At 45.0% G+C, this 123,592-nt stretch overlaps 2 protein-coding genes across 9 annotated transcripts; both read right to left on the bottom strand.

Annotated features, from left to right (window-relative positions):
• Positions 1-2,240: 2,240 nt before the first annotated feature.
• On the bottom strand, positions 2,241-36,941 carry LOC132881889 (zinc finger protein 43-like). Of its 8 annotated transcripts, none has more exons than XM_060914946.1 (7): positions 36,822-36,941; positions 29,480-29,682; positions 29,143-29,317; positions 21,557-21,607; positions 17,354-17,471; positions 11,198-11,438; positions 2,241-3,686 (listed from the first exon to the last, which is right to left on the bottom strand). In XM_060914946.1, the coding sequence occupies exons 3-7, from the start codon at positions 29,164-29,166 to the stop codon at positions 2,507-2,509; spliced, it is 1,614 nt and encodes a 537-aa protein (XP_060770929.1). In that variant the 5' UTR covers positions 29,167-29,317; positions 29,480-29,682; positions 36,822-36,941; the 3' UTR covers positions 2,241-2,506. The 8 variants fall into 8 exon arrangements, with proteins under 8 accessions (XP_060770929.1, XP_060770910.1, XP_060770938.1 ...); XM_060914927.1 differs by lacking the exon at positions 36,822-36,941 and adding an exon at positions 36,202-36,286; XM_060914955.1 differs by lacking the exons at positions 29,480-29,682; positions 36,822-36,941 and adding an exon at positions 36,202-36,278 and having other exon boundaries at positions 29,143-29,255.
• A 27,694-nt stretch (positions 36,942-64,635) lies between these two features.
• Positions 64,636-89,577, bottom strand: LOC132881882 (zinc finger protein 43-like). The gene is made up of 4 exons (XM_060914895.1): positions 89,205-89,577; positions 77,528-77,645; positions 76,910-77,150; positions 64,636-66,250 (listed from the first exon to the last, which is right to left on the bottom strand). Exons 3-4 carry the CDS (start codon positions 76,939-76,941, stop codon positions 65,071-65,073), a joined length of 1,212 nt encoding a protein of 403 aa, XP_060770878.1. The 5' UTR covers positions 76,942-77,150; positions 77,528-77,645; positions 89,205-89,577; the 3' UTR covers positions 64,636-65,070.
• Between the last annotated feature and the right edge of the window lie 34,015 nt (positions 89,578-123,592).

Genomic DNA, 123,592 nt, shown 5'->3' with positions numbered 1-123,592 from the left:
GCAGGTTAGGTTAACTGGTGACTCTAAATTGACTGTAGGTGTGAATGTGAGTGTGAATGGTTGTCTGTGTCTATGTGTCAGCCCTGTGATGACCTGGCGACTTATCCAGGGTGTACCCCGCCTTTCGCCCGTAGTCAGCTGGGATAGGCTCCAGCTTGCCTGCAACCCTGTAGAAGGATAAAGCGGCTAGAGATAATGAGATGAGATGAGATTTCGTGCCTTGACCCTAACAACAATGTAAATATGTTCTAATCAATCTAGATCATTAACTGGTGGTTATTTAAAAAAAAACAAAAAATATTTACATGGGCTGTCATTAACTTGTCCACAGCTCTCCTCTTCTTGACCAGGGGTGCAAGTTGTCCTGGCCTGGTGGTCACAGATCGTTTGGCACTGGGATTAGACACTGCACTGGCACATGGAGATGTGTGGATATTTGGCACACTTCCTGGTTTTCAAAAGTTTTTTTCTTTTCTGGCCTGTCACCTGTTCCATCAAGAACATCTGTCTTTCATAGCAGTTCTTGTCAAAATGCTGCTCACAAATTCCCACTTGCCTCTAACAATTTATATCCCCCCCCGGTTTTTTAATTCATTTTGGTTATTACTAATGATGTATATTCATTTTAAAGCATTACAGTAAGGCATTACATACACTTTAAACCATCAGGCTGAAACCTGAGCACAACTGGGTGTTCCAGAAGGACAATAACAAATAATAAATACACACCAAAGCTGGCTGTGAAATGGATAAAGCAGGCCAACATTAGGCTTTTGAAATAGACTGATGTCAACCATAGTGAAAATGTGTGGACTGCTTAAAAGTCAGGTCAGTGCCAAGAAGCCAACAAATTTTCCTGAATTCTGCCAAGAAAAGTGCTCAAATATGCAACTGGAATTCTTCAGAAAATTGTTGATGGCTACCAAAAGCATTTGGTCAAGGTGAAACTTAAGGGACATTTAATCAAATATTAGTTGTGATGTGTGCATAATTTTGACCCTGTTAATTTCAGAAAACTCAAAATTGTACACCCAATTCTTTTTTTTTTTTGAAGATACGTTGAACAATCCATTCTTCCCCAGAAAAGAAGTACAAAGAAAATCACTGAAACCCAATATTGCCATGATATTCATGTCCATATTGAGTGTATATAAACTTCTGTCCTCAACTGTAATCCCATGTTGTTTATTTATACCCCTGCTCCGAAGGAAGGGGGCTATACTGGTTTACCTCTGTCCGTCAGTCCATCCGAAACACCCTTTTTCTCAGCAACCACAAATCATAGCCACTCGGTACTTGGTACCAAACTTCAGCTTGGAGTTCTATACCATGTATACGGTTTTCAGTTCTGTCGCACATCAACTTCCTGTTTACCAATTGAATGCATTTACAAAACATATAGGGTGGATTTACAAAATTTTCCTCATACTTTTCTCAGCAACTACAAATCACAACAGCTTGATATTTGATAGTGAGCTTCAGCTTGGGATTCTATACCATTTATACCATTTTCAGGTCTGTCGCACATGAACTTCCTGTTTACTGACTGAATATATTTACAAAAACACATAGGGTAGATTTTGACACAATTTCAAGAAGCAAAATGCGATTTCAAAATGACAGTTTACCAAGATACTATTTGAAATACCTGGGGAGAACACTGCTCTTTACTTCCTTGTTTCAGGGTTAATTATTTGTTGGTGTCAACATTCATAATAAGTGACCTATTCCTTCAATTGCTTGCATTCTGATACAAGCGACAGCGGGGGTATACGCAAGTGAGCAGTAGCTCAGTTGATCTTGTTTGTTATGCTTTTCATGTTTGTATCATGTTAACCAATGTCTACTTTGGGTGAGTAATGTTCTCTGTTAATATGTAAACCAATCCAAAAGTCATGAACACTGACCAGCAATATGGCACGAGCATGACAGATGTTGTCCTGAACGTCAGCAGTGCTGTGATTTGGCTGCAACACAACTGTGATTTATAAAATGTGCAAAGTGGTCATGTTGAACACTTTTATCCCCTCCATTCTATCAGGACCTATTCATACATATTTCCCCATTTACCTGGTGTTCTGACAGAACACTACAACAAAGTAGATCATTGAACAATGCAACAGCAATGCTGGCTGATTTATTTCAGTGTTTGCTTTTCAAAAACAGTGCAGTGATTTTTCTCAGCAGTAATATGCTTTGAATTTGAGGTGAAATCAACAAAAAATGAATTCTTCCAGAAATGGTTCTGTAACTTCTATTTATTGTGTCAGCAAGAGAGACAGCACAGTCTGTATTATACAAATAACAGGAGAAGACTACATGGCAGTTTTGACAAGGCAGGCTTTATGAAAGTTGAAGACAGGTCTGTGAATTAAAATGAAAGCTTGTTGGAGGAAATATCTGCATCCTTAATAGACTTTTAATAACCATTTACAGATGCAGGACTTCAGACATCATTTTTCCTCATGAACTATTAATCAAAGCTTTACTAAAAAACTGCCACCATTTATAAATCGTTTTCCTCTAGATCACTCATTATTTCTTCCTCCTGAGTCGAACCCGAGTCATGGTGTCGTTGCTTGTGGTTCTTCAGGCTGACATTGTGACTGAAAGACTCTCCACATTGCTCACACATGAAAGGTTTCTCTCCAGTGTGGACGCGCATGTGGGAAGTGAGGTTTACTACTTGGTTAAAGGAACGCTCACACACTTGGCATTTGAAAGGCTTTTCACCAGAGTGGATGAGTTTATGCCTCCTCAACCTGGTACTATACTTAAACACCTTGTTACAAACATCACACACATGTTTACGTGGACCTCGATGAGATCTAACATGTTTATCGCGTTTGTGAATCTCACGAAACGTCTGTGGACAATCTGGACAGCTGTAGGATGGATTTTCTTTAGGATGAGTCTGCTCATGGTCCAGTTTTGCAGATTTGGTTTTGAAGACCTTCAGACAGTATTTACATGGATGATCACCAGCCAAATGGACCTGATTGTAGTGCGCCTTTAAGCCGACCTCAGTGAGGAACCTTTTCCCACAGTCTGAACAGACAATTAATTTGATTTTGTGTTCACAGACATGCTCTTTATTTGCTCTAACAAACTTGCCACAATCCTGACACAGTATATTGAATGGTTTGGCTCTGTGCTCCTGTTCAACATGCATTTGAAAACTGGCAACATCATCAAACTGAACAGGTAGAATTTCACAATTATGTGTTTGAACGTCGTCACCTGTCCTGCACTGAGAACAGCAGAACACTTTTTTGTGTTTAAGGATAGAACAGGAGCGCGAGGCCTCAGTCTCACATTGTGTACACCACACCACAAGTTTACCCTCACCATCCTCCTTTAAAGCTGTGAACAGGTCTTCATCCATAGACACATCAGAGTCTGTGGCTTCTTCATCTAAACAAGGCTCCCACTCATCTGAACTATCAGACTTCCTCTTTCTTTTCTTTTTCTCTTCCTCTTCTGAAAGGCTTGCTTCTTCATCACTAGATAAACTTGTGGGAGGATGACTCATCCAGTCTCTGCGGTCGCCACAACTCTTACAGTCCTGTGTGACTGAAGACAGCTTCTCGTTGCCCTCAATGGTAGTACAGCACTCTCTCTGACAAAACCAGCAGAACTGGAAAAGCTCCAGCAAACATTGCGTGTTCACCATCACCTCAGTACTCCTGAAATGAAGCAGGGGAGAAAACAAAATCAGTACATTTTGGAAATAAAAACTAAAAGGGTCATTATGTGCCAAGTCAATACATAACCCATGCCCTTTGGCTTCAGATTTTCTTAATTCTAGAACTAAATGTCCCTTTACCCACCAAATGAACAAAATCTCAAGTTTGAGCCCTGCGTCAAATAGATTCGTGAAATTTGACACCATGTTCTGAGTTTCATATTGCATTAAATATTACATCCAGAAACCTTAACTTTTCCATGGCTCTAAACCAGTGATTCTCAACTGGTGGGTCACGGGGCCTTGAATAATAAATCCATCCATACCAGCATTCATCACCCACAAACAAATGGCTTGGTAGAATGATTCAAACACCTCAAAAGTTAATTTGGAAGTTTGTAAGCAGAGATGTATGTAATTGGGATTGCAAGCACCCAATATTTAAGTCCACCCTACTGGCTTTGTTCACTGACAATTAGACAGTCTGACAAATATTTTGCTGTTGAACTATAGCCACACCTCCAAATTTGGAATGAAAGCGATTTGGAGGTGATTGTCAGGGTGTCGGAACTCAAGGTGGACATAAAATCAATCACCGATTTAACAGCAAACATTTTAATGGATTCATTTTGAAGGACTTGACATGCCCAGGGCGCTAAAGCCTGGGCGAGGACTATGGAGAATTTAAGCTGCTCAAACATCAAGATCCCCCTCTCAACATTGCTGTAGGATCCAAAGGATAGGGTGAATCAATACAGTTTGGTATCGGCGCAGCAGAAGTTGACGGAAGGCAACATGATGTGCCATCCAGCTGTCTTAGGGACTCCACTCTGGATTTCTGTAGGGTTTACTCCCTTAGCCTTCTCCTGAAGACAACCACACAGCAGTAGTTTAATCCATAGCTGAGCCGTAGTTGACGAGTTCCCAAGGCGGATCCATGCAATGGTCAGCCTGCAGGATTAAGTCTTCAGGGAGCTACAGTCTTTCCCCACCAGAGCCTTGTTAGCACCAATTAAACAACTGCTGGTCCCAGGGTACACCAGAATAGCTTGGTACAAAGCAAGTCAGGGTACTTTTATTGCCTTTTTTGGCTCCACTGGCATAGAACCTAGACCAGGCACGGCAGTCTGCACTGGGACATGCTGTGAATGAGGGGTGAAAACCGAAACCACAGCTACCACGACAGGTCACAACAGGCTGTATACAAAGCAACTCGGACTACAAGACACAAATATGTACAGACATTCTACCATACAATACCCACACCCTTACAACCCATGGCACTGTTTGTACCATTGAAGCAATCTCCAATGCCTTTCCTGTGAATAATGGTGTGAAGCAAGGTTGTGTCTTGGCACCGACTCTATTCAGAATTTTTCTCCATGCTCCTCCAGTACGCCTTTGCAGAGTGCAATGAGGGAATTTTCCTTTGCACGAAAGACAATGGGAAACAACAATACTGCCCAACTCCACTCCAAAACAAACGTTAGGGAAGTCCTCATATGCAAGTTGCTATTTGCAGATGATGCAGCACTGGTGTCACACAGTCAAGCTGAATTGCAGCAGTTAGTTAACTGTCTCACACCTGTAAAGAGTTCGGGCTGACCATCAGCCTGAAAAAGACAAACATCTTCGCCCAGGATACCATCGACAATACCCATCTCAAAGTACCAGACTCGTTCACCTACCTTGGGTCTACCATCTCAAGCTCCCCTTCCTTGGACGCCGAAGTGAGCTCCAGAATCACCAAAGCTACAGCTATCATGGCCAGACTGAATAAGCAAGTTTGGTACAATAGCCAACTAATGAGAAAACCAAGCTACGTGTCTACGAAGCTTATGTACTCAGCACACTTCTATAGAGATCTTGCAGTCACGTGACCGGAAAGTACACAACCGCCATCTTGTCGGTCAAAAACACCGCTGAATACTGCTGCACTCGTGTACAGAATGGATCAATTTCAACCGACAGACTACACGGCTCATTTTTCTAATGAACAGATAACTAGATATATGTCTAAAATAAACGATCGACAGATTAGTGACCCTTATGGCTTACCGGACGGAGTTTTCACGACCAGATTTTGAACTGCCAGCGGAATACCCGGACGTGTATAATTACCTCATTAACTTTCCCTCGCTGTTCAGTGGTGAAGCACTGCGTGCCTATAAATCTCTGGACAGTTATCTTTACAGAAATTCAGGATTTGTCAGCGACTCAGATGTGGCATCTTGTAAACAAGAATCCTCATTGGACAGGTAAGTCACTTAAGTATTGGAGTATAGCACTGACCAGCCGATTATAGAATGGAATAAGGTAATTCCAGCTGTAATTCCAAATCGTCCGTCTTGTTTACATGGATCTGGCGTTGGAGAGATAGACGCTTAGCAGTGGAGGTTTGAGTGGCTGTTTTCTGAGCTTAGTCAACAGGCCGGCTCTGCCTGCAGCCTCGCTTTTGCTTCCACTCCCGGCGCCGCCTCCTTCGCTTTGCCTCCGATAACAATCCATGGAGACCCCGCTGGTCTCGCTATCTCGTCCGGAATGTTGTGCATGCGATGGAAATTGCTACAAACCATCATTTTCTGCTGGAAACCAATGTCCAGTAAGTCCATACGGTTGTAGTGGATATTGAAGTCCGGTACAGACGAACAACACGCAAAAATACACACAAAAAAACATGCACAGGTAGGGAGAGCTTGTAGCCGCAGCCATTGTAGTAGAATTGTATATAGTAGGGTTTTCCAAAAGAAAAGGAAGAAGTAAAAGCAGAAGTAGAACCAGAAGTAGAAGTAGAAGGCGGAATATGGCGTTTGACCGACAAGATGGCGTCTGTCACAATCTGGATCGGCTGTGACGTCACATGCAAGTGCTCCATATGCCAGCGAGACTTGTACAATGTATGCCAAACAAGAGAAGCGACTCAACAGCTTCCACCTCCGCTGTCTCAGATGTAGCCTCCAGATCAAGTAGCAGGAGAAAGTGGATAACACCGAGGTCCTTAAGCATGGTAGAATCCCTAGCTTGGTTGCACTTCTCAGCCCAAGATGCTTCAGGTGGCTTGGTCATGTTTGATGGATGGAGCCAGATCAAATTTCAAGGGACATACTTTACAGGGAGTTGTGCACACGATCTTGGTCAGTTGGGTATCCAAAACTCCGATGCAAAAGGGACATGCGGCGAACCGTCATCAACACTCACAACTGAGAATACATCGCAGACAATTGTGATAAATGGAGAGCTATAGTCAGAGTTGGACTGCAGAGGGCAGAGAGTCACAGAAACATTTAGTTCGCTGAGAAGAGAATCAGAAGGAATGCAAGGGCAGCCTCTAGAAGGTCATTTACCTTAGTCTGCAGACAATGAGGAAGAAACCGTCACTCTAGAGTGGGCCTGCATAGCCACTTAAAGGTGTTCTTCCAGCTCCTAGCACTATACCATCGTCTCCTAAGACAGATGGATGCCAACAACAATCTGATATGTCGTTTAATTCTACCAAATATTGCAATTTGTTCAAAACACCTTCAAGGTTAAAAAAAATTGAATGAATGAATGAATGAATGAATGAATGAAAAAAAAATTAGAACAATACATAGGGGAAGCCATGGCCTAATGGTTAGAGAAGTAGCTTTAGGACCAAAAAGGTTACTAGTTTGATTCCCTGGGCAAGCAGGAATGGCTGAAGTGCCCTTGAGGAAGGCACCTAGCCCCCAACTGCTCCCCAGACTGCCCTGGGTATGTTATATGTCGCTCGGGATAAGAGCATTTGCTAAATGGCATTAATGTGCTATTGTGTTGTGTTTTAGACTCCCATGGCTTCCAGGCAATACCTCAGAATATACTGCTTGTAGAATGTTAAGAAAATTATTATTATACATGAAGAAATTTTCACTTACTTATGATATTCCAATGTCTTTCTTAGTTGACATCTTGATCACATCTAACGCTTGGCATCTCTGGCCACCACTGGATGGTGCACATGATCTAGAAATCAGCTAATCTCACATATGGCCGAGTTGGTATGTCCCTATGTCCCGAAACAGCTTGAACAGAAATATCAGGATATGGTTGTGGTGCCTTATGTGAAAGGGCTCAGAAAAGCTTACACCAGGATTTTAAAGTCCTACGGTATTACTACAGTCAACCGTCCCCTTAAGGAACATTAGGAACATCCTTGTCCACCTGAAAGACAAAGTGGAGAATGAACAAAGGATGGAGGTGGTATGCCGGCTTCCCTGTAAAAATTGCCCTCTAAGAGTGTATACATTGGAGAAACAGGGAGGAAGCTGATACCTTCACTCAGGCCACACAGACAAGAGCTGCAAGGACTCAGACTGGGACCATCACACACAAGTCAGCCATTAGGCTGTTATGGAAAACCATGTGATTGACTTGGAGGGGGTCAAGGTGATCGATAGGGAGGCACACAGGCAGACCAAATGGATAAGAGAGGCTATATGGATCCAGAAGACAGACTGCTGCATGAATCGGGACATACCAACTCATCCATACATGGGATTAGCTGATTTCTAGGTCACGTGTACCATCCAGCGGTGGCCAGAGATGCCAAGCGTTAGATGTGATCAACATGTCAGCGAAGACAGACACTGAAACATCATAAGTAAGTGAAAATTTCTTCAGTTGTATATAAGAATTTAAGATTAATAAATCAACCAACTGGATGAAACTTCTCATCTCATCTCATTATCTCTAGCCGCTTTATCCTTCTAGAGGGTCGCAGGCAAGCTGGAGCCTATCCCAGCTGACTACGGGCGAAAGGCGAGGTACACCCTGGACAAGTCGCCAGGTCATCACAGGGCTGACACATAGACACAGACAACCATTCACACTCACACCTACGGTCAATTTAGAGTCACCAGTTAACCTAACCTGCATGTCTTTGGACTGTGGGGGAAACCGGAGCACCCGGAGGAAACCCACGCGGACACGGGGAGAACATGCAAACTCCACACAGAAAGGCCCTTGCCGGCCCCGGGGCTCGAACCCAGGACCTTCTTGCTGTGAGGCGACAGCGCTAACCACTACACCACCGTGCCGCCTGGATGAAACTTTTCGAAAAAAAAAAAATCTTGTAGAATGGTTTTGCACTGGCTGTCCGACACAAACCTTGTTATTCAAACAATGCCAGTGGGAATAATGTGTAATATGTAATGAGTAGGATTGGGCAAACTGGCGGTTTTGTATCATCATCATTGATGGTGATGTCCACAATCTACTTTTCAAGTGAATTGTAGAGGCCGTGACCTTTTATGTCATCCTACTAATGTTTTCAAACTTCCCATAAAACCTTGATGGCCAGTAATAACAATCTATGCAACATTCACAAACCAACATAACGACTGCCTACTAGGTGGATGTGCTGATTGGCCAAATTATGAGGGGACTTCAAAAAGTTCTCAGCCTCACCCGGAAACAAGGGGCACAACTCCCATTTCAGAGCGTAACTAAAGCCTTGTGTCACTGTCCACAAAAACTCAAATAAAAGAAGCAAATCAAAGAGAAAAGAGAGAAACGCTTCAAGCTGGCATACTGTTGCTCCAGGACAACGTGCCCGTCCACACTGCACAGGCGGAAAGAGCAGAAGCAGCCAAATGTGGCTTTGAACTGTTGCCCCATGCACCTTACTCACCTGACCTGGCACCGTCTGACTTCTACTGGTTTCCCCAAACTGAAATCCCACTCGTGTGGTCACCATTTTCAGAGTGATGAAGTCATTCATGCTGTTGAGGAGGATCTGGAGGCTCAAGATGTGACCACCTTCCGTGAAGGGATAGCGAAGTTTGAACATCGGTAGACCAAGTGCATTGAAGTTCAAGGAGACCATGCTGAAAAATTATACAAGAACAATCTTTCTCCTATGACATTTTCTGGGTGAGGCTCAGAAATTTTTGAAGTACACCCGTATATCATGCGTCATCATCACAGGGTGTCTTTTGTGCAACATATTTGGAAAACATTTCAAATGAGGTGCTGGTGCCAGTTTTTTTATTATTATTTTTTTTAAATACTCGATGTCAGCAGTGGTTCGGCAATGTGTGGTCAGATATTTCTCAAAGCAAAGTTATCTGTAAACTTTGTTGAGCAACAGTTGCCACTTCTAAAGGTAATACAAGAAATCGTGAACATAGAGTGCGTTTCACTCAAGTTGGTAGAACCCCATTCATCTGCATCTTACAAAATATTGAAATAAACAGTTATAATTTACTGATGCATTAGAGCAGTCGAAAAAAATTACAATAAAAGCAGCAAATGACGTAAAGAGGTGACTGAGCTGATTACATTCTATCAAACTATGGATATATGGTGCTGTTCCAAACTGATTTAAAGCACTGATGCACACTTTACATGCATGGTACGATCTGCCAAGCACCAAATATTTTTCTATCATCATCATCATTCACCACAGGTATAGCGAATCACAGTCGATGACGACTACACAAATAAAGCACAGCAAGTTTTTCCACCAACGAGTGACTCATGGCCCAGTGCAAGAGTGAAAATGTTATTTGAAAAGAGCACATTTGAGTTGATTTGAAACATTTGTGCTGTTTATACTATCAAGACTGTGTGCAGGCTGTCAGAATACGTACACAAAACGCTGTTTAAGTAGGTGTTCTTGCGACATATCTTTGGAAAGCTAAGATCCTTGTGATTCAAGTGATGCAAACTATTTCAAGATACAACCACAACAGCAGGTACAATCAACAATTTCAAACTTGAGGAACCTCACTCACGAGGCCTCACAGTAATCCACAATCGCAATAATTCTGACAAAAACAGTTTCATACACAGGCAAAAGGTCCAGATCCAATTATTACGTCAATAAATACTCACAGACTGCTGTTACATCACTTGCCTAATTTTCCATGTATTCTAGGTCATAATTCATACCTCCAGTTTTCATGCAAACAACTTACCTTTCAGAGAAGACCAAAAGCATGCATGTACTTCAAATGGTTCAAGAACAGCATTCAATTTACTTTGGGTAGGTCTTGGAGAGGCCAGTTTTGGTTTGACTAACTCCACAATCATGTTAAGGGGTTAATGTCTGTGTTTGAGTGACTGCTGATCACAACTTGGTTTAATATTTAAAATCAAGTTTTGAAAACAGTCTTTAAAGCAATATAGTGTTTTAAAAATGGTGCAAACAGATAAGTCTGTAGACATGTTTGATTCTGGATATTCTCAACAATACATTTCAAAATCCGGAACAAAAAAAGTCATAATTCAGATTATGAATCATGACGTGTTAAAAGTTCATCATGTGATTTTTTAAGGGGTGGGGAGGGAGGGAGGGAGGGAGGGAAGAGAGAGAGAGAGATTGCCCACTCTTAAATCCGAATTCTCAAAAGGTGGATGTCAATGTAGCACTGGTTATAACAAATGATGCTTAAAAGAATCACTCCTGTCAGTACAGGCCTTCAATAAAAGGGGAGATCATCTGAAAGGACACCATCAGTCATTTGTGTGAAAAGGAAATGCTAATGCACTCACGAAAACTGTGACGATTCTATCGTAACTATGACTGACTCGACAGGATCATCGGTGGGAGCCTGTGGTTCAGGGACCTCTGTGGAAAGCTCTCCTTTGTCTTCCTCTTCGAAATCCAGCCGAGGTCTTTTTGCTGGCCTCGGAGCCTTGAATGGTGGGGACGCCAGAGGACATCTTTTGGTCCAAGGTGCGTCTGTGGTAGTTGTGCCAACCTCCACATTTACAGAACCTGTAACTTGTGTACCTAAAGAAAAACAACCATTCTTTAGATATAGCATTTTGTTTATATGAACATTTTAAATACTAGTGTATAAATATTACAACACTATCCATGTCTAGTGCTGAAACAAGTCATTCCACTGTTATAATAGTAAAGCCAATAAGCCACTCACTGGTGATAGACTGGGTCATTCCAGAGTAACGACAGACTATAATGTCTGATCATTAAAGTGCATATTCTGGACCAATTTCATGGTTTTTTTTATATGAAAGTATGTCCCTTTACACACTCATCCAGAAGGGTAATTTTGCACAAGGCCATCTGTCTCCAGCAGAAAAAAATAAAATAAAACGCGTCTGGAAAAATCCCAAGGGAGTCTGGAGCCAGATTCGTGACATTATCTGCGGAAGCGCCAGCAGACTGCGAGAGCTTTGCACGGTTTCAGTGCACAGCCTGTGTAGACCAAGCGCTCCCATTTCTCTCTCTCACTGTCCGGTCTTTTGGAAAATGATGAGTACTAATCCCATCATGATTGGTGTTGCTACACCCTCCTACAATACATCTGTTAACCATTTTAATAATTGCACGATAATGTTGAAGAAATTAGCAGAAAATCATCAGGTCGTTTTCTCATAAACAAACCAGTGCTGACATAGGATTCAGAGGGAGGTGTCCTGCAGATGACGTCACGAAAATCAATGTTCGCCGGGAAATTCAAATGCCAAGTTTTTTCAGAGGCGGACCAATTCGCCTCAAATGGCTTGATTTCAACTGAATTTTTCTGGTATTGCACAAGGTAAAAAAAAATTGCAGAGAATGCAGAATGTTACAGATATTTGACCAAAGTTTAATATAAAATAGAAGAATTACATTGATCTTGCTCCTGAATTTACCCGTGATATGCACTTTAACATGTCAATGTGTCATAAATAACAACAGGACAGAACTGTGGTGAAGGAATTTGGCAAGATGGTTACTTTTGTTCACAAACACCACCAACAACAACTTGGAGTCACAACTAAACATAGGAAGCTTTTAATACATTTTCATGGATTAAAGCAAAAAAAAAAAAATCATCTGACTGAAAAAAAAAGCTCCATGTCGTTGGCCCCTACCACGTCAGCGATGCGTCAAATTTTAAACGCCGTGTTGTCCATTATCCCCTCGGCCCCTACTTATAGTACATTTACATAATTTTAACAATGACTAAAGCTAAGGCAAGACTTGACCATTGTCATTACTGGCTATTCATGATGAAACATCAAGTTTTCAGCACAACGTGCAAATTTATTTCAACAATACTTTAGCAATGCACAGCAGTGGTTAAGAGAAAAGTGCAAGTGCAGTCGAACTTGAACCATGCTTTCAAAAGGGTGGAACAGAAACAAAAATAAGAAAATCTGTTGAAATAAAGCCAGGAAACAAGAAAAGTAAAGTGAAAGTTCACTTTTTCTGCTTCTTCGCAGTGAAGCCAAAGGCATCTAGTTTGGCAACACCTGATGCCTGTTTTTGTTTCTTTTTCCTTGGCACAGCAGCAGGAGCTTGCCATTATCTCCCATTTCATTTAGCCAAGCCCATCTCCACTTATTCTTTACCATTTTGTCAATGTCTGACACATCTGTGCCTTCATTTAAAAGAAGCGCGTCCATGCTGGCAAAACCGAAAGTAATTTGACGCGCTCTAGTGATGGAAATCGAAGGGCCTATGTCAGGTGGCCTTATACGCAGTACTCGAGTTGAGGGGGGATGTGGGGGATGGCATCCCCCTTCTGAAATAAAAATCTCAAATCATCCCCCTTATAAAACGGCCATCCCCCCCATAACATCCCTTGGGCCATTTTACCAATTAATGTGGAAATTAGCCTACTATTATTTTAACAAATATTACTACCATTTCAACATTAGAGGCTTTGCACAGTGATAGCCTACATGTAGCCAGATAAAAAAAGACGCATATTTATTTATTTATTTATTCGGTTGCACCTCTCATTCACACCTATACGGAGGTTTCAGTCACTGAAAACAGCTACTTTTGCAAACTCTGGGCAGAGTGGAGATTTCTGAAAACTCCATCTTCAGACACTCGTGTAAATCGGGAAAACGAAGCGACAGTGGGCGAGAGGGCGCGCGCGAATATAATGAGTCATAGGTGTGAATCTTTCACCGAATGCCAATTGTCCCGGTTCTTCATGAAATCTCACGCGCACGCACAAATTCATTAGGTTAACTTTCAAATAACTGTTCTTGTGCACTTGCGACACCGGAGCCACTTTCCTGAATTTTGAGCTTTGGAGTATTCGCTTCTTTATCTATTTAATCAATGAACTTATTTGTCACATACATTAAATTACTAATGTAAACCATTAGTAGCCTATTTAAGCAATAGCTGTTTTCTCCACTGTTTTCTGACCTTTTGTGCTTAGTGAATGAGACACTTCATTACACTCCACTGACTGACTTCCAATTCCGGACTTTTTTGAAAATGTAAAATATAGGCCTACGAGATGTTTTTTTGGCACTTAATTCGCGTTGGTCCTTCACTATTAATTTTTGAGACTGACGAGGCACTAAATATTGTGGAATTATTTTCTCCTTACTATGAAGTTTGGCATCTTAAACAAGTGTCGGGAAATCTTGCAGCCCCGGCGCCAGGAACAGTTTACTAAGGGGGCAATTAGAAATCGCAAGGGGGCAAATATTTTTCATATAGCGTGTAGTAGTGATGGCGGTCTGACAACGTGTTTCAAACAATTAACTGCATCAACCACAAAACCACGGCCCCGAAGGTTGCTTTAGTACGGGAAAATCATGTGACATATTACCAGGGCAGTTGCGCTTTATCAACACCCGTGCCCACCTGTTAACCCTCCCCTCCAATTTTCTCACAGACACGCGTTACAACCGGAAAGATGCCAAACATAAAACAACACACACAAACCTACAGGCAAGTCCTTTACATTTAAAATACATACAAATAGCTCCGCGGCATGAAAACAAAACGTCAATGCAAGTCTAAGGTACTTGGCTCGGCGGCCAAAATCATAATTTAAAAAAATCAACAGACCCCGCGGCTGCACCAGTAATAGCCTTCCTGACTCGCACCAAGTCAACGCTAACCACTTAATCCGCGATCCCAGTTTAGGCGTGTAGGGGACTAAACACTCTGAAGTGATGAATTTTCACCCCCGCTGCATGGGGGGTGACATCAACGACACATATTCTTACGCTATGTGCGCACAAAGCGGACCATATATGAACACATACACCAACATAAACGGAGATAAACTTAGCCTACAAAGAAAGAAAATGGATTCACAATATTGTGATCGAATTCGTTTAATTTGGTGGGGGAAAGACTACTCCCGTAAACTGACTGCATATTACAGGATATTGCAGAGACAGTGCACCTGTAAGTGTACATGTAAAACCCCCGCCCGCACGACCCCTCCCCTTGTGCTTATCACAGGTCTGTGTGTGCGCGGCTGTGTCAGCATTTCATACATACACCCACAATAACTAGTAGTCCCCAGTAGTTAGGATTGATACATGTCTATAACAACCAATCAGATTTGTTCTACCGTGCCAGTTTTAGTAGTGATTTATGTGAAATGTATTTTTGTGCAATCCGCAACCACTTAATATTTCGTATTTGAAAATGCAAATTATTAATATGTCTATAATACATTATATTTTCATCAGAAAACAATTAATGCCGCTTTTCCACTACAAACGCGGCTGAGCCGTGCCGAGTCGAGCTGAGTCGAGCTGAGCGGGGCTGTTGGAGTTGCATTTCGACTACAACCGCGCTGAACCGTGCTGGCTGGAAGTGGGTGGACACATTGGGTGGAGTTAGCGAAAGTGGGTGGACGTCACGTGATGTCGTTAAGCAGCGCAAACAGTGACATCAGTGACAGTGGCGGAACAAGTCAGAGCCGGGCCGGGGGCGGGGCAAATGACCGGGCACTTTATTAAAGCTTATCATAACATCGTTTTAGGCTACAAAATGTCCGCAACTGCGGTGTTTACCAATTTCAACACTACGGGGTGCAACTATGTTATTTAGTACATCAAGTCCTTCAAACGAACATGTAACTCAGAAACAAAAAACATTAGGATACTGTACATGGCTCATAATAAAACATCAATAGCCTATACTGCGCACATTATTTGAAGGGCATACGAATGAGCGCTCAGAGGTTGCAACGGTGACAGGAAGAGTCAGAAATAAAAGGAGGGCGGTGCAAACCTCACTGAATGCACTGTGTTTACCAATTTCAACACTACGGGGTGCAACTATGTTATTTTGTACATTAAGTCCTTCAAACGAACATGTAACTCAGAAACAAAAAAACATTAGGCGACATACTGTACATGGCTCATAATAAAACATCAATAGCCTACTGCGCGCATTATTTGAAGAGCATACGGCGAGCCTTGCGCTCCGCGAACTCGTCCACGATGCTCTGTATGTCACTGATTCAGTGAGCTTTTAAGCGGTAGTCTCACGACCCGGATAGTAAACAATAAACATGGAGGACATGGAGTCGTTAGTGTTGCTGGTCTTGGTGCTGTGGCTTGTTGTCACCGACAACGCCAACAGATACTGGCAAGAGCGTATAGATGAGGCGAGGCGCATAAGGCTTCAGAAATTCTCGTAATTCATAATTATTCTTCTTCCGGGTTTGCGGTGTTTACAGATCCCAGCGCGCTCGCGGGGCGTGTGTGGGCATGTGAGGACACGCCTCCTCACCAATCAGTGCACAGGGGAGTGTCTGCTCACGCCCCCAACCTCAGTCAGCACGGTTTGGCTCGCTTCAGCCCCACTCCAAAACGGTGCGAGTTTTAGGGGCTAAGCAGGGCTGAAACGAGCTGAGTCGTGCCGGTTTTTGGTAGTCGAAACGCGAGCCGTGTCGGGCTGAAGTGAGCTGAAGCGAGCTGAAGTGAGCTGAAAAAGGGTAGTGGAAAAGGGCCATAAGTGATCTAAGTCTCCGTTGAGGGGGCGGGGCTGTAGCCACGAGGGGGCGATGCCCCCTTTCGCCCCCCCACGGCGCCGGGTCCGCTCCAATGTTTAAGCGAACTGCTGAAACCATAATGATTAAAGATTAAATCGTAGGCTAATCAAACCAAAGAAAAACACAGCCTTTCCAGAACACTGTCTGCCGAAGCCTGTTTAACCTACAAAAGGCTTAATAGCAAAGTTCTTGCTGCGGCTTCAACAGGGCTGTTTGATTTTTCACCTGATCGCCTTTCAATAGGCAAATATTATTATTATTATTATTATTATTATTACTACTACTAGAATAGGCCTAGTATTAGTAGTAGGCAAGTAGTTGCCTAGTAGTAGGACAGCCAGATTGTTTCATCAGTGGAGCCGCCGTTAAAAGGAAACTGATGCGGAGCGTCGCGACTCGCCTCGGGGTGAATCGCGTCCCGAGGTGCGGGGCTGGCCCACCCTGGCAGCACTGGTTCGTTGGGGAGAGGGGAGAGGTCGCTGGCTGCCAAGTTTGGAGAGGCTGGGACCTCCCCTGGCCGAGTTACGAGCGTGCAAAGTCGGGCTGGAGCCGCCGATAGAAACGAAACTCAAGCCGAGCACCATGGCTCGCTGCCTACGCCGAGCCTCCCCGGGACTAGACAGTAGCAGAGGCTGTATTTATTTATTTATGCCTATCTAGCGCAACAACTTATTCCTTTACATATACTCAAACATAGCACAAGAAAGGGTTCAACAACAGGCAATCACAGCAGCTTGGTGAAGTTCTAAATCGCATCGGTGTCAGACCTATGGGCCTACCCCCCCCTTTTTTTTCCTCGGATCTGCATCACTCTCATTATTGACCTTTAGCGCTCCCAGTTGACGGAAATCCGTCGTAGCGACGGAAAACTTTAATCCATGCATTTTTGGGAACACAAAAACAAATTAAAATTACAGACAACACAAACCTTTGGTTCGAACACGAGGGCTTAGCGTACGCAAGGAGAGCTGTGTACCCTGAGATGACCGGCCGGGTGGGTCTGTTTGGCAACCAACATGGTTACCCAACAAGGTCTGTGATGTACTCTGGAAGAAAGACAAAAAAAAGAAAAAAGCATAAATAACACCAACTTTGATGAAAAACAACCCAAACAACGTACCTTCAAGATCAGTCGAGGCTTTCACATAAAACTTCTGAAAACTTTTACACAGATTCTTGCCACACAAATTCAAGTCGAATCATTGCTAAAGTAATGTTTTTCTACCAAAGTGACAGAAAAAGACTGTGCATCAAATTACACAAGCTCTTCTGGTTGCAAGCAAGAAGCCTATCCCCAAGCTAGCCTATTAGCTATCATAACTAGAAAGAAATGAAGTAAAAGAAATACCACAGAACTGTTTTGCTGTGGTCTTCACATGGCTTGTTTTTATGGAGACATGCAGATGCATGTGTACAGATGAAACAAATATTCCAGACACTAGTATGTACATTAGGGCTGGGCAAGTTAACTCGTTATTATCGCGTTAACTCGTTAATTAATTAACGCCGACAATTATTTTATCGCACATTAACGCAGTTTTAATTTTTTTATTATTGTAAAAGTCTGCTGCTCACAGGCTTTTATTTTGCGAAAGTCTGTTGCTGACTGCTGCCATGCTTACAGGAACCGGAAAAGAAAAGAATCGGCGGACAAACAAACCAACAAACATGGAGAAGGGTACAGAACTTTTACACGGCCATTTTCATTTCAAAGTTCTTCCAGGCGGCGTAGTCGACAGAACCAAAGTTATTTGTAACCACTGCAAACCTCAATTTTATCATCACCGGAGTACTTCGAGTCTTAAATATCACCTAAATGCGATACACACAGTTGATACCAGCAAATCATTCAACAAAACAAACAGTGGCGCGAGGCTTCGGCAGACTACGTTAGATGCAGCGTGTGGGAGAAGTATAGATAAAAAAAGGCAAGAGAAGCTAGCAAATGCCATAGCAAAGTGGATAGCAACAGACTGCAGGCCGATTAGTGTTGTGGAGGACGTCGGTCTGGGAAACATTCCCTCAAGACGCATCATCACAAGAAGAATACACGAGTTGTATGAAAAGGAGAGGACTGCAAAAGCGACAACTTTACAACGTGCACCCGTTGTTGCTCTCACTGGGGACTACTGGACATCATTGGGTAACCATCATTACCTCGGCGTTACAGTGCATTATATTGATGAACAGTGGGCGCTGCATTCACATGCCCTGACAGTAATGAAGACAGAGGAGAGACATTATGCTGAAACGTTCGCGGGACACTTTATTGAAGTTGCACAACAGCAGAATGTGCCAAAGCCACCACACTTGGCACAGATAGTGCACGAAATATGATAGCTGCTGCGAGACATCTGCCTTTTGATCATGTTCCCTGCTTTGCGCACAGTCTCCAGCGTTCGGTCACAGTATCTCTGCATAACAGTATGCTTGACAATGTCCTGGCGAAGTGCAAGAAAGTTGTGGGGCATTTTAAACACAGTCCAACAAGTGCTGCAGAATTAGAGCAACAACAAGTTGAACATGGACAGAAAAAGGTCGCCGCTTACGCAAGACGTTCCAACAAGATGGAATTCAACTCTGGACATGATAAAAAGCATCCGCAGAAACGAACAGCCACTGAGGGATGTCCTCACCACAAACACCAAGATTGTCATGCCAACTACAGCTGAAATGGAAAAACTGCAGAGGTTGGAAACCCTACTGGAGCCTTGCCGGTATGTTTTACATCATATTTCTCACTATCCTGGCTGAGTGCATGTAAGAGAGAAATAGTATAAATAGGCCTGTGTGTGTGTAAAAATGCAGCATGAATATGTAGAGGATATTTTTGTGTACAAGTGAATGCGATTTATTTTGCCTGAAGTGGAGTTGATTTTCTGCTGCAGGTATGTGACTGAACTTTTGGAAGGAGAAAAGTATGTCTCATGCTCTGTGGCTCTGCCTGCTTTTTGCTCACACAGCAGGCTGGCCCCCTATGCACTGAAGTACTTGGCCACACCTGCAACCTCCGTACCCTGTGAAAGATTGTTTTCCCTTGCTGGTCATATTGTACAGAAGAAGAGAGCTTCTTTATCATCTGAAAATGTAAATACTCAGGGTTTTTTCTAGAAAAATTTAGTATGAGGGCGCTCACCAGGGTGAGGGAGCGAAGTGGGAGGGGTGCCAGTTGTCCATCCCCCCCCTCCGCCGTGCGAAGCCTTTGAAAAATTGAGGCTACAATGGGACATTCTGAGGCTATCTGAGCAGGAAATTGTAACAAATTGTCTGTCAACATTGAAAAAGAAAGAAGTAATCTTCTTCTGCCCCGGACAGTCTTTGGCTTTCTTCCGTTTCGTGCCGTGGGATGACATCTTTAAATGCCCAAGTGTCAACGAAAACAACTCGCAAACTACTTCTGTCAAAAGCTCCCGCGCCGGTGGGTGAAAGGTCATTCAGTCTCAAGAAATCTCGCTCGACAAGTCAGCTGACCTTGTATGTAACCCATGTCAAATCTCGCGAGAGCAGCCGCGACAAGTAAACAACTAAACAACATGGCGCCTCGGTCTGGAAAACGGCAATTCGGATTGTTTTTGCACCGTCTGGCGGTGTATCTACTATGATTGGAATATTTTTGGAGTAATTATAACGCATTTGATGATCAGACACATTGTGACGTGGTGTTGCTGGGATGTTTTCATGGAGAAAAGATCGTTTTGAGAAAGATTGCATGTTGTGCAGTAGCATATAAGTGCATGGCTTGGTAGCATACAAGTGTGACTTGGGGTTCAATCGGCATTTCGGTAAGGGGGCGCACGCCGAGAGTAAGAGGGCGCAGCGCCCCTGTTCCCCGGTTTAGACGAAAGCCTGATTAATCTTGTGTGCCTTAGCAACTGGCTTAGTGCAGGGGAGTTTAAAAAAAAAAAAAAACGTCAAGTTTTAGGAATCTACAAACTGCACTGAAAGTGTTTTCTGGTTCTTTTTTGAGTGACGTTCTCCAAAGGAAATCCAGTATAAACATGGACTTTACAGACTAGTCCTATGCACAGTAAATGCCAGCAGTGAACTTTTTTTGTGCTTCACCTCACTCTAACTTTGGTACTGAACATATACCCTGTCCACACTAGGGATTTTGTACCGATACGATACTACTTTCGTACCGCAACACCTATCCACACTAGCAACTATACCGGTACTGTAGCAGTATAACTGTATCGGTACGGAACCCATAAATGTATGGGTTTTGTACCGGTACGGTATCGGTACTGTAGCGCTTTGCTGTAGTGTGGACAGATGAAGCGGTTCTGTATCGATACAAATATAATGCGCATGCGCAAAGTCACACACCTCAATCGGTGTCTTCGCTGAATAAAATAGTGAAGAACGGAGATTCGTTTTCTTTGTTTCTTTCTCAACTGCCTCGCGCGTTTTATACGATTCGACTGAATAAATGACCACCAGAAATACAGACTGTACATTGACAACAAAAAGCACACACACGTTGTTTCATCCGCCATATTCTTGGAAGGAAGTTACTCGGTAACCACGAAAACATTTCGCGCACGCGCATTTCAACTACCGTGAAAGAAAACCGCAAACATTTCTCGCTAGTGTGGACAGATGCACTAAAGTGTACCGGTATACTTTGTATAGATACAGTTATACCACTATCGTACCGGTATATATGTGAACACAGCTATAGACTCACATATATATAAAAAATAAAAATATTTTTATTTTTAAACATTTTTAAATTTAAATAAACTGAACAGGTGCAAGCTGGCAGTTTTTAAAATCAAAATATTTAAGGAAAATAAAGTTGAAAGAACAAAACTGAGAGAGAGAGAGAGAGAGAGAGAGAGAGAGAGAGAGAGAGAGAGAGAGAGAGAGACTGTCTATACAGGCCATGACAGTCAGGCATATGAGAGGGACAGCACCAGATGGAGAACTCAAATCAGTAAGTAGCCCATTACATACAGAAACTCAATGTGTGGCATGTTGACCTGTGTGTTCATCCTCGCGATAAAGCCCATTACGTGTGTGAACGCAGGGATAACTGACTGGTTTTAGAATCACCCAAATATTAATCACAGACTATAATCAAACTCAGTACTTTTCACAATACTAGTTTCAGTAACACCATTTTACTCACCTTTTCTTGATTGACAGGTTGTGTGTCAGCAATAAGCAGGTCAGCAATGACCTGGAATTATAAAAAAAAAAAAAAAATTGTATAAAATGAAAACATTAGTACTACGGAGGCTATACAAGCATCATTTTAAATAAATAAATAAATTAATTAATTAATTAATTTAAAAAAAACTGAGAAAGAATTAAAGGAATACTCCAGCAGAATGATTTCCAATTAATTTTATGTAAAATTAGTCATTTTAAAAAAAAAATCATACTTTCATTTTTGGAGACAAAATACTTGATGAATTTTTTTTTTCCAAAAGAAGTTTACCAGCTGGGCTTCCTGTGGTAGTGATGTACATGATGTCAGACAGTAGTTGCTTGCAACAGCTTCAGTCGCCTTAGTGCGTTTTCGGTACGAAATCTCTACTAAGTTTACGTTTTAGTATGGCTTTACCGTTCCACTTTGAACCAGAATATCATGAAGATGAAATAGTGGATTACGAGAGTAATTCTCTTATCGAGCCTATAGTAGAACGCACCTAAAGCTCAATCAAACACGGCGTCTCTTGAGCCGTCAGTGATCGTTCTTCAACATCACTGTTTTCTTTGTCACCCATATTTTCTTCCAGTATACACTGAAGAACCTACAACACACTGGAATACCGATTACAATTTGCCGGGTAAGACACCGATGGTATACTACAAAGAATCATGGTAGAACAAAGTCGAAACTAACCTTTCGGTGTCGTAAAATAAACAAATATCTCGTCTCGTCTTCTTCCGCTTTATCCGGGACCGGGTCGCGGAGGCAGCAGTCTAAGCATGGAAGCCCAAACTTCCCTTTCCCCAGACACCTCGGCCAGCTCCTCGGGAAGAACACCGAGGCGTTCCTAGGCCAGCCGAGAGACATAGTCCCTCCAGCGTGTCCTGGGTCTTCCCCGGGGCCTCCTCCCAGGGGGACATGCCTGGAACACCTCCCCAGGGAGGCGTCCAGGAAGCATCCGAAAAAGATGCCCGAGCCACCTCAGCTGATTCCTCTCGATGTGGAGGAGCAGTGGCTCTACTCCGAGCTCCTCCTGAGTGACTGTGCTTCTCACCCTATCTCTAAGGGAGCGCCCAGCCACCCTGCGAAGGAAACTCATTTCGGCCGCTTGTATCCGACATTCCATGTCCCAACAGCTAGCCGCTGTGTCCGGGGATCAGGTCGTCAAGGCCCCTGCCTTCGACTGCCACCCAGTCCACACTGCACCAGTCCCCTACTGCTACCTCTGTGGGTGGTGAACCCACAGGAGGTCGGGCCCACGTCACCTCTTCGGGCTGAGCCCGGCCGGGCCCCATGGACAAAGGCCCGGCCACCAAGCGCTCGCATACGAGCCCCAACCCCGGGCCTGGCTCCAGGGTGGGGCCCCGGCTGCGCCATACCGGGCAACGTCACGGTCCTCGAGTTTTTCTCCATAAGGGTTTTGGTGAACTGCTCTTGGTCTGGCCTGTCACCTAGGACCTGTCTGCCTTGGGAAACCCTGACAGGGGCATAATGCCCCCGACAACATAGCTCCTAGGATCATTCAAGCACACAAACCCCTCCACCACAATAAAGTGGCAGTTCTAGGAGGGGTAAACAAATATCATCTAAGAAATAATTTAAGTAACAGGACAGTATGTTGACATTGACCTTATCAGTCAAAGTTAAAAAAAAATCATCAAATATACAGAAATGTAAATGAGAGAACTAACTTTTGGTCTTCCCATGGCCTTCAGAAGACACAACTGATGTACCTTCCTGTTGAGCATGTGATTTATGGAATGTTCCAAATTTGTCAGATGGGGTAATATGTTTGGGTAACAGGACTGAGTGAAAACCCAGGGACACGACTAAAATGTGTATTTTAACAAAGATATTGTGGATTTCTTATGAAAAAAATAGATTTAAACCATGGATAGGATATGGAGTCACACAACAGTGCAAAAGAAATACTGTTTCTGAAGGATTTTAATCATAAGATTTCATAGTTAAGTATGAAGTTAGAGTGCGGGGACAGGTAACACATGCTATTTTTCAGTGTTTTAGGTAGTTTTTATTAATCCTTACAATTATATATCTTAAATTTGAAATCAAATCAATGTGCAGGACATTCTGCGTAATAAGGAAATGTATTTTAAAGTACATTTTTATGTGCATTTACACATAATTTTCTAGGGACGGAAATGGCACCGATTCGGTGGAATGGCTCATACACAGGATGTGAACATGAACTGAAAATGATTCGAGCTTCCAGGAAGGAAGGACATAGCAACTCAAATCATCACTCTTTACGACCGTGCATCTCAGCATGCAACAGCAGAACAGAAGACTACACTGGGTTCCAGTCCTGCAGCCAAGAACAGGAATCTTTGAATCAACAACAAGAATCAAGAAAGAGTTCCTATTAAAGGAATGGAAAATGTAATGCGAATACATGCATGGGTCGGTAGTTTGTAATATTGAGAGCCTGTCAGAAAAGTTTCAGGAATGTTTGACCATTTATGAGAAAGTTGTGAGCGTTTTTGTATCGCTGATCTAATGGCACCAGTAGGACGTCTATCGGTCTCATCACCACTTCCGCTTTACTAAAACACAGAGCTAACTGCAACTCCAATCCTCCATTTTGAGCTAATTTATCACCATGCCACGTAGATGTGTTGCTGGCGGGTACAGCAATATGACAGAAGGTGGATTTATGTTGCATTCATGGCCCAAGAAATGTTCAAACTGCAAAGATTTGGATACGTTTTGTGAGAAGTTCACGGGCACATTGGGCACCTACAAAGTGGTCTCTCCTCTGCTTTGCACATTTTACTGAAGACTCGTACGAGACCTCTGATCTGTTGAGGAGTGTTGGCTATAAGCCCATATTGAAAGGGTGCAGTACCAACAATTAAAGGAAAAGAAAACTACAAGAAAAGGAATTTATTTAAAGGAAAGTAAGTTAATTTGCACCAGTTCTCCCGGAGTGTGAGCTGAGAGTTGTTGCTAAAACCCGGGATGGAACGGGACGACATATTCTTGCTCGGGCAGTGACCTTCCCGTGGTTGCTGCTAAAACCGGTGACATCCCGTTCCGTCCCGGGTTTTAGTAATTGCCTGAGCCGAGCAGTAACGGCGGAGTACTCCGTATGCAGAAAATGGAGAATGAGTGGACCAGCCGTCTGATTTCTGCACTGGATATTGCTGCCATCTCACCCTTATGTGGAAGAAGCGAATGAACGGAGAACTGAACAAACAACTGAAAGTCAGATTGTTTCAAAGCAATCGGCCTTCAAGAAGAACGACCCAAAAAGCGAATTCAATCTTCCTGGTGTCTAATTTGCACCCTAAAATTGAATAAAAACGGTTAAAATATACTGGTTTGCGCAAGTTCCGAAGATTTGTTTACATCTCACGTTCACCGCCAGGGGACAGTCGTCGTGACGTCATTCAAGCCAAACAGACTGGGAGCAGTTCTGTGTTTACTTGTGAACCGAGCACCCGTGTACAGACTTTGGTCATGAGAGGTTGTGTAAAATGTCTGAAAGTGATAGCGATTTTGAAGTAGGAACTCTCCAAATTGAATATCGAGAGGTGAAACCATATACGTATGAACCTATGGCTGTTGTGAAGCAATCAGTGAGTGTATGTGGCTCACTGGTTTGACCGTGCGGCCTTGGACTCGGACAGCGACTCGGCCGACTCTCATCGCGGTGACCCCGGACCTCAACAAGACTCGCGCCCGAACGATTTATCCTGGTAGTTATGATAAATTCTTACTTTTGTCGTGATACTAAATAAGAGCCCTTTTGAAGAACAATTAAACCGCACAGGCATACACTCATCATAATCCCTATAATATAAACGTGGATTCGTTTATACTGCTCATATAATATATTGCTAATAGCATACCTGCCAACCTTGGAAAAAAATTTTGAGTAGCAACTTATCGCGGCGGTGCGGCGCAGCATGGCGCGAGGTCAGGCACATTTGCTGATCAGTATTAATTGTTTACATGCTCACTCATTACAATGTATTACTAAGCACAGAGTTCCCACTCACCACCATATCTAGTTATTCAACATACAAGTAGACTATGAAGAAAACGAACTTTTTTAATGAAAAGGCATGAAGATATTTCCAATGCTTTCACCAAGACATTTGGCACAAGGCAACTGTGCCCGAAAAATATGTCCCTTATACAGACCTTAAACTTAAAGATAAGGGATTGTACTGCCTCTGGCATATTGTGTCTTAAATACATTGGGAATTATAAACAACAAAGAATCCCAAATAGCATGCTATGTCCCTTTTGACATTTAGCATTATATTGTATAGATAACAGAAAAACTGGGCGGCACGGTGGTGTAGTGGTTAGCGCTGTCGCCTCACAGCAAGAAGGTCCTGGGTTCGAGCCCCGGGGCCGGCGAGGGCCTTTCTGTGTGGAGTTTGCATGTTCTCCCCGTGTCCGCGTGGGTTTCCTCCGGGTGCTCCGGTTTCCCCCACAGTCCAAAGACATGCAGGTCAGGTTAACTGGTGACTCTAAATTGACCGTAGGTGTGAATGGTTGTCTGTGTCTGTGTGTCAGCCCTGTGATGACCTGGCGACTTGTCCAGGGTGTACCCCGCCTTTCGCCCGTAGTCAGCTGGGATAGGCTCCAGCTTGCCTGCGACCCTGTAGAAGGATAAAGCGGCTAGAGATAATGAGATGAGATGAGATAATGCCTATGTCTTTTAAAACAGACGCTGGCAGTCTGCAAAAACACACAAACACTCAATCCTTTTTTCATAAATTTAGTTTTGACCGTAAAAGAGATTCTGTTGCTCCTCGCTAGACTTTGAACTAGGCTACACTAAACATCGAAAGTGAATATTCCAGAGTACCTATATAAATATATATTTGTCAAAATTAATATTTAGTAAATGCAAACTGATAACCACACTTACAGAAAAACTTACTGAAAATAAATTATAGGCTACTCTGGCCTATCCAATAACATAGCCTTTATAATCAAATCATTAATTTTCTTTTGTTTCAGACATGTAAAAGTTTTTTCCTTTACCTGACATGTTCCGACGGTGTAACTTCCGTCTTCATCAGAGGGTCACCCGGATATCAGTGTGTGACGTGCTTTTATAATCAGCTGATGTTACGGAGGTGTGACCTCCCTGTCAATATTGACAGGTTGGTCACACCTTCCGCTGTCAGTGTTGCCCCCTCAGGACAGCGCTCCAGGTGTGGGAGAGCATGTATGCCCCCTCATCCCTGTTTATTGTTCTTGGGCTACGCTTTCTGATTTCTTTTGACTCCTTAATCCAACGGTGGTATCTGTTGTTCTCTTGCTGTATGATCTGAGCATTGTCGCAGTCCATTATATGATTTTCCTTTCTGCAGTGGTCCGTTATTGCTGATTTGAGGTTCTCTTGCATGGCTTTATCTTTTATTGCTCTTGTTTGTCTCTGTTCTGTTTCTTTTTCACATTCCTTTTTCGTGTACTAAAGCTCCTTCCTGTCTCCCCAATGTAGGTTTTGGTGCATGACTGGCATGGTATTTCATATATGACATTGCATTTATTGTGTTGGTCGATTTTGTCCTTAGGGTGAACTAGTAGCTGTCGTAGTTTTGTGTGTGGTTTCACGGGTGTTTGTATGTTGTATTTTTTCATGGCTCTTTGGATTTGTTCTGTAACTCCTCTGACATACGGTAGAGTCACTACTGCTTTGCATTCCTGTTTTTGGGTTGTCTGTTTTCTTCCTTTTTTCGTCTGTGTCTTTTCTTTTGTTTTCACTTGTTGTGCGCCTTTGTGTATGGCCCATGGTGGATATTGACGTGATCAAAGCTTGCCGTATGTGTTGTTCTTCTGTTGCGCGTTCTGTGGGATCGGTTATGATTGCTGCACGTTTGTAGAGTGTTCTGACAACTGACAGTTTGTGTGCGATGGAGTGTTCGGACGTCCAGAGCAGATATTGGTCAGTGTGTGTCGGTTTTCTGTAGATTGTTATTTTGATGTGTCCGTCGTCTGTGTGGTGAATTTTTATGTCCAAAAACTAGGGATCGACCGATATGTTTTTTTCAGGGCCGATACCGATACCGATTATTATGGAATTGGGATGCTGATAACCGATATGTGCAACCGATAAATGTAAACATTATAATTCACATGAAATTAAACATAGCACACACTGACACAGACCTTCATATCCATGAAATGTATGTTTAATTGTAAAATTGAACATGAAATTTTGTGCAGGGAGATGCCAGCAGCATTTGTACAATAAAGTCAAACATTAGTTAGAATAAAATGAGAAATAAAATAATAAAATAAATATTCACCAGTAAAAAAATAAATCACTCCCTACTATATTACAGCTCACCATTTTCAGTGGAAAATAAATGAAAATACACTCTGGATTCTTTTACATTAAGAACTAAGTAAGACTTACCAACTTCAAGTAGTTTTTAAATAACAAATCAAGTGTAGGGAGCTGCCTGCAGCATTTTTTAAAAAGTAAAATCAAACATAAAGTAGGCTATCACTCCCTATTAGGAGCGGCTGCTCCTTTAAGAGTATACCGCTTTCCGAATCAGAAGCGCTAGCGAGGAGAATCACTTGCGCAAGAATTATAAATACTAGTCACACCTGGCTTGTTTAAATGTTCAAATAGCGCTTTATAAAGTTACCTAACATATACAAGTGCAATGCGCTTTTTGAGCACGAGTCACGTCATGAAGTTTACTCATCACCATAACAAATAGCCAGTAGGCTTGCGCTAGCCTACAGAACACAAACACTACGTTTTATTTCGTCTTCCCTTGACCACCTCTCTGTATGGCTGTCATTCTACTGTTCGAGTAGAACTACTGACACATTCACAACATTTCCAGACGGGGATTTAAAAATGACTGCAGCCTACGTTATGCTGGGGACTGCTTACTATGGACAACATTACATGTAGTTTCAGCGAGACTGGTTGGTTGTAGGCTAATTCAAGTGCTTCCTTCCGTAAGCTAAGTTTGCCTGGCTACACAGATGCAAATGGACAATTTTAACAAGTAGTAGATGAAGAATGTAAACATATAATGATGTTGTGCTTTTTCAACTTGTGTGTTTGTGACTTATTGCGGCAAAAGCAGCGTGTCCTAACCTTGAAGTGGGATCTGCTTCTGCCCGAGCGCCCGTACGGGCGCCTTGAAACAGTTCAGAGTGTTTAGCTGCGCGTGTCGATTGGCTATATCTCTTGTGCCAAACAAATCAGATGTTGTGGTGGGCGGGACCGTGTTCTTGAACTCAGAGAGGTGAGTGCAGGAAAGGACGTGCAGTGACAGTCGCGTTAGGAACGAAATGGCTGCAAAAAGGCACGTTATCGGCATATCGGTGGAAATTATGGCCGATACCGATAACCCTAAAAATGCAGAATATCGGCCCGATATATTGGCCAGGCCGATTATCGGTCGACCCCTACCAAAAACGCTAATGATTTTTCTGTTTCCTCTTCGTGTGTGAATTTTATGTTACCGGTGTGGTCTATGGAGTTGAGGTGATCAGTCAATTGTTGAGTGCGTCCGACTTTCACTTTCTCCAGGATGTCATCTACATACCTCCTCCATAACGTGGGCCTGCATTCTTCTGGGGCAGATGTAATAGCCTCTCTTACATCCGTAACATCAGCTGATTATAAAGGCACGTCACACACCAACATCCGGGTGGCCCTCTGATGAAGACGGAAGTTACACCGTCGAAACATGTCAGGTAAAGGAAAAAACTTTTACATGTCTGAAACAAAAGAAAACTAATGATTTGATTTAATAAGAAGACATAATGAACATAACATATCTAGCCTTTATAATATTCATATTCACTGACCTGGCCTAATTTGGAAAAAATAATGGCCTATGTATATAAATGCAAGCATTTCTATGTTAGCAATATTATTACCTGTATTTCCTTGATGGCTAATGTCAAAATCATAATTGCACACTGCGCAAAACGCATGATTAGGCAGTTTAGGGGCAGAGGCATGGCCATTGATCTTGATACTTCATTAGGAACTTCTGAGGGGCATAGACTCGCTTCTTTTTAGATTTGCTTCCCTCTCTCTCTGTGTCAGTATCCTCATCTGAAGTCATGTGTATTATTAACTGCAAGGCACACACATACACAAACACACATCATCATCCACCACTTACGTGAAAACACTTCGTGCGCTGCTCACTGAATCTCACATGCACGAGTAGCCTAGTTCAGAAGATTTTAATGCGTCTATCGGTTGACTGGATGGAAACGTCAGTAGGCTCCTATATTTTCACTTTAGGCTATGCAATATTTTTTGGATTGATAAACCTGGGTCAAATATCAAAACAAGCTGGAACAAATATTTCCTTCAGATAAGGCGGAACACTGTGCTTTGAACTATGACGTTAGGACGGTTGTCCTTGCTTTATTCACAATACCCTTGCCCTGCCCATTTACCTTCGAAACGGTGTTTAGCACCGTCCTCCCTTGTAAAACCAGTCACAGTATGAAGATCGACCGAGAGTGATGAAAATCAATTTCATTACTTTCGTTTTGACAGCTCCTCGGCTCTCCGCTTAGCCTCATAGCCTAGGCCTATTTGAAGAGTTTAAAACTAATGCTGTGATTGGTCGAAGTCTTCTTTTCTCTACAGGTTGCTGGTCAATGCGGTTACACCCATAGACGAGTTGTCTAGTGCGCGAATGCACAGATAGTTGAACCGGAATATTAAAGATCTTTGAACTCAAAGCCATCACATCGCAATGGCTTTTTGCGTATTTTGAAGTGTTAAATCGTAGCAGCGTAGTTTGATGTCGAAATGCGTATCTGCTACGCAAAATGCGTAAAGGTTGGCAGGTCTGTAATAGTAATACAAGCATCATACTATTTATAGTCAAGTTTATTTGTATAGCGTTTATAACGATTGTCGCAAAGCAGCTTTACACAATTTGAACGACTTAAAATATGAGCTAATTTTATCCCTAATCTATCCCCAATGAGCAAGCCTGTGGCGACAGTGGCAAGGAAAAACTCCCTCAGATGACACGAGGAAGAAACCTTGAGAGGAACCAGACTCAAAAGGGAACCCATCCCCATCCGGGCAACAACAGACAACATGACTAGAACATTAACAGTCCTAACATAAAGTCAGCTTCATTGATGCTATAAACCCCCCACCAACGGAAACCTGAGCGCAAAACCGTTCACGACAACCGTAGTCCCAAATTTAGCAAGTCAACTGTAGTCCCCAGCCACAAAAGCACCACTGCAAGCAAGAGTCTAGAGCGTCCTCCAGGCACGACCCCCAACTGTCCACATGGGGCTGCCCTCCACAGGAGTGATGTGATGAGACTCCAACCAGACACAGAGCACCAGGTTGGATCAGGCAGGTCCGAGGAGCAGAAGAGGTCAGCATCTCGATCCCAGGACCGACATGTAACTCATACCCCTTTTCCACCAAATCAGTTCCAAGGCTGGTTCGGGGCCAGTGCTGGTGCTGGTTCACAACTTGTTCAACTTGCGAGCCAGCTGAGAATCAGTTTGCTTTTCCATAGCTCGGGGCGCTAAGGGGAGCCACGCCATTACGTCACTGTATACGTCAGTTACGTCGCTGTGTTTGCATAAACCTTGGTGCGAACATCGAAGCAACAACACGGAGAAGAAGAAGCAACAACAACAATAATAATAAATGACTGCTGCTTTACTGCAACCATGATATCTTGTCGCTTATTTAAAAATGGCGACCTTTCACGGTCTTGCTATTGTTGTTGGTCTCATGGATTAAAGCAAAAAAAAAAAATCATCTGACTGAAAAAAAAAAAAGCTCCATGTCGTTGGCCCCTACCACGTCAGCGATTCGTCAAATTTTAAACGCCGTGTTGTCCATTATCCCCTCGGCCCCTACTTATAGTACGTTTACATAATTTTAACAATGACTAAAGCTAAGGCAAGACTTGACCATTGTCATTACTGGCTATAAATGATGAAACATCAAGTTTTCAGCGCAAAGTGCAAATTTATTTCAACAATACTTTAGTAATGCACAACAGTGGTTAAGAGAAAAGTGCAAGTGCAGTTGAACTTGAACCATGCTTTCAAAAGAGTGGAACGGAAAGAAAAATAAGAATCTGTTGACATAAAACCAGGAAACAAGAAAAGTAAAGTGAAAGTTCACTTTTTCTGCTTCTTCGCAGTGAAGCCAAAGGCATCTAGTTTTTTGCCATTGCTTCTATAGACTTTTTTTTATGGCAAACTACACAAAAGCACACACCTGCCATTTTCATCTTTTTGCACCATGAACTAAATGGCTTGCCATTATCGCCCATTTCATTTAGCCAAGCCCATCTCCACTTATTCTTTACCGTTTTGTCGATGTCTGACACATCTGTGCCTTCATTTAAAAGAAGCGCGTCCATGCTGGCAAAACCGAAAGTAATTTGACGCACTCTAGTGATGGAAATCGAAGGGCCTATATCCCCCTTCTGAAATAAAAACCTCAAATAATCCCCCTTATAAAACGGCCATCCCCCATCACATCCCTTGTGCCATTTTACCGATTAATGTGGAAATTAGCCTACTATTATTTTAACAAATATTACTACCATTTCAACATTAGAGGCTTTGCGCAGTGATAGCCTACATGTAGCCGGATAAAAAAAGATGCATATTTATTTATTCGGTTGCACCTCTCATTCACACCTATACGGAGGTTTCAGTCACTGAAAACAGCTACTTTTGCAAACTCAGGGCAGAGTGGAGATTTCTGAAAACTCCATCTTCAGACTTGCGTGTAAATCGGGAAAACGAAGCAACAGTGGGCGAGAGGGCGCACGCGAATATAATGAGTCATAGGTGTGAATCTTTCACCGAATGCCAATTGTCCCGGTTCTTCATGAAATCGCACGCGCAAATTCATTAGGTTAACTTTCAAATAACTGTTCTTGTGCACTTGCGACACCGGCGCCACTTTCCTGAATTTTGAGCTTCGGAGTATTGGCTTCTTTATCTATTTAATCAATGAATTTATTTGTCACATACATTAAATTATTAATGTAAACCATTAGTAGCCTATTTAAGCAATCGCTGTTTTCTCCACTGTTTTCCGACCTTTTGTGCTTAGTGAATGAGACACTTCATTACACTCCACTGACCGACTTCCAATTCCGGACTTTTTTGAAAATGTAAAATATAGGCCTACGAGATGTTTTTTTTTGGGATTTAATTCGCGTTGGTCCTTCACTATTAATTTTTGAGACTGACGAGGCACTAAATACTGTGGAATTATTTTCTCCTTACTATGAAGTTTGTCATCTTAAACAAGTGTCGGGAAATCTTGCAGCCCGACTCTGCAGCCTCCAATGTTTAAGCGAACTGCTGAAACCATAATGTTTAAAGATTAAGCCCATGTTTACATTAGACCGTATCAGCCGATCATCAGATTAACGTTTTTAAAACGATTAGTGTGCACACAGCAACACCAATACACGATTTGCGTGCACATAGCAACGCCAATACACGGATATGCTCGGCTCCGCAGGCATCCTGCGCTCCAAATCACTCCGCCCTGAACAGCGAGTGCCCTCTGGAGGGTGCGCACTCCGGCCCTGTGCAGCTCACAGAGCGCGCGAGTGAAGTGCACAAGCCACGATTCAGGACTGAGCCGCTGTGTGTGTGATCCCAGCGCATATCACTTACCACTTGCAAGTGGAAGGATGGCAAGCCTAAAGACAATCATAACTACACAATGGGCAGTATTTGCATCAGTATTTGCAGTATTTTCATACTTTTATACTCTTTAATGAAAGGTGATACAAGGCGGAAGTCCGCGACGTTTTTCAGCAGTCGCGTCACATGACCAACGCCAGCGAATCAGGAAGGTGGATGTCACAGTGACGTTGTCCAATGAGACGCCAGCTAGAGCTCAGCACAGCGTATCCGCGTATTCTGAATGTTTACACAGCACCGGAGCTGACACGATCTGGATTGAATACGTGGACGCTGGCGGATTCCCATTTCCCGGTGTTTCCAGGCGGTTTAATGTAAACGGACAGTGCATCCGCGAAGAAAACGAGACAGATACGGTCTAATGTAAACGTAGCCTAAATCGTAGGCTAATCAAACCAAAGAAAAACACAGCCTTTCCAGGACGTTGTCTGCCGAAGCCTGTTTAACCTACAAAAGGCTTAATAGCAAAGGTCTTGCTGCAGCTTCAACTTTTTCACCTGATCACCTTTCAATAGGCAAATATCATTATTACTACTACTACAAAAGGCCTAGTAGTAGTAGACAAGTAACCTAGTTGCCTAGTAGTAGGACAGCCAAATAGTTTCATCAGTGGCCCAGGGTTTTTTCTAGAAAAATTTTGTATGAGGGCACTCACCATGGCGAGGGAGCGGGGGGGGGGGGGGGGGGGGGGGGGGGGGGGGATTGTGCCGGTTGTCCCCCCCCCCGCCATGCAAAGCCTTTGAAAAATGCTCCAATGGGACATTCTGAGGCTATCTGAGAGGGAAATTGTAACAAATTGTCTGTCAACATTGAAAAAGAAAGAAGTAAGGCCAAAAAAAAAGTGTGTTTCCGGTAACATGAAATACTAAAATAAGGTCGGTAGGTAGGAAAGTTTTTTTTTTCTTAATTTTTTTTTTTTATTTTGTTCGAAAAAATTAACACAAGTAAACATCTTACAAAATAGTATTTTGGCACAGAATCCTTTATACCACACTTCATAAAATAAGTGTTTTAAATCTTTAAACGAATAAAAAAAATATTGCGAGAGTTTGAGTTATGATCTACGGAAGCGATATTTCATGATATTTTCATGTAATAACGTGAAAACACCTTATCAAGAAATAACATGAAAATAACGTCCTAGGCTACTTCCATTAAAAGCAGACGGCCTAGCCGAGCCTACTGTAGAACTTGGGTCAAGCAAAAACATGGCTGAATCCTGAATGACTCCTATTTGTATAAATAGGGGACTACATAGGCGGCAAAATGTAGTGTTTTTCCCTGCCATGGAAGTGCACTTGTATACTGAAAAGGAAGCAATTTGCATTACAGCCTTGAATGAGGATTCAAAATGGCGGCTCGGCTCAGTTTATGGAGGAGGGCTGATAGAAGTGGCAAAACATTTTACTTTTTATCGTTTCTTTCACAACTTGAATGCGTTGAAACAAAAAATTATGACAAACTAATGCCGCTTACACTAAAATATCGAGGGAAATTTGTAATAAAAACTTTACGGTCGGCAATTTCGACGCGGAAATTCTCGATCGGTCGGGTTACCGGAAACACACTTTTTTTTTTATTTGGCCTAATCTTCTTCTGCCCCGGACAGTCTTTGGCTTTCTTCCGCTTCGTGCCGCGGGATGACATCTTTAAATGCCCAAGTGTCAACAAAAACAACTCGCGAACTACTTCTGTCAAAAGCTCCCGCGCTGCTGGGTGAAAGGTCATTCAGTCTCGAGAAATCTCGCGCTACAAGTCAGCTGACCTTGTATGTAACCCATGTCAAATCTCGCGAGAGCAGCCACCACAAGTAAACAACTAAACAACATGGCGCCTCAGTCTGGAAAACGCCAATTCGGATTGTTTTTGCACCGTCTGGCAGTGTATCTACTATGATTGGAATATTTTTGGAGCAATTATAACGTATTTGATGATCAGACACATTGTCACGTAGTGTTGCTGGGATGTTTTCACGGAGTCGGTAAGGGGGCGCATGCCGAGAGTAAGAGGGCACAGCGCCCCTGTTCCCCCGTTTAGACGAAAGCCTGGTGGCCTATGCCTAGCCTCCCCGGGACTAGACAGTAGCGGAGGCTGTATTTATTTATTTATGTCTATCTAGCGCAACAACTTATTCCTTTACATATACTCAAACATAGCACAAGAAAGGGTTCAACAACAGGCAATCACAGCAGCTTGGTGAAGTTCTAAATCACATCGGTGTCAGACCTATGGGCCTACCCCTTTTTTTCTTCCTCGGATCTGCATCACTCATTACTGACCTTTAGCGCTCCCAGTTGACGGAAATCCGTCGTAGCGACGGAAAACTTTAATCCATGTGGTCTTAACAACTCCGCCCCCCCCCACTGACGTAAGCAGTTCTTTCCTCTGGCCCAGCAAAGAGCTGGTGCTACCCTGGAACCGGTTTTTCTGGCCCCAGAGCCAGTTCTTTGTCAGTGGAAACAGAAAACCCGGTTCCAAACTAAGCACTGGCCCCTGGAACTGATTTGGTGGAAAAAGGAACAGAGGGACAGATTTCGGGGGGGGGGGGGGGGGGGGGGGGGATAACCTACTCTAAGCGAGGAAATATCCCTTTTGTATCATTTCCACAATGACTGTACAGGATCCCTCAGGATTCTTGATTTGTCAATTGCAAGCAAAGGGCAGCACCGTGGTGTAGTGGTTAGCACTGTCGCCTCACAGCAAGAAGGTTCCGGGTTCGAGCCCAGCGGCCGACGGGGGTGTTTCTGTGTCGGTTTTGCATGTTCTCCCCGTGTCTGCATGGGTTTCCCCCACAGTTCAAAGACATGCAGGACGGCCTTGGGCTGGAGTGGCGGCGCGTTGCTCTCCTGTGACGAACTAAAATTTCGTTGTACATTTGTGCAGAGACAATAAAGGCATTCTATTCTATTCTAAATACTTACCTCTAATCTTCTCCTTTTTGCTTGAGCGTTGCTGGTCCGTTTCTTCTTAGACTGCTTGACTTCGTGTTCGAATTTTGTCGGAACAGCATCAGGTTTGAGTCTTCTCTGTCCGACACTGATACCTAAACTCTCCAACAGATGGGGATTCTTCAAAAATGAATCGTCGTCGAAGTGATCGGAGCACAGAGTGGCGTATTTACCCGGCTGCCAACCATCTCGCTTCACCCGCACAGTCCACTCTCTCCGCCTCTTCTTCTCTGTCGGAAAAAGGTAAAAACTCCTTCCTGAACCGGTCCCGTTCCTACAGTTCACTGCACAACAATAAGGCATGGTTTCTCTTTGGAACGCAGGTCTGCACTCAAGCGGTTTGGTTCCCTTGAATGACGTCACGAAAATCGTCGAGCAGAAATTCGCCGCGATCCGCGCCGACTTATTTTAATTAATTATTACTGATTAACAATACTTCTTGGGACCAGAAGAAAATTACAGAGAGTTTTTAACAGATGTGCATAAATTGAAAACCTTTGTCTCTGACCTTTAATCAGTTTGCGTGGCCTGAGTCAAAACAGTCTCACAAACAACCGAATTTCCCCTAAAGGCGAGAGTTTCTACAGTCTGACCTGTTCTAAGGTTGTGTAGCCGCTGTTTTGGAACACAGAAGAAATATTTTCGCTAATTATTGGGCTTGTTGTTCTAGCAGCTATAAGCGTTGCCCGCCGCCATTTTTGTTTTCAACAATGTTTTGTACATCCCGTTGTCAAGCACAGCGAGCCAATCAAGATACAGGATTTTACGTCAGGACGATTTTACGTCTTTGGACCCCGCCCACAAAATAGCTGCGCTGGACAGACGAGTGAAGCCGTCTGGCCGCCATATTACCACACCCATCGCGTGTATTTAAACGTTGAAATCTGGCGAGCTCGTCTGGCCGCCATCTTACCACTCTCATCCTGTGTATTCGGCTTGTGTGTTAAACCGTCGTATCTGATCAAACATGCACCAAGAAAAGTATCTCCCGACTCTTTTCCTCCTTTCATTATCTCCTCTTATTTTATCCACTTGACCCCCATTCAGGTGACACTGGGCATACACTACCGTTCAAAAGTTTGGGGTCACTTTGAAATGTCCTTATTTTTGAAAGAAAAGCACTGTTCTTTTCAATGAAGATCACTTTAAACTAATCAGAAATACACTTTATACATTGCTAATGTGGTAAATGACTATTCTAGCTGCAAATGTCTGGTTTTTGGTGCAATATCCCCATAGGTGTATAGAGGCCCATTTCCAGCAACTATCACTCCAGTGTTCTAATGGTACAATGTGTTTGCTCATTGCCTCAGAAGGCTAATGGATGATTAGAAAACCCTTGTACAATCATGTTAGCACAGCTGAAAACAGTTGAGCTCTTTAGAGAAGCTATAAAACTGACCTTCCTTTGAGCAGATTGAGTTTCTGGAGCATCACATTTGTGGGGTCGATTAAAGTGCTGATGACACGTTTTTGACATCTTTGGCGATGTTTTATAACATAAAAAGTAATTCCCGATGATCCATATATTAATTCACGAAGGCACCTATTTTACAAGTTATGATAAAAAACGCGGCTATTTGGGCAAATTTGACGGGGCTGCAGCACCCAGGAGACGAAGGAGGAGGAGGAGCTATATGATGTCACCGAAAGAACCTTCCTCCTAACTTACCAGTTTGTTGTTGATGCGACAGGTGTTCAGTTTATCATTATTAGTATTTTTATTTGACATTATTATACATTTTATATAGTTATTATGCCTTCGCGTTGTGTTGCCGGCTTTTGCTCCAAAACCCACAAGGATGGGGTAAGTTTATTCAAGTTTCCCAGAGATCCCGAGCTGCATGCGAAGTGGGTGAGGCAAGTCAGGCGCACTCATGACAAGTGGGATCCCTCACCAACATCCGTCCTGTGCTCTGAACACTTCGATTTGGATTGTTTTGACACCCTTCCCAGCTTAAAAGAATCTCTTGGGTGTTCAGTTCAGCACAAACGTGTGCTGCTACCATCAGCAGTGCCTACACAGTGTTGCCAGATTGGGAGGTTTCCCGCCCAGTTGGGCGGTTTCAAGTGCATTTTGGTGGGTTTTGAACATATTTTGGGCTGGAAAACGTCAGCAGTATCTGTTGCTACTGCTGAAATTTTCCAGCCCAAAATATGTTCAAAACCCACCAAAATGCACTTGAAACCTCCCAACTGGGCGGGAAACCTCCCAATCTGGCAACACTGCCAGTATTCCGGAGGGGGTCTACTAGTAGCTATGCCAGATCCAAAGACAGTCCTCCTGTCAGAACATGTGTTGTGAAACGACATAAGATAAAGGTACGTAGAGCTATAGATTCTACATGATAATCATAAATGTAATCATAAAGTCGGCGTGACATCAGTCATGTATTTGCTTGTGAAAGCTTGCGGCTTTCATGTAACTGCCGCCTAGCAACGAGAGGCAAAGGGTAAAGAGGGTAGACTATCATAGATTCTATTCGGAAGAGATCAACACAATTCTAGACTCCCAGAAGAGGAAGAGCTAGCACTAGAGAGTTCACCGGCGTTTTCATGCGCCATTTCCATTGAGTAGAACCAGAATAGAACAGCCAGTGAACCGCAGCGTGTTCTTCCGCTGACATCACAACATGGCCGCGAGCCACGGACCCAGTTTTCTTGTGCTGTGCAATTAAAAGTTGGATATTCGCGTAACAACAGCTTCTTTTCACGTAATTATAACAGAAATCTAACGTTTGCCATGTTGTATAGTTTATTTAAGAAATTGCATAGAGTCATGTTCGTGTCATCAGCACTTTAAATGCTCAAAATGGCCAGAAAAATGTCTTGACTATATTTTCTATTCATTTTACAACTTATGGTGGTAAATAAAAGTGTGACTTTTCACGGAAAACACAAAATTGTCTCAGTGACCCCAAACTTTTGAACGGTAGTGTACCTAACTTAGACAAAACTTTATTTATCCCTGAAGGGCAATTAGAAGGGCAAAGAGTGGTACATTAAAAGAGCAAGAAAATAAAATCACAAAAAGAATAAAATCACAAAAATCGGTGGGCAAAAAACAAAAGGCAGCAGATAAAATATGGCAAATAAATAAAATGACGCGTGGATAAAATTAAAATGACAATATGATTAAAGTGACATTGTAGTTAAAGTGACAAGGTGATATTGTAATATTGCACATCAGGACGTGTGATATTGCACTAGAGTATTGTACAGAAAACTTAAGTTATTGTAACTGTCTTAGACTTCTTAGAGTTCAGGAGGAGAATAACACTTGGAACAAAGGTTGCTCTCCTCCTCTGGGTCTTACAGGCCAGACAGCGGAACCTGCGACCAGATGGCAGCTGCTCAAATGCCAGGAACAAAGCATGAGTCGAGTCCTTAAGAATTCGATGAGCCAGGCCGCTAGCCTGCTGCTCGTACACAGTATTCAGGTGGCGAGCAGGAAGTCCAATAATCTTAGAACACACCTTGACAATATTATGCAGGCGGTTCCTATCCTGTACAGTAATGGAGTAATACCAACAGCATATAGAAAAAGCTAAAACACTTTCAATGAATGTATAATAGAATGTCAACAAGATGTTCTGACTGACAGAAAAAGAGTTCAGTTTCCTTAGTAGGTACATCCTCTGGTGGCACTTCCTCAGGATCCCTTCTGTGTTGGAAGAGAACCTCAGTTGGCAGTCCAGAATGGTTCCCAGGTATTTATATTCCTCAACTGTCTCGACCGGAAAACCGTAGACCATAGTGGTGACAGCCGCCGCCAGTTCCCTCTGGCTGCTGGAGAAGGTCACCACCATCTCCTTAGTTTTACTAACATTCAAACAACCTGTGTTTTCTCTGCCTCCCCCCAAATCTGTCCCTCTGTTACCCCTTTTCCACCATATCAGTTCCAGGGCTGGTTCTGGGCCAGTGCTTAGTTTGGAACTGGATTTTCCATTTCCACTGACAAAGAACTGGCTCTGGGGCCAGAAAAACCAGTTCCAGGCTAGCACCAGCTCTTTGCTGGGCCAGAGGAAAGAACCGCTTACGTCAGTGGGGGGGCGGAGTTGTTAAGACCAACAACAATAGCAAGACCGTGAAAGGTCGCCATTTTTAAATAAGTGACGAGATATCATGGATGCAGTAAAGCAGCAGTCATCCATTATTGTTGTTGTTGCTGCTTCTTCTTCTTCTTCTCCGTGTTGTTGTTGCTTCGATGTTCGTGCCAAGGTTTATGCAAACGCAGCGACGTAACTGACGTATACAGCGACGTAATGATGTGGCTCCCCTTCACACCCCGAGCTATGGAAAAGCAAATTGGTTCTCAGCTGGCTCGCAGCCCTGGAACTGATTTGGTGGAAAAAGGGTATGAGTTATATGTCGGTCCTGGAATCGAGATGCTGACCTCTTCTGCTCCTCGGACCTGCCTGATCCATCCTGGTGCCCTGTGTCTGGTTGGCGTCTCATCGCATCGCTCCAGTGGAGGACGGCCCCATGAGGACAGTTGAAAGTCACACCTGGAGGACGCTCTGGACTCTTGCAGTAATGCTTTTATACCTGAGGACTACAGTTGACTTGCTAACTTTAGGACTGCAGTTGTCATGGAGAGTTTTGCACTCAAGTTTCCATCAATGAAGAGTTTATAACAGGGGTGGGCAATTATTTTTTCCATGGGGCCACATGAGAAACAGAAAATTTTGTGGAGGGCCGGACCAAAAGGCTGAACTAAATTCTGCATAATATTAATTGTATTTCTTTATATAAAGCAGTAAATAACATTGTTTTTACAAGCTGCTAAGACTGGTAAGAGTATGGAAAAAACGAGGTTGCCTTACAAAAAATGTCATTTATTCAATCAAATTTCCCAAAACAATGGTTAACAAAATGTGAATGTTTGTACCATTTTTTTTCAGTCACATTCACCCCAAAACACAATAAAGACATCACAATATCGTCTTTCTACTCCAAATTGGGGATGCCTCCGCCCGGTAGACTACACGCCTTATTAAGTTGTGATTTGGGGATGGACATTTGACCTCACAGTAATCTTGACCTGGTGGTATCAGCCTTGGAGATATTGTGTTCACAAGGTTCTCGGACAGACATTTGACCTCACAGTGACCTTGACCTTAGACCTTTTGATCTCAAAATCTAATCAGTTCATGTTTGTCCCAAACCACACAAATGGTGAAAGTTTGGTGAAATTCCTTTCATTAGCCTTTGAGATATCGCGTTCACAAGGTTTCGGACCGGACACACACGGACAGACATTTGACCTCACAGTGACCTTGACCTTAGACCTTTTGATCTCAAAATCTAATCAGTTTATCTTTGTCCCCAAATGCACAAATGGTGAAAGTTTGGTGAAATTCCTTTCATCTGCCTTGGAGATATTGTGCTCACAAGGTTTTCGGACAGACATTTGACCTCACAGCAACCTTGACCTTAGACCTTTTGATCTCAAAATCTAATCAGTTCATGTTTGTCCCAAAGCGCACAAATGGTGAAAGTTTGGTGAAATTCCTTTCATTAGCCTTTGAGATATCAGGTTCAAAATGTTTCGGGACGGACGCACGGACGGACAGACGGACAACCCGAAAACATAATGCCTCCTGCACCTTACAGTGGTGGAGGCATAAAAACTGAAATAATCTCCTTAAAAAGAGTTATCGTAGTAAAAGAGTCGTTCAAAAAATGAGCAGAGCCTGAACTGGAAAAGGGAAAAAAACACTAACAATGAAGGGAAGCGCTATAAAGATATGTAAGGAATGGGGGTAAAGTTGAGAAAATAAGAGGAGATAAAGGGCTCCTGACAGCAAAATTATGCTCTAAAATAGGTTTCTGTAATAAAACTACAAACAATACTGATGACTTTCATGATAGAACTAACCACCAACAGAACGAAATCAGTAGATTTGTCTTTGTGCGAAGTTGCGTAAATCTGGCCAAGCACCAAGCTGCTGTCAGTGGCCGCCATATTTGCCGTGACATCACATGCAGAATGACTGCTTGGCCTTCAAGGCAGCTATGGTTGACGAAACAGAGCGATTTTCTGACCAGTCTTCAGAAACTGAGGCCCTTTTTGAGGTTGACACTGGACATGTCGGATTACATGAAGATGAAGCAGTGGGTGGCATTTTGCCTTAGCCTATCGTTTTGAGCTGTATCTGGACGATTTGCCTGCAGAAGGCGAGATTTCCGACTCGGATACAGACGGGCCCAATGCAGAGGACGTCGTGATCCCAGCTGATATCGGGAGGCTCCAAAACACTGAATGGTAATATAATAATAGATAAATTATAATAAATTAAATTAAAAATATATAAATAAATTATAAACTATAATAAATTAAATTACCATATTTTCCGGACTATACGTCGCTCCGGAGTTTAAGTCGCATCAGCCAAAAAATGCATTATGAAGACGAAAAAAACATATATACGTCGCACCGGACTACAAGTCGCACTTTTTTGAAGGGTTATTCTATCCATAGAATCTGTGATTGTATCTGATAAGCGGCGCGTGGTTACTGCGCGACTGCATTGTTTATTTAATAAACGAACAGCTGAGCAGTGATAACGCGCCCTTTGCCCTGTAAGTAGCCTAGTCTGATTATTTTAAATATCTACTACTATCTTTAATACGATCACTATTATTATTACTAATAGCCTATATTATTATTATAACTAATATTAGTAGCCTATTACTGATGCATTAATCAGTTTGCTTTTAGAATATTTTTACCGGTAGGGCTTATTATCGCCCCATGGCTCTTTCATCTTTGTTATTAAAGCTGTAGTCATCATCGAGGAGTGTCATTCTTCATTTTTGTCAAATTTTATTCATCAAATCAGAGGTCAAGTAGGCTATAGGTATATCATCTCCAAAGACAGGTACGGTAGTAAAAACAACCGTCTAGTGAAAAAAAACAAATTAAATCCTTAAAATGCCCTACTTAAATCCTTAAAATGAGTCATTTAACTCATGTCTTGTGTGATCTGATCTCCAGTGGTGAAATAAACCGGTTGTGATATGAGTACAGTCTGATATTTTAGAAGATAAACTTAATATATAATTTAATATATAGCCTAATAAAAATATTTTATAACATATCACGACATATTACTGTCTGTAACTGTTCGTCACTAAAGCGTTTTCTAAGATCATAATGTCTGATATTATTATTATTATTATTATTATTTACACACACAATAAGCGCGTGTGCGTAAAGTTATAGTAAACCACCCCCCGCCTTTTTTTTTTTTTTTGAGTCGCCGGACCCACCCACCTCCTGCGTTCCAGGACCTCCCACTTCACAAATTAAGCACTGCCTAAAATCATTACATAACTTATTTAAATAACTATAGGCCTATCATTAATAATAAAACACAAGTCAATTAAGTTTATCAAGCTGACGATTTCACTCCAAATCAGCAAATCTATTGAATTCCTCATCCTCGGTGTCGCTTCTGAACAACTCTGCCAACTCCAGTGGCAGACGAAGCGCCGTTTCCTCTTCTTCTGCGTGGCTGTCATCAGACTCAGCATCAGCTCCAGTTATTCCGCGGTGAAAAAAAAACATATATACGTCGCACCGGAGTATAAGTCGCATGGCCAGCCGAACCATGAAAAAAAGTGCGACTTATAGTCCGAAAAATACGGTATATACTTATAAAAAGTACTTATAAAAATGTACTTATATACATAAATTATATATATAAAATGATTTAAATTGTTTTTGATGGTTTCATAATGAGATCAATTTTATTTTCTAAATATCGCGCAAACATGCACAGCTTTCTGATTTACTGTTTTCTTCTCATACTTATACTTCCTGTGTTTCATGGACTGTAACAGCATTTGCTTATTTAGTAATTTTAATACAGAATTTACTTTGATGAAATTATAATCAGACACTCCAACGCCCCCCCTAAAAAAAAATCGGATCTGCATGATTCAGCCATGAAAAAGGCGGCATCCGCCAAAAGGCGCGCTGTTTGCATCCCTGTGAAGCCAAGCGGAAATGTCCAGTGTCTGTTGCTGTTGTCCGAAGAAAACTACAGCTAAAAAAGCTCGACTACCGGATTACTTGGACAATCTTAGTCAGAAAGAAGCGAAGGATAGATATACACGGAAATTAGAGTTTATTAACAGTTCTGATCTGTACAAAATTCCTCGAAATGACTGGAGTGACGGTGCAGGTTTGTGGCCTAGCGTTAGCATTAGCTACATGTTGGAATATACCTTCTTCTTCCTGAAAAGTCCCAACACAGAAGAACAGTTTAAAAATACTACAAAAGCAAGAAAACCTTCTTTGTGTAAAGACTTTTTCCTGATCAGCTTTTGGGAACAGAATATACCCTAAAGTATTAATTCCTCTGCTACTAGAACTTCTTTCTTTCTGAATGTGTCTGCATATATTGGTGTTGTGGTTTTGTGGATTTATGATAATTATGCTGTGTGGCAGTTCGTAAGAGTGGGCGGAGCACAGAAGACGGCAGGACAGGACTAAGTTTTGAAATCCTTTTTATTTTGTACACATTTCAGTGGTCTCTCAGTAATATGCAGACACACGCACACACATCTGGTGTCTGGTTCAGGAGCGCTCTCCTCTACTCTCGCTCTCTCCTTAAATAGGGCACGGTCACTGGGGAAGACACACAAACACACGTTAATTAACCTCAGGTGCAGTGATTTTGCCACTTACCTTCCCTGACTCCACCCTCCGGTCACAGACCGACGCTTGACCACGCCCCCGCTGCCACATACCCCCACCACCCAACTCAGGCTGGGCGGCCGTCCAGCATGCAGCCGACTCCCCCCCCCCCCGACGGGAGAGGAAGTCTGCCACGACCATCTGCGCCCCCAGCCTGTGGATCACCTTGAAGTTAAAGGGTTGGAGTGCCAGATACCAACGGGTGATCCGCGCGTTGGCATCCTTCATGCGGTGGAGCCACTGGAGGGGCGTGTGGTCCAAACAGAGGGTGAAAGGGCGTCCCAGCAAGTAGTAACGGAGGGCGAGGACCGCCCACTTGATTGCCAGGCACTCCTTCTCAATAGTGCTGTAGCGCCCCTCACGCACCGACAGCTTCCTACTGATATACAGGACGGGGAGGTCCTCCCCCTCCACCTCCTGGGACAAAACACCCCCCAGCCCTCTGTCCGATGCATGCGTCTGTAACATAAAGGGGAGAGAAAAGTCAGGGGAGTGTAACAGTGGCCCCCCACACAGTGCAGCCTTTACCTCAGAAAAAGCCCGCTGACACTGCTCCGTCCACTGGACCGGATCTGGTGCCCCCTTTTTAGTGAGATCAGTCAGCGGGCTGGTGACGTCCGAATAATTAGGTATAAACCTATGATAATAGCCAGCCAGCCCCAGGAACTGTCTCACCCCCTTTTTGGTCTTGGGCCTCGGGCAGGCCGCAATTGCTGCTGTCTTATTAATTAGGGGACGCACCTGCCCATTGCCCAAGTGGAAGCTCAGATACCGTACTTCCACCCGCCCAATCACACACTTCTTCGGGTTGGCCGTGAGACCTGCTCGCCTCAGCGACCTAAGGATGGCCCTCAGGTGTTGTAGGTGCCGTGGCCAGTCATTACTATAAATAATGATATCGTCGAGGTATGCAGCCGCATAGGTGGCATGGGGGCGGACCCTATCCATCAGCCGCTGAAACGTAGCAGGTGCCCCAAACAGCCCAAAAGGAAATGTGACAAACTGGTGTAAGCCGAACGGTGTGGAAAAGGCCGTTTTTTCTCGGGATAATGGAGTCAAGGGGATCTGCCAATAACCCTTTGTCAAATCCAGTGTTGAGTAAAAGCGGGCTGTGCCTAGTCAATCGAGCAACTCATCAATACGAGGCATTGGGTACGCGTCGAATTTAGACACCGTGTTGACTTTTCTATAGTCTACACAGAACCGGACCGACCCATTGGCCTTGGGTACCAAGACCACCGGGCTGCTCCAGTCATTGTGGGACTCCTCGACGATGCCCATTTCGAGCATGGCCTCGAGTTCTTCCCGAACCACTTTTTTCTTGTGTTCGGGTAGCCTGTAAGGGCGGCTATTCACTACCACCCCCGGGGGCATCTCAATGTGGTGCTCTATGAGGTTGGTGTGGCCGGGCAGGGGAGAGAACACGTCCGAAAACTCGGTCTGCAACTGGGCAACCTCCACGAGTTGGGTCGGGGAGAGGTGGTCTCCACAGGGGACCGGAGAGGTATGTGATGCCAATGTTCCCTTTTGAATCTCCGGCCCCAGCTCCACCTTCTCCGGAACCACCTACACCAACGCTACGGGGACCTCCTCGTTCCAGAGTTTGAGCAGATTGAGGTGGTAAATCTGTAGTGCCCCACCCCTGTCCGTTCGCCTCACCTAATAGTCAATGTCCCCGACTTGCCGTGTGACCTCAAAGAGTCCTTGCCACTTGGCGATCAATTTGGAGCTCGATGTGGGCAACGGTATGAGTACTTTATCTCCTGGTGCGAACTCCCTAAGGCGCGTACCCCTGTCGTACAGGCGGGTTTGTCGTTCTTGGGCCTGCCGCAAATTCTCCTGGGTTAGGTGTGTGAGTGTGTGGAGTTTTGCGCGCAGGTCAATAATGTATTGAATTTCATTTTTACTTGGTGAAGGTCCCTCCTCCCAATTTTCTCGCAGCACATCTAGAATGCCGCGCGGCTTACGTCCATATAACAATTCAAATGGGGAGAACCCCGTGGAGGCTTGGGGGACCTCTTGCACTGCAAATAACAAGGGTTCGAGCCATTTATCCCAATTACATGCGTCCTCACTTACGAATTTTTTAAATTATATTCTTGAGGGTGTGAGTGCACTGTTCAACTAAACCATCTGTTTGTGCATGATACACGCTGGTGTGGATCGGCTTAATACCCAACAACCCATACAGTTCGTTCAGTGTACATGACATAAACGAGGTGCCTTGGTCAGTCAGAATCTCTCTCGGGATACCAACTCAGGAGATGACGCGGAAGAGCGCTTCCGCAATACTGCATGCTGAGATATTGCGAAGAGGCACTGCTTCCGGGTATCGCGTTGCATAGTCCACCAGAACTAAAATAAAGCGGTACCCTCGTGTTGACCGATCTAATGGCCCAACGAGATCCATCCCAATTCTTTCGAACGGGGTCTCGATTAATGGGAGAGACAAAGAGCAAAGGCACTTTTGGAATGGCCGCTGGATTTACTAACTGGCATTCGTAGCATGCCGTACACCACCTACGGACATCACCGCGAATCCCTGGCCAGTGGAACCGGGCCATTATTCGGGCTAGTGTTTTATCCTGCCCTAAGTGTCCAGCCATGGGATTAAAGTGAGCCGCCTGGAATACGAATTCCTGGCGGCTCTTCGGAATCAAATGCTGCGTGACTTGCTCTTTAGTCTGAGTGTCCTGCGTCACTCGGTATAATCTATCCTTCATAATTGCGAAGTAGGGGAAGGACGGGGTGGCGTTTGGCTGGAGCGTTTGACCATCGATTACTCTCACTTGGTCAAATGCATGCCGCAGAGTCTCGTCTCGCGACTGCTCTAATGGAAAATCCGCGAGGGATTCCCCAATAGAGAGAGGAGGAGCCAGCGGCTCCTCACTCTGACGTGGAGATGACGTAGACGGCTCTGTGACAGCTGCTCCCGCCAACGCGACACTGGGACCTCCCCCTGCTAAACTATGGCAGGACCCACTCTTCACTAAATGACTCATTAATTCCCCAAATCCCAGCCAATCAGTTCCCAAAATTATCGAGTGGGTAAGGTGAGGATTAACCGCCGCCTTTACTCTAAATTTTTCCCCTCGAAAAAGAATGTGGACCGACACTAAAGGGTAGTTGTGAACATCCCTGTGCACACACAACACCTTCACCAATTGTGCTCCCCCCAATGCCTCGTCTTGCACCAGGCTTTGGTGGATTGAGGTCTGATTACAGCCAGAGTCCACCAATGCCTGATATGTATCCCCTTGGACACTCACCGGTATGCGATACGCTCCGGCCCGATCGAGGGCGGCTCCTGGCACTTCGGGGATCCGAACCACCGCGCCCACCTCCATTACCGAGCACTGCTGTTGGAGGTGGCCCAGCTCCCTGCAGCGCCAGCAAACCGGCCTGGGCTTCCTCTCTGCACTGGTGCTCTGGGGCTGACTCACCTAAGGGGGGGGAGAGACAGACACAGAAGGGAGAAATGAGAGGGCACCGCGGGTGCGGCAGGCTGGCTGGGGTGGCGCCGGCCCCCGCCTCTGCGGTGGGGGAATGGGGCAAGGATGAGACACAGGAGGAGAGAGAGAGAGGAGAGGGGAGAAGAGGTTGTCTGCTGTCCTGCCGTCGGGACAGCTGCCAAATGGTCCTCCGCCAGCTCTATTGCCTGATCCAGTGACGCCGGGCGGTGGTACTGGACCCACTCTGCGGTTCCTGCTGGTAAGTGAGCAATGAACTGCTCCAGTACCACCTGGTCGATGATTCCCTCAGCGTCGTGATTGTCGGCCCTCAACCACCACCAGCAGGCGTCCCGGAGTTGCTGGCCAAACGCGAATGGCCGGCCGACTTCCTCCAAGCGCAAAGCGCGGTAGCGCCGTCACTGTTGCTCAGGGGTGCGCCCCACACGCTGGAGGACAGCCTGGCGAAGGTCCGCGTAGGCCAGCTGGCGGTCGGCGGGGAGCTGTAGCGCGGCCAGCTGTGCCTCGCCTGTTAGTAGGGGGAGGAGGCGCGCCGCGCGCTGTTCCACCGGCCGTCCCGAGGTCTCTGCTACCTGCTCAAAGAGCATGAGGAAGGCCTCGGGGTCGTCCTGCGGGCCCATCTTTGTTAGGGTGAGGTGGGAAGGGCCTGCGGCGGAGTTGGTGGACCCCGCCAATGTGAGAAGGTGCCGGAATGCCTGTCGATCTTCCTGCTAAGCCAACACCAGGGCCTCGAACCGTTGCTCCTGCTCCTTCCGGAGGGCGACTAGCGCCTGGTGCTGGCTCTGCTGGGCCGTGGCGAGGGCGTGGACCAGGTCGGCAAAAGGGGAGGACTCCATGGGGCTGTTCTGCTTCTGCGCTCCAACTCCCAGGTTTCAGCACCACTGTGGCAGTTCGTAAGGGTGGGCGGAGCACAGAAGACGGCAGGACAGGACTAAGTTTTGAAATCCTTTTATTTTGTACACTTTTCAGTGGTCTCTCAGTAATATGCAGACACACGCCCACGCACACACATCCGGTGTCTGGTTCGGGAGTGCTCTCCTCTATTCTCGCTCTCTCCTTAAATAGGGCGCGGTCACTGGGGAAGACACACAAACACAAGTTAATTAACCTTAGGTGCAGTGATTCTGCCACTTACCTTTCCTGACTCTGCCCTCCAGTCACAGACCGATGCTTGACCACGCCCCCGCTGCCACATGCTGCTTCACCTATTTAAAAAAAAATCAACTGCATTCTGTCTTCTCCAAAATAAAATAAAGCTCTGGGCAAGTGAAATTGTTTTTCGGGCAAGTATGTTTTGGGTGCTGCTTGCCCATTGAGCAAGTAAGGCTGGGAGATTTTTTTCGAAGACTGATGTGTTCTGAGTTTATCGCACCAGAGGAAAATAACAATGTATCTTCTTAACCACCCAACCAAATCTGAATGATTGATTAAAAATCGCCAAGTACACTCTCAGAAAACAAAGTACATTATTGCACCTTTTGGGGTACAATGGCTTGTCACTGGTGCAGTACCTCTAAGGTACTCATTTGTAGCCTTTATATACTCCTGGGAATATATAAATGTACCATTTTGGCCCTGTAAAGGTATACATGGTTACCTTGAAGTCCAATAATGAGCCCTATTAGTGTAGATTGTACCTTGGGGGACAGAAATGGACTCCTACTGTACCCCTATTTCTGACAGTGTACAACCCCGATTCCAAAAAAGTTGGGACAAAGTACAAATTGTAAATAAAAATGCAATGCAATAATTTACAAATCTCAAAAACTGATATTGTATTCACAATAGAACATAGACAGCATATCAAATGTCGAAAGTGAGACATTTTAAAATTTCATGCCAAATATTGGCTCATTTGAAATTTCATGACAGCAACACATCTCAAAAAAGTTGGGACAGGGGCAATAAGAGGCTGGAAAAGTTAAAGGTACAAAAAAGGAACAGCTGGAGGACCAAATTGCAACTCATTAGGTCAATTGGCAATAGGTCATTAACATGACTGGGTATAAAAAGAGCATCTTGGAGTGGCAGCGGCTCTCAGAAGTAAAGATGGGAAGAGGATCACCAATCCCCCTAATTCTGTGCCGACAAATAGTGGAGCAATTTCAGAAAGAAGTTCGACAGTGTAAAATTGCAAAGAGTTTGAAGATATCATCATCTACAGTGCATAATATCATCAAAAGATTCAGATAATCTGGAAGAATCTCTGTGCGTAAGGGTCAAGGCCGGAAAACCATACTGGGTGCCCGTGATCTTCGGGCCCTTAGACAGCACTGCATCACATACAGGCATGCTTCTGTATTGGAAATCACAAAATGGGCTCAGGAATATTTCCAGAGAACATTATCTGTGAACACAATTCACCCTGCCATCCGCCGTTGCCAGCTAAAACTCTATAGTTCAAAGAAGAAGCCGTATCTAAACATAATCCAGAAGTGCAGACATCTTCTCTGGGCCAAGGCTCATTTAAAATGGACTGTGGCAAAGTGGAAAACTGTTCTGTGGTCAGACGAATCAAAATTTGAAGTTCTTTATGGAAATCAGGGACGCCGTGTCATTCGGACTAAAGAGGAGAAGGACGACCCAAGTTGTTATCAGCGCTCAGTTCAGAAGCCTGCATCTCTGATGGTATGGGGTTGCATTAGTGTGTGTGGCATGGGCAGCTTACACATCTGGAAAGACACCATCAATGCTGAAAGGTATATCCAGGTTCTAGAGCAACATATGCTCCCATCCAAACGACGTCTCTTTCAGGGAAGACCTTGCATTTTCCAACATAATGCCAAACCACATACTGCATCAATTACAGCATCATGGCTGCGTAGAAGAAGGGTCCGGGTACTGAACTGGCCAGCCTGCAGTCCAGATCTTTCACCCATAGAAAACATTTGGCGCATCATAAAACGGAAGATACGACAAAAAAGACCTAAGACAGTTGAGCAACTAGAATCCTACATTAGACAAGAATGGGTTAACATTCCTATCCCTAAACTTGAGCAACTTGTCTCCTCAGTCCCCAGACGTTTACAGACTGTTGTAAAGAGAAAAGGGGATGTCTCACAGTGGTAAACATGGCCTTATCCCAACTTTTTTGAGATGTGTTGTTGTCATGAAATTTAAAATCACCTAATTTTTCTCTTTAAATGATACATTTTCTCAGTTTAAACATTTGATATGTCATCTATGTTCTATTCTGAATAAAATATGGAATTTTGAAACTTCCACATCATTACATTCCGTTTTTATTTACAATTTGTACCTTGTCCCAACTTTTTTGGAATCGGGGTTGTACTTAAAATTAGGGTTCAAAATGGCAGAAAAATATCAGTGGTACTCTCTGCTCTGAGACACTGGGGGCGTGTCTGCTGAAGGTGCTGAAACCACACCCAATCACAGGAAAGGTGCAGCCTCTCTCAGCTGTCTCAAAAATGAATGCTAGCACCTTTACTGGAGTTACACAGCCAAACGTTTGATCCACCAGACCCAGAGGACACCGATCTACCTGAGAATCAACTTCAGTGCTATCGGTCTGCAACAGAATGGTAATCTTCTCTCACAATTTTCTCCCAGGTATGCAAGGTATCGATGAACAAACAACTACCCATGGATTAGAAGTATATTTTCCGATTGATTCAGCTCAGGGAATTAGGCCAATCTAAAATTACATGCGCCGACACTTGCGAACGTTACATGACTAGAGACCTGTGCAGGTCTAAACCAGGGATGAGAATGAAAAATATTTAAAAAGTCTGAAAAAAGCCGGGGGGTTGGGGGCCGCAGGCTCCCAGCAGGGCCCAGGGGCAGAGCCCTGGTGGGGGCCCAGGGGGCGAAGCCCCCGGGAGCTAATGATTTTTGGCTATTTTTTTTTACCCCAAAACCATTAATTTTATCAGCAAAAAGTTGCGATTTATTTGGAAATAAATTCCCCTTCTTGGTGGACTACCAGGTGAAAATGATTAATATGGTACAAGATACTTGTTTTTAATCAGTTCACATTTGATGATTTCAAAAAATCAATGCACCTTTTAATATAAACAAGAGCTCTACAGTATTATATTTCTGCATTTTTGCTATTCATGTCTTTGTTAACATGTGGATATCAATGTAAATGAATGAATAATTTTTTAAATGTATAAAATACCTTACCAAATGGAGACTGGGCTGCTTTCTCTGAAGTTCTTTTCATAATAGTGAAAAGGTTACAATACTTTTCTGTGTTTCTGTACAGTTTATATACAAAATTAAAGTGTATTCATAAGTATTATATTACAATATATCAATAAAATACCTGAGCAATATTCATACGCTCAGCTACTGATATCAGAGGCTTTACAGTGTAGCCATCTGTGCTTTTCACCAGTGGTTGATGTATATGAGATGCACTGCTACTATCACTAGTCTGAAGTGATGCTGGTAACTGGTAGTTTGTCCTCAGAAGTTTCAGTTTGTCTAAAATGATATCATCAGTATCATATGAAATTTATATTCTTTGTTGATATACTCTAATCCTTTAAAATGAAGTGCAAACCAGAAAAAAGTTCTATCATATAATTCTCTTAAGCTTTCTTCTGATGTTATCGAATGCCGCTTTTCCACTACAAACGCGGCTGAGTTGGGCTGAGTCGAGCTGAGTGGGGCTGTTGGAGTTGCATTTCGACTACAACCGCGCTGAACCGTGCTGGCTGGAAGTGGGTGGACACATTGGGTGGAGTTAGCGAAAGTGGGTGGACATCATGTGATGTCGTTAAGCAGCGCAAACAGTGACATCAGTGACCTTTTAAGCAGTAGTCTCACGACCCGGATAGTAAACAATAAACATGGAGGACATGGGGTCGTTAGTGTTGCTGGTCTTGGTGCTGTGGCTTGTTGTCACCGACAACGCCAACAGATACTGGCAAGAGCATATTAGATGAGGCGAGGCGCATAAGGCTTCAGAAATTCTCGTAATTCGTAATTCTTCTTCTTCCGGGTTTACGGTGTTTACAGATCCCAGCGTGCTCGCGGGGCGTGTGTGGGCATGTGAGGACACTCCTCCTCACCAATCAGTGCACAGGGGAGTGTCTGCTCACGCCCCCAGCCTCACTCAGCTCGGTTTGGCTCGCTTCAGCCCCACTCCAAAACCGTGCAAGTTTTAGGGGCTAAGCAGGGCTGAAGCGAGCTGAGTCGCGCTGTTCTTTGGTAGTCAAAATGCGAGCCGTGTCGGGCTGAAGTGAGCTGAAGCGAGCTGAAGTGAGCTGAAAAAGGGTAGTGGAAAAGGGCCAACAGTAGCAGAAGGTCTTGCTTATTAAGCAGGCAACATTCAACATCACTTATCACTTCCCTTTCAACTGTTGTGTGTACTAACTAGGTTTTATCTGGACAGGATGTTGTGTAATGTAATACATATACCATATGGTCAATTTGAAGATCAAGATGGTGATTTTGAATTAAAGAACAGGCATGTACGATTGGCATTACATATTGGAAATTTTTTTAAAATCAAAAACTATAAGTTCATCTCAGCCTAAAAAATTTGGGCAGACGCTCCCGTGCGGCACATGCCAGCAACCCCCCCCCCCCCCCCCCCCGTCCCCCTATGAAATGAGCAATAAGTAGGAGAGTTATACATGGTATCATACCTAAAATTTCATCAGAAATATAGATATGATACTATGATTCTCCCCAACATGCTACATTAGATAAGCTAACCCCATTTATAAAAGATACACACTTATATACAGAGATGCCTACCCCAAATTTTGAATTTCAGTATTCTTGAAAACATTTTTCAGTATTTTGGAATGACTTTCAGGAACATTAATTTATGCACATTTCCATTATAAAGAGGTGTATATACCAATATGTTTAACATTTAAATTATTAAAAAGTATTGTTTTGTGTGAATTGAATAAACAAAACACGAGCAGCCATCTCAACTGAATTTCCACTCAACAAATTTCTAGAGCATACAATATATCACATTTTTATAAATACAATAGTGTTTCCTGTTTGCAGACATTACGGTTGACTACCAATCATTGGTATTGAATGTAACTCCTCAAAAGTATTATATTATATTGCCTGGCAAAATGTTCTACCTGTTTACGGATTCTAATAAAATATTTCTTATTGTTAGGGTTTTGCTGGGATTCGAAACCGGGTCGCTGGTGTGATAATCCAGCAAACCCCCACTAGGCCACCAGGGGGATGACTCAAGTGCAGAAGCGTGAGGCGAAAGTAGAGTATCAAAAAACAGTTTATTTACACTATGTACAATATTTACAATCCGATGAAAAAAAACAAAAAAGAAAATCCAAAAGCTCAGAAGATAACAAAAATAAAAATATCCAAAGGTGCAAAGTCCAAAAACAAAAGGAAAGGCAAAATGCTGAACGCTCAGAAGATCCAAAAACACAGTAAATACTTAGGTCCAAAAAGAAAAGCAAAGTGCAAAACTAAAAAGACAAGGAACACGGTACAGAGGAAACTGGAGCTAAACATAACAGCACAACATAGGAAAAAGACTCCGTGACAAGAGAACAAACAGAGGGGTATTTATACACACAATAAATGGGAAACAGGTGACACTAATGAAGACAATCAGGCAGTCAACACAAACACAAGACACAGGAACAGTGGCGGCCTCTAGAGGCCAAAACAAACATGACATGAAAAGGAAATAACAGCGGCCTCTAGAGGCCAAAATAGTCCCAGTCCTAACACTTATTTCATGCCAAAGAGAGTCTGACATTGTTATCTTAATGTCCCAATATATAAATACTTCAGCATAATGCTTCAGAAGAGACATTGAATAAAATGACATTTATAATTGTATTTAAAACAGTGGAATGATCAATTTTTTGCCACAATCCCAACAACACTAATCATAAAATTCTGTTTTTGATCATACTACATGTACATTTGTACTTGCAACACTGAAAAGACTTTGAATTAAAGAAGTCCAGCCAGTGTTTGATATTTCAGTGAATAAAAATCAGACATGTAAAAAGAAACGGAATAAGTTTAACTCACATTTCATGGCACTAATTGGCAAGTTCAACTCCAAGCATAGGTCAACCATCACCGCTTCAGCACGTGTCACGTTCCGTGTCTTTTCATCCACAGATTTCGTAAAAAACTGCTGGATACCCCCAGATTTACTTTCCGCCCGACTCGCCATTTCAGCATACGCCATATGTTTTTTGTAGTTGACATGCCGCGTGCAGTCATCGCGACCACCATGAGTGATGTTAATGTGAGTTCTACACAGTTTGCAGTGCGCGTATCCATTGCCCTTTTGACTGGGTGTAATGCACGGCCATTCTACCGTATCGAAAATAGTGTGAGCAAATGTGCGGAATCTGCGCATGCCACACACAGCATGTGCGGAATCTGCGCATGTCACACACAGTATGTGTGGTTGTCGTAAAAATAAATAGCCGTGAATCGCGCATGGATTGAAAAAGTCGCTTGGACATTTAAAAACAACTCACTGGAATTTTTTAAGACTTTATAATAATTCCGTATAGAATAACACTGTTTGCCGTAACATCGTATTTAAGTAACTTTTCCGTACAAAATACGGCCAATCCCTACTAGTAGGCATCTCTGTATCCATTTCTAAACAGTTCATCTGTAATATCTACCTGTAACTCTCTGTTCCATTCATTATTTGCATAATTAGTTTCATTTCATTTTTCATTCTGTGCAACGAATGCATTTATTCTTTTGTTGTTGAACTGGAACAGTATATGATGGTTCACAGCCTCTGGGCAACGGAAGAAGAAGAAAAGCAACAACAACAACAACAAAACAACTTTATTCATCATATGCTTGTGAAATTCCTCTCCGCATTTAACCCATCTAAAGCAGTGAACACACACATGCATACACACGTGAGCAATGAGCACACACACATACCCAGAGCAGTGGGCAGCCATGCTAACAGCGCCCGGGGAGCAGTTGGGAGTTAGGTGCCTTCCTCAAGGGCACCTCAGCCCAAGGCTGTCCCATATTAAATGACGTTACTTTTGTAGACCCTGACCCACATGCTGTCTCCATCTCTGTGTAAACCATAATTATTCTGTCATGTTGTAATGTACACTTTTTCTTCTCTGCTATACATGTATTGTCTATGTATTTTCTATCTGGGATTAAGTTGATTCATACGAGTGTTTACCACACACACAGACAGGCTGGTTGAATCGGTTAATCAAATGCTTTAAAAGCCTAATACAGGAGAATTGTCATTTTTCACTACTACAGGGATTAAAGCAAAAAAAAATCCTGAACCTGAACTTTTTAGACTCATGCAAGCGACTCTATTCACCATATGGCCAGTCGGTTGGAAGAGATGGCACACAATATAGGCATATATATGTTTTATGTGGTTGCAGGGGTCGTAATATGCGACATGAACTCATTCACAGGGTCAAAAAGATTGCATGAATGATTGCAGACTAAGGGCCCGTTTACACGAGGACGCTGTCGGGTAAAAACGACTAAATATTTTATCAGAAGTGCCTTTCATTTACACGAGGACGGCGTTTCCGAGGCTGAAAAACGGATAAAATTGAAAACGCCTTCCAGAGTGGATAAGTTAAAAACGGCCCCCGTTGCATATCCGTCTAAACTACCCAATACGCGAAACTCTGCTCGGATCTGCTCACGTCGGGTACGCATTTACGTCATACATATGTCATATACTGCACATGCCAGCCCGGGAAGTAAGAAAGTAAGTAAAAAAGTAAGAGCATGTCTGATTACATCGATCCAACGGACCTTCAAGCTGCTCTGTGTTTTAATGCAGTAGATGTGTTTTCCTGCTCACCCGCCCGGCTGGAGCTCCTCAGTTTGGTGTCGCCAAGTTACACACACACGCACGCGCGCACATGCGTGTGCGTGCACGCGCGCGCCGCCTATTCAAGCCGCTCGTGAAACCATAAACCCGAGACTGAAAACAAAACTAGCAGCCGAACGGGTTTATTTTGCTGAGATGGACACTGCCTTTTCTCTTCTTCACCGAAACAAGAGTGAGTGTTACTTAATAAAGGCAGATTAAAAGAGTTTCGGTTTGCTCCTGCTCCTCCCTCGAGCACTACAGTACCTCAGCCGGACCGGTGTTCTGTAAAGTTATCCTAGCAAGTTCTCATACAGACCGTTTTATTATTCAAAACAAGTCATTACAAATTATTTGACTTGGCCAAAGACTCGACCAATACGCACAAAACATAAAAATCGGCAAATGCGTGAAATTCTCACCGATTTTCTATCAGCCCAGCTGATCGGTGGGACAAAACTACTGTTGAATTTTCCTACCCTCCTGGATTTCGCGCATGCGTAGTAGGCTTGGTAGGATAACTTGACAGAACAGCAGCACAGATGTGCAGATCAGACAAGACGTTGCGCATGCGTGCAGACATAGCGGAGACATTTATGCGTCACCGTATAGACGCAGATTTCCTCCTTGAAAACGGTCGTGTAGACGCGGAAAAAAGTGAGAATGAAAACGGACTTTTGCATTTTTGTTTTATACCGTCCCCGTGTAAAGTGGGCCTAAGTTTGACTTTTGAAAATGCAATACCAAAAACGGCCAGTAGATGGCAAAAGTGCACCTCACCAAAATATGCTACATGTAGCATTTAGGATTTCTTTTGATATCAAGTTTTGCTGCTAAGCTTTGTCCTTAACAGGTTACAAATTGACCTACAATCACAAGGTGAACTGTTACAAGGGTATGTGAAATTCAGTCTAGCATTGGAAAAATAAAATCTTTGTAACCATTTAATTTAGGGTACATTAAAAGGACAGTGGTTTACTTTTTAAATAGTTTTAATAATTCAAATAATTCAACAATTTCAACATTTCAATAACTTTTAACTTTGTTCATCAGAAATAATGGCAAATTAAATACATAGATATTAATAGAAGGCGGCATGGTGGTGTAGTGGTTAGCGCTGTCGCCTCACAGCAAGAAGGTCCGGGTTCGAGCCCCGTGGCCAGCAAGGGCCTTTCTGTGTGGAGTTTGCATGTTCTCCCCGTGTCCGCGTGGGTTTCCTCCAGGTGCTCCGGTTTCCCCCACAGTCCAAAGACATGCAGGTTAGGTTAACTGGTGACTCTAAATTGACCGTAGGTGTGAATGTGAGTGTGAATGGTTGTCTGTGTGTCAGCCCTGTGATGACCTGGCGACTTGTCCAGGGTGTACCCCGCCTTTCGCCCGTAGTCAGCTGGGATAGGCTCCAGCTTGCCTACGACCCTGTAGAACAGGATAAAGCGGCTAGAATCTCTAGCCGCTTTATCCTGTTCTACAGGGTCGCAGGCAAGCTGGAGCCTATCCCAGCTGACTACGGGCGAAAGGCGGGGTACACCCTGGACAAGTCGCCAGGTCATCACAGGGCTGACACATAGACACAGACAACCATTCACACTCACATTCACACCTACGGTCAATTTAGAGTCACCAGTTAACCTAACCTGCATGTCTTTGGACTGTGGGGGAAACCGGAGCACCCGGAGGAAACCCACGTGGACACGGGGAGAACATGCAAACTCCACACAGAAAGGCCCTCGGCGGCCCTGGGGCTCGAACCCAGGACCTTCTTGCTGTGAGGCGACAGCGCTAACCACTACACCACCGTGCCGCCCCAATGAGATGAGATATTAATAGAAAATAGAAAGTTAAGTGTATAAATAACATAAAAAACATCAACTTCTACATGAAGTGAAGTTTGGTGGAAATTTGCCATTTGAACTCAGGTGTTATCCCGTGAGTGTTAAAATAGCTGGCGAGCTGATTTGAAATGGACATTTTACTTAATGCAATTTTGTCTTTCGCTATTTTTTTTTTTTACACAGATCGACCAGGGGTTGCGCGAGCATGAAGGAGAGGTCGTGTTCTGCGAGAAATGCGTACACCCATATTTTCAAGTCACACACACGGTCAGTTATGGATGCCGGTACATCAGATGTTGTTGTTGCTCCTGGTAAGCATGTTGTGTGTGGGACAGCGCGAACAGCTGCTCTGTGAGCAGGGTCTGACTCGTGTCTAGGAAGAACCTTTTTGCCGCTGGATGCATATATGAGCTTCTTGGAGCACAGCGTGCAGAAGCAAGCGCCTGGCTCCCTCAACTTCCTACACCAACTGCTAAATGGCTTGCCATCTCGTCCAATCTCCTCCAGCCATGCCCAGCGCCATTTATTCTTCAGACCTTTATCTATGGCGAGGGTATTTTCCCCTGGCTTCATATTACTGCATCGTCCAGTGGCGGCTCCTGAATTTTTTTTCGGGGGGGGCAATTTTCCCCTGTTATGTCTACACGGACCATAAATGTCCACAGGACTGAAGTAAATTGACCTAGGTAGCAAGTCAATAGTCAACCAAACCCAGAAAAACACCACGGTGACTGGAGCCCTCAGTTTCGTCTTTGCCTCGTAGAGCTAACTCGAACACTCCACAAAATTTCACGCATTGGATGAGCTGGTTTAATCATAGACATATAAACATAGACGCCGCATTGAGCTGGTGGCCCCATTGCTGGGATACGTCAGAGTGTCCGCCATATTGGATGTGGCAAATCTTCCCCGTAAACCAATGCACGTAAATGGACTGAACTTCATAAAGCCCCTTTCTACAATAATATTTAACTCGATGCCTTTTATTCACCCATTAAGACACACACGTATATATTTGGGAAACAAACAGGCATCTAAACAACATATATAACTTATAATGTGATGGTTATAAATAGTGTGCGAAATACCCTGTACACTGCAAACTAGCGACAGGTACGCGATAGATAGCTCAGGTAAGCTAATCAGTCAGCATACCGTAGCAAGCTACCAAAACCTGAGGCCACAATAACCAACCTACAAGACTGAATATGATAAATGATGGAAATAGTGGAAAAACTGGAAATAGTGAATGAAAATAAAAATGTACTGTTTTATTTATCGAGTCACCAAACAGACCTACTCTCGTTGAATAAAGTGAGCTGAATGACCGCCAAACTGAGTTTGGCCAGGTTCTAACGTCATACCAAAACAAAATACATCACTGATTCCTTCACATTCAGAAAGGTTAAAAACATTCATCATACATTCAAAAACGTTCATCATAGCACTGTATTATCTAATTCTCACTGCTTATAACTATACACCTTCCCGGTGAAGATGAGCTGGGAAACTGAAGACTGAAGGAACAGTATTGAAAAGTATTTTTCCAGTCTCACCTGTGAAAGGTAATCCCATGTGATCTCGTTTGGATGGTAAACCTGTTGGTACAGTTAAACGCAGCACATGAATGAGGTATCTTTATCATCGGCTACTGTCTAGACCAGACCTGGGCATTTTACGGCCCACGGGCCGCATCCGGCCCTTTGGTTCATTCTGACCGGCCCGCGTAAGGTTAATGAGAAATTACAAAATAAACATATTTTCTAATTTTACCTCATGCATGGACTGAATGTGCATTGCTTTTAATTTGAAGTTGTGTTCAACAAAAACGCAATGCGCACGACATGAAAATGACATGAAATCCCACGAAACCTAATCCCGCGATAACTACTTCCGTAATTTGTCCAGACCAACCACAAACTTGTACGTCATCCTTCAAACGGTCCAGCCAATCACATCGTGTGACGTCACCAGCAGGCGCCGGAGCCGATCTCCGGCAAAAAGCACCAAATGAGGTGATTAAACTACAAATGTGGGCATCATTATTATAATATGATGTATCTTGCTTGATATTTGGAGTAGAAAGACAATATTGTGATGTCTTTATTGTGTTTAGGGGTGAATGTGACTGAAAAAAAATGGTACAAATGTTCACATTTTGTTAACCATTGTTTTGGGAAATTTGATTGAATAAATGACATTTTTTGTAAGGCAACCTCGTTTTTTCCATACTCTTACCAGTCTTAGCAGCTTGTAAAAACAATGTTATTTATTGCTTTATATAAAGAAATACAATTATGCAGAATTTAGTTCAGCCTTTTGGTCCGGCCCTCCACAAAATTTTCTGTTTCTCATGTGGCCCCATGGAAAAAATAATTGCCCACCCGTGGTCTAGACGCTATACCAGAGACGGTTGAAGAATCTCCACTTTGCCACATCCAATATGGCGGCGAGAATGACGTATGATTCTACGCAGAAGGCGGCGTCTATGTTTATGTGTCTATGGGATCGAACGCAACTTTGCCGCGCTGCGCAGTGACATAAGCACGTTAGTGCAAGCCCCCCCGGAACCCATAGAGATTGCATTGAAGTGTCAGTCAGGAGAAAAAAATATATTAACATGGGACTCTATCAGTGAACTCTTGTGCGATTTTCAGCGTGACTGAAATCGCCCCAAAAGGGGCGGTACTCTAGAAGCAAGACCACCCTGATTGGACAATGATACCCAGAGACAGATTAAAACGGCCGAGAGCAGCGCTGGTGAAAGTTTGTTTTAAAAAAAGAAAAAAAAAACTTTTTTTTTCGTTTTGGGAGTGCGTCGCCCAATCGCCCTTATGCACCAGCCGCCCTTGGCATCGTCCCCACTCCATGAAATGCCGCTCTCTCTACTCTGAAGTTTCTCGAGGCACGTTGTGTTAAGACCCGCCCGCCCCGTTTTACTTCTGATTGGCTAATACTGTTAGTTTCAGAACCGGAGAGTTGCGCTTCTTTCCCATCATTGGCAGAGAACGAACACACTCGAAAGCCGTGGGGTTATCGCATGGGGTTATCGAACGTTTTTTTTCCTCCTAATATATATATATATATATATTTTGCCCGCAGTCAAGCGCTGCACACCGGAAATCCGGCAGGGGACCGGAATACTTTAATCCCTGCTACTATATTCCCCGTACAGTGGCCAAGTGTAATTCACTTTTATACTACTCACATCGGCGGCACGGTGGTGTAGTGGTTAGTGCTGTTGCCTCACAGCAAGAAGGTCCGGGTTCGAGCCCCGTGGCCGGCAAGGGCCTTTCTGTGCGGAGTTTGCATGTTCTCCGGGTGCTCCGGTTTCCCCCACAGTCCAAAGACATGCAGGTTAGGTTAACGGGTGACTCTAAATTGACCGTAGGTGTGAGTGTGAATGGTTGTCTGTGTCTATGTGTCAGCCCTGTGATGACCTGGCGACTTGTCCAGGGTGTACCATGCCTTTCGCCCGTAGTCAGCTGGGATAGGCTCCAGCTTGCCTGCAACCCTATAGAACAGAATAAAGCGGCAAGAGATAATGAGATGAGCTGAGACTACTCACATCAATACACTTGCCAACTTGTGCTTTGAGCCTCTCATGGACAGCTGTGACTGTGCATTTGTTTACAAGCTGAAGGATATGGAATGGCAGAAGCTAAAGATCCATGTCAACTGACGAGCTAGAGTAATATTAAAGGATTTTTCACAAATATGATGACAGTTTTGGAGATAAACACTACCATAATAAAAAGAATAGCGAAGTTTTAGTTTTGCTGAAATAGTGTTTGAATTTTCAGGCCATATACACTGTTTGCGAAGCATTTGAATGTGGATTTTATATAAACTGGAAACTGCTGGAGCACCAGTGTCACTGTCAAGCGAGTTTTCCATCACCATGTACTGAGAGGCCACTTTCCAAGAAATAAGGCCCTGCTCCAAATTTGACACTTTTAAGCTTGACTAAAGTTTTCAGCTGACCACATGGACTTAGAAAACGTCTGGAGTTTGGTCATAGTGACGAGAGGTATGTTTGGAGGAATAAAGGTGAGGCATTCAATCTCAAAAACACTGGACCAACTGTAAAGCATGGTGGTGGTAGCATCATGGTCTGGGTCTGTTTTACTGCTAGTGGAGCTGATGCATTGCACAAACTGGATGGAATAATGAAGGAGGATTACCTCAGCATGAAGCATAACCTTAAAGTGAATGTAAGGTCCCTAAACCATGCTTTTTTCCTTGTACAAAGCAACAAACATTATGTTGATTGACCATGTGTTTTCAAACCATAGCTGATCCAAAAGGCCATAAATTGATGGAAAACCAATAAGACCAGCCAATTTTCACGGAATCTGCCGAGACCAAACCAGAATATCCCGAAGGGGTGTGTAACTACACATGTATAACAAGGATCCCGGTATCAATTTTGTTCCCATGCACAGCAGTGGTTAGACCAGTCTCTATAAGGAATCACATTTTGGAGAGAATTCTGATTGTGATTCGTACATGTCGGATGAAGGACCAGATGATTATCAAGGATGTTCCAGAGTAAATGGTTATCTTTTCGAGCCCCCAAGATTAGAAACAGATGTCAGTTCATGACAGTCCCACTCAGATAGCGCACCACCAACCAGAGAGAACTGGAAACAAATTTGTGGATTTTTATTCTAAGCTGGCCACTGCAAAATGTAGAGAAAATATTTACATGTACCTCAATAGATGCAGAAGTATAATCTTTAAAACATAGACTTATTCAGTGTAATTACTGAAAGACAACATGAAGTGAGCGATAACAAGGGAACCAATGAACTGTCCAAATGTCAGATCAAATGTCATTTATTAAAATCAGTGGGTTTCTTTTTTGCTCCAATAATTACCATGTGGTTGTTCTGGTGGTGGTGAACACTGGATGAATCAGATTTATTATTAGTAGGCCTAGTCATGTGTAGATCTATGTGCAGTAAACACTGATAAACAGTGGGTCTCGACTCTAGTGTCCCTATTGTCCGTGCAGGTTAGTAACTGCATGGTGTGCAACTGTGCATGTTATGATGTACCGGTGTATATCAGGTACATCATAAACCTGTTTACTGACAATGTATTTACGAAACACAAAGGGTGGATTTTGATGCTACTTCAAGAAGCAAAATGCGATTTGAAATACCTGGGAGAACACTGCTCTTTACTCACTTATTTCAGGGTTAATTATTTGTTAAAGTCAACATTCATAGTAAGTGTCCTATTCCTTTGATTGCTTGCGTTCGGACACAAGCAAGAGCGGGGGGATACGTAAGTGAGCAGTAGCTCACAGTTGATCTTGTTTGTTATGCTTTTCATGTTTGTATCATGTTAACTAAATGTCTGCTTTGGGTGAGTAATGTTCTATGTTAATAAATAAACCAATACAAAATCATGAACATCGACCAGCAATATCGCACAAACATGACAGCTGTTGTCCTGAACGTCAGCAGTGCTGTGATTTGGCTGCAACACAACTGTTATTTATAAAATGTGTAAAGTGATCATGTTGAACCACTTTTTTGAAATTAAGAAAAAAAAAAATTCTTCCAGGAAAGGTTCTGTAATTTCTATTTATTGTGTCGGCAAGAGAGACAGTGGAGTCCGTATGATACAAATAACAGGAGAAGACTACGTGGCAGTTTTGACAAGGCAGGCTTTATAAAGGTTGAAAACGGGTCTGTGAATTAAAAATTAAAGCTTGTTTACTGAGTAAATATCTGCATCCTTCTTAATAGACTTTTTTCCATATCTTTAAAAAAAATTTTTATATTTGTATCTGTAAATACTTAATTTATCTAGAAGTTTTCTCTATTTTCTATTCTCTGTTTATCCTGTAATGATGCTACTGGAATTTTTATTTCCCTGAGGGAACCCTCCCAAAGGGATCAATAAAGTTTTATCTAATCTAATAACATTTATAGACGTAGGACTTCAGACATCATTTTTCGTCATGAATTATTATCCAAAGCTTTACTGCAGAACTGCCACCATTTATACATCGCCTTCCTCTCGGTCACTCATTATTTCTTCCTCCTGAGTCAAACCAGAGTCATGGTGTCGTTGCTTGTGGTTCTTCAGACTGACGTTGTGGCTGAATGACTCTCCACATTGCTCACACGTGAAAGGTTTCTCTCCAGTGTGGACACGCATGTGGGAAGTGAGGTTTGCTAGCTGGTTAAAGGAATGCTCACACACTTGGCATTTGAAAGGCTTTTCACCAGAGTGGATGAGTTTATGCCTCCTCAACCTGGTAATAGTCCTAAAGCCTTTCTTGCAGACATCACACACACATTTATGTGGACCTCGGTGGGACTTAATATGTTTACTGCGTTCGTGAATCCTGCTAAACTTCTCTGAACAATCTGGACAGCTGTATGGATGAGATTCTTTAGGATGAGTCTGCTCATGTTCCAGTTTTGCAGACTTGGTTTTGAAGACCTTCAGACAGTACTTACATGGATGATCATAATCCGAATGGAGCTGATTGTAGTGCGTCTTTAAGCCGACTTCAGTGAGGAACCTTTTCCCGCAGTCTGAACAGACAATTAATTTGATTTTGTGTTCACAGACATGCTCTTTATTTGCTCTAACAAACTTGCCACAATCCTGACACAGTACATTGAATGGTTTGGCTCTGTGCTCCTGTTCAACGTGTGTCTGAAAACTGGCAACATCATCAAACTGAAGAGGCAGGGTTTCAAAATTATGTGTTTGAACGTTGTCACCTGCACTGCACTGAGAACAGCAGAATACTTTTTTGTGTTGAAGGACAGAACAGGAAAGCGAGGCCTCGGTCTCACATTGTGTACACCACACCACAAGTTCACCCTCACCATCCTCCTTTAAAGCTGTGAACAGGTCTTCATCCATGGACACATCAGAGTCTGTGGCCTCTTCATCTAAACATGGCTCCCACTCATCTGAACTATCAGACTTCCTCTTTCTTTTCTTTTTCTCTTCTTCTTCTGAAAGGCTTGCTTCTTCATCACTAGATAAACTTGTGGGAGGATGACTCCTCCAGTCTCTGTGGTGGCCACAACTCTGGCAGTCCTGTGTGATTGAAGACAGCTTCTTGTTGCCCTCAATGGTAGTACAACACTCTCTCTGACAAAACCAGCAGAACTGGAAAAGCTCCAGCAAACATTGCGTGTTCACCATCACCTCAGTACTCCTGGAAAAAACACGGGGAGAAAACAATATCAGTACATTTTGGAACCAAAAACAAAAAGGCCAAGTCAACCCATGACCCATGCCCTTTGGCATCAGATTTTCTTAATTCTGCCACTAAATTTCCCGTTACACACCAAATGAATAAATCTGAAGTTTGAGCCCTCTGTCAAATACATTTGTGAAATTTAACAATCTGTTCTGAGTTTCATATTAAATTAAATGTTACATCCAGAAACCTTAACTTTTCTATGGCTCAAAACCAGTGATTCTCAACTGGTGGGTCACAGGTCCTTTAATAATAAAAATAATAAAAAAGCCCTGTGATGACCTGGCAACTTGTCCAGGATGTACCCTGCCTTTTGCCCGTAGTCAGCTGGGATAGGCTCCAGCTTGCCTGCGACCCTGTAGAACAGGATAAAGCGGCTACAGATAATGATATGAGATAATAAAAAAAATGGCTTTAGGAGCCCCACACTAAGTCTCAGTGCTCTTCCAAACTTAAGAAAAAAAAAACCCTCAAATTAACAGTATTTTGTAAACAAATGTCTCAAGCAGGGATTGAAAGTTGTTTAAACTGTCTGCAATGTGGTTGTGAATTGGAATTGAATTGCAAAGTCTTGGGGCACAAACCATAAAGGCTCCGTCTTTGTAGCTGTGGCAGCAGAGTCGTGTTCAAGCATTAGTTTGTGAATCAAGGGTGGGGCCAGGGAAGATGAGTGAGTCATTACACCTGTTGTCAATTAAATGTTGTTTGTGTCTGTTGCAGTGACGAAGGAAAAAGAGAGAGCAAAGAGGTGAGGTCTCTCCCAACCAGATCACCTGTCTGTGTGTGAGTATAAGTGAATGAGCTTAGTAAAGCTGAAAAGCAACAAAATTAGTAAAAATAAAGCCTGTGTTGACAATTTCCTACCTATCAGCACTTCAGTATTCCTCCCATGTCAGAGACATGCTACAGTGGTGCCGAAACCCAGGATACTGAAGGGAACCACTCCATGGAGTCCTTGGCACTCAAGGACCTCATCCATGCCCTTGCTGCCACCCAACAGAGCCAGCACCAAGCCCTGATCACCCTTCGGAAGGAGCAAGAACAAGGCTTCGAAGCCTTGCTGCTGGCCCAGCAAGAAGATCACCAGGCATTCTGGCACCTGCTTGTGTAGGCAGGATCCTCAAATGCCACCGCTGCGAACCCACCCCCACATTGCGCTAATGAAGATGGGGCTGCATGATGACCCAGAAGCCTTCATCGCATTCTTTGAGCAAGCGGCCAAAGCGTGGGGGTGGCTGGTCGAGCAACACATGGCTCATTTACTACCGCTGCTGTCTGGAGAAGCCCAGCTCACCATGCAACAGCTTCCTGCTGACAGTCAGCTTGATTACGCTGACTTGAAGCAAGCCATCCTGCAACATGTCAACCGTTCTCCAGAACACACCCACCGATCACCTCTCCTGGTTTCCCCCACCATGGAAACGGGGGCTGGACCCCCTGCAGTTGGCTCACCGCACCTGTGGTGTCCCCCTCCCTTTCCCTTCTGTGTCTGTGTCTTCTCTCCCCCAGGTGAGTGATCCCCAAATCGCCAGTGCAGAGGTGAAGCCTGGGCTGGTATGCTTGCACTGTGGGGAACCCAGGCATCTCCAGGGTCAGTGCTCTGCACTGGAGGTGGGAGATGGTCTGGATCCCTGACGCCAGAGACTGCCCTCAATTGGGCTGGGGCGTATCACATACAGGGGAGTATTCAAGGGGATGATGCGTTGGTGGATTCTGGTTGTAATCAGACCTCAATCCACCAAAGCCTTGTTCAAGGGGAGGCATTGGGGAAAGCACAAGTGGTGAAAGTTGTGTGTGTACATGGGGATGTTCACAAATATCCACTCGTGTCCATCCACATTCGATTTCAGGGGAAAAAGCATAGTGTCGAAGCGGTGGTTAGCCCACGCCTCACCCACCCACTAATTCTGGGGACAGATTGGCCGGGGTTTAAATGTTTAATGGAACGTGTAGTAGTGGGCAGGTCCTGCAGTAACATCACGAGGGTATTATGGTGTAGCATTGACTGGGGAAGCCATCTCAGCCATCCACATCAACACCACGTCTGGGTGATGCGAGGAGCAGGGAGCAACCTGCTCCTCCTCTCTCTCGGGGATTCCCTCAAGGATTTCCTGTGAGAACAAGTGCAAGACAAGACTCTGCGTCATGCCTTTAACCAAGGGAGAGTAATCGATGATCAGACTCTCCAGCCAAATGCAACACCCTCCTTCCCATACTTTGCAATTATTAAAGATGGACTATGCCGAGTGACGCAGGACACTCAAACCAGTGAACAAATAATCCAGTTATTAATCCCAAACAGCCGTAGGGAACTCATTCCATGCGGCTCACTTTAATCCAATGGCTGGACACTTCGGTCAGGATAAGACACTTGACCAAATAATGGCCTGCTTTTATTGGGCAGGAATTCGCGGGAATGTCCATCGCTGGTGTGTGGCATCCCACGAATGTCAACTGGTGAATCTAGTGGCCACTCCAAAAGCACCCTTGCGCCCTCTTCCTCTGATCGAGACCCCCTTCGAAAGAACTGGCACAGATCTCATTGGGCCATTAGATCGGTCAGCATGGGGATATCGCTTTATTTTCGCCCTAGTGAACTATGCAATTCGATATCCGGAAGCAGTCCCGCTGCGTAACATTTCCGCGTGTAATGTAGAAAAGACACTGTTTAAAATTCATCCCCGAGTCAGGATTTCCAAAGAAGTCCGGACTGACCAAGGCACTACATTTCTGTCACGCGCACTTCGTGAGCTTTCTGAGTTATTGGGATTAAATCCATTCACACCAGCATCTATCACCCACAAACAGATGGCTTGGTAGAATGATTCAAACACTTCAAAACTTAATTTGTAAATTTGTAAGTGAAGATGCATGTAATTGGGATAAATGGCTTGAGCCCCTGTTATTCACAATATGAGAGGTCCCGCAAGCCTCCACAGGATTTTCCCCATTTGAATGATTATACAGGCATAAGCCTCACAGCATTTTGGACCTCCTCCAGGAAAACTGGGAGGAGGGACCTTCAAATAGTAAAAACAAATAATTCAATACGTTCTTGACCTGTGCATAAAGCTCCACACACTCACTCAACCCAGGAGGATTTATGGCAGGGACGAGAATGTCAAGCCGGGCTGTACAACAAGGACACGCATTAGAGTTCACACTGGGAGATAAAGTACTCATATTATTGCCCATTTCAAGCTCAAAATTGTTCAAGTGGCAAGGGCCCTTTGAGATCATACGGTGAATCAGGGACATCGACTATGAGGTGAGGTGAACGGATAGGTGCGGGGCGCTACAAATATACCACCTCAAACTGTTAGAACACTGGAACGAGGGGGGGTCCCCGTGGCACTGGTGTCCGTAGTTTTGGAAAGGGTGGAGCTGGGGCTAGAGGTAAAAATGAAAGTAACCACTCAAGCCACTCCGGTCCCCTGTGGAGACCACCTTTCACCGGACCAACTCACAGGAGGTTGCCAGATTGCAAACGGAATTTTCCGACATGTTCTGACCCCTTGCCAGCCGCACTCACCTCATGGAACACCACACTGAGATCTCCCCAGGGGTGGTGGTGCGTAGCCGCCCATACAGTTTTCCCGAACACACATACAAATCCCCCCAACACATACCCAACACCTCACATTGATGAACTGCTTGATCGATAAGGCACCGTTTGCTTTTATTCGAAACTGGATTTAACAAAGAGAAAGGTAGATCCCATGACAAAACGGCCTTTTCCCACACCAATTTGTCACGCTTCCTTTTGGGTTTTTGGCGCTCCCGCAACGTTCCACCAGCTCATGGACAAAATGCTCCGCCCCCATGCCACGGCCTATTTAAATGACATCATTATATATAGGAATAATTGGCTGTGGCACCGAGAACACCTTAGGGCCATCCTGGAGTCACTGAGGTGTGCAGACTTCACAGCTAACCCGGAAGAATGTGTGCGATTGGACAGGTGGAAGTACTGTATCCAGGTTCCCAGTTGGGTCATGAGCAGGTGCATCCCCAAATTGACAAGACTGCAGCGATTGTGGCCTGCCTGAGGCCCAAAACCAAAAAGGGGGTGAGGCAGCTCCTGGGGCTGGCAGGTTCATAGCTAACTATTTGGACATCACTAGCTCACTGACTGAAGAAGAAACCTTTATTCGTCACATGCACACTTCAAGCACAGTGAAATTCATCCTCTGCATTTAACCCATCTGAACCAGTGAACACGCACACACTCAGAGCAATGGGCAGCCACACCAGAGTGCCCGGGGAGCAGTCAGGGGTCAGGTACCTTGCTCAAGGGTATCTCAGCCCAAGGCCGACCAATGTCAACCTAACTGCATGTCTTTGAATTGTGGGGGAAACCAGAGCACCCAGAGGAAACCCACGCAGACACGGGGAGAACATGCAAACTCCACACAGAAAGGCCCTCGCCGGCCGCTTCTTGCTGTAAGGTGACTGTGCTAACCATTACACCACCGTGCCGCCCACTAATCTCACTAAAAAGGGAGCACCAGATCTGGTCCAGTGGACGGAGCAGTGCCAACAGGCCTTCACCAAGGTAATTGCTGCACTGTGTGGGGGGCCACTTTTACACTCCCATAACTTCTCTCTCCATTTTATTTTTCAGACAGGTGTGTCAGAGGGCTAGGGGCTGTTTTGTCCAAAAAGCTAGAGGGCATGGAGCATCCAATGCTGTACATCAGCCACAAGCTCTCGATGCGAGAAAGTAAGTACAGCACGAATCGAGAAAGAGTGCCTGGCCATCAAGTGGGTGGTCTTCATCCTACGGTACTACCTGCTGGGGTGCCCTTTCACCCTCTTTTCAGACCATGTGCCACTCCAGTGGCTCCACCACATGAAAGATACCAAAGTGCCGATCACCCATTGATATCTAGACCTCCAGCCTTTTACATTTGAGGTGGTCCACAGGCCTCGGGTGCAGATGGTGGTGGCAGACTTTTTGTCCCAACTTGGGGGGGGGGGGGGGGGGGGGGGGGCATGTGGCTGCGGGGGCATGTGGCAGCAGGGGCGTGCTCAAGTATCAGTTTGCGAATCGAGGGCAGGGCCAGGGAAGGTAAGTGCCAAAGTCATTACACCTGTTGTCAATTAGTGTGTGTGTCTGCTGCACTGATGACTGAGGAAAGAAAAGGAGGGCAAGGGCAAAGAGGCAAGGTCTCTCCCGACCAGAGGACCTGTGTGTGAGAATAAGTGAATGAGAGTAGTAAAGTTGAAAAACAACAAAAATAGTAAACAAGTCTGTGTTGATAATTTGCCGTTTGTCAGTGCTTCAGTATTCCTCCTACGTCAGAGACATAATACAGTAGCTCGGAGTTTGATGATGGTACTGTGAGCAGACTTTGGTTCGATGATCTTATGTTGAGGCTTGTCAAGAGTTCTTTAATGCATTCTGGTGCTTGATATTTGAGACATCTGTATGTTAAGAGAAGGAGCTTGAAATCAATTCTTGCTCTTATGGGTAACCAGTGACGATGTTTTAAGATGAGAGAAATGTGATCGCTCTTCTTCGCTCTAACCACCATTCTTGTGGCAGAATTTTGCACATGCTGGAGTTTGCCAATTTCAGACGATGGCAGTCCAAATAGGAGGCTGTTGCAAAAATCGAGTTTTGGTGTGATGAAAGCAGGTATGAGCCTTTTACAGTCATCCTAATCAAGGTACATTCCATCACAGATGCTGGCTTTTGCACCTTTCTCTGATAAACTGGATGGTCATGTTCACTTTGGCACAGACAACTCTATGTCTGGTTTTCCCAAAAGCAAGCTGAAATGTGGACTCCTCTGACCACAGCACACGTTTCCACTGTCTTTCCATCCATCTGAGATGAGTTCAGGCCCAGAGAATTCTGTGGAGTTTCTGCACAGAACTGATGAATGGCCTCCTCTTTGTGTAATAGTTTCAAATTGCATTTCTGAATGCAGCAATGGACTGTGTTAAGTGACAACGATTTTTCAAAGTACTCCTGAGCCCACGTGACTATATTTGTCACATTACCATGATGGTTTTTCAGGCAGTGCCACTTGAGGGCTCGAAGGTCACGCACATTCAGCGGTGGTTTCCGACCTCGCCCTTTACACACTGAGATACCTCCAAATTCTCTGAATCTTTTCACAAATATGTCCTGAAGATTTTGGAAGACCCAATATCTTGCACTGAGAAATGTTCTTTTTGAATTAACTAACAATTCTCTCACAAATTTTGGCACAAAGCAGTGAGCCACGCTCCATCCTTGCTTGTAGAGACTGAGTTTTTGGTGCTGCTCATTTTATACCCAATCATGTTCCCAATTAACCTGCTTATTGTGGAATCTTCCGAAATGGTGTTACTTGAATATTCTATAAAATGTTCACTCTTATTTTGCCTCCGTCCCAACTTTTTTTGAGCGTGTTACAGGCATCAAATTCTAACTTTGTTTGCGTTTACAAAATACAATTAAGTTGGTCAGTAAAACTTTTGAAAATCTTTTCTTTGTGATTTTGTCAGTTAAATAAAGGCTCATGTAAAGTAACAAATGACAGATCTTTCTTTCTATTGTATTTTGGGAAATATCCAAACTTTTCTGGAAATGAGTTTGTACATAGTGTCCCATTTTCATATTAATTATGTTAGTGAATGCCTTTGCACTTGATTAAACATGTGCTCTGCATTTAATAAACTGATATTTTCTCCTGTATGCCTAGCCTCAACACCAGGCATTGCCCGAATGCCTGATTTACCCGACCAAGACATTCGGGAAGAAATATTTTAGCAAGTTGGGCCCGTTTGGGCTCACCTATGGTTGGTTTCTTTAAGCACAAAAATGATTTTCAAGGGAGTACATTACAAAAAACAAGACATATTAACCAGCATCCATGCCTCCCCTGCGATCATCATTTTGGTTCTTTCTTTCCAATTTGTAATGGCAATTCTGATTGGCTCACTTCAGGTGCATATGCGCATTTGTGTGCGTGTTCTTAAAAGTGGTGCATATCGTGTTTACCATCCCCCTCTCAAGTAGCATCAGTGATCAGGGGATTCTCAGCAGTCAAAAGTGACTGGAGATCGCACACGCAGAGAGAGATACGTTTGTGGGCAATTACAGGTATATGGATCTGTGATGCCTGCTGGAAGAGAAGAGCAGGGAGGATTGGGAATCGAGCAGCAGTCGTTTTTTTTTTTACACCCGATACCAAAACTTGTAGCGTCCTAGCAACCATCTCAAAGATGTGGATAAAAAGCCCAGAAACTCTATTTACCCAGGCAAAAATGATAAAGGATTTATCTTGTGTCCTGATCCCCAGATTTTTAACCCAGCCACATATAAAAAGTTGTATGCCTCCATGCTCTTCCAGGTTTTCATCTGTATGTCCGTGCAGAATGATGTCTGCAGCACCAGGTACTTTTACCCCTTTTCCACCAAATCAGTTCCAGGGCTGGCTCGGGGCCAGTGCTGGTGCTGCTTCACAACTCGTTCAACTTGCGAGCCAGCTGAGAACCAGTTTGCTTTGCCATAGCTCGCAGTGCTAAGGGAAGCCATGTTATTACGTCGCTGTATATGTCAGTTACGTCGCTATGTTTGCATAAACCTTGGCGCGAATATCGAAGCAAAAACAACACGGAAGAAGCAGCAGCAACAACAATAATAATGGATGACTTTGCGTTTGTACAGCTGCTGTTTCTTGTCGCTTAAAAATGGCGATCTTTCGCGGTCTTGTTATTGTTCTTAACAACTCCGCCCCCCGCTGACGTAAGCGGTTCTTTCCTCTGGCCCAGCAGAGAGTTGGTGCTAGCCTGGAACCGGTTTTTCTGGCCCCAGAGCCAGTTCTTTGTCAGTGGAAACAGAAAACCTGGTTCCAAACTAAGCACTGGCCCCGAACCAGCCCTGGAACTGCTTTGGTGGAAAAGGGGCATTTGAGATGTCAGGGAACTCAACAGATGGATAATTTTCCAACTCCTAATGAATGAATAACTTTATTTAAACACTAAGTTGATCAGCAGAGCTGGTGGGGTAGTGCATGTACAAATACAAAAGACTAAAATATACACAATCTTTTGAAAAAACAAGCCCTTAATATCTGTTGGATTATCTGTTATTTATCTTCACATTAAGTTAATTAATAGTACGTATAAGTATTGTCTTTGTATTTAGTTATGGTTCTGACAATTTTATTCTGCTAATGTCAAATTTAGGTGGTAAATTTTTCTTTTAAAGGAAAAATCCTTCTTTGTTAGCGTGTAAGGATCTAATCCCCTCAAGTGGTTTCTATATCCACTTCTTTTGAGTGTACTTCTTGGTTTTAATAACTTGCTTGTTTGCTGAACACAAACATGGCAATAAGTTCTTGTGTTAATGAAGCAGACTCCACTGTTGGATCCCTTTTGACCGAGAATGCCCTGCATGCATGGTTTGGCTTCTGGCACATCCATACAGTTTTAAATATAATACCTACAATCTAAAAATTTGTTTTTATTGCATTTATTCAAATTCCCATCTGTAACACTCCACACTTGTTATTCAGACTAATTAGTAGACAAGGATTCAGTTTGCTGGGGAGCATAAAGATTGGAGTCTGGAACAACGGAAAAAGGTCATGTGGTCTGACGAGTCCAGATTGCGCCTATTCCTGAGCGATGGGCGTTTCAGGGTAAGAAGGGAAGCACATGAAACAATGCACCCATCACGCATAGTGTCCACTGTACAAGCCTCTGGAGGCAGTGTTATGATCTGGGGTTGCTTCAGTCAGTCAGGTTAAGGATCAGCAATGTTATAGGGCAATAAAATCAAGTCTGCTGACTACCTGAAGGATTTTTTTCTCCTCTGATGGCACAGGCATTTGCCAGGATGACAATGTCAGGATTTATTGACTCAAATTGTGAAAGAGTGGTTCAGGAATCATGAGGAAACAAAGAATCATTTTCACATATAATTTGGCCACCACAAAGTCCTGACCTTAACCCCTCTGAAAGTCTCTCGGATGTGCTGGAGAAGATTTTCCAGAGTGGTTCGACTCTCCTGCCATCATGACAAGATCTTGGCGAAAAATTAATGCACCTCTGGATGAAAAAATAAATATGACGACACTGTACAATGTCAAAACAATGCCATGGTGAATGCAAGCCAAAATCAGAGATCAAGGCAGTCCAGTGAAATCTTAGGCCCTGTCCACACGGCAACGGATTCAGGTGAATCTGATAAAATCGTTTATCGTTTCGGCTTGGCGTCCACACGGCCCTGGCGTTTTGGGTGCCCTTCAACGATATTTTTTGAGAACGGGTTCCAGAGTGGAAAAATCTGGCAACGGCGCCGTTGCGAAGTCATCTGGATGAGTAGAACGGATTTGTTTACGATGACGTCACAACCACATGACTAGAACAAGCAGCACTCTCGCTGTTTTGTATGAACCACTGCATTGCATTCACTTTTGCGTACAGATTTTCTTTTAAATAAACAACTGAACCATTTCTTGAATTTCTTTTTTTATTGGATAAGACTGCTTTTCAAAATGTTCACACACATAATAAGAAAATTAAGTTATATAAAACTATGCACACTAATAAAACTAATTGGTACACACAGAAGGCACAATTTCCTCGCGTAGTCACAGCCATCATCTTCTTGTTGTGTGTTTGTTCCTGACAGTGCTTCACACCGGGTAGAAGAAGGGGTTTATGCGCATGCGTCTACTTCTTCTATTGTTCTGGTGTCTCCGATGGGACCGTCTTACAGCGCCCCTAGAGGTGTGACATGTGTATTGCATCGTTTTCAGCAAGCGTTGCGTTGCCATATGTACCTGATATTTTACTGATCCGTTGCCCATGTGGACGCGATATTTTTTTAAATAAAATCTCGTTGCCATTGTCGTGTGGATGTAGCCTTAGTGTGCGTGACTTTTTTTGGGGGGGGCCAAACAGCGTGTATTCCACCTACATGTAAATCATAATATTACAGGGCCCATGCTATGTGTGAAGAAGCTTAGGTCCTCTCTTCACCACAGCAATACTTAAATGAACTGCTAGCAATCAATATCTTTTCTGCTGAAAGTCCCCCTTCATGGCTTGGCTCATTGCCAATTAGACAGGTCACAAAAAGACAAAAAGTATTCTTGTTGAACTGCAGCCCCTCCAGATTGGGAATTGGAGGAGAAAAAAAAAAAAAAGCGATTTGGGGATATTCAAGGGTGGGCATAAAATACTGAAAATTTGAATGACTTCATTTTGAAGTACTTGATGTGCAGTTTGTTTATACTAAACTGTCATTTGTTCAAATCTCCTTCAAGGTAAAAATATTTAACAACTATATTGTTTTAGACCCTCGCGGCTTTCAGGCAATACCTCAGAATACATTTCTTGCAGAATGGCTTTTAACTGGGTAATCGTATTAACTTCATAATTTGAATAAAGTTAATATTCAAATTTGGACACAAACCTTGTTTTTCAAACAATGCAAGTGGTAATAATAAGTCATGGGGTACTCAAAGGTGGATGTAGATGTGGCCCTGTTTATAACAAATGATATAAAGAATCACTCCTGTCAGTACAGGCCTTCAATAAAAGGGTAGATCATCTGAGAGAGAAATACCCTCAGTCATCTGTGTGAAAAGAAAATGCTAATGCACTCACGAAAACTGCGACAACTCTATTGTAACTGTCATGGACTCGACAGGATCATCGGTGGGAGCCTGTGGTTCAGGGACCCCTGTGGAAAGATCTCCCACGTCTTCCTCTTCTACATCAATCTGAGATCTTTTTGCTGGCCTCGGAGCCTTGAATGGTGGGGATGCCAGCGGACAACTTGTGATCCAAGGTGCGTCTGTGGTAGTCGTGCCAACCTCCACACTTACAGAACCTGAAACTTGTGTACCTAAAGAAAAACACAGCCATTCTTTAGACATAGCATTTTGTTTCCATGACCATTTTAAATACTAGCATATAAATATTACAACACTATCCATGCCTAGTGGTGAAATGAGTCATTCCACTGGTATAATAGTAAAACCAATGATCCACTGGTGATAGACTGGTCATTACAGAGTAACGACAGACTAGAATGTCTGATCATTAACATGTCAATGTGTCATAAATAACAACAGAACAGAACTGTGGTGAAGAAATTTGGCAAGATGGTTACTTTTGTTCACAAAAAATACCACCAGCTTGATGGAGTCACAACTAAACATGGGAAGCTTTTAATACGCTTTTAGAAGCATATAAACAAATTAAATTACCGACAACACAAACCTTTGCTTCGAACATGAGGGCTTAATGTACGCAAGGAGAGCTGTGTACCCTGAGATGACTGGCTGGGTGGGTCTGTTTGGCAACCAACATGGTTACCCAACAAAGTCTGTAATGTACTCTGGAAGAAAGATGAACAAAAAGCAAAAAGCAGATGCATAAATAACACCAACTTTGATGTAAAATAACCCAAACAACGTACCTTCAAGATCAGTTGAAGCTTTCACATAAAGCTTCTGAAAACTTTTACACAGATTCTTGCCACAAAAATTAAAGCATTTTTTTCTATCAAAGTGACATGAAAAGACTTAATATACTGCACACTAAATGTGGTTGCTCGCAAGTAGTTTTTACAGGTCATAGCAAACCTATGGAGAAACCCCAAATATTAGGTCTGTATCTCGAACAGTTTGGAAACTTAAATTAAATTTCATGCACTTCGCTAAACAAGGCCGTCAATCCCACTTTTGACATTCACAGCTACTTTGATATGGCGTGTAAAGCTTTTACTTTTCATAATCATGAAGTTTTCAAACTTCATGACTATGTGACAAGGGCTACATTCAAAAATGTAATCAGTTCAAATGTATCTTCTGTACTTTTCCTCCTGCAAGGCTCTGAAAATGGATAAAATTTCAAAACAACAAAAGGACACTCCTTTAAGAGTGTCTCATTCAAACAGTATGCTCGATAAAGCACTCGGGAGTTTTCTTTCCTGTCATTTGTGACACATTAGACCATGTGCAAGCAGTAACTTTATTTATTATTGTTGTCCAAGTGTCAGGAACTTGATGGTGTTGACAGTCTTGAGAGCTTTGCCACCTATGGTCAGTGGCGGGGTTGTGCTCTGCATGGGCCTTCCTGAAGTCTATGACCATTTCCTTGGTCTTGTTGACATTCGGTAAGAGGTTGTGTTTTTTGCACCACGCTGCCAGATGTCTTGTCACTTTTGGTGATGGGACACACAACTGTAGTGTCATCAGCAAACTTGATGATGTGGTTGCTGCTGAGACTGGCTGTACTGTCACGGGTCAGAAGAGTGAAGAGCAAAGGGTTCAGAACACATCCCTGGGGTGAACCTGTGCTCACTGAGATGGAGCCTGATGTGTGAACACCGGTTGCGCCGCCATCTTGGGGCAGTGAATATATGAAAATGATGGTTAACTGCCTACATGGTCAATTTTCAGGAAGTGTGTAAATTGAGCACGTCAAAAATTATTCTGACATTCTGATAACAGTAATAAATACACTTACTGCTTACACCTGGTCTAATACATCACAAATGACAGGAAAGAAAACTCTGGCAAGCTTTATTTAGCATCATGTTTAAGTGAGACACATTCAAAGGGGAGCTGTTTTGTAACGTTTTGAATCTTCGGCCATTTTCAGAACCTTGTCGGACGAAAAGTACATAAAACATACACCTGATCTGACTACATTTCTTTTTAGTTCTACACAAAAAGTGAGCTTGAGTCACACAGAGCTGTACATCAAAGCTATGAAATATGAGAAATGGGACTGACAGGCTCGTTCAGCAAAGTGTATGAAATTAATTAGAAATTTAAAAGGCTGTAGTTTCAAAAACCTTTAGAGATACAGACCTAAGATTTGTACACAAGTTTGGTCAGGGGTCGACATTAACGGTTGTCCGCTTGTCCGGGACAAGTGATCCTTGATGTCGGACAAGTTAATCGTCTCAGTTACTTGTCCGATCGGACAAGTGCCAAAATACGCCGATATTCGGGTTACATATCAAATTTATCAGTTTATTCACGATTTCCGAAGCATCTCACTCGACACATTGTTTTGATGAATCGCCGGATGTTTCTCTTCGGAAAGAGCGATGTGTGCATGCGCAATATTCCACTTGCGAAACCGGCCAATACCGCTTTCTGTATTTGAGCTGAAAAGTAAACGTCGTGTATGATTGGTTTTAATCGTGTCATACACATGGATTTGTTGACATTTCTGTTGGCGGGATCATTATTCAACTGTATATATAACAAATCTTTGAATTGTTGTTGATGGCGTTCATTATATAGCTGAGCGTGTGTGGCGGGAAATGTGCGCCTGCATGCATGTGGATTGACAGGGAGTGAGGTAGGAGTGGGGAAAGTTATCTATGAAATACCAAGCTGTCAAATGGCTGCTAATTAGGTTACTGGCTGTATTAATTAACTAATTAGTAATGGGAGTTTAAGGATTTGAAACATCTCGTCTCGTCTTCTTCCGCTTTATCCGGGGCCGGGTCGCGGAGGCAGCAGTCTGAGCATGGAAGCCCAAACTTCCCTTACCCCAGACACCTCGGCCAGCTCCTCGGGAAGAACACCGAGGCGTTCCCAGGCCAGCCGAGAAACATGGTGCCTCCAGTGTGTCCTGGGTCTTCCCGGGGGCCTCCTCCCGGGGGGGGGGGGGGGGGGGGGGGGGGGGACATGCCTGGAACACCTCCCCAGGGAGGCGTCCAGGAGGCATCCGAAAAAGATGCCCGAGCCACCTCAGCTGATTCCTCTCGATGTGGAGGAACAGCGGCTCCACTCCGAGCTCCTCCCGAGTGACTGCTTCTCACCCTAAGGGAGCGCCCAGCCACCCTGCGAAGGAAACTCATTTCGGCCGCTTGTATCCGCGATCTTGTTCTTTCGGTCATTACCCAAAGCTCATGACCATAGGTGAGTCTCGGAATGTAGATCGACCGGTAAATTGAGAGCTTCGCCTTTTGGCTCAGCTCCTTCACCACAACGGACCGGTAAAGCGACCGCATCACTGCAAAGGCTGCACCGATCCACTTGTTGATCTCACGCTCCATCCTTCCCTCACTCGTGAACAAGATCCTGAGATACTTAAACTCCTCTGCTTGAGGCAGGACTTCTCCACCAACCTGGAGAGGGCAAGCCACCCTTTTCCGGTCGGGAACCATGGCCTCGGACTTGGAGGTGCTGATTCTCATCCCAGCCGCTTCACACTCGACTGCAAACCACCCCAGTGCATGCTGAAGGTCCTGGTTTGAAGAAGCCAACAGGACATCATCCGCAAAAAGCAGAGATGAAATCCTGTAGTTCCCAAACAGGATTCCTTCCAGCCACTGGCTGCGCCTAGAAATTCTGTCCATAAAAATTATGAACAGAACCGGTGACAAAGGGCAGCCCTGCCGGAGTCCAACATGCACTGGGAACAGATCTGACTTACTGCCGGCAATGCGAATCAGACTCCTGCTCCGTTTGTACAGGGACCGGACAGCCCTTAGCAAAGAGCCCCGAACCCCATACTCCCGAAGCACCCCCCCACAGAATACCACAAGGGACACGGTCGAATACCTTCTCCAGATCCACAAAGCACATGTGGACTGGTTGGGCAAACTCCCATGAACCCTTGAGCACCCTATGAAGGGCACAGAGCTAGTCCAGTGTTCCGCGACCAGGACAAAAACTGCATTGTTCCTCTTGGATCCGAGGTTCGACTATTGGTCGAATTCTCCTCTCCAGTACCCTGGAGTAAACCTTCCCTGGGAGGCTGAGAAGTGTGATTCCCCTATAATTGGAGCACACTCTCTGGTCCCCTTTCTTAAAAAGAGGGACCACCACCACAGTCTGCCACTCCAGAGGCACTGTCCCCGACCGCCATGCGATGTTGCAGAGGCGTGTCAACCAAGACAGCCCCACAACATACAGAGACTTGAGATACTCAGGGCAGATCTCATCCACCCTCAGTGCCTTGCCACCGAGGAGCTTGCAAACCACCTCAGTGACTTCGGCTTGGGTAATGGACAAGTCCACCTCTGAGTCATCAGCCTCAGTCTCCTCAATGGAAGACATGACAGTGGGATTGAGGAGATCCTCAAAGTATTCCTTCCACCGCCCGACAATGTCCCCAGTCGAGGTCAGCAGCTCCCCCACCTGCACTGTAAACAGTGTTGGCAGAGTACTGCTTCCCCCTCCTCAGGCACCGGACGGTTTACCAGAATTTCTTCAAAGCCGACCGATAGTCCTTCTCCATGGCCTCCCCGAACTCCTCCCAGTTCCGAGTTTTTGCCTCCACAACTGCCCGAGCTGCGGCACGCCTGGCCTGCCGATACCCGTCAGCTGCCTCAGGAGTCCCGGAGGTCAACATGGCCCGATAGGACTCCTTCTTCAGCTTGACGGCATCCCTTACTTCTGGTGTCCACCACCGGGTTCGGGGATTGCCGCCACGACAGGCACCGGAGACCTTGTGGCCACAGCTCCGAACAGCTATATCCACAATGGAGGTAGAGAACATGGTCCACTCAGACTCAATGTCCCCCGTCTCCCTCGGAAGCTGGGAAAAGCTCTCCCAGAGGTGGGAGTTAAAGACCCCCCCCCCCCCGACAGAGTACTCGGCCAGACGTTCCCAGCAGACCCTCACCATACGTTTGGGCCTGCCAGGTCTGTCCAGCTTCTTCCTCCGCAGAGGATCCAACTCACCACCAGGTGGTCATCAGTTGGCAGCTCAGCTGCTCTCTTCACCCAAGTGCCCAAGACATAGGGCTGGAGATCAGATGAAATGACAACAAAGTCTATCATCGGCCTCCGACCTAAGGTGTCCTGGTGCCATGTGCACTTATGGACACCCCTGTGCTCGAACATGGTGTTCGTTATGGACAAACTGTGACTAGCACAGAAGTCCAATAACAAAACACCACTCGGGTTCAGATCGGGGAGGCCGTTCCTCCCAACCACGCCCCTCCAGGTGTCACTGTCATCGCCCACGTGAGCATTGAAGTCTCCCAGTAGCACAATGGAGTCCCCAGTCTGAGCACCCCTCACTGGGGTAAACTCCAACACACGGCGGCTGAGCTGGAGAGCTATAAGCAAGCCCACACCAGCCCGCCGGCGCTCACCATGGGCAACTCCAGAGAAGTGGAGAGTCCAGCCCCTCTCGAGGAGCTGGGTTCCAGAGCCCAAGCTGTGCGTGGAGGTGAGCTCGACTATCTCTAGCCGGTACCTCTCAACCTCCTGCACAAGCTCAGGCTCTTTCCCCCCCAGCAAAGTGACAGTCCATGTCTCAACAGCTAGCCGCTGTGTCCGGGGATCAGGTCGTCGAGGCCCCTGCCTTCGACTGCCGCCCAATCCACACTGCACCAGTCCCCTACTGCTACCTCTGTGGGTGGTGAACCCACAGGAGGTCGGGCCCACGTCACCTCTTCGGGCTGAGCCCGGCCAGGCCCCATGGGCAAAGGCCCAGCCACCAAGCGTTGGCATACGAGCCCCAACCCCGGGCCTGGCTCCAGGGTGGGGCCCCGGCTGCACCATACCGGGCGACGTCACGGTCCTCGATTGATTCTCCATAAGGGTTTTGGTGAACTGCTCTTGGTCTGGCCTGTCACCTACGACCTGTCTGCCTTGGGAGACCCTGACAGGGGCGTAATGCCCCCGACAACATAGCTCCTTCGATCATTCAAGCACACAAACCCCTCCACCACAATAAGGTGGCAGTTCTAGGAGGGGGATTTGAAACATATAATTTAGATATAATTACAGATTATTTGAAATTATCTTTTTTTTTTTACCATTAAATACCATACAGAAGCCACACTGAATAATTAGACAACAATTAATCAGTGGAGGATATATATTCAAAATTAATAATTTAAAAATGAAAATATATATGAGTGATTCCACGCTTATGGGTACTGAAATGGGGACATGAACTTATTTTTAAAAATTCACCTAAAACCATTTCTTTTTTTACCATCAGGTCACAAAACATGTAATCTTTAATGAATGATATGTTAAAAGATAACTTTAATTTTCTGAGATGTAATAAAAACATATTTATATGCCAGAGTCAAGCCTATGAGTTCCAAAATGATGTCTGTTACATTACTTCTGTTATGATTGCCCATCTTGTGTCTGTTACAAATTAATTACAATCTAGCTATATATCATGTTAATCTTATTGAAAGAATGTGTATGTTTATTCTACTACACATGTTTATTAATTATATTTGTTAAAACATCACCTTCCTATGTTTCAAAAAGTAATTCTACATTGTTAAAATTGAGAATCTATATGTCCACAACACTTCTGTTACGTTCTGACTTTGGCATATAAATATGTTTTTATTACATCTCAGAAAATTAAAGTTATCTTTTAACATATCATTCATTAAAGATTACATGTTTTGTGACCTGATGGTAAAAAAATTAATGGTTTTAGGTGAATTTTTAAAAATAAAGTTCATGTCCCCATTTCAGTACCCATAAGCGTGGAATCACTCATATAATTTTAAATTTTCTGGTTTTCAATTTCTCATTAATAAATTAATGATTGATGGAGTCCAATTGATGGAGCAGAACTCAAGGGTTGATAGATGAAGATGAATAGAAACTTTATTTGTATCCATTCATCTGTGAGTCAATAGAGGTGTGGAGGTTTTCATAAGATACTATATTATCTTGTCATTTGATACACTGAAATCTAGTTATAATAATCAGTCATTTACAGTATTAATCAGTCAATTTTGTTATCAGTTGTTTTTATTTGTAGCATTGTTATTTGTTTCTATTGTTCAAACTAGTGATATCTCATCAAGTCATAAATTTTATGATAATATTACTTTTTGTGATATTTCTTACTGAACTGCAGAGTACTGATCTGTGTATATATAAATGGTTAGCGTTTCTGGATCTCATAGTATAGTTATTTTGTTCTTAAAATTTTATGTTCATAATTTCTACTCTATTGGAATATATTGCTTCTGAACTTCAGCAGAATAATTGGTGAATTACGGTATCAAGCAGTCTGTTTTACTATATTTTTGAACTTTTGCCTCAGTATATCAAGTATTGATTACTTTTTTTTTAAATATTTTTTTTGGGCTTTTTTCACCTTTATTGGATAGGACAGTGTAGAGACAGGACAGGAAATGAGTGGGAGAGAGAGACGGGGAGGGATTGGGAAATGACCTCGGGTCGGAATCAAACCCGGGTCCCTGGACTTATGGTATGGCGCCCCAGCCACCTGAGCCACGACACCCCCCAAGTATTGAGTACTTTTGATTCATAGATATTATGCATATGTTGTGAATTCGGAAACAAATGCCATAAAGATTTCAACTTGCCCGACAGGACAAACGGTTTCGAAAGTTAATGTAAAGGTGGCCTGGGAAATTTCTCAAAATGGGCAAGTTAATATGGAATAGGGAAGTAAAAGAAATACTACAGAACTGTTTTGCTATGGTCTTCACGCTGCTCATTTTTATGGAGACATCCAGATACTTGTGTACATATGAAACAAAAATTCCAGAAACTAGTACATACATATTATTTACACAACTTGTATGCCCCATCACATCCCTAATATCGTTTAAACGGCCTCGCTTCGCCAAGTTAACCTGAACAGCTAACCATGTGAAGTTGTGAAAATTAAAGGTCTCATTGCATCGTTTTTTTCATTCATTTTGCAGTGGTCTCTAGTTTGAATGAATGCCCTGTGAGCCGGTTTTGGTGAAAAAAATGCTGTGGTGCTCCTGTTTCAGGCTGTTCTAGTTTGATGGAGGAGTGGGTGGGGAGAGAATGACAGGATTTCAGCTCTTATTCATTAATATTCATGACATGTAAACGTGTTACCTCTGATTGGCTAACAGCACTGTGACGCTGCCTCCAGTGGGTGCTCTTGGTTTTCTCTGTTTAGACGAGAACAATGTCCTTGCACTATTAGTGGAGCTCCGAGCGGAGCACCATAACTCATGCCCCTTTTCCACCAAAGCAGTTCCAGTGCTGGTTCGGGGCCAGTGCTTAGTTTGGAACCGGGTTTTCTGTTTCCACTGACAAAGAACTGGCTCTGGAGCCAGAAAAACTGGTTCCAGGCTAGCACCAACTCTTTGCTGGGCCAGAGGAAAGAACTGCTTACGTCAGCGGGGGAGCGGAGTTGTTAAGACCAACAACAATAGCAAGATCGCGAAAGGTCACCATTTTTAAGCGGCAAGAAGCAGCAGCTGTACAAACACGAAGTCATCCATTATTACTGTTGTTGTTGTTGATGCTGTTACTTTTTCTCAGTGTCGCTGTTGCTATGATGTTCGCACCAAGGTTTATACAAACGCAGCAACGTAACTGACGTATACAGCGACGTAATGACGTGGCTCCGCTTAGCACCCCGAGCTATGGAAAAGCAAACTGGTTCTCAGCTGGCTCGCAAGTTGAACGAGTTGTGAACCAGCACCAGCCCCGAACCAGCCCTGGAACTGATTTGGTGGAAAAGAGGTATCAGAAAAAATGGTAAACCCATCGAGTCGATTTTTTGTGGTTTGTCCGTGTACCACCGGTCATACGCACCGTCCCGTGGCCAGTCTTGGCGATTACCAGTCATACGCACCGTCCCGTGGCCAGTCTTGGCGATTACCAGTCATACGCACCGTCCCGTGGCCAGTCTTGGCGATTACCAGTCATACGCACCGCCCCGTGGCCAGTCTTGGCGATTACCAGTCATACGCACCGCCCCGTGGCCAGTCTTGGCGATTACCAGTCATACGCACCGCCCCGTGGCCAGTCTTGGCGATTACCAGTCATACGCACCGCCCCGTGGCCAGTCTTGGCGATTACCAGTCATACGCACCGCCCCGTGGCCAGTCTTGGCGATTACCAGTCATACGCACCGCCCCGTGGCCAGTGTTGGCGATTACCAGTCATACGCACCGCCCCGTGGCCAGTGTTGGCGATTACCAGTCATACGCACCGCCCCGTGGCCAGTGTTGGCGATTACCAGTCATACGCACCGCCCCGTGGCCAGTCTTGGCGATTACCAGTCATACGCACCGCCCCGTGGCCAGTCTTGGCGATTACCAGTCATACGCACCGCCCCGTGGCCAGTCTTGGCGATTACCAGTCATACGCACCGCCCCGTGGCCAGTCTTGGCGATTACCAGTCATACGCACCGCCCCGTGGCCAGTCTTGGCGATTACCAGTCATACGCACCGCCCCGTGGCCAGTCTTGGCGATTACCAGTCATACGCACCGCCCCGTGGCCAGTCTTGGCGATTACCAGTCATACGCACCGCCCCGTGGCCAGTCTTGGCGATTACCAGTCATACGCACCGCCCCGTGGCCAGTCTTGGCGATTACCAGTCATACGCACCGCCCCGTGGCCAGTCTTGGCGATTACCAGTCATACGCACCGCCCCGTGGCCAGTCTTGGCGATTACCAGTCATACGCACCGCCCCGTGGCCAGTCTTGGCGATTACCAGTCATACGCACCGCCCCGTGGCCAGTGTTGGCGATTACCAGTCATACGCACCGCCCCGTGGCCAGTGTTGGCGATTACCAGTCATACGCACCGCCCCGTGGCCAGTCTTGGCGATTACCAGTCATACGCACCGCCCCGTGGCCAGTGTTGGCGATTACCAGTCATACGCACCGCCCCGTGGCCAGTGTTGGCGATTACCAGTCATACGCACCGCCCCGTGGCCAGTCTTGGCGATTACCAGTCATACGCACCGCCCCGTGGCCAGTGTTGGCGATTACCAGTCATACGCACCGCCCCGTGGCCAGTGTTGGCGATTACCAGTCATACGCACCGCCCCGTGGCCAGTGTTGGCGATTACCAGTCATACGCACCGCCCCGTGGCCAGTGTTGGCGATTACCAGTCATACGCACCGCCCCGTGGCCAGTGTTGGCGATTACCAGTCATACGCACCGCCCCGTGGCCAGTGTTGGCGATTACCAGTCATACGCACCGCCCCGTGGCCAGTGTTGGCGATTACCAGTCATACGCACCGCCCCGTGGCCAGTGTTGGCGATTACCAGTCATACGCACCGCCCCGTGGCCAGTGTTGGCGATTACCAGTCATACGCACCGCCCCGTGGCCAGTGTTGGCGATTACCAGTCATACGCACCGCCCCGTGGCCAGTGTTGGCGATTACCAGCCATACGCACCGCCTAGTGGCCAGTGTTGGCGATTACCAGCCATACGCACCGCCCCGTGGCCAGTGTTGGCGATTACCAGCCATACGCACCGCCCCGTGGCCAGTGTTGGCGATTACCAGCCATACGCACCGCCCCGTGGCCAGTGTTGGTGATTACCAGCCATACGCACCGCCCCGTGGCCAGTGTTGGCGATTACCAGTCATACGCACTGCCCCGTGGCCAGTGTTGGTGATTACCAGTCATACGCACCGCCCCGTGGCCAGTGTTGGTGATTACCAGTCATACGCACCGCCCCGTGGCCAGTGTTGGTGATTACCAGCCATACGCACCGCCTAGTGGCCAGTGTTGGCGATTACCAGCCATACGCACCGCCAAGTGGCCAGTGTTGGTGATTACCAGCCATACGCACCGCCCCGTGGCCAGTGTTGGTGATTACCAGCCATACGCACCGCCCCGTGGCCAGTGTTGGTGATTACCAGTCATAGGCACCGCCCCGTGGCCAGTGTTGGTGATTACCAGTCATACGCACCGCCCCGTGGCCAGTGTTGGTGATTACCAGTCATACGCACCGCCCCGTGGCCAGTGTTGGTGATTACCAGTCATACGCACCGCCCCGTGGCCAGTGTTGGTGATTACCAGTCATACACACCGCCCCGTGGCCAGTGTTGGTGATTACCAGTCATACTCACCGCCTTGTGGCCAGTGCTAGCCAGTAAAGAAATAAAACAAAGAGACTGGCTATGATAAGAAAATTCTACAACCCAGAAACAGATGGGAGCTCCGCTTTTAGGCAGTGCCTAAATCTATATATTAAACTATGCTATGCTACATAAGATATGGTTGCCATCATTAGAATTCGTGGTTTAACGCTTATCTTCGGATAAAAGACTGTAAATTAAACAAGTTACGTCTCTGGGTAGAAGCTAGCGAGCTAGTGTGGTCATAGATAGCCTATGAGTGTAACAGCCTAGCTTGTGACCATGTCATGCATGCTAACGTGGAGAATATGAACATGCTATTTTGTAACAAAAAGTTCATGTTTTACTCACAGCTTGTGAGCCGGTGGTCGATCGTCTTGACGGTACAGATCCAGGTGTTAAAAACAACCTTGAAGAAAAACCACTTCTGAAGGCACCAAAGTTTATAAAGTCACTGTGGTTGAAATGATCAGAACACAGGACTAACGCTGCATTATACTTCGCTGGTGGTGTTCCAAAGATAAATTCCAACCATTTCTTCTTCAGCTCTTTTTTCTTGGGCAAGACATGCAATGTTGATGTGTTACTGCCACAAATAACACAGGCACGAACTTGTTCAGCCATGTGTTCAGCTTGCTGTTAGGTCCTCTTCGTCACAAAAAAACGAATTTCCCCTAAAGGCGAGAGTTTCTACAGTCTGACCTGTTCCCAGGTTGTGTAGCCGCTGTTTCGGAACACAGAAGAAATATTTTCGCTTATTATCGGGTTTATTGTTCTAGCAGCTATGAGCGTTGCCCGCCGCCATTTTGTTTTTTCAACAATGTTTTGTACATCTCGTTGTCAAGCACAGCGAGCCAATCAAGATACAGAATTTCAGCGATTTTACGTCATTGGACCCCGCCCACAAAATAGCTGCGCTGGACAGACGAGTGAAGCCATCTGGCCGCCATATTACCACACCCATCGCGTGTATTTGGCTCGTGTTTTAAACGTTGAAATCTGGAGAGCTCATCTGGCCGCCATCTTACCACTCGCATCCCGTGTATTCGGCTTTATGATTACATTTATGATTATCATGTAGAATCTATAGCTCTACGTACCTTTATCTTATGTCGTTTCTCAACACATGTTCTGACAGTTGGACTGTCTTTGTTGGAGTCGCCTTGTCCCAGGCGACTGCTGGATCCGGCATAGCTACTAGTAGACCCCCTCCGGAATACTGTAGGCACTGCTGATGGTAGCAACACACGTTTGTGCTGAACTGCACACCCAAGAGATTCCTTTAAGCTGGGAAGGGTGTCAAAACAATCCAAATCAAAGTGTTCAGAGCACAGGACGGATGTTGGTGAGGGCTCCCACTTGTCACGAGCGCGCCTGACTTGCTTCACCCACTTCGCATGCAGCTCGGGATCTCTGGGAAACTTGAATAAACTTACCCCATCCTTGTGGGTTTTGGAGCAAAAGCCGGCAACACAACGCGAAGGCATAATTAATATATATATATATATATATATATATATATATATATATATATATATATATAGTGTGATAACCTGTGTTGTGTTCTGTTACCTGTTGAGTTTCTTATGTTGTTATATGCCTTTTAAGGGAACTGGGGGGTGGAGTTTAGGTGTGGGTGCGCGGGGGTTGAGACAGGAAGTTGAGTGGGCGCTGTTTATGGGCTGTTAGGAAGCGTGAGTTGTGGCTAAAACAGCAACTCCTTGTTAAATACTTGTTAATAAAAATAAAGGACGCAGTGTGTGTTAAGAAGTGTCCCTAGCGTTCTTACTATATATATATATATATATATATATATATATATAATACTAATAATCAAGGGCGTAACCATGGTATAAATATTGGGGGGGTCCAAATTTGAGCCCTTCCCAAAATATTTTTAAGTGCATTTCGTGCAGTTTTTATATGGGCCTATTGATAAAGATGTGCTTATCTAGAACATTGTTTTGATGAATACAATTACCAATGAACATGTTAACATTTATATCTTGTTTTTTTTTTTATTGTGTATCAGGCAAAACACAAAACAGAATGTGCAACTGCAAAACATGTAACGCAATACAACATACAAAAAACATGTAAAACATTGCATGAAAATCTGTCACACCAGAGCTAGTCACACACACACACACACACACACACACACACACACACACACACACACACACATTTCAAACAAATGCAGAAATGCCAAATTGCTACAAAAAAATGGCTACCAAAGCAATAGAAAGGAGCATTACCCTGGTTAATAGGTCAAAACAACATAGAACTTTGTAGAAAATATATTGACTTTATCTAAATAAATGGCCCAAAAATATGGAGGCGTTCAAGAATAGAGGGCTACCGCATGACGTCACCGTACCGCGAGATTTTGTTAGGGCGCCATATTGGAAGACCTCAAGTATATACATACAAAACAAACTACGAGCGAGAGTGAAGTGACACGATGGCTGATAAGTCTGGTTATGTGAGTACATTACCAGCTGCAGAAAGGGCACGGTATGTGGAGAAACTGGCTGTGATTGATGGGTTTGACCCATATGATAAGGCTCGGGGCAAGGGAGAATGGAAACATAAGGAGGACCTGACACCAATTCTGCCATCTGTTTGCTACCCAGACATTGTAAACTATTTGTTGTTTGCACCCAGTGCCTACACTGCTGATGACTTGAAGGCCTACAAAGGGCTACAGGCTTACAATTATGTTGTTAGTGGCTTGGTTCATGATATTACAGCTGTTGTTAAGAATAACCTACATATAGTTATGGCCAAGGTAATCTTGTTGATATTTATCTTTTAATAATATATCTTTTCAGTTGAAAAATTAATACTTTTTGCTACTATTAAGGTATCCATAATTTAGGTTAATTTATCCAAATTATACATATGTATTTATGATCTATGCCTACACAACAACTATGCTTTATTTATATAATAGGAGGGAGAGCAAGCCCCAAACCATCCTAAAATTATTATTATTATTATTATTAAATTGTAGAAGTCTGGGAGGCTTGCTCCTCATACAGTTATCAACTTGGGGCCAGTTTAGCATGTTTTAAATCTGAATTTCTTGCGTTTGCTTACCTCAAAGTGTCCGCAGGTCATGCACAGACTTATCCATTATATCCACAGTTTTTTGCCAAGTCTCACACAGGTTTCTTTCAAGTCTACTTTTGGGCCAATAAATCATAAATAAAACAGCTCAGATTTGTTTGTTTAAGTCGTTTGCCACTCCACTTTATTCTCGTGGGTTCACATACCGCTGCCGTTATTTCCCCCTAATCACGAGTTTGTTGGTCTTCCAATATGGCGCAGGGTCTGTTTACTTCCGGTTTCAGGTGACGTCAGTGAAATCCCTCTATAATGACTGACCAAAATAATAATTTTATTTAATTTATTTACATTTAATTAAAGGACAGTATGCTCTTATTACTAGCCTACTGATGACATGCAGCCTATGATGAGGTTAAAAATAAAGTTGTTTTAAGGACTCGTAATACAATGCTCTTTACCAGTTCATCTTCAGAGCAGGTCTCTGTCTGTTCCCTTCCTCCATCATGCCTGTGACTCTCTGTGACAGACTCATCATGTCTGTGACTCGTCTGGAAAAAAAGGCGAATGTCAGCCCGTTGGTCCTTCCAAGGGTGTAAAAACGGTGTTGATATTGGTGGGGACATAATTTGGCCAAGCGCCCCAGTGCGCCATGGTTGTCGCATGAAATGTGGCCTACACTGTACAAATGATTGGTTGTCCATTCCTTTGTGTTATTTTGATTTTTAGCACCAGGTACACTCAGTCTTAGACTTAGGCTAACATCTGCATGTATACGGGCAATACATTATCACACAGAGAAAGTGGACATTGAAGTTGCTGTGAATTTCGCTGTAGTGGATGACCTACCCAAAATACAACAACACAATCAATCAAAATTATGTGCTGCTGCTTCATTTGCACACAACTTTTACTATTTTCACACATTTGAAACATCATGTGCTTCCTTTTGAGTTACTGCAATTTCAGAATCTGGAAGTAATGTAGGTATGGGTGGTAGAAGTGTGAAGAGTTTTGGTAGTTGTAGTGCATTTTGCAAAAATGTTTATTCATTAAGTTGAAAGGGTTAAGTGACCATTGTTTCACATTTTTACATTTTATTGCAGAGGTTACATACATACGCATATACACATGCATATATACATATGTATATACATGCAAACAATGAGCAAGAAAAAAGTAAATATAAGTAAACATTTAGCATTACCTACAAGCATTTATTAGTGTGTGTGAGAGAGAGAGAGAGAGAGAGAGAGAGAGAGAGACAGACAGACATAGAGAGAGAGAGAGATTGCAAACAGAAACTCCTTGCTGTTACAGGATCATATGACAAAAATGTCATATTATGTCTTCCTTACGTTTTCTTTTATTGCCCGACATCACTACCTGTGTGCTGTTTTGCTGTAGCAGCGAGCTGGATGCTGATTTTACCGCTTGCTACTGCTTACAGCCAATGACAACAAAAAACCATAGCAACGTCAAGGCAACGGGAGGTGGGCCAATCAAAAACCATAGCAACGTCAAGGCAACGGGAGGCGGGCCAATCAAAGCTTCATAAAGCTTTTTTACCTGCTGTCCCCACCAATAGTCAGCTGTCTTTGAGAGGTCTGTTCACAACTGAAAATCAGCTGGAAGCGATGCCGCGTTTGGTGTTTTTATTCAGCGTTTCCCGCATCGCGGCTTCTCCATTCAAAAATGGTATGGACATTTTAAACTCAGCTGAATATTGGTATGGACGCGTCCATACGCATTTTTACGCCCATGGGTCCTTCCTTTTCTTTGCGGCTACCGCCATTTGAATGTGTCCACCAGCAGCCTACCTGACAGTCCGACTGAGTGGATTTTCAAACCAACGAACCACATGGGCTGACCCAAGTGCACAATCATAGGGGGTGGTCGCAAAGGTTTTTTTTTGTTTGTTTCTCTGTGCTTCCTAAATTGAAAGTAAATCGGACATAACAAGGATTCATTATATAACCATGGTTCAGGATGGCATATTATTTGTCTCATATTGATTTAATACGCCAAATATTGGGGGGGACAGATTGGTACTTTCCCAATATTGGGGGGGACATGTCCCCCCCAGTGCCTATGGTCGTTACGCCCATGCTAATAATGACAAACTGGTAAGTGAGGAGGAAGATTCTTTAGATGATGTCACATAGCCCCTCCTCCTCCTCCGTCTCCTGGGTGCTGCAGCCCCGTCAAATTTGCCCAAATAGCCGCGTTTTTTTTTTTTATCATAACTTGTAAAATAGGCGCCTTCGTGAATTAATATATGGATCATCGGGAATTACTTTTTATGTTATAAAACATCGCCAAAGATGTCAAAAACGTGTCATCAGATCTTTAAACCGTCGTATCTGATCGAACATGCACCAAGAAAAGTATCTCCTGACTCTTTTCCTCCTTTCATTATCTCCTCTTATTTTCTCCACTTTACCCCCATTCCTTACATATCTTTATAGTGCTTCCCTTCATTGTTAGTGTTTTTTTTCCCTTTTCCAGTTCAGTCTCTGCTCATTTTTTTGAACGACTCTTTCACTATGATAACTCTTTTTAAGGAGATTATTTCAGTTTTTCTCTTATATTTTGTATATTTCTCTTTCTGGGCGGCACGGTGGTGTAGTGGTTAGCGCTGTCGCCTCACAGCAAGAAGGTCCTGGGTTCGAGCCCCATGGCCGGCGAGGGCCTTTCTGTGCGGAGTTTGCATGTTCTCCCCGTGTCCACGTGGGTTTCCTCCGGGTGCTCCGGTTTCCCCCACAGTCCAAAGACATGCAGGTTAGGTTAACTGGTGACTCTAAATTGACCGTAGGTGTGAATGTGAGTGTGAATGGTTGTCTGTGTCTATGTGTCAGCCCTGTGATGACCTGGCGACTTGTCCAGGGTGTACCCCGCCTTTCGCCCGTAGTCAGCTGGGATAGGCTCCAGCTTGCCTGCGACCCTGTAGAAGGATAAAGCGGCTAGAGATAATGAGATGAGATGAGATATTTCTCTTTCTTTCTTGCTTTCATTCATTCACACAGACAACAGTATTTTTTGGTCACATAATTCACTGTGGGGCGTCACGGTATAGTGGTTTGCGCTGTCGCCTCACAGCAAGAAGGTCTGGGTTCGAGCCCCGTGGACGGCGAGGGCCTTTCTGTGCGGAGTTTGCATGCTGTCCGTGTGGGTTTCCTCTGGGTGCTCCGGTTTCCCCCACAGTCCAAAGACATGCAGGTTAGGTTAACTGGTGACTCTAAATCAACAGTAGGTGTGAATGGTTGTCTGTAATTTCTTTCACTCTTTCTTTACTTTTTTTAAAAATTTTCTTTATTATTATTATAATAATAATATATATTTTTATTTAATTATTATTTTGTTTATAGTAGAGATAGTTTACACCCAGACTCACACTCCATTTCGGTAGGTGGCGGTAATGCTTCCAAAAAGTTGTTTGCCAACCGCCAATTAAAAGAAGAAGAAGAAGGTTGTCTGTGTCCAGGGGTGTAGCACCAAATTCTGGGCCCTATGCACAAGCAGTGGTTATATATATTTTTAATCTTTTGGTGCAAAATAGTGCATAGTACAAGGTTGACTTAGTAAATCAGGCCCGTAGCCAGTATTGTGGAGGGGGGGGATCTTTTTTCCCCAAAAGTGGACTTCATCTGGCCCCCTACTCCCGTACCCCCCAAATCTTCTAATTTAGACATTTTTTTATTCGTTATAAGTTCTCTGTTGTCTAACTTATTATTATCTTCCTACAACTGTGCTGTGACTTCATTGTCTGTCTCTGTTGCTCACCTCAGTTCTGTTGTTGCTCTTTTTCATTGTCTATCTGTTGTTTCTCTCTTCCATTGCCTGTCTCTGTTGCTCTCCTTCATTGTCTGTCTCTGTTGCTCTCCTTTATTGTCTGTCTCTGTTGCTCTCCTTTATTGTCTATCTGTTGTTTCTCTCTTCCATTGCCTGTCTCTGTTGCTCTCCTTCATTGTCTGTCTCTGTTGTTGCTCTCCTTCATTGTCCGTCTCTGTTGTTGCTCTCCTTCATTGTCCGTCTCTGTTGTTGCTCTCCTTCACTGTCTGTCTGTTGTTGCTCTCCTTCACTGTCTGTCTGTTGTTGCTCTCCTTCACTGTCTGTCTCTGTTGTTGCTCTCCTTCATTGTCTGTCTCTGTTGTTGCTCTCCTTCATTGTCTGTCTCTGTTGTTGCTCTCCTTCATTGTCTGTCTCTGTTGTTGCTCTCCTTCATTGTCTGTCTCTGTTGTTGCTCTCCTTCATTGTCTGTCTCTGTTGTTGCTCTCCTTCATTGTCTGTCTCTGTTGTTGCTCTCCTTCATTGTCTGTCTCTGTTGTTGCTCTCCTTCATTGTCTGTCTGTTGTTGCTCTCCTTCATTGTCTGTCTGTTGTTGCTCTCCTTCATTGTCTGTCTGTTGTTGCTCTCCTTCATTGTCTGTCTGTTGTTGCTCTCCTTCATTGTCTGTCTGTTGTTGCTCTCCTTCATTGTCTGTCTCTGTTGTTGCTCTCCTTCATTGTCTGTCTGTTGTTGCTCTCCTTCAATGTCTGTCTGTTGTTGCTCTCCTTCATTGTCTGTCTCTGTTGTTGCTCTCCTTCATTGTCTGTCTCTGTTGTTGCTCTCCTTCATTGTCTGTCTCTGTTGTTGCTCTCCTTCATTGTCTGTCTCTGTTGTTGCTCTCCTTCATTGTCTGTCTCTGTTGTTGCTCTCCTTCATTGTCTGTCTCTGTTGTTGCTCTCCTTCATTGTCTGTCTCTGTTGTTGCTCTCCTTCATTGTCTGTCTCTGTTGTTGCTCTCCTTCATTGTCTGTCTCTGTTGTTGCTCTCCTTCATTGTCTGTCTCTGTTGTTGCTCTCCTTTATTGTCTGTCTCTGTTGCTCTCCTTTATTGTCTATCTGTTGTTTCTCTCTTCCATTGCCTGTCTCTGTTGCTCTCCTTCATTGTCTGTCTCTGTTGTTGCTCTCCTTCATTGTCTGTCTCTGTTGTTGCTCTCCTTCATTGTCCGTCTCTGTTGTTGCTCTCCTTCATTGTCCGTCTCTGTTGTTGCTCTCCTTCACTGTCTGTCTGTTGTTGCTCTCCTTCACTGTCTGTCTGTTGTTGCTCTCCTTCACTGTCTGTCTCTGTTGTTGCTCTACTTCATTGTCTGTCTCTGTTGTTGCTCTCCTTCATTGTCCGTCTCTGTTGTTGCTCTCCTTCATTGTCCGTCTCTGTTGTTGCTCTCCTTCACTGTCTGTCTGTTGTTGCTCTCCTTCACTGTCTGTCTGTTGTTGCTCTCCTTCACTGTCTGTCTCTGTTGTTGCTCTCCTTCATTGTCTGTCTCTGTTGTTGCTCTCCTTCATTGTCTGTCTCTGTTGTTGCTCTCCTTCATTGTCTGTCTCTGTTGTTGCTCTCCTTCATTGTCTGTCTCTGTTGTTGCTCTCCTTCATTGTCTGTCTCTGTTGTTGCTCTCCTTCATTGTCTGTCTGTTGTTGCTCTCCTTCATTGTCTGTCTGTTGTTGCTCTCCTTCATTGTCTGTCTGTTGTTGCTCTCCTTCATTGTCTGTCTGTTGTTGCTCTCCTTCATTGTCTGTCTGTTGTTGCTCTCCTTCATTGTCTGTCTCTGTTGTTGCTCTCCTTCATTGTCTGTCTGTTGTTGCTCTCCTTCAATGTCTGTCTGTTGTTGCTCTCCTTCATTGTCTGTCTCTGTTGTTGCTCTCCTTCATTGTCTGTCTCTGTTGTTGCTCTCCTTCATTGTCTGTCTCTGTTGTTGCTCTCCTTCATTGTCTGTCTCTGTTGTTGCTCTCCTTCATTGTCTGTCTCTGTTGTTGCTCTCCTTCATTGTCTGTCTCTGTTGTTGCTCTCCTTCATTGTCTGTCTCTGTTGTTGCTCTCCTTCATTGTCTGTCTCTGTTGTTGCTCTCCTTCATTGTCTGTCTCTGTTGTTGCTCTCCTTCATTGTCTGTCTCTGTTGTTGCTCTCCTTTATTGTCTGTCTCTGTTGCTCTCCTTTATTGTCTATCTGTTGTTTCTCTCTTCCATTGCCTGTCTCTGTTGCTCTCCTTCATTGTCTGTCTCTGTTGTTGCTCTCCTTCATTGTCTGTCTCTGTTGTTGCTCTCCTTCATTGTCCGTCTCTGTTGTTGCTCTCCTTCATTGTCCGTCTCTGTTGTTGCTCTCCTTCACTGTCTGTCTGTTGTTGCTCTCCTTCACTGTCTGTCTGTTGTTGCTCTCCTTCACTGTCTGTCTCTGTTGTTGCTCTACTTCATTGTCTGTCTCTGTTGTTGCTCTCCTTCATTGTCTGTCTCTGTTGTTGCTCTCCTTCATTGTCTGTCTCTGTTGTTGCTCTCCTTCATTGTCTGTCTGTTGTTGCTCTCCTTCATTGTCTGTCTGTTGTTGCTCTCCTTCATTGTCTGTCTGTTGTTGCTCTCCTTCATTGTCTGTCTGTTGTTGCTCTCCTTCATTGTCTGTCTCTGTTGTTGCTCTCCTTCATTGTCTGTCTCTGTTGTTGCTCTCCTTCATTGTCTGTCTCTGTTGTTGCTCTCCTTCATTGTCTGTCTCTGTTGTTGCTCTCCTTCATTGTCTGTCTCTGTTGTTGCTCTCCTTCATTGTCTGTCTCTGTTGTTGCTCTCCTTCATTGTCTGTCTGTTGTTGCTCTCCTTCATTGTCTGTCTGTTGTTGCTCTCCTTCATTGTCTGTCTGTTGTTGCTCTCCTTCATTGTCTGTCTCTGTTGTTGCTCTCCTTCATTGTCTGTCTGTTGTTGCTCTCCTTCAATGTCTGTCTGTTGTTGCTCTCCTTCATTGTCTGTCTCTGTTGTTGCTCTCCTTCATTGTCTGTCTCTGTTGTTGCTCTCCTACATTGTCTGTCTCTGTTGTTGCTCTCCTTCATTGTCTGTCTCTGTTGTTGCTCTCCTTCATTGTCTGTCTCTGTTGTTGCTCTCCTTCATTGTCTGTCTCTGTTGTTGCTCTCCTTCATTGTCTGTCTCTGTTGTTGCTCTCCTTCATTGTCTGTCTCTGTTGTTGCTCTCCTTCATTGTCTGTCTCTGTTGTTGCTCTCCTTCATTGTCTGTCTCTGTTGTTGCTCTCCTTCATTGTCTGTCTCTGTTGTTGCTCTCCTTCATTGTCTGTCTCTGTTGTTGCTCTCCTTCATTGTCTGTCTCTGTTGTTGCTCTCCTTCATTGTCTGTCTCTGTTGTTGCACTCCCCTCCTCTGTCTGTCTGTTGTTGCTCTCCTTCATTGTCTGTCTGTTGTTGCACTCCCCCCTCTGTCTGTCTGTTGTTGCTCTCCTTCATTGTCTGTCTGTTGTTGTCTGTCTCTGTTGCTCACTTCATTTGTTGTTTATGGCATCAGAACACTCATCAGTTCCAATCTTCTTGGGTGCATTTTTGAGTAAATGTTTTAGCATAAAAAACAATAAAAAATTTGAGTAAATGCTTTAGCATAAAAAACAACAATTTCTGAGATAAATGTTTCAAGTAATCCTGAGATTGAAATAATATCGCACAGCCCTATAAGGACAATTGATTTAAAAATGCCCAAATGCAGCAACAGTGGGTGTTTTCACACACACTGGTCTGAACATTTTCATTTTTCAGCTAGTGCACACGTTTCTTTTCACTCTGATCCAAATGCCAAACCACTGACAGGGCATCATGTTACCATGACGACTGAAAAACATGTGCTCTTAAAGTCTCGCATTTTACTGTCTTCACACCACACCACACCTCCGATTTCCCAAGCTGAAAAAAAAATAAAAGCAGCCTCAGGTCCGACGCTACTAGTACCTAGCCATTGAGCCACCTAACTCATCTGTGTGTGCGTGTCACTGACACACATAGACTGACGGACGGGCTGACGCTACCCCCACTGATCACTCTGACAGATCGATCTACCACTACTGTTGTAAACAAAAGAAAAACAAAGTCCTGCACTCAGCACCTTACCCATTTTGGCCCTTTTTTGGAACATGGCGCCAATATTTTGGGACAAAGTAGCAGCAGATTTCTTACGTTTTCTGTCTTTATCTTCTTTTTTCCCCATTTTCTCTTCTATCCTGCTTCGGATTCTTCTTCCTTTTCTTCTTCGCTTCAGTGCATTTGCCGGTTAGCTACCAACGGAAATGGGGGCATTACCGCCACCCACTGGATTGGGGTGTAAAGCAGTCTGAACAAAATGTGTAAACATAAACATAGGAGAAATGAACCCGTTTTTCTAACTCGTCCTCACTTAGTCTACTTTTCTTTTTTGATTAGTCTGGATTTGATATTGTAAATTTAAATGTGAATCAATGTATATTCATCGGACATGAACAAATGAATAAATCTTGAGTAATCTTGAGGGGCATGTGTGTTCGGGGGGGGGGGGGGGGGAATCGAACGAACCCTCCGATCCCCCCTGGCTACGGGCCAGTAAATATAAATATACAGTGTGCACAGAATGACGGTGTGAGTGTGCAGATATTTCACAGTTGATGTTACTGATATTTGAGTCTGGTTTTACAGTAGCTGTTCATCACAGAGACAGCCTGAGGGAAAAAACTGTTCTTGTGTCTGGTTGTTTTTGCATACAGTGTTCTGTAGCATCTCCCAGAGGGGAGAAGTTTAAACAATTTGTGACCAGGGTATGATGGGTCTGCAGGGAGTTACCTGCCCATTTCCTGACAGGTACAGGTCTTGGATGGAGGGCAGGCTGATACTAATAATTTTCTCTGCAGACCTTATTGTCCATTGCAGTCTGTTCTTGTCCTGCTTGGTGACCGATCCAAACCAAACAGTGATGGAAGAGCAGAGAACAGACTGAATGATGGCAGAGTAGAATTGTGTCAGCAGCTCCTTAGACAGGTTGAGCTCCCTGAGCTGGCGCAGAAAGTACAACCTCTGCTGGGCCTTTTTGATGATGGTGACTGTGTTGGTCTCCCACTTCAGGTCCTGGGAGATTGTGGAGCCCAGAAATCTGAAGGTTTCAACAGCAGTCACAGTGTTGTTGGTGATGGGCGGCAGGGCGGGGGGGCTCCTCCTAAAGTCCACTGTCATCTCCACAGTTTTGAGCGTGTTCAGCTCCAGATTGTTCTGACCGCACCAACAGACCAGCCGTTCAACCTCCCGTCTGTATGCAGACTTGTCACCATCTCGGATGAGGCCGATGACCGTTGTGTCGTCTGCAAATTTCAGGAGTTTAACAGACAGGTCACTTGAGGTGCAGTTGTTGGTGTAAAGGGAGCATAGCAGTGGGGAGAGCACACACCCCTGGGGGGTGCCAGTGCTGATAGTCCGGGTGCTGGATGTGATGCTCCCCAGGCTCACCTGCTGCTTCCTGTCAGTCAGGAAGTTTATAATCCACTGACAGGTGGAGAAGGAGGGCACAGTGAACTGGGTGAGTTTGGTGTGGAGGATGTCTGGAATGATTGTGTTGAATGCCGAACTGAAGTCCACGAACAGGATCCTGGTGTACGTCCCTGCAGAGTCAAGGTGTTGCAGGATGTAGTGCAGTCCCATATTGATTGCATCATCCGCTGACCTGTTTGCCAGGTAGGCAAACTGCAGGGGGTCCATCAGGGGGTCTGTGATGTCCTTCAGGTGTGACAACACCAGTCTCTCGAAGGACTTCATGACTACAGATGTGAGGGCTACAGGCCTGTAGTCATTCAGTCCTGTGATGGTGGTTTTCTTGGGAACCGGGATTATTGTGGAGCGTTTGAAGCATGAGGGGACTTCACACAGCTCCAGGGATCTATTGAAGATCTGGGTGAAGATGGGGGCCAGCTGATCAGCACAGACCTTCAGACAGGAGGGCGACACACCTTCTGGGCCGGGTGCCTTCCTGATCTTCTGTCTGCAAAAAAGCTGACAAACATCCTCTTCACAGATCTTGAGTGCTGGTGTGGGGTCAGAGGCTAGAGGAGGCAGAATAGTAGGGGGTGTAAATGGGTCTTTAATGTCTGGGGGGGAAGAGGTGTGAATGTGTCAAATCTGCAGTAGAACACATTCAACTCGTTAGCCAGTTCATAGTTCATTGCAGTGTTGGGGGATGGTCTCCTGTAGTTGGTGATGTTCTTCAGGCCTCTCCACACCAAGGGCGCAGATGGCACTGGGGACGGGGGGGACATTTCCCCCCAGATTTATAGTGACCCCTATCTGTCCCCCCCCACCGTCCCTACGTAAGGCACCAAACATAGGTAGAAAAAGTGAGGATTAATGTTCCGTTAGTTAGGCTAACTTACACTGCAGCACAAAGTTGAAATGGCAGCAGTAGCCTTGTCTCTGATCAATCCACATTACACCGATTCAAGAAGGGGAAAGGCTGGAGCAGATCCTTACAGAGTTGGGAAAGCAAGGTGTTCAATTTTCCACGTAATTCTCGGTTAATAACACTGCACAGCTCATCCATTTGATAGCAACGGTGTTTCTGTTATGACTAATAGTGCGTTCAGTTGTACTCATAAGTTGGAAATTTGAAGTCGGAAAAGCATTGAAATCTAGCATCTACCAGCATAAACGTTGGGGTTTTCGTTTCATTTCATTAACTGTCCATTTTTTTCGAATTCCATGTTCCATGATGTCCCAGTTTTTAAACTGGGAAGCGCTCAGTTCTGAGGTTATGTTGTTTGGAGCGCCAAGTTCTGACTTCCAATGTAAATGTAACGTACCATCTCGACCCCGGGATCCTTAGGGGAGCTGGCGACTTTGCCTGTCGCGGTAACCATAGTGATCATAAACAACTGTCTAATGACTGAGCTGGTGATCTTTCTGCCACATTAAGCCAGAGAAGAGGGGAAAAAAATCACAGCGTTTGTTTCAAGAACCAAAAGATGTAAATATCCTATGCCTGTTGCCTGTTGACTTTCCCAGATGTGACAAATACTTGTTTTGTAATGTTGAGTAGCTAGTCTGATAATAATAAGAAGGAATTTGGACTTACCTGAAGTAGGCTGGGCGGCACGGTGGCGTAGTGGTTAGCGCTGTCGCCTCACAGCAAGAAGGTCCGGGTTCGAGCCCCGTGGCCGGCGAGGGCCTTTCTGTGTGGAGTTTGCATGTTCTCCCCATGTCTGCATGGGTTTCCTCCGGGTGCTCCGGTTTCCCCCACAGTCCAAAGACATGCAGGTTAGGTTAACTGGTGACTCTAAATTGACCGTAGGTGTGAGTGTGAATGGTTGTCTGTGTCTATGTGTCAGCCCTGTGATGACCTGGCGACTTGTCCAGGGTGTACCCCGCCTTTCGCCCGTAGTCAGCTGGGATAGGCTCCAGCTTGCCTGTGACCCTGTAGAAGGATAAAGTGGCTAGAGATGATATGAGATGAACTGAAGTAGGCTAAATGTAAAATAACAGCATTCTAGGCTGTAGGTGAATATCTTTTAATGTTGTTATTTTTATGTATAATGTTATTTTAGTAAGCAGCAACTGTTAACTGTAATTATGAGTCTGGTAAACTGAAAGACAAGTTTAAAGCCATTGTTGCTGCTGAAGGGGAAGGGCCAGCGGTGTCCATCAGGCCTTTATGTCCCACAAGGTGGACTGTGCGCTCACCTGCTATCCGTGCTGTTCTCAGCCAATATGGGATGGTGCTAAATGCGCTAGATGAGATGGCTGCAAATCATTCTGAGTCTGCAAGCCGGGCAGAGGGTTTACGTGTTCAACTGCAACAGGGTAATGTTGTACTGGGACTTCTGCTTGCTTTAGATGTGATCAGTGAACTAGAGGTTCTGAACGCATCTCTTCAGAAAAACACTCAGACAATGGAGGGCATGCTGTCTGCAGTCTCCCTTCTCCAAGACAGCTTGAAATCCAAAAGAAACACTGAACACTTTGAGGCGATCTTTAAGGAGGCAGAGGACAAGTGTGACAATCTGTCTCTAGGACCCATTGTTCCACCACGCACACATAGGCCCCCTAAAAGATTTTCTGGTCAGGCTCCTGCATACACACCTGGATCAGCTGTGGATTTTTACAGACCAGAGTTCTACCGTGTCCTAGATACAATAGATGCACAAATCACTGAGAGGTTTATGCAACCAGGCATTCAAACATTAAAAGAACTGGAAAACTCACTCCTGACTCCCATGACAAACGATACAGCAGTCCACAAATATCCTGAACTGAATGGAGAAGACTTGAGAGTCCAACTAGCCTTGTTTAAAAACAAGTACAAGGTCAACACAACTGCAGATGCTGTGCATGCTTTGAAAGAAATGCCCCCTGAAGTCCGTGGCCTGTTTGATCAGGTAGAGACACTAGTGAGGTTGCTGATGGTGGTGCCTATATCATCTGTGGAGGCAGAGCGCAGCTTCAGTGCGTTACGCAGATTGAAAACATGGTTGCGATCAACCATGACTCAAAAAAGGCTCAATGGCACTGCGGTGTGCCATATTCACCAAGACAGACTTGACAAACTGGACAGACAAGATATTGCCCAGCAATATGTTCAGGGAAATGAAAGGAGGAGAGATGTTTTGGGGACCTATTAAGTCTGCTTCTAGACGGTAAATTTGTTTGGCTGCAGAGGGAATTTTTTTTTTATCAGTTTTGTTCATTGGAAAAAATACTTTTTATTTTTATTTGTGTGAATCTGTTGTTCAAGTGTTTATACTTCTGTTTTCATACACATTTTATGTTTCTAATCATTTGCATGAAGGCACGAGTGTGAATCATTTCAATTTTATTTTGTTATTAATTTTTGGACATTCCCTTTTTGTTAGAAGTTACAGTTAAAGTTTCTGTGATGAGATTCTTCATCCTGCTGAGATCAGCAAACATTTAAATAAAACATGCAGAAGACATGAAGTTTTGGAGTGTGATTAACATACCAGACAAATAACAATTTGATCATGTATGGCTAGTGTTGACCAGGTACGGTAGGCCTTTGTCTACCAATGTTCATTCAGTTAGAAAACTCACAATTCTAATGTATATTGAAGCTTCAGTACACACACACACACACACACACACACACACATACATACATACATACATATATATGCATTTACACAAAATGAAATCAATTGCTGACAGCTCAGTCCCCCCCAGTTCAAAAATCCTATCTGCGCCCCTGCTCCACACTGACGCCGGATCGTTGGCTGAAAGGCTGTTTTTGATCCTTTTAGCGTAGCTCCTCTTATCTGCTTTCACTGCTTTCGTCAGTGTGTTTCTGGCCTGTTTGTACAGGACTCTGTCCCCACTTCTGTAGGCCTCCTCCTTGGCCTGGCGAAGCTGCCTGAGTTTTCCAGTGAACCAGGGTTGTTTGTTGTTGTATGTGCGGAAGGTCTTGGTGGGCACACACACATATCCTCACAAAAACTGATGTAAGATGTCACGCACACGTCCTCACAAAAACTGATGTAAGATGTCACAGTATCAGTCAGTTCATGCAGGTCTGAAGCTGCAGCCTCAAAAACACTCCAATCAGTGCAGTCAAAGCAGGCTTGTAGTTCCACTTTGGCCTCATCGGACCATCTCCTCACCGTCTTGACTACAGGCTTAGTAGATTTCAGCTTCTGCCTGTAGGTCGGGATAAGATGAACAATGCAGTGATCAGATAGTCCCAAGGCTGCATGGGGGACAGAGTGATATGAGCCCTTTAAAACAGTGTAACAATGGTCCAGAGTGTTAGTGTCCCTGGTGGGACACTTAAGGTGCTGTTTATATTTTGGCAGTTCATGGCTGAGGTTTGCTCTGTTAAAGTCCCCCAAAGCAATGAGCAAAGAGTCCGGGTGTTTTTTCTTCACATTCTTTATCTGGTCAGCCAGGTGTTGTAATGCCTCAGTAACACAAGCCTGAGGAGGGGTGTAGACTCCAACCAGAATAAACGAGGAAAACTCTCGCGGAGCATAAAACGGTTTGCAGTTAATGAATAATGTCTCTAGATGAGAACTGCATGATTTGTTTAGAACCGTGACATCAGTACACCAACCTTCATTAATGTAAAAGCAGACTCCACCTCCCCTTGTTTTTCCCGTGAGCTCCGTTTCGCAGTCCGCTCGGTGCAGGTGAAATCCAGGCAGGTGGAGAGAAGTGTCCAGGATGTGCTCACCAAGCCAGGTTTCGGTGAAGCACAAGGCAGCAGATCTGTTAAAATCCGTGTTGATTGTGTTGAGGAGCAGCAGTTCATCCATCTTGTTGGCCAGAGAGCAGACGTTAGCCAGGTGAATAGACGGGAGCGCAGTGCGAAACCCCCGCTGCCTCAGCCTGACGAGCGCGCCGGCTCGCTTCCCCCGGTGTCTCCGGCGTCCTCGGTGGAGACCATAGAGAGCTGTTGCTCCTCCAACAAGTAGCTCTGGAAAACTTTCCAGGTCGATGAAAACCGATGAAAAAACTTTACTGGTGTTTCATACTAGTGTTTACCATACACACACAGACAGGCTGGTTGAATCGGTGAATCAAATGCTTTAAAAGCCTATTACAGGAGAATTGTCATTTTTCACTCCTGTATTCCCCCTACAGTTCCTAAGTGTAATTCACTTTTATACTACTCACATCAATACACTTGCCAACTTGTGCTTTGAGCCTCTCGTGGACAGCTGTGACTGCACATTTGTTTACAAGCTGAAGGATATGGAATGGCAGAAGCTAAAGGTCCATGTCAACTGACAAGCTAGAGTAATATTAAAGGATTTTTCACAAATATGATGACAGTTTTGGAGATGAACACTACCATAATAAAAAGAATAGTAACATTTTAGTTTTGCTGAAATACAGTGTTTGAATTTTCAGGCCATATACACTGTTTGCTCAGCATTTGAATGTGGATTCTGCATGAACTGGAAACTGCTGGAACACCAGTGTCACTGTCAGGCAAGTTTTACATCACCATATACCGAGAGGCTGCTTTCCAAGAAATAAGGCCCTGCTCCAAATTTGACATAGAAAATGTCTGGAATTTGGCCATAGTCATCAGAGGTATGTTTGGAAGAATAAAGGTGAGGCATTTGTGGCGAGACGCACTGAGTTAAGTGCTTCTTAGCAATTGGGGTAGCCTCAACCAATGGCGTGCATCGCCAGCCTATTTATGGTAGAGTGATTTTGAACTCTGGAGGCGTGACGACCCCCCCCCGCTGTTTCCTGTCACACCCCTTCCCGTTTACCTGTGGCCGGTAAGCACGCTTGTTTGGAACTCTGTTACTCTGGCTAACTTTCATTTGGTTTATTTGTGACCGGCTCTGGTTGCTTTTCAGTGCATCCACTGTTTGGCTTTCCTCCGGTCTTGTCCAGCTGTGCATTTTGTGTGCAGTGACTTCCGAACGTTCTCTTGGCGTCTGTATTAAGTGCAGATGACCCATGGAATTCTGTGAGCCTCGCTGGGACTAGGCGAGAAGTTTTGGATCGTGTGGTATGTGCCCCTCCCCTTGAATTCTTACTACTCTGAGTTTATTAAGCGTGGCGTTAATTGAGTATTTTGCGTGTTTTTTAGGTGTTGCCGGTTTTGGTCCGGGTTTGCTGCTGTTCTTGCCAGCGCGTTTCTACCAAGTGCTGCTTTCTCTGATTGGTGCAGCTGCCTGCATGAGGAGGGCTGCGAAACCACCACAGCACTTTAACACTAGTTTTAACTTTTGTAGGGTGTGTGTGTGTGTGTGTGTGTGTGAGACTGCTTGTGTGCCTGATCATCATTCATCTATAATCAGTGTGCGTGTATGTGTGCTTGGAGTGTGGTATGAGGGATATTTTCTTTTCTGTTAAATTGGGTATTTTTGTTTATTTGTTTTAGTCCTGCTCAGGCTTCACCTGCTGGCAGGAGGCTCTTTTTCTATAGCTGTGGATAGCCAGTGGGCTATCTTATTGGGCCTGATTTATGTTAATGCCTTTTTATTTTCTTTATTTTGTTTATTTGGTTTAATGCTCGCGAAAGCTTATTTTATGTGAATTTGTGTGTGGCTAGCAACCACGTCTGCCAACCTTTTCTGCCGTGGCAAGCAGCCTTTGGTTGCCAGTTGTATGCCAGTACTGGTGGGAGGCTACTGCAAGCTGTGGATCATCAGTGGTCCACGTAGTTCCCCTCCCTTAGTTTACATCGTGTGTGGTTGTGCATTTTAACTGGTTAGTTTGTGATCAAGCTGTGTTATTTCTTTGTTTGATTTTCTCTCTTCATACCTCCTTTCTGTTTATTTACTTTTCAGGTACTGTGTGCCCAAGGCGGGGTGGCAGCTGATCCCTTAGGTGGTGGTGTTTTCCTATTGTCCGTGTGTGTGTTCACGTGTGCCTCTGTGGAATTCTCCTTTTGTTATGTTTTTGATTTTATTTGATTTATTTTGATTTGGTTTGTAGTGAGTGTGACACGTGGGCTTGCATGGTGTGCCTCCTTGGATCCCTTCTCCATCTCCTGGTATCTTGCCCCCTGCTGGTAGGCCTCAGCCCTGTTAATATTGATTTTTCCCTTACCCTTGCCCCACATACATGTCAGTTAGTCCTTTGGAGTGTGAATGAAAGTGATTGTGAAGTAAAGGAAAGAATTATTTTGTAAACATTGTAACAAAATAAAATAGCCTTTTTGTATTTTCATAACTTTGGTCTCTGGTGTCTTTAGTCAAACGAACCTTGCATGTCAACATAGTGAAGTGTTTTCTGGTTAATATTCCTGGGGTGAAAGTCCCCTGGTGGTGTAGTCAGTAATTGCTCTTCGGCTCTGCTTAAGGTCCAATTTAGTCAACGCGTCGCTTTTCTGCCCAAGGCCACATTTGGCGTAGTCAGCAGGATTGTCTCGTCTCGTCTCGTCTCATCTTCTTCCGCTTATCCGGGACCGGGTCGCGGAGGCAGCAGTCTAAGCATGGAAGCCCAAACTTCCCTTTCCCCAGACACCTCGGCCAGCTCCTCGGGAAGAACACCGAGGCGTTCCCAGGCCAGCCGAGAGACATAGTCCCTCCAGTGTGTCCTGGGTCTTCCCCGGGGCCTCCTCCCGGGGGGACATGCCTGGAACACCTCCCCAGGGAGGCGTCCAGAAGGCATCCGAAAAAGATGCCTGAGCCACCTCAGCTGGTTCCTCTCGATGTGGAGGAGCAGCGGCTCTACTCCGAGCTCCTCCCGAGTGACTGTGCTTCTCACCCTATCTCTAAGGGAGCGCCCAGCCACCCTACGAAGGAAACTCATTTCAGCCGCTTGTATCCGCGATCTTGTTCTCTGTCATTACCCAAAGTTCATGACCATAGGTGAGAGTCGGAACATAGATCGACCGGTAAATTGAGAGCTTCGCCTTTTGGCTCAGCTCCTTCTTCACCACGACGGACCGGTACAGCGACCGCATCATTGCAGAGGCTGCACTGATCCGCCTGTCGATCTCACGCTCCATCCTTCCCTCACTCGTGAACAAGATCCCGAGATACTTAAACTCCTCCACTTGAGACAGGACTTCTCCACCAACCTGGAGAGGGCAAGCCACCCTTTTCCGGTCGAGAACCATGGCCTCGGACTTGGAGGTGCTGATTCTCATCCCAGCCACTTCACACTCGACTGCAAACCGCCCCAGTGCATGCTGAAGGTCCTGGTTTGAAGAAGCCAACAGGACAACATCATCCGCAAAAAGCAGAGATGAAATCCTGTGGTTCCCAAACAGGATTCCTTCCGGCCCCTGGCTGCGCCTAGAAATTCTGTCCATAAAAATTATGAACAGAACCGGTGACAAAGGGCAGCCCTGCCGGAGTCCAACATGCACTGGGAACAGGTCTGACTTACTGCCGGCAATGCGAACCAGACTCCTGCTCCGTTCGTACAGGGACCGGACAACCCTTAGCAAAGAGCCCCGAACCCCATACTCTCGAAGCACCCCCCACAGAATACCACAAGGGACACGGTCGAATGTCTTCTCCAGATCCACAAAGCACATGTGGACTGGTTGGGCAAACTCCCATGAACCCTCGAGCACCCTATGAAGGGTATAGAGCTGGTCCAGTGTTCCGCGACCAGGACGAAAACCGCATTGTTCCTCCTGGATCCGGGGTTCGACTATTGGTCGAATTCTCCTCTCCAGTACCCTGGAGTAAACTTTCCCTGGGAGGCTGAGAAGTGTGATTCCCCTATAATTGGAGCACACTCTCCGGTCCCCTTTCTTAAAAAGAGGGACCACCACCCCAGTCTGCCACTCCAGAGGCACTGTCCCCGACCGCCACGTGATGTTGCAGAGGTGTGTCAACCAAGACAGCCCCACAACATCCAGAGACTTGAGATACTCAGGGCGGATCTCATCCACCCCCGGTGCCTTGCCACCGAGGAGCTTGCAAACCACCTCAGTGACTTCGGCTTGGGTAATGGATGAGTCCACCTCTGAGTCATCAGCCTCAGTCTCCTCAGTGGAAGACATGACGGTGGGATTGAGGAGATCCTCAAAGTATTCCTTCCACCGCCCGACAATGTCCCCAGTTGAGGTCAACAGCTCCCCACTCGCACTGTAAACAGTGTTGGCAGAGTACTGCTTCCCCCTCCTGAGGCGCCGGACGGTTTGCCAGAATTTCTTCGAGGTCGACCGATAGTCCTTCTCCATGGCCTCCCCGAACTCCTCCCAGTTCCGAGTTTTTGCCTCCGCAACTGCCCGAGCTGCGGCACGCCTGGCCTGCCGATACCCGTTGGCTGCCTCAGGAGTCCCGGAGGTCAACATGGCCCAATAGGACTCCTTCTTCAGCTTGACGGCATCCCTTACTTCCGGTGTCCACCACCGGGTTCGGGGATTGCCGCCACGACAGGCACCAAAGACCTTGCGGCCACAGCTCCAAACAGCTGCGTCCACAATGGAGGTAGAGAACATGGTCCACTCAGACTCAATGTCCCCCGCCTCCCTCGGAAGCTGGGAAAAGCTCTCCCGGAGGTGGGAGTTAAAGACCTCCCCAACAGAGTGCTCGGCCAGATGTTCCCAGCTGACCCTCACCATACGTTTGGGCCTGCCAGGTCTGTCCAGCTTCCTCCTCCGCCAGCGGATCCAACTCACCACCAGGTGGTGATCAGTTGACAGCTCAGCCCCTCTCTTCACCCAAGTGTCCAAGACATAGGGCCGGAGATCAGATGAAACAACTACAAAGTTGATCATCGACCTCCGACCTAAGGTGTCCTGGTGCCACGTGCACTTATGGACACCCCTATGCTCGAACATGGTGTTCATTATGGACAAACCGTGACTAGCACAGAAGTCCAATAACAAAACACCACTCGGGTTCAGATCGGGGAGGCCGTTCCTCCCAACCACGCCCCTCCAGGTGTCACTGTCATCGCCCACGTGAGCATTGAAGTCCCCCAGTAGCACAATGGAGTCCCCAGTCTGAGCACCCCTCAGTACCTCTCCCAGGGACTCCAAGAAGGCCGGATACTCTATACTGCTATTTGGCCCGTAGGCACAAACAACAGCAAGAGCCCTCTCCCCAATCCGAAGGCGCAGAGAGGCGACCCTCTCGTTCACTGGGGTAAACTCCAACACATGGTGGCTGAGCTGGGGAGCTATAAGCAAGCCCACACCAGCCCGCTGCCGCTCACCACGGGCGACTCCAGAGAAGTGGAAAGTCCAGCCCCTCTCGAGGAGCTGGGTTCCAGAGCCCAAGCTGTGCGTGGAGGTGAGCCCGACTATCTCTAGCCGGTACCTCTCAACCTCCCGCACAAGCTCAGGCTCTTTCTCCCCCAGCGAAGTGACATTCCATGTCCCAACAGCCAGCCGCTGTGTCCGGGGATCAGGTCGTCGAGGCCCCTGCCTTCGACTGCCACCCAATCCACACTGCACCAAACCCCTACTGCTACCTCTGTGGGTGGTGAACCCACAGGAGGTCGGGCCCACGTCACCTCTTCGGGCTGAGCCCGGCCGGGCCCCATGGGCAAAGGCCTGGCCACCAAGCGCTCGCATACGAGCCCCAATCCCGGGCCTGGCTCCAGGGTGGGGCCCCGGCTGCGTCCTACCGGGCGACGTCACGGTCCTGGATTTTTTCTCCATAGGGGGTTTTTGGTGAACTACTCTTGGTCTGGCCTGTCACCTAGGACCTGTCTGCCTTGGGAAACCCTAACAGGGGCATAATGCCCCCGACAACATAGCTCCTAGGATCATTCAAGCACACAAACCCCTCCACCACAATAAGGTGGCAGTTCTAGGAGGGCAGTTCAGCAGGATCGACTTTTTTTTAAACACCAGAGACTATTGTTTTGAATTTGTAAAAGTGGTTGTTTGCATGGTGGTTGGTGTTAAAACTTAATTGTTTTGCCTTCACTTTAGGCATTTCAATTAACCTCTCCTTTTCTGTTTGTGAGTGCGTTGGCAAGAGCAGCAGTGGGCCCGGTGTGGCAGTTGGCTGTTGTGTTCCTTTGGCAGTGGACTGAAACCCTTGGTGATACGGTAAGCCGATTTTGATTATAAACATGGAGGGGGAATTGCAGGAACTCCATAAATTGGTGATACAGCTGAAAGCTGACAATGAGAAACTAAAACGACAGAGTCCGGTACGTCCAGGCATTCTTCTTGTTTGACCACTTAGACGGGGAGGTCAGACAGGAGATTAAGTATCATCCCAGTGCACCGCACTGGAGGCGAGGGGTCAAGCCTGGGTCTAACGACCGAAGGCAGATGTCACAGTCTGCCCTGACCCTGTTGCGTCAGTGGGATCGGCTGGTGGACAGGGATGGTGTAATGTACCGTAGGGTGTTTCAGGACCAGGCATTCTTCTTGTTTGACCATTTAGAGGGGGAGGCCAGACAGGAGATTAAGTATCGCCCCAGCACATTGCACTGGAGGCGAGGGGTCAAGCCTGGGTTTAACAACCGAAGGCAGATGTCATCGTCTGCCCTGACCCTGTTGCGTCAGTGGGATCAGCTGGTGGACAGGGATGGTGTAATGTACCGTAGGGTGTTTCAGGACCAGGCGTTCTTCTTGTTTGGCCACCTAGAGGGGGAGGTCAGACAGGAGATTAAGTATCGCCCCAGAGCACCACACTGGAGGCGAGGGGTCAAGCCTGGGTCTAACGACCGAAGGCAGATGTCACAGTCTGCCCTGACCCTGTTGTGTCAGTGGGATCGGCTGGTGGACAGGGATGGTGTAATGTACCGTAGGGTGTTTCAGGACCAGGCGTCATTCTTGTTTGGCCGCCTAGAGGGGGAGGCCAGACAGGAGATTAAGTATCGCCCCAGCGCACTGCACTGGAGGTGAGGGGTTAAGCCTGGGTCTAACGATCGAAGGCAGATGTCACAGTCTGCCCTGACCCTGTTGCGTCAGTGGGATCGGCTGGTGGACAGGGATGGTGTAATGTACCGTAGGGTGTTTTAGGACCAGGCATCGTTCTTGTTTGGCCACCTAGAGGGGGAGGCCAGACAGGAGATTAAGTATCGCCCCAGCGCACTGCCCTGGAGGCGAGGGGTCAAGCCTGGGTTTAATGACCGAAGGCAGATGTCACAGTCCGCCCTGTTGAAGGGAAGGTGCATAACTGGATTGAGGAACATCATGCCAGGCTGCAAACTGCTTTTCAGGGTGGTAAAGACTGCCTTCGAGCAGTAGCCGCCAAGCAGAAAGAAGCTCACGACAGTCAGGTGAATGATGTATCACTGGGGGTGGGCCAACTAGTCTACTTCCGTGACTTTAGTATGAGGGGCTGCCACAAAATCCAAGATCGGTGGAGCTCTGAGGTGTACGAAGTTATTAGAGCCCCCCCAGCCAATGGGGCTGTGTACACTATCGCTCCAGTGGCTGACCAGAGTAAAACCCGACAAGTGCATCGGTGTTATCTTAAAGCCCGTTTGGGTGGCCAGGTCCAAGCAGGCCCCCCTGATTTTTAGCCCCGATAGCCATGCTGATTATACGGCTGCAGTCCCAGGGGTGGAGAACCTGGGCCTAGCAGACATCCCTGAGCTGGTGGTTAGTGAGATGGCCCTACGTCGGAGTAGCCGGCCCACAGCAGGTAGACATTCTAATATTCACTACCTATCTCAGGTAGTTAGCCAGAGGGCTGCGTGTTTCAGTGGCCTGGTGACAGGACTAGTTGGAGATGACTGTCAGCTTGAGAACCCTAACGTGACCGCTGGCCAGTGCATCGTCGGAGCGCCGATCGAAAAGCTGGGGGCAGATTGTGGCGAGACGCACTGAGTTAAGTGCTTCTTAGCAATTGGGGTAGCCTCAACCAATGGCGTGCGTCGCCAGCCTATTTATGGTAGAGGGATTTTGAACTCTGGAGGCATGACGACCCCCCCCTTGCTGTTTCCTGTCACACCCCTTCCCGTTTGCCTGTGGCCGGTAAGCATGCTTGTTTGGAACTCTGTTACTCTGGCTAACTTTCGTTTGGTTTATTTGTGACCGGCTCTGGTTGCTTTTCAGTGCATCCACTGTTTGGCTTTCCTCCGGTCTTGTCCAGCTGTGGATTTTGTGTGCAGTGACTTCTGAACGTTCTCTTGGCATCTGTATTAAGTGCAGATGACCCATGGAATTCTGTGAGCCTCGCTGGGACTAGGCGAGAAGTTTTGGATCGTGTGGTATGTGCCCCTCCCCTTGAATTCCTACTACTCTGAGTTTATTAAGCGTGGCGTTAATTGAGTATTTTGCATGTTTTTTAGGTGTTGCCGGTTTTGGTCTGGGTTTGCTGCTGTTCTTGCCAGCACGTTTCTACCAAGTGCTGCTTTCTCTGATTGGTGCAGCTGCCTGCATGAGGAGGGCTGCGAAACCACCACAGCACTTTAACACTAGTTTTAACTTTTGTAGGGTGTGTGTGTGTGTGTGTGTGTGTGTGTGTGTGTGTGTGAGACTGCTTGTGTGCCTGATCATCATTCATCTATAATCAGTGTGCGTGTATGTGTGCTTGGAGTGTGGTATGAGGGATATTTTCTTTTCTGTTAAATTGGGTATTTTTGTTTATTTGTTTTAGTCCTGCTCAGGCTTCACCTGCTGGCAGGAGGCTCTTTTTCTATAGTTGCGGATAGCCAGTGGGCTATCTTATTGGGCCTGATTTATGTTAATGCCTTTTTATTTTCTTTATTTTGTTTATTTGGTTTAATGCTCGCGAGAGCTTATTTTTATGTGAATTTGTGTGTGGCTAGCAACCACATCTGCCAACCTTTTCTGCCGTGGCAAGCAGCCTTTGGTTGCCAGTTGTATGCCAGTACTGGTGGGAGGCTATTGCAAGCTGTGGATCATCAGTGGTCCACGTAGTTCCCCTCCCTTAGTTTACATCATGTGTGGTTGTGCATTTTAATTGGTTAGTTTGTGATCAAGCTGTGTTATTTCTTTGTTTGATTTTCTCTCTTCATACCTCCTTTCTGTTTATTTACTTTTCAGGTACTGTGTGCCCAAGGCGGGGTGGCAGCTGATCCCTTAGGTGGTGGTGTTTTCCTATTGTCCGTGTGTGTGTTCACGTGTGCCTCTGTGGAATTCTCCTTTTGTTATGTTTTTGATTTTATTTGATTTATTTTGATTTGGTTTGTAGTGAGTGTGACACGTGGGCTTGCATGGTGTGCCTCCTTGGATCCCTTCTCCGTCTCCTGGTATCTTGCCCCCTGCTGGTAGGCCTCGGCCCTGTTAATATTGATTTTTCCCTTACCCTTGCCCCACATACATGTCATTTAGTCCTTTGGAGTGTGAATGAAAGTGATTGTGAAGTAAAGGAAAGAATTATTTTGTAAACATTGTAACAAAATAAAATAGCCTTTTTGTATTTTCATAACTTTGGTCTCTGGTGTCTTTAGTCAAACGAACCTTGCGTGTCAACATAGTGAAGTGTTTTCTGGTTAATATTCCTGGGGTGAAAGTCCCCTGGTGGTGTAGTCAGTAATTGCTCTTCGGCTCTGCTTAAGGTCCAATTTAGTCAATGCATCGCTTTTCTGCCCAAGGCCACACATTCAATCTCAAAATCACTTGAGCAACTGTAAAGCATGGTGATGGTAGCATCATGGTCTGGGTCTGTTTTGCTGCTAGTGGAGCTGATGCATTGCACAAACTGGATGGAATAATTAAGGAGGATTACCTCAGCATGAAGCATAACCTTAAAGTGAATGTAAGGTCCCTAAACCACACTTTTTCTCTTTGTACAAAGCAACAATCATGATGTTGATTGACCATGTGTCTTCAAACCATCGCTGATCCAAAAGGCCATTAACTGATGGAAAATCAGTAAGATCAGCCGATTATCACAGAATCTTTAAAATGTACACTTATTCAGTGTAATTACTGAAAGAAAATATGAAGTGGGCAATATCAAGGAAATCAATGAACTGTCCAAATGTCAGATCAAATGTCTCATCTCATCTCATTATCTCTAGACGCTTTATCCTGTTCTACAGGGTCGCAGGCAAGCTGGAGCCTATCCCAGCTGACTACGGGCGAAAGGCGGGGTACACCCTGGACAAGTCGCCGGGTCATCACAGGGCTGACACATAGACACAGACAACCATTCACACTCACATTCACACCTACGGTCAATTTAGAGTCACCAGTTAACCTAACCTGCATGTCTTTGGACTGTGGGGGAAACCGGAGCACCCAGAGGAAACCCACGCGGACACGGGGAGAACATGCAAACTCCGCACAGAAAGGCCCTCGCCGGCCATGAGGATCGAACCTGGACCTTCTTGCTGTGAGGTGACAGCGCTAACCACTACACCACCGTGCCGCCCCCAGATCAAAAGTCATTTATTAAATCACTGAGTTTCTTTTTTGCTCCAATAATTCCCATGTGGTTGTTCTGGTGGTGATGAACACTGGATGAATCAGATTTATTATTAGTAGGCCTAGTCATGTAAACACTGGTAAACAGTGGGTCTAGACTCTAGTGTCAACTTGACACTTGTCATACTGATCAGCCTGAAAATGAAAGATTGACCAAGCAAAACGGTTCAACAAAGGACAAAATAATGGAAAAGAGACAAAAACAACCGAACAAGACATTCACTCAATTCACTCATGGCTTACCTCACAGCAAAAGGGAATGCCGAGCCAAACTCATTGGAGGGAGAGCTCTCATCCATTGTAACCTAAATGGCTTAGGAGTCAGTGCTCTGTTAGACACTGGAGCTCAAGTAAGCATGATTGACAGAGACTGGAAGAGTACGTACTTACCTGACATCCTGTAAGGCCACTCAGTGACATTATTGGTGATCAGGAAGAGCTAAAGGTGTATGCTGTGAATGGGGATGTCCTCCCGTTTGATGGCTGGGTTGCCCTTACAGTCAGCCTGATCGGAAATGAAGATCCTAATCTGTCAATCATTGTGCCTTTTCTTGTCAGCAGCCTTGCTCTGGAGAGACCACTGCTGGGTTTCAATGTGCTGGAAGAGATGATACAGGAAAAACCTGAAAAGCTGATTCCAACCCTCACTATCCTACTCTGTAATGCCTTGTTGATACCAGCAGAAAAAGCAGAGCTACTGGTGAGCTTCATCCAGGCCAGCAAACCCTCCATGCAGTGCGGGCACCTACAGACAGGCAGACAGGACACTGTCATCCCAGCAGGTCAGGTGACATGGGTCAAGTGCCAAGTCCCTCACCACATGAGTACATCTGATGCAGTCTTCCTGTTTGAGCCTGATGAGAACAGTGTGCAGCTGGCAGAACTGGATGTGGGTGAAGGTGTGTTGGAGGTACAAAATCCAAGAAAACCATATATAGCTGTACCTGTGGGCAACAACACCAAACATGCAGTCACTCTACCAAGAAAGACAGCACTTGGCAGCATCCACTGTGTTGAAAAAGTGATTGCAACAGACTCACCTGAAACGCCCAAGCCCACTGTGACTGTTAACAGTGTGGTATCAAAGCCTGCTGACACTAGTCCATCACCATGGCAACTTCCCATAGACCTCAGCCACCTTGATGATGAACAGAAGGAGAAAGTCAACAAAATGCTGTGTGAAGAAGCTGGAGCTTTCGCACGTGGCAGTGATGATATTGGATGCATACCAAGCCTACAGATGTCAATCGTCCTCACAGATGAGATCCCTGTTCAGAGAGCATACTTGGCAGTCCCAAAGCCACTGTTTAAGGAGGTAAAGGAGTATGTGCAGGAGCTGCTGATGAAAGGCTGGATTGTTAAATCCAAGTCCCCGTATGCTGCTCCAGTCGTCTGTGTGAGGAAGAAAGATGGCAGCTTACATCTCTGCATCGACTATCGCCTCCTGAACAAAAAGACTGTGCCTGATCGACATCCATTGCCCAAGATACAAGACCTGACAGACACACTGGGGGGCTATGCCTGGTTTAGTATCCTCGACCAGGGAAAAGCCTACCATCAAGGCTTCATCTCTGAGGGTTCATGCCATTTGACTGCCTTCATTACCCCGTGGGGCCTGTATGAATGGGTCCACATCCCATTCGGACTCTCAAACGCCCCAGCAGCATTCCAGCAGAGCATGGAGGAGGTGCTTGGCCCACTTAGGGATGAATGCTGCATCCCATATCTGGACGACGTGCTCTGTTATGCAAAAACATTTGATGAACATGTGGAGGCCCTCCGCAAAGTTCTCCAGGGTCTCCAGCGTCATGGAGTAAAACTGAGACCTGAGAAATGTGAGCTCTTCAGACAAGAAGTCAGGTATGTGGGGCGCCTGGTGTCAGCTGATGGAGTCAAGATAGACGCACGGGACCTTGAAGCAGTCAAAACCCTGACAGGCAAGACACCACAGACTGTGGGTGAGGTAAGGAAACTGACTGGGTTCCTGGGATATTATCGCTCATATATTCAGGATTTTCCCAGGATTGCCAAGCCGATCTATGAGCTGCTCCAAACTAAGCCAGGGAATGCTCAGCTTCCAACACGTGGGAGGACCACCAAACGCCCACAGCTGTCTTCCCGAAAGCCTGTTGCCTGGACCCCTGAACATCAAGGAGCCTTAGAACAGCTGGTCACTCTCCTCACCAACCCACCTGTCTTGGCGTATCCTGATTTCAACTTACCTTTCACCCTTCATACAGATGCCTCAGATCAGGGTTTAGGCGCTGTACTTTACCAGTGCCAGAATGGAAAAGCTAAGAGTCATTGGCTATGGCTCAAGGATGTTGACACCAGCTGAACGCAATTACCACCTGCACAGTGAGAAACTGGAGTTCCTGGCATTGAAATGGGCTGTGTGTGAAAAGTTCCGGGACTATCTGTACTACGCTCCCCATTTCACTGTGTACACGGACAACAACCCCTTGACCTATGTCATGAGCACAGCAAAGCTCAATGCCGTCGGGCATCGGTGGGTAGGGGAACTCTCAGATTTCCGGTTCGACATCAAATACAGGCCTGGAAAGTCCAATGTAGATGCAGACACACTGTCTCGCCTCCCCTTGGACATGGAGAAATATGAGGTGACCTGTACAGAGGAGCTGTCAAATGAAGCAGTGCATGCTACATGGGATGGGAGTCAGGTAGCGGAACGGAAGGATGTGGCCTGGGTTGCAGCGCTCAACATGTGTTCCCCGGATCCTCCCCTGCAACCTCATTGTCACCTGCTGACTTTCAGCCATGATGACCTTGTGAAGGCTCAAAGAGAGGATCAAGCCATAGGCAAGATTGTTGAGTTAAAGGAGTCAAACACAAAACTGACAGATGAAATGCGTCAAAATGTAAGTGGAGCCACCCAAAAGCTACTGCATGAGTAGAGTAAGTTACACCTTGAAGACAGCCTCCTTTACAGAAGCACAAACCAGCACAAGCAACTAGTCCTTCCCCCAAAACACAGACCAATAGCTCTGAAGTACCTACACAATGAGATGGGTCATGTAGGCACAGAAAGAGTGCTCCACCTTGCACGGGAGAAATTCTACTGGCCCTTTATGGCTAAAGAAATTGAGGACTATGTCACCTGAAAATGTCCCTGTATCAGGTCAAAGAAACCCACAACACACACTCGAGCTTCTATGGGCAGCATCACATCTAACTTTCCTTTAGAGCTTGTGCGTATTGACTACTTGCATCTGGAAACCAGCTGTGGAGGACATGAATATATCCTAGTGGTAGTTGATCATTTCACTAGATTTGCTCAAGCATACCCCACAACGAACAAGAGCGGGAAGACAGCAGCTGAATGCATCTTCAATGACTTCATACCCCGGTTCGGATACCCGTCCAAACTACATCATGACCAGGGTCGTGAATTTGAGAACAAATTGTTCCAGACATTGCAGCAGCTGTCAGGGGTCAGCCACTCATGCACGTCGCCCTGCCACCCACAAGGCAACCCAGCTGAGCGGTTTAACCGCACCATCCTCCAGATGTTAAGGACTTTGACTGAGGATGAGAAACTGCGGTGGAAGGATCACCTCCCGCATGTTATACACGCGTACAATTGTACCAGACACGAATCAACCGGCTATTCCCCATTTTTCCTCCTCTATGGCCATCACCCACATCTCCCAGTTGACTTGCTGTTTGGATTGGTTGGAGAAAAGGAAGCATACTCACCTAGAGGATTTGCAGAGAAATGGGCTAGGAAGATGACAGAAGCCTACCGTATTGCTGCTGAAAATAGCAAAAAGTCCAGCGCAAAGGGAAAAGTGACCTATGACAAGAAAGCAAGAAGAGTGGTACTACAGCCAGGAGACAGAGTTCTGGTCCGGAACCTCAGTGAACGTGGAGGGCCGGGAAAATTAAGGTCATATTGGGAGAAGACTGTATACATCGTCAAACGTTAACTTGCTGAGAATCCAGTATACATTGTCTGCCCTGAAACTGGAGACAAACAGAAAACCAGGACACTGCACTGCAATCTCCTGTTGCTGGTGAACGACTTACCTGTCGATATCACTCCACCTGACATCAGATCCATCCCTGAGAAGAAAACACATCACAGACAAAAACAAGAGAGAATGACAGACACTCAAAGACAAGCAGACACAAGTAACAACAGTGAGGATGATTCAAATGAGGACTGTGGCCCAGGATACTGGTTGAGGAGACCTGCAGAAAGAACAGAGAAAAGACCTGTCACTGACCTTAAGCAACTCACCATGTATCTAGGGAACCTGAGCCAAGGACCAGCACCTGTAAGGGAAGAAAGTCATACTGTACCTAAACACTTACCAAATCCTGCTGAAGAGAGACGAGACGCTGATGAGAACCTACCTGTACCCGCTGGACCTGTGGAAGGAAATGGAAACGATGAACTGCAAGACTCTGAGTCAGAAACTCGACTTTTGACCCCTCCTGTAGAGCACAGTCATTCAGAGATCAGAAGATCAGCTCATGAGAGGAGGCCACGCCATTTCCTCACCTATGAGTCATTAGGTGAACCATAAACACAGTCACATGCCACAGTTCACGCAGTGACTGGACACACAGAATCCTATGTACCTGTGATGGAGGCACCCCATCACCCTACATCTGCATACTCACTCTTTCCATACCTCCCACCTATTTGTGTGCCATATTCACAGCCAGTCCTTTACACCCAGACACCATACATGCCATATACTTACCAAGCACCAGCCACACACATTCCACCCACAATGCTTGTGTGTTAAATAGAGGTTTAAGAACCAAGGTTAAGAGTTGAAAATGTTCAAAGGTTTGAGATAAAGATTTTTAGAAATGTCAGGAGCTATTCTTTTCTGTCAGGGAGTGTGTGATGCCCACTAAAGTGTTATCACATTTGTGGTAGTTTTTGTAATTTAAATTTTAAATTAATTTTGTAATTAATGTTTTGAGTGTTTATCCAAGGGATAATCAACCTGTATTCACTAACATTGCACTAAAGTATTTGATGTACATATCAGGAGAAGTAATGTGTGTTCGTCAGCAGGGGGCAGTGTGGTGTTTACGTGGCCCCAGGGGCTTTACGTCAGTTTGGTTCTCTTTGCAGTTTTTCTCTTTCTGCTGAGCGAGAAGGCAGAACGGACGTGGAGTTTCTTTGTCTCATTCATTTCTCCTGTTTCCAGAGAGAGCATAAGCTGGATACGTGGTACCCGCCGGTACCCATAACACAAACCATCCCAGCACCTGCTGGAGGTCACAGATTGATGAAGTCAACAGGACCACATCATCCGCAAAAAGCAGAGACGCGATCCTGAGGCCAGCAAACTGGACACCCTCTGCCCCTTGGCTGCACCTAGAAATTCTGTCCATAAAAGTTATGAACAGAACCAATGACAAAGGGCAGCCCTGGCAGAGTCCAATATGCACTGGGAACGAGTCCGACTTATCGCTGGCAATGCGAACCAAACTTCTGCTCCGGTCATACAGGGACCGAATGGCCCGCAGCAGTGGGCCCCGAACCCCATACTCCTGAAGCATCCCCCACAGGGCACCATGACGGACACGGTCGTAGGCCTTCTCCAGGTCCACAAAACACGTAGACTGGTTGGGCAAACTCCCATGCACCCTTCAGCACCCTTGCAAAGGTAAAGAGCTGGTCCAGTGCTCCATGACCAGGACAAAAACTGCATGTTTTGCTCTTATACAGTATATCTTTCTGTTTTGTATAGTTCTTCTTTTCTATTTAGGACAGTTCCTGAAACAGAATTATTTTTCTCATGCTATTTGAAATTTTCACTTCATTCTCACAGTCATGTCTTAACAGTATTTATTGGTCACATAAATCACATCACACATGAATCAATCCTGATAGAGTTCACATCAACATGATGTGACATCAACATGTGGACTTTCCAAAAAGAGGTGACAATTTACTGGACTTGGTGTACACAACTCATAAAGCAGCCTACAAGGCCTCCCCCCTCCCCCACCTGGGTCTCTCTGATCACATTACCATCATGCTGAGACCTGCATATAGACCCAGAGTGAGAGCCATCAGACCAACACAAAAGGAGGTACGTGTATGGCCAGAGGGGGCCTCCTATGCTTTGAAAGACTGTTTTAGCACCACACACTGGGAGATTTTCAAAGAAGCAGCCACTTACAACGATCACATAGACTTAGAGGAATACACTGAGGCTGTCATGTCATACATCATTAAATGCACTGATGATGTCACTCACTGCAAAACCATCACTGTTCATGCTAAGCAGAAGCCTTGGCTGACAGGAGAGGTTCACCCACTCCTGCAGGCTTGGTATGCAGTCTTTAGAGCTGGTGACACCGCAGGCCTAACAACAGCCAGAGCCAACCTGTCCCACGGCATCGGGGAGGCAAAACGTTAGTACAGCAATAAAATATCTGGACACTTCAGCAACACCAGAGATGCACAGTCTCTCTGGTATGGCATTCAAACCCTCACGAACTACAAACCCCCACCACAGACCTGTGAGAGTGACATCACATTGCTAAACTGCCTAAATGACTTCTTTGGATGCTTTGAAACACAAAACAACACACCAGCACAGAAGACCACTCCTCCCCCGGATGAACAGGCCATATGTCTGGATCCAGCCAGTGTGGAGAGGACCCTCTCCATGATCAACCCACGTAAAGCAGCTGGACCAGACAACATACCTGGTCGTGTTCTGAAGGACTGTGCCATGGAGCTCAGGGATGTCCTCGCTGACATCTTTAACATCTCCCTGAACCAAGCTGTTCTCCCCACATGTTTCAAAGCTACAACCATGATACCAGTGCCAAAGAAGCCCCTCCCATCTAGCTATAATAACTATTGGCCCGTAGCACTGACTTCCATCATCATGAAGTGCTTTGAGCGACTGGTCATGCAGAACATCAAGTCCATTCTCCCTCCCTCTCATGACCCATTCCAATTTGCATATAGGTCAAACAGGTCCATAGAGGGGGCGGCACGGTGGTGAAGTGGTTAGCGCTGTCGCCTCACAGCAAGAAGGTCCGGGTTCGAGCCCCACGGCCAGCGAGGGCCTTTCTGTGCAGAGTTTGCATGTTCTCCCCGTGTCCACGTGGGTTTCCTCCGGGTGCTCCGGTTTGCCCCATGCAGGTTAGGTTAACTGGTGACTCTAAATTGACCGTAGGTGTGAATGTGAGTGTGAATGGTTGTCTGTGTCTATGTGTCAGCCCTGTGATGACCTGGCGACTTGTCCAGGGCGTACCCCACCTTTCGCCCGTAGTCAGCTGGGATAGGCTCCAGTTTGCCTGCGACCCTGTAGAACAGGATAAAGTGGCTAGAGATAATGAGATGAGATGAGGTCCATAGAGGACACTATCTCTCCTGCTCTACACCCAGCCCTCACTCACCTGGACTCAAAGAACACCTGTGTGCGAATGCTGTTCTTGGATTACAGTTCGGCATTCAACGTAATCATTCCCCAGCAGCTAATACAAAAACTCGGACATTTGAGACTCAACACCTCTCTTTGTAACTGGGTGCTGGACTTTCTTACAGGGAGGCCACAGAACATGCGGGTCGGCAGTAACACCTCCAGGACCATCATGCTGAGCACAGGGGCCCCACAAGGGTGTGTGCTCAGCCCGCTACTCTTCACCCTGCTGACCCATGACTGTGTACCAATCTACAGCACCAACCACATCATCAATTTTGCAGATGACATGACTGTGATGGGCCTCATCACTAACAATGATGAAGCCAATTACAGGAATGAGGTGAGCCAACTGGTCAAGTGGAGTAAAGACAACAATCTCTTCCTGAACGTGGAGAAGACCAAAGAGATTTTAGTCAACTTCAGGAGCACACTTCACAGCATCCCC

Source organism: Neoarius graeffei, chromosome 1 (assembly GCF_027579695.1).
Source record: "Neoarius graeffei isolate fNeoGra1 chromosome 1, fNeoGra1.pri, whole genome shotgun sequence".
NCBI lineage: Eukaryota > Metazoa > Chordata > Actinopteri > Siluriformes > Ariidae > Neoarius > Neoarius graeffei.
Note: the sequence above shows the minus strand (reverse complement) of the source record. Positions and strands in the feature narration are given on the sequence as shown.

Excerpts from the sequence above, each read along its gene's own strand:
- LOC132881882 (XM_060914895.1), bottom strand. The coding sequence starts at position 76,941 with ATGACAGTTACAATAGAGTTGTCGCAGTTTTC. Across the intron at positions 66,251-76,909 it reads ATAGAGTTGTCGCAGTTTTC|GAGTACTGAGGTGATGGTGA; the intron begins GTGAGTGCATTA and ends TGTTTTTTCCAG.
- LOC132881889 (XM_060914908.1), bottom strand. The coding sequence starts at position 36,531 with ATGCCTTATTGTTGTGCAGTGAACTGTAGGAACGGGACCGGTTCAGGA. Across the intron at positions 17,472-21,556 it reads AACCTGTCAATCAAGAAAAG|AGTACATCACAGACCTTGTT; the intron begins GTGAGTAAAATG and ends TCTTTCTTCCAG. Across the intron at positions 11,439-17,353 it reads CCCTCGTGTTCGAACCAAAG|GTACACAAGTTACAGGTTCT; the intron begins GTTTGTGTTGTC and ends GTTTTTCTTTAG.